The sequence below is a fragment of the Astyanax mexicanus genome, chromosome 1 (assembly GCF_023375975.1).
Source record: "Astyanax mexicanus isolate ESR-SI-001 chromosome 1, AstMex3_surface, whole genome shotgun sequence".
Taxonomy (NCBI): Eukaryota; Metazoa; Chordata; class Actinopteri; order Characiformes; family Acestrorhamphidae; genus Astyanax; species Astyanax mexicanus.
In genome coordinates, this window is record NC_064408.1 from 3,161,010 (window position 1) to 3,305,188 (window position 144,179).

Consider the following 144,179-nt stretch of genomic DNA (forward strand, 5'->3'; position numbering starts at 1 on the left):
CCATCAATAAATTTAAATAGTATATAGCCTTCACTACGATATTAATAAGATTAGCTTACTAAATAAAACTGAGGAAATTTTGTTTTAAATGCTGAACTTCACAGTTTTCTCGTAATTGGTAGAACTATGGAAAGCAGCATTGAAATTATAACAATTTCATTTTAATTGATATCATATTCCATAATGCAAGGTCAAACCTTAGAGCTGATAACTTGCTCAGACAGAAATGTACAGAAATATATAAATACAGTATAACTTAAATCGATTTTATTGACTTCCATTGCACAGAATTTTGTAGAGTATAAATATATAACATATAACGAAATATAATTTGTTATATGTTATAAAGTATTGCAGGGGGGTGAATTTGGTGTAGTTTGTTACCAGTGTAGTTATGAAGGCTATATACCGCATTTATTTACAGAATTTATATTTATAAACTGCATGAGTATCTAAATTCTTCCTGTTCCTAAGGTCTTCCTTTCCTGGGGCGGTCCTGATGAGTGCCAGTTTCATCAGTGTAATGAAATTTGTCTTTTCAAATTGACTGAATTTTTTCGTTTTTTCTTTAAAGTATTTTTTTTTTTTACATAGTTCAGTATTAGAACATTACTTAATAACTTTACAACTGATGCTCACAAACACATTTAAAAACATGTTCTGGTTTGTTTAACCATTTTTTATGTTTAATAAATAGTTCCATATGTTTTTCTCTTTATTATTAATCTGCGATGCAGAACATTTTAAAATAATGAAAAAACACTAAATTAAAGATGCATCCAAACTTTTGACTGGTATTCTCAGTGTTATATGAAGACTGTGCGTTAGTTCACACTGTAATTTATCAGATTTTATTATTATAAATCAGATTATTTGATAATTTTATCATTAATTTTATCTGGAGGCCAGGCCAGGCCAGAGTCAACCGCAGCCGATACAACTCAAACCTGCGCTTGTTTTCTTGTGTGGATGAAATTCGGGTGTTTTATGAGATTGTTCGTAAGTTTGGCTGTACGTAGTTTTTGCGAAAGTTGCGGTTGCTGTTGTGAAAGTCGTAAGTGCGCTCACACTCGCAAGCCAGCGAGAGAAACATGCGTCTGCTGCTCTACTAAGTAAAGAAGTACCTGCACTGCATATTGCAAAGGAAGCCCCGCAGTTCAGGCGCCACTAACCATACACCGACACCAAGGGGTATACACACACACACACACACTTATACACACTTACGCACACACACACACTCACAATCTCTACTACAGCACGGAAAGAAAGCTGCGTACGATCACCCTGCTATAGAAACTATAGATCTCAGAAACACGCGTTACGCTCAAGCTCAAACACGCACACGATACAAAAACTCGAAACTTTTTTTTTTTGTTGTTGGTTTTGGATTCAGTTTGGTATGAACGCTTTTTTTTATCATACGGGAAGAAAAACAACGGTAGAATCTGTCTGTCTCGACGTATGCAATGCAGCAACTGCTGGTGGGGAGACAGAAAGGGGATTCAGTGGTGAAATTATAAATTATATCATACTAATAATAGTAATAATAATTATAAAAATAATAGTAGTAGTAACGCAATAACGTACGAATCATTTACGTATCAAATAAGATGGCTAACAATGGGGACAAGCTCACACAATATGGTTCGGATTTAAATAGGAGAAAATAATAAAACGAAAAACGAACAAAAAAACAATATATGATGGAAACAAAGACGAGTGAGCAAACGAACAAATTAACAAACGAACAAACGAGAGGAAAAAAAGAAAAAGAAACGAGTGCTCGCACAAACACAGCACAAGTTAAATACATACAAACAGCAAGCGATAATAATAATATCAATAATAACAACAAAAAAAGCGGAGAAACCTTTGAATCATCTTATCATCTTTAAAAAAAAAAAAAAGGAACAAAGCTACTCGAACACGAACAAGTGAACGCTAGAAACAAACGAAACATTATTTAGATAAAAAAAAGATTATTTTTTTCTCTAAAAACTAGAACATCTCTGGTAACAGTAGTGCACTTATCGGTTTATGCAGTGCAACATATATGCAAGAAAACAACAATGCAGTCCTCTTATCAAGCTTCTCTTAACAAAAAGATATTTCCTTTGAAACCAACGCAAGAAAGAATCGAAAAAAAAAAAAAAAAAAAAAAAACGAAAAGAGAAAAAAATAGTAGAATTTCATTTCTTAAGCAAAAAAAAAAAATGTTTTTAAACATTTTTAAAACAATTTTTCAAAACAATTTCATATTGTCATATTAAGCACAGGCATTTTTGAAGTAAAAGTGTGCAAAAGTAGCACTGTTCTTTCTCTTTTGTCGTCTAAAACTTTTGTCATCTAAAACGAACAAACCAAAAGGAAAAAAAAAAATTACACTTTTTTTTGGACTAATTTCCAGAAGACACACACACGAAAAAAACAAAAAAAAAAACAAAACAAACTGAATCACTTAAATCACTTTTCCTCACACCATTCTACACACACAAAAATATATATATAAAATAAAATATTGAATCGGATCTACTGGAAGGAGGAGTGAGCGATTTAAAAAAAAAAAAGAAAAAAAAGAAAAATAGAAGCATAAAATAAAAAATAAAAGAAAAAAAAAAAGAAAAAGAGAGAAAATCTCCAGATTGCAGTTGCAGGCGGATGAGTCCGGAACAATACGAGAACGAGACAAAGCCAAAACACCAGCAGCGCGGAGCTTTTTGAGTGACATGACACTTAAATTACAACCTCTCTCGTCTCGTCGTCTCACGTCTCGAGAGGAGATCGGCTCAACACACACGACGTCTAGTTATCCGAGAGACTGGGGAATGTATCTGATTGTACTGGAGAGAGTGCTGGAGAGACTGGTTAAGCTGTGGTAGGAAAATTATATATTTATAAAAAAATAAATGAAAATAAATGAAGTAAAGCAGGAGGATATAGACCGGGGTATTTTACTCTATTAGATATTGTGAATTATTGTGTATGATTGTTGTTGTTTTTTTTATTATGTGGCTGGTTTATTATAATGGATGCTTCCTTTTTGCCTTTTTTTTTAAATCTCTATCTCTCTTGTGTCTCTTTTCTTTCTTTCTTCCTTCCTTCCTTTCTTTATCTCTCTTTCATTCCCTCTGTAATTCCTGTCAGGCAGGGACGTGCACACGCATGGTGGGCCGTTTGAGCCACTAGGTGGGGCTTAGAGATCAGAAGTAGTAGTGCATTTTATTCGCCCCACCCGCCCAAACAGCTGAGTCACGGTTGGACGTCGCCAACAGGAAACACAGAGCGGCTTTTATTTTCCTTTTTTTCTCCTTTTTTTTTTCTCCGAGGCCTTTAGGAGGTCATTTCTGTCCAGTTCGCTAAATCGCTCTCCGCCTAATCCAGCTCACAGCTGTCACCAGCAAGCCCCGACTAGCCGAACATCCACCGCCCTCGCCGAGCGGTGAGACGCTGCGTTCCCAAAAAATATATATTTATATAAATAAAACTCAGCTTACGTCGGAATCTGCGGCTGATAACAGTCTGGATGTGAGAGAACTGAGAGAACTGAGAGTGCGTGGAGCGGCGACTGGGCCCAGATTACATGCTCATGTGGGCGGGGCCTGCACGAGTCCAACCTCAGAACATTTTGTTCATGAGTTCATATGAATGTCACTGATGAGACCCATCAGGTTTAGGATTTGTATGGGGCCTAGAACGGAGCCTTGTGGGATTACAGTGGGCTGTTGTAATGATGAGACTGATTTGGGAAGCCCAATTGTGTCCAACAAAGAAATTTTGAGACATTTTCAGACCCACAAGGGTCATTGTTGGCCCTTTGTAGGTATAGGACCAAATTGGAAAGCCCAAATTTTGTCTATTGGTTCCAAGTTAGCCCACATATTGAGGCCCACTAGAGTCAACGATGGGCTCTTATCAGGTTCAGTGAGAGTAGTAGGAATTTGGTTGATGTGCATTGAATTGCATTGGTCTTAGATTGAAGCCTTTTGGTATTACGGTAGGCTGTTGGGACTGATTTGGGAAGCCCAATTGGGTCCAACAAAGAAATTTTGAGACATATTGAGACGCACTAGGGTCACTGATGGCCCTTGTGGTATTACGGTGGACTGTTATATGTAAAGGACCAATTTGGGAAGCCCAAGTTTTGTCAATTGGTTCCAAGTTAGCCCACATATGGATGTCAACCAGGGTCAATGATGGGCCCAATCAGGTTCAGTGATAAAAGTAGGAGTTGGGATGTTGTCCTTTAAATTGTATGGGGCCTAGAATGGAGCCTTGTGGTGTGCTGTTGTAATGATAGGACCCATTTAGGAAGCCCAACTGGATCCAACAAAGAAATTTTACCATGTTTTAGCCCACATATGGAGACCCACATTGATGGGCCTCATCGGGTTCAGTGGTAGGACTGGGATGGGTCAAACATGGGCTCTATTTGGGTTGTTGTGCACTGAATTGTATGGCGTTCACATTGGAGCCTTGTGGAATTACAATTTAGGGAGCCCAAATTTTGTCAACTGGTTTCAAGTTGGTCTACATATGGGGGCCCACTAAGGCCATTAAAGGGCCCTATCAGGTTCAGTGATAGGAGTAGGAGTTTGGTTGTTGCATCGGGCTTAGATCGAAGCCTTGTGGAATTATGGTGGACTTTTTGTTTAAGTATAGGACCAATTTGGGAAGCCCAAGTTTTGTCCATTGGTTCCATGTATGAAGGTTCAATGATATGGGATGGATCAAACATGGGCCCTTTTTGGGTTGTTTTACATTAAATTGCATGGGGTCTAGATCGGAGCCTTGTGGTGTTACTATGGGCTGTTTTTAATTTGGGTAGCCCATCTGTGAACCAGAACGTTTGTTTTACTGGTTCCTAGTTGGCCCATATATGGATGCTCACAAAGCCAGTGATGGTACTAGAATTGGTTAAATTTCGACCCCATCTGGGTTGTTTTACAGTGAATTGCATGGGTCTTAGATTGGAGCCTTGTGGTATTACGGTGTGCTCATTTGTGAAGCCTAACTGGGTCCAATAAATAAATTCGGTCATTGATGGTACTAGAATTGGTTAAATTTAGACCCCACCTGGGTTGTTTTACAGTGAATTGCATGGGGCTCAGATAGGAGCCTTGTGGGATTATGGTGGGCTTTTGTGAGTATAGGATCAATTTGGGAAGCCCAACCAAGAACTAGAACAAGTTTTGTCCATTGGTTCCATGTTGGACTACATATGGAGGCCCACCATGGTCTGTAATGGTACCGAAATTGGTTAAAATTGGCCCCAATTTTAAAATTGCTTGAAATTGCATGGGCTTAGATCAGAGTCTTATGGTGTTAAGTTGCACTGTTGTAATGTTGAGAACTTAGAGCCCATGTTCCACCTACGTGACCCCCACATGAGCATGTCGGCTGGGTTTGGGTTTGCATACCGAAGCCTTATTGAAGTCGTTTTACTGTAAAAATTGTAACGATGTTGTGCGAGATGACGAAATCCATGAAAAGGTCAATTTCAAAGCCAAAAAGAGTTAAAAACAAACCAAAAATTAAAAAGAAAGTGTGTTTTTTGTGTTGTTTTTGTTTTTTCGTATCTCACATTGTGTCTCGTTTTTTTTCCGTTGTTGTACGTGGAAGAGGTCAAATAACAGTCTTCTTAGTGGCAGTGTATGCAAAACAAATCTGAAAAAAGTGAAAAATTTTAAGGTTTTTGCTGGAATACTGTCTCTTATTAAAAACAAACAAACTATAACAAACTCGTAAACTCGACTTGAGCCGTTGGAACAAAACAAAAGAGTCGTGGGATTTTTTTTTTCCAAAAACAAAAAGTAATAATAATAATAATAATCATCGTAATAAACACAATTATCTTTCTTCAGCTCACTCACAGGAAGTTACATTTCAGTACAATTATTGAAGTTGACTTGTACCTTAACAAACAGCTGCATCATTATCCCTCAAAACCATAGCAATAAATAAAAATATAACCCAGTGTCAAATTGAGCAACTCTCCTTTTCTTATCCTACACGAAAAAAAGGCAAACTTGTGACCATCGTTACTTTTAGAAGGAATCGAGAGCCCAAGCCAGATGCTAATTTTTTTTTTCTTACGTTAAAAAGGTATACCACAGTAAGCTTGGACGCCTATAGTGTCCAAAACGGTCTACATGGGAAAACGTCTACAGGATTCTTTGTGTGTTTGTGTTTTTTTTTTTGTTTGTTTCTTTACGTAAATTCTCTTTTAAAATTTCACGGCAATGTTGATCTTATCTCTGCACGTTTTAACGTACGTACACACACGCGCACACACAGATGCCAACCGAGCACAGCCAATCAAAAAACACAGGGTACATACAAATAACTCTATTAGAACTGTATGTAAGTGTGTTTTAGTAGTCTGTGCTTCTGTGTGTGTATATGTGTGTGAGTTTTTGTATATCTATGTGTTTGTGTGTATTACGTTGTGTATTTAAGTTGTGTGTGTGTTTTTTTTTGTATGTGTATGTGTGTATGTATGTGTATGTGTGTTTTATGTATCTTTCGCAGGCCTTTCGGTAGTGTTCAACACATAAATCAGTATTTGAGGAAATCATACATTTAGAGGCCAGTAGTTTGGATCCAACCAGTGGATCGTTATCCAACTACACAGCCTTAAGGCCACCATCTTTTTTTTTTTATTCTTTAAGAATAACAACGACGAAAAAAGGAAGAAAAAAATAAACAAAAAACGAAAACGAAAAAAAAAACGCCTCTTTTTTTCTGGGAAACTCAATGTGCCAGTGTCTATACTCATTTTTCTCTTCATGCCCCAATATCAGGGAAAAAAAAAAAAAAACTAGTGCCATTTTCTTTTCATTCTTTTTTTTTCGTTGTCGTTTAAAAGAAGTTTATTTGTTGATTTTTAGGATTTGTACTTATCCGTCGGAGACATGCTTGCGCATGTGGTCGTTGAAGTGCTCGATTTGGTCGAACTTGACGGGGCACACGGAGCACATGTAGGTGGTCCCTTCCTGGCAGCTGGCTTCGGCGGCCACGCCCACCCCGGTGGCCACACCCACTCCCGTGCCTCCGACGATGCCCCCGCCTCCGCCTCCTCCTCCGACCGGCATGGCCAGAGCCACCACGCCCGGCCCGGGCTCCGGCACCGCCATGGGAACCGGGATGGAGGCGGGGCCTCCGGCGCCAGCCCCTCCCGTCACCCCTGCGACCCCGGGCACGCCGGCCACCCCGGGCACCCCGGCCACGCCGGCCACCCCAGTGACCCCCGGAACCACGGGAACACCGGGGGCGGAGCTGTGCAGGGCCATGTGGCGCTCCAGCAGGGTCTTGTGGGAGAACTTCTTCTTGCAGATGTAGCACTCGTAGGACTTCTCGCCGCGGTGCAGGCGCATGTGGACGTTGAGCGAGCTCTTCTGGGTGAAGCGCTTGTTGCAGATGCTGCACTGGTAGGCGCGAACGCCCGTGTGCGTGACCATGTGTTTGATAAGGTAATCCTTCAGGGAGAACGAGCGCCAGCAGATGCTGCACTGGTGGGGCTTCTCACCTGCAACAGAAGAGACACAGACCACAGGACTCGTTAACCACAGGAGCTTCTCCAACACCGACACTGCAACACTGACTTTTTCACAGGGCGTTTTTTTTACACCTGCGGTTGGTTTAAATGGTCCGGATCCGTTATTGAGTTTGTTGTAAATGTAATGCAATGCAAGAAACGTAAACTACAAATTGCTAAGGTGTTGCTATACAGTTGCTAGGTATTTAGTAAGATGTTGCTTGGTGGTTGTTAAGGTGTGGCTATGGTATCCGTGGTGGTTCCTAATGTGTCTGTAGTGGTTGTTAAGGTGTTACTAAGCAGTTGCTAGGTGGTTGCTGAGGTGTTGCTATGGTGTCTGTGGTGGTTGCTAAGGTGTTGCTAGGTGGTTGCTAAGGTGTTGCTATGATGTACGTGTTGGTTACTAAGGTGTTGCAAATCAGTTGCCAGGTAGCTGGTAAGGTGTTGCTGGGTGGTTGGTAAGGTTTTGCTTTGGTGTCCGTGGTGGTTGCTAAGTGTTTGCTATGTTACCTGTGGAGGTCGCTAATGTGTTGCTAAGCAGTTGCTAGGTGGTTGCTAAGGTGTTGCTATGGTATCTGTGGAGGTTGCTAAGGTATTGCTAGGTGGTTGCTAAGGTATCAGTGTTGGTTGCTATGTAGTTTCTAAGCGGGTGCTAGGTGGTTGCTTAGGTGTTGCTATGGTACCCTTTTTGGTTTCTAAGGTGTTGCTAAGCAGTTTCCTAGGTATTTAGAAAGGTGTTGCTTGGTGGTTGTTAAGGTGTGGCTATGGTATCCGTGGTGGTTGCTAGTGTGTCTGTAGTGGTTGCTAAGGTGTTGCTATGGTATCCGGCAGGGTTGGTATGTAGTTTCTAAGCGGCTGCTAGGTGGTTGCTAAAGTTTCACACAGGCATAAACCTAAACACACCAAAATGCACACCAATAAACCACGCGAGCACATCGTCTCCTCTGATTGGTCAGAGCTGTCTGGCGTAAGAGCTGTAAGGAAGTAAATATAGTGAGAAGATTCTGTGTTTTAGAGAGTATATCTGTAAATCTGTGCAGAGTGAAGCTTTTCTTTAACACAAACACTTTTAAACACAGTGGTTTTAATGGGGAGCACAGCGTAGACATGAGCAGTGAACACAGCACAGACCATGCTCTTACTGTGTAAACAGCACGGAGCAGCAGCAGAGACAGTGTTTGTTCATAGCAGTGTATTATCTGGCTAACATATCAGATTAAACTGCTCCTTATCAGCAGTTTAGCTCAAATAAAGCTCCACAAGCAGCTCTCGGTTCAAAAGGAACTCTTGCTCTTCCTTTCCTGGGGCGGAGCCAGTTTTCCTGATGAGTGCCAGTTTCATCCTAACCTTTTTTTTTTTGGTCTTAGCAGTGACTGCACAAGAGGACACTTTCAACGTTCTTGAAATTTCCCAGAAAGCTGTCCTATAAGAAAGAGGTGCTACTTTGAAGAATTTAAAATCTAAAACATGTTCTGGTTTGTATAAAACTTTTTTTTTTTTTAACTAAACATGGAGATTGAGCGTTTAGCTACTATGCTGTTCTTAAATAGAACACTCGACACTTTTAAATCCAGGATTAAAGCCTTTCATGTTTGAGCAGAACTTCAGCTCAGTTTAAAACACTGCAGCTCCGCACACTTTTATTCTGTAACTGCACTTTTATTTTAATACATTTTGTTAATTTTCCATCTTTTAAATATATATTCGTTAATCATGTTTAGTCACGTTATTCTTTTACATGTTCTTTACTTTGACTTCTCTTTGTTTTAATCATGTGTGAATCCTTCTTGTATTTTCTAATTTGTAAAGCACTTTGAATGACCATTGCCTGGTCTTTTTTTTTTTTTTTCTAAACAATTTAATGTTTTTTTTTTATTTTTTTTTTTTAGGTAGTTTGGATGACTTTTTGTTGTAGAAACACAGAAAACACACAAAGTCTATTAGAGATAACTGAATTTCTATCAGCTTTCATTAAGTCTTATAAAGAAAGCAGTATATTAGTAAAAATACTTTTGGTGTGAAAACTAAGGCACCAAACGTTCCTGCTGCTGCTAAAACTGCGTAGATCAGAGTTTTGGTTGAACTTCTGCTTTAATTCTGCAGACTGGATTCAGATTTCTTGGTTCATCATTTTACCAAACCCACACTTCCTTCCTGATCACACTTTCTGTAAAGCAGCTTTGTGGCACGGTCCACTGTAAAAAAAAGAGAAGGAAAAAGAAGCTCAGTTTGGGGGGAAAAATACTGAATTGAATCTAACTGAATAACGAACGTCTCTTGTTTTTTTTTTTTTTTGTAAGGTTGGCTGTGAGTGGTGACGTGGCATTTCCGTAAAGGTTCGGTGAGAAATGTTTAAAAAGGTCATATTAGTATTCAGAGTTAATTAGAAAGTTATATGATCTCCTTATTAATGTAGAGCAGATCTTCCAGTGGTTCATGTCCACCAAGTGCTAATTATCATGCGCGTTTGGCCCGTCGGAAGGCTTTGATCCTCCGGAGCCGTGGCGTGTGTTGTGGACTTTAATCTCACATAAACTGCCTCCGTCTCTTCCTGTGTATATAACACCAGACTCCGTATGTAGGCCGACCCGACACAACCTCGCCCGTGCACTCCTCCGCTCACTGCCCACTACTGTTCCCTCAGAGCACGAGAAGCGCCTGGGGGTAATAAAGTAATAATAAAGTAAAAGTAATGAAGTTATAAAGCATGATTTTTCACAGCCCGGGACGAGTCGTGGATTAAAAAGCATTAAATAGAATGAACGATATAGTAGTTCCTGCTCACTTTTCTTTCATTCTAGTGAACTATTTGCAATTCATGCTTACCATTTCTTTAATCCGTGTGCACAATGTCTTTTACCCCAAGCTCACGATCCCTAAATTCATGCTCACTATTACTTTAATCTGTGTTCACGATTTCTTAAATTCGAGTGAACAATTTGCAATTCGTGCTCATGATTCTTTAATTCGGGTGAACAGTTTGCAATTTGTGCTCATGATTACTTTAATCCGTGCTCACTTTTCTTTCATTCGAGCTCACGATTCCTTAATCTGTGCTCACGATTTCTTAAATTTGAGTGAACAATGTGCAATTCATGCTCACGATTTCTTTAATCCGTGTTTAGGGTTCTTTATTCAAGCTCACGATTCTTTAATTCATGCTCACGATTTCTTTAATCCGTGTTTAGGGTTCTTTATTCAAGCTCACGATTCTTTAATTCATGCTTACGATTTCTTTAATTCGGGTGAACAGTTTGCAATTTGTGCTCATGATTACTTTAATCCGTGCTCACTTTTCTTTAATTCATGCTCACAATTTCTTTAATCCGTGTTCATGATTTCTTTCATTCGAGCTCACGATTCCTTAATCTGTGCTCACGGTTTCTTAAATTCGAGTGAACAATTTGCAATTCGTGCTCATGATTTCTTAAATCTGTGTTCACGATTTCTTCAATTCGAGCTCACGTTTCTTTAATTCATGCTCACGATTACTTTAATCTGTGTTCACGATTTCTTTAATTCGAGCTCACGTTTCTTTAATTCATGCTCACGATTACTTTAATCTGTGTTCACGATTTCTTTAATTCGAGCTCACGTTTCTTTAATTCATGCTCACGATTACTTTAATCTGTGTTCACGATTTCTTTAATTCGAGCTCACGTTTCTTTAATTCATGCTCACGATTACTTTAATCTGTGTTCACGATTTCTTTAATTCGAGTGAACAATTTGCAATTCGTGCTCATGATTCTTTAATTCATGCTCACGATTTCTTTAATCCGTGTTTAGGGTTCTTTAATTCAAACTCGCGATTCTTTAATTCATGCTTACGATTTATTTAATTTGAGTGAACAGTTTGCAATTGGTGCTTATGATTACTTTAATTCATGCTCACAATTTCTTTAATCTGTGTTCATGATTTCTTTCACTCGAGCTGACAGTTCTTTAATTCGTGCTCACGATTTCTTAAATTCGAGTGAACAATTTGCAATTCGTGCTCATGATTTCTTTAATCTGTGTTCACGATTTCTTTAATTCGAGCTCACGGTTCTTTAATGCTTGTTTACAATTTCATTAATTTAAGCGAATACTTTCTTCATTTTGAACATGTTGTATAGCAACAAAGCAGATACATCTGCAACACCTTAGCAACCGCTTAGCAACAACTTAGCAACCTCCACGGACACCATAGCAACACCTTAGCAACCACCTAACAACACCATAGCAGCCATTTTAGCCATTTTTGCAACCATCCTGCGTTTCCTTCAGAAAGTGCACTTTTCTAGTTACGGACTGTAGTTGTGTTTCTGTTTTTCTGTCTTTGCTTTGCGGTGACTGCACTTCTTGAAATTCTTGTTTTTCGGATTGACTGACATTGACATTTCTTCTAAAAGTGTTTTTTTTATCTTTACTTAGTTGAGTAGTTTTTTCTTCTCATAATCTGGATTCGAACATTACTCAAATATTCACTATTCACTGTATACCTGTAACTCTACCTCTTCACTACTTTACTTTAACTGATGCTCTCAAACACTTTATTAAGAGACAAGAAATTCAAGGAATTAAAATTATTTTATTTAAGCAAGAGGTTTTACTTTGAAGAATGTAAAATATAAAACATATTCAGGTTTGTTTAACACTTTTTGTTTGCTAAATAATTCCAGGTGTTTTTTTGTCTTCACAGTTTGGATGAGTTTAGTATTAAAGTACAATGCAAAACATTTTAAAATAATGACAAAACACTGAATTTAAGTAAAACTTGTCTATTTTTGTAAGTAAGAGGAACACTTTGGGCTGTGCTGTTGCTGTTTTTATGGGAGGTTATGACTAAGGGCCACGTGCTCCATGATTAACCAGAGGTCAAAGTCCTGCCGCCGAGTTATGCAATAAAAAAATAACATTCCACTGGACACTAGAAAGTCACTTTCAGTTTAGCATATTAACTGAAGACCAGCACCCATTCAATCAGCTGCCAAGAAAAACAGCCAGAGAACAAGGATACATTCAGACCGAGCCCCTAACGGAACAGAGCTACACAAAGAGTACACCACAACCTCAACAACAATACTAACACGCAGCTATACAACTGTGTATCTACCTGTAAAACTAACTCTATATAACATTAGAATACTAAACTCAATAAACATTAATAAAGAATAAAGTCAGTGATCAGTTCAGTGAGAGTGTCTACCTGTAAACTAACTCTATATAACATTAGAACACTAAACCCAAATAAACATTAATAAAGAATAAAGTCAGTGATCAGTTCAGTGAGAGTGTCTACCTGTAATTAACTCTATATAACATTAGAATACTAAACCTAAATAAACATTAATAAAGAATAAAGTCAGTGATCAGTGTCTACCTGTAATTAACTCTATATAACAGTAGTATTAACCCCTGTAAGTGGTATATTAGGTTTATAAGCTGCAGTAGGGGCTGAACACTGCCTCAGGAACACGTCGTTCTGATTATAAAAAGTGACATTTCTGATTTTTCTGAATTTCTGTAGTTTCTGAAAGCCTCTCTGATCCCGCTGTGACTTTCTGAAGTTTAAAAACGTCTCTGGCATATGAGACACAGCAAACACAGCCGTATCTGTTAATCAAATTTAGCCAATCTCGTCGCGCGAGAAGGCGGGCGCGGTTTGTGATCAAGCGCTGCCTTAATGACTGTTAATTATAGTTAATAGAGCGTTGATATGCGCTAATTATTGTGCTCTTTTACTCTAAATAGTGAAGTCTGAATGGTGAACATGACCACTTCTGGGCTCTAGACGTGTCGGTAAGAAGCTGTTGACCTGAGGTGCCTGCAGACGAGAGCTCTTGACATTTTGTGAGGTTCTGCAGTTTAAGGCCTGGGTGACGGAGCCGGCGCCACGGACCATTCTCCATCTGATGAGGCGAGCTGTAGATGTTCCTGCAGGTTTTACTGATGAAAACCCTTAAAAACGCTAATAATACTAAATGTAGCTTGTTTTGAAATGCTAAACCAGCTAAAAGCTTTAAATGCTATAAATCGTTTAGCATTATTTTTCAATCCTACCTCTATAAAACAGAAGAAACCCAAATAAACATAAAGAATAAAGTCAGTGATCAGTGAGAGTATCTACCTGTAATTAACTCTATATAACATTAGAATACTAAACCCAAATAAACATAAAGAATAAAGTCAGTGATCAGTGAGAGTGTCTACCTGTAATTAACTCTATATAACATTAGAATACTAAACCCAAATAAACATACAAATTAAAGTCAGTGGTCAGTGAGAGTGTCTACCTGTAACTAGATTGCAGTTCCTGCAGAAAGTGCGAGTGTGATTGCAGTGCGGATTTGTGGCTGGTTGCTATGGTGTTGCTAAGTGGTTACTAGGTGATTGCAGTGCGGATTTGTGGCTGGTTGCTATGGTGTTGCTAAGTGGTTACTAGGTGGTTGCTAAGGTGTTGCTAGGCGGTTGCTAAGGTGTTGCTAAGCAGTTGCTAGGTGGTTGCTAAGGTGTTGCTAGGTGGTTGCTATGGTGTTGCTAAGCAGTTTCTAGGTGGATGCTAAAGTGTTGCTAGGTGGTTGCTGTGGTGACTGTGGTGGTCTCTATGGTATTGCTAAGTAGTTGCTAGGTTCTTGTTAAGGTATCTCTGGTGGTTTCTATGGTATTGCTAAGTGGTTGCTAGGTGGTTGCTATTGTGTTGCTAAGCAGTTTTCAAGTGAATGCTAAGGTGTTGTTAGGTGGTTGCTAAGGTGTTGCTAGGTGCTTGCTAAGGTGTTGCTAAGCAGTTGCTAGGTGGTAGCTAAGGTGTTGCTAGGTGGTTGCTATGTTGTTGCTAAGCAGTTTCTAGGTGGATGCTAAAGTGTTGCTAGGTGGTTGCTGTGGTGACTGTGGTGGTTTCTATGGTATTGCTAAGTAGTTGCTAGGTTCTTGTTAAGGTATCTCTGGTGGTTGCTAAGGTGTTGCTAGGTGGTTGCTATGGTGTTGCTAAGCAGTTTCTAGGTGGATGCTAAAGTGTTGCTAGGTGGTTGCTGTGGTGACTGTGGTGGTCTCTATGGTATTGCTAAGTAGTTGCTAGGTTCTTGTTAAGGTATCTCTGGTGGTTTCTATGGTATTGCTAAGTGGTTGCTAGGTGGTTGCTATTGTGTTGCTAAGCAGTTTTCAAGTGAATGCTAAGGTGTTGCTAGGTGGTTGCTAAGGTGTTGCTAGGTGGTTGCTAAGGTGTTGCTAAGCAGTTGCTAGGTGGTAGCTAAGGTGTTGCTAGGTGGTTGCTATGCTGTTGCTAAGCAGTTTCTAGGTGGATGCTAAAGTGTTGCTAGGTGGTTGCTATGGTGACTGGTGGTTTCTATGGTATTGCTAAGTAGTTGCTAAATTGTTGTTAAGGTATCTCTGGTGGATGCTAAGGTGTTGCTAGGTGGTTGCTAAGATGTTGCTATGATATATGTGGTGAAATCTATTGTATTGCTAAGTGGTTGCTAGGTTGTTAAGGAATTGCTAGGTGGTTGCTAAGGTGTTGCTATGGTATCTATGGTGGTTTCTATGGTGTTGCTAAGTGTTTGCTAGGTGGTTGTTAAGGTGTTGCTAGGTGATTGCTATGGTGTTGCTATGGTATCTGTGGTGGTAGCTATGGTGTTGCTAAGTGTTTGCTAGGTGGTTGTTAAGGTGTTGCTAGGTGATTGCTATGGTGTTGCTATGGTATCTGTGGTGGTAGCTATGGTGTTGCTAAGTGTTTGCTAGGTGGTTGTTAAGGTGTTGCTAGGTGATTGCTATGGTGTTGCTATGGTATCTGTGGTGGTAGCTATGGTGTTGCTAAGCGGTTGCTATGTGTAATTCTATATAACTCTATATAACATTAGAATACTAAACACAAATAGTCAGTAGTTAGTTCATCCTGGTATCATGCTCTCTGCAAGCAAATAAAAGCCAAATGAATTTAGAACCAAAGTAATTTTTACCACCTAGCAACACCTTAACAACGACCTAGCAACCACTTAGCAATTGGCAGCTTAACCCTTTCTTATAATTCAGGAGTCATCTGTGTATGTAGGTCAAGGGTCAATGAGCTTACCAAACTAATTTTAAGTTCCAATAATTAGCGCTTAACGACAGGGTGCCCAAATTTGTGCACCTGCCTAATTTAGCTTAAAGAATTATTGCACACTTTCTGTAAATCCTATAAACTTAATTTCACTTCTCAAATATCACTGTGTTCATCTGCTAAATGATATATTTAACTGAAATTACTGATCCAAAAAAAACAATTATTTAATAAAGGATGAAAAATCATGAAAATTATCAGGGGTGCTCAAACTTTTAAATCTTTTAAATATACATCCTAAAGCAGCGATATGCAACTCATGCCTGAGAAGCGTGACTGTTCATTCAGTGGTCAGAGACTGGGTTTAATAGGCAAACAACACTGGATTCAATTGAAGAATCTCTCTTTTTGTTGAAATGCATGGTGGAAAGTCCCATATAAATGTGTAATTTGTAATAAATTAATGAATTCAATCCTTTATTTTTGGACAGTTTGGCAAACCGCCCCCAGAAACAATACTTTTCTGGCTTTCTTTCTAATTTCTTCTGCTTATGCAGACGAGGATGTTGCAAGACACAGTGCATACAGGAAAAGCCACCCAGATCTATCAATGATTACCATCTGGTTCCTCTGTACGCTCTGCAGCCGCAGATAGCCAGCGCAACACACGGCTATAACAACTCAACATACACAACCTCCGCATTCCAGCACTGTGCTTACTTTACCCTCAGCCAAGGCCAAATAACCTTTACACTGTACACTATTATAAACCCGGCTTCGCTATAGGCACAGAGGCATTTCTGATAAAATCACGGCTATTATATAATGCTGTAGTTTATTCTGCTTTTACTAGCGTCACTAACTACTAGATTTTAGACTTGCGTTACCCAGAAACTCCACAACAACCACTTAGCAATCCCACAGCAACCACCAGAGGCACCACAGAAATAGTTTAGCACCATTGCAGCCACCCAGCAAGAAAGAAGCAGAAACCTGAGAAATCACAGTAACTGCTTAACAACTCCAATAACTCTTAGCAACTCCAAGAGATAAGAGCCAGCTAGTAGCTACATAGCAACCACATGAGATACCACAGTAACCTCTTAGCAACTCCAAAGGATAAGAGCTACCTAGCAACTGCAAAGCAGAAACCTGAGATACCACTGTAACTACTTAGCAATGCCATAAGATAAGAGCTACCTAGCAACTGCAGATTACCACCCATCTGAGATACCACAGTAACTGATTAGCAACACCATAAGAGCCATAAAGGAACTTCATAGCAACACCCTGAGATATCACAGTAACTGCTTAGCATAAAAAAAATGCCACCTAGCACCTGCATAGCAACCACCTTAGGACACCAAAGCACCTACTTAGCCATCACCTGTGTCAACACAAAATAGCTCCGCTACATAGCAGCCACCCAGCAGCTGCATAGAAGCCACCTGATGTACCACAGTAACTGCTTAGCAACACCATAAGAGCCACCTAGCAACTGCACAGCTGCCACCTAACAGCTGCATAGCAAAAACTTGAGACACCACAGTAACTGCTTAGCAACAACATAAGATAAGAGCCATCTAGCAACGGCAGATTAGCATCCACCTGAGATACCACAGTACCTGCATATCAACACCATAAGAATCACCTAGCAATTGCATTGCTGCCACCTGAGATACAGCAGTAACTGCTTAGCAACAACATAAGATAAGAGCCATCTAGCAACTGCTTCTGTTGGAGTAACTGTCTCTACTATCCAAGAAAAACTTTTTACTAGATTTCGGACTTGCATGGCTGTGATTGCATTGAGGCACAACCCAGAAACCATATCAACCACCTAGCAATCACCACCAAACTCATTCCCAACAAAGCAAACCCACAACAACCACCACAGACAGCACAGAAATAGCAGTCACCTAGCAATTGCATAAAAGCCACTTGAGATACCACAGTAATTGCTTAGCAACACCATAAGAGCCACGAGCAACTGCATAGACCCTACTGCCGTTGATGTCATTGATATAACGATCATACAAAAGCACTTTAAAGGGGTGTATTACCATGATTATGCTGGTATATAGTCATAAGATCACTGGAATTAAATGCTCTATTTCAAAATGCAATATTTCTTCCAACAAAAAAAGTGATTGAGTGTCCACAAACATCTGGACACGCACTGTTTTTAATCGAGTTTATATTTCTTATGAAGACAGAAGAATAAAAGCTGACACCGGTGACATGCAGCCTCACGTACCGTACGCCGCCCTTCAGCGATGTGCTACAGAACAAAAGCTACCAATTCAAACCACAATGAAACACCTCCTCAACCACTCAGCAGCACAAAGCCGGTGCTGAGGAACTCCTGTGCTTGTTTGAGAGAAATAACGGTAGTAAACGGTACGAAGCGGCGTTTCAGGGTCGCAGCATCGCTGGGGAAAAGGAACAGAGGAGCAGAGAAACAGAGGAGGGGCGGAGCTTACCGGTGTGCACGAACATGTGTTTAACGTAGTTCTGTTTGGCAGTGAAGGTTTTACAGCAAAGAGTGCAGGCGTAGGGCTTCTTCTCGCCCTGCTGGCCCACCCCCACACCCGCCTGCTGCTGGGCCCCGGACGGTGGGGGCACGCCACTGAGGCCGCCGGGGAACGGTGGCAGGGTGTGGGGCGGCACGGCCACGAACTGGGGCTGCTGGCTGCTCATGGACTGGGGCAGACTGAAGAGGAAAGGCTTGTTCTCGTTGGCCGTCTGCGTGGCGAACAGTGTGGGCAGATAGGTGTTGCCGGCGGTGCCCATGACCTGCACATAGGAAATAAATATATATATGTTAGATAATTTACAGTAGATTAGTCTAGAACTTAGAACCTGGAGACAACTTTAAAGTGGCTGAGAAAGCAGGATAACCTTGGACCACATTTCTGAGCATCTTCCTACAAATTTTCTTAAATTAGTTCTTGAGAAGCAATGGAGTCCATTGTCTTTCATGAAAAAAGTGAGTTTTAAGGATGCTTGATAAATGATGCCTGTGGAGAATGGCTTTAAAATGAAATTTAAATACAGAATTCAGAAGAATTCAGACAAAATAACTATTGTATGAACAGAACAGTTTATATAATATGTGTATTATTCATTGATTAATGATGAGGAATACATCTCTGGTGATTATGATTCTTTAAAATTCTAATCACTACAATGGTGTATTGGTGGAGACGAATTTCTGTTACCTTTATATTTATACAAATTATAAAGTATAATAATGAAGTATTTTAAGTACAACTTGTCAGATACACCACGGAAATTTTATAAACAAGGTCAAACAATCAATAGTAAAACAGTACCTGTGTGTTGCTGGTCAGGGTGAGTGGCATGCGAAGGTTGCTGGCCAGTGTATCTCCAGGCCGGATGTACAGCTGGCCGCCGGGTATGGACGGGGGCCCGGTAGGGTTAGGCGGTGGCGGCTGGAGCATGGCCACTTCACCCACGGCGTTCTGCGGCTGTCCGTTGTTGTCTTCCATGGCCTCCTGAGTTTGCTCAGGGGACGAGTCGGTGACCTCGATCTGCACAGGTGTTCCTCCCTCGCCCTGAGTGCCGTTGTCTCGCCCAAATCCTGACAGGTACTGCTGCTGCTCCACGGAGTCGGCCTCGGTGCCGATGGATGAACTGACGCCTGAGTCAAAGCTTTCGCCCTTCGGTTCGCTGTCGACGCCCTCCGTCTGCTCGCCATCTTCCCGGCACTCGTCCAGCCCGTAGCAGTTGTAGTCGTCCCCCTGCTCCTGCTTGATGTGAACGTCTCCTCCGGCCGTGTGGAGCCGGACGGGCCTCGGCTGCTTGCGGCAGTGCGTGCTCTCCGACGACGACGAAAGGAAACGCTCCATCTGCTGAGAGCGTTCGTGAATGCGAGTGATCCAAGCCGGGTCTTGACTGCCTTCCTTCTGCTGGAGCGGCAAAGCCGAATCGTAGCCGCCGGTGGCCCCGGAGGCGCTGGCGTAGTGCGGGCGATCACTTCCTCGAGTGCCATTCTGCAACCCTAAGCCCGTGCAGCTGGAGTAGAGCGAAGAGTACATCCGGTCCAGGCCCTGCTGGGACGATGTTTGCATGTATCCCGATTCCGCGTCGCTGCTGGGGCCGGACGTGCCGGATTCGGGCGTGCCGCGGGGTGTATCCTGTCCCGAATCGCCGGGGACGCCAGGGAAACTCCCGGGAGCTGCGATTCCGACATTCTGCGAGACGATCCGCGTGCATTCGTCTATGACCGTCTTGATCTGCAGGATGCTGGCTGCCGTCAGAATCTGCAGCGCCTCGGACTGGGACACCCGGAGCACGCCGCTGTACATGAAGTCGATCAGCTTCTGGACGGACTGAACGGACACCACGGACGGGATCTCGATGTCGCTGTAGCCCAGCAGCAGCTTGTCCTGGAAGAAGGGGCTCCCGGCAGCCAGAACGCACCGGTGGGCTCGCAGCATGCTGCCATGGATCCGAACGGTCACGTCACAGAAGTGCCCACGGTTTCGCTGCTCATTGAGGGTCTCAAGTACAGAATTGCTGAAGTTGTGAAGGTTGATGTTGTGAATGCGCTCGGTCATCCCCTTGCAACTGATGTCACCTGCATGGCAGCCAAGCACAGAGAAAGTGGAAATGTTAACGAGGAAGAAGAAGATGGATTTGAATACAAATCTTTAAAAATTCATCCAAACTTTCATTACAATTTGCCTCCTTACACCAGCAAACTTACCAACACAAAGTAGCACATAATTGTGCAGTGAAACGAAAATTATAAATACCTGAGGAGTGTGCCGTGCAAAAGTATTCAGCCCCTAAAAACCTCTAAATAAAATTAATCAGTGCAATAAATCTCCTTTAGAAGTCGTAACTTAATGAGTTAATAGAGTTAATCCAGCTGTGTGCAGTTTAGTCTCGGTATAAATACAGCTGTTCTGTGACCTCAGTGGTTTGTTAGAGAACACTAGTGAACAAACAGCATCTGAAGACCAAGGAACTCACCAGATTAGACAGGTCAGGGATGAAGTTGTTGAGAAAGTTTAAAACATATCCCAAGCTTTAAGCATCCCAAGGAGCACTGTTCCACAATTCATCATCCTGAAAACGTATTCTACAACTGTTTCTACAAACCTACCAAGACATGGCCATAATCCACCCAAACTGACAGATCCAGCAAGGAGAGCACTGCTCAGAGAAGCAGCAGCCGAGAGGCCCATGGTCACTCTGGAGGAGCTGCAGAGATCCACAGCAATTGCAGCAATAGGTGGCTCTACTAAGGGTTGATAAGGGGGCTGAATTCTTTTGCACGTCACCTTTTTCAGATTTTTATTTTATTTAATTTTATTTTCGTTCCACTTCACAATTATGTGGTACTTTGTGTTGGTCAATCACTTAAAATGTTAATAAAATACACAATATTTAAGTTTGTGGTTGTATGGTGACACAGTGTGATAAAGAACTTTGCTATATTACAATTATTTGATATTTTTCAGACCAAATAAATATGGTGGATAAACATCCATCCTTAAACTAAGATTATACCATTCAAACTGCTTCTTCTGTGTTGAGTTTTAGATTAAGTTGACTGGTATTGTCATTTATTTTGTTCATTGATAGTAAGAAAACCTTCTGTTTTCTGTAGCTCATGTCACAGCATGATTCATAACAGTAGCGTTCTATATGTACAGCACTAGGAAAAAATAAGAGAGCACCTTAAAAACGACGAGTTTCTTTGATTTTGCCAAATGTAAAACCTCTGGAATATAATCAAGAGGAAGATGTATGATCACAAACCATCAAACCACCGAACTGAACTGCTTGAATTTTTACACCAGGAGTAAAGCAGCATAAAGTTATCCAAAAGCAGTGTGTAAGACTGGTGGAGGAGGAGAACATGATGCCAAGATGTATGAAAAAAAAACTGTGATTAAAAACCACCAGGGTTATTCCACCAAATATTGATTTCTGAACTTTTAAAACTTTATGAATATGAACTTGTTTTCTTTGCATTATTTGAGGTCTGAAAGCTCTGCATCTTTTTTTTTTTGTTATTTCAGTCATTTCTCATTTTCTGTAAATAAATGCTCTAAATGAGAATATTTTTATTTGGAATTTGGGAGAAATGTTGTCTGTAGTTTATAGAATAAAACAACAATGTTCATTTTACTCAAACATAAACCTATAAATAGTAAAATCAGAGAAACTGATTCAGAAACTGAAGTGCTCTCTTCATTTTTTACAGAGCTGTGTATGTTTAATTAGATATAAAATCTGGGCTTGCCGTGCAAACTCTATGCAAATTTGGAAAGAATATACATATATATATATATATATATATATATATTGTAATGTAGGTCTTTCTTATGTACAGTATTATTGTACTACTCTAAATTACACCAAAATAAATAGACAGGCAGACAGACAGATAGACAGACCGACATATAGACCCAATACAATTACACAGCAACATAACGCAGCTATAATCTAGCAGCGCATTGTTCTTAGATTATATATACACTAAATATAGGTCACTGCACTGTATATATATGCAGTGACCTATATCTGGCAGTGGTTCACTGTGTCAGAATTTCATGATGAGAGGGACCAATAGAAAAGCTTGTTTTACATGGAGAACATCGGCCTGTTTTTAAACTGTGCATTAATGCTACAAATTGATCAACTAAAACAAAATGTAATAATATTTTATCAGTGTTAATGTCAACTGAAAATAGAGCTTGGGTTATAGGGTTGCTTTAAAATAAAATTATATTTGAATCATTAAACCATTTCCTAAAGGTGTAATGTTTTTGTTTAAATGTATTTTATTTGTTACAGTAATGATATTAAATGCTTTAATAAGTAAAGCCTTAATTTCATGACGAGAGGGACCAATAGAAATGCTTATTTTACATGGAGAATATCGCAAACTGATAGACTAAAACAAAATTAATAATATTTTATCACTGTTAATGTTGTATTAAAACCATGTCCATTGGAGTTATATATAAATGTAAAGTGCAGAATAGTTTAATTTTTTATAATTTATATATAATTTATTATTATTTCAGTAGAACAGTGTGTGAACCCACATGTGTGAACATTTTATAATGGACCAACACAGGAAAGCTCAATAAATTGCCTTTTTTTCTAATAAATTATTATTAAAATTATTATTATTTTTATTTATCTTGCGTTGCTTTTTCATACTACAACAAACATTCTCTGAACTCCATAAAATTAAAATTAAAATTGGCGTACAGTAGATTCTATTTTTATACAGCTCCAGTACAGAGATTGGGTTATTTTTGCTTTAATATATTATAGTTAAACCATGTTTTATTTCTCACAGTAATTATATTATTCACTGCAATAAGTAAATCCTTAATTTTATGATAAAGGGACCAATAGAAATGCCCTTTTTACATGGAGAATATCTGTCTATTTTGGACTGTCATTTATATTATATATAATATTTTATTAGTGTTAAAGTCATATTAAAACCGTGTCACTGGGGTTTTATATAAATATAAGTATACTCAAATAAAGTGCAAAATATGGTCATATCTTAAGTACTATATGTCAGTTTAGATTTAGAGTGTGCAAACCTACATGTGTAAATATTTTATAATGTATCAACACAGGAAAGCTCAATAAAGTGTCTTTTTCTTCTAATAGAAATTGAGTTGTTGTTGCTATATAATATATATTTAAACCATTATAATATTTCCTAAAGGTTTTATTTGTTATAATAATTATATGATTAATTATATATTGTAATGAAATACAAGTATCTCCATTTTTGTTGATTTTTAGTTTACTACATAATTTGAACAGACAACTGCCTCTGTTTTCCTTTCTATTTATTTGTTGTAACTGCTTACTTATGGTTTTAAAATACTTCCAACGTAAGTAATAATCATTTATGGACTCATTTATAAATGCTTTATAAAGGAGCCTTATTTTAAAGTGGTACCACATTGACCCACAAACCTAAAATATAGTTTGAGTAATACTGATGTAATATTTGTAACATTTAAAGTTATATTAAAAAAAAACAAATACCTTAAACTTTATCATAGTTTAAACCTTTTAATGGTAAGAAATCTCCTCAGTATAATTTTTTAAATAAGAAGTTATAAGCAGTTATGCACTGAACACACTCTATACTGAATGTGGTGATTCTCCCACAGACAGGTGGCACTGTTGAGCTGCTCAGAGCCGGCGTCTAGTTTACTTTATGCTTGTTTGTGCAGGAGGCATGTGTTTCCATTCTGCATCAAAAATGAATTAAAACCAAAAATAAATCATCAGGCCACGCTGCTATCATGAAAAATTCTCTCTTTCTTGCGGGGGATTATTTTCAGGAGCCTTCGGAGGCCCTGCTCTGACGCGCTGCATGCTGGAGGCCATCTGAGAAAAACCCAACCATCCAAACAAACACTACCGAAACACGGGCCACAAAATGTCTACTTTTGGACGCGCCTCTTCATCTTTCATGGCGGCGAGGCTTTGAAAGTGTTTGCGAGTCTCGGCGAGAGAACACAAACACATCTGAAAATTGATATTAATTGCTGCAGACAGTGGTGACATCAATTCTCTCTCTCTCTCTCTCTCTCTCTCTCTCTTTCTCTCTCTCTCTCTCTGTCTCTGAGAAAACTCATCTCACTGAGTCACACTCAAGCATTCACACACACACACTTTCTCAACACACACACATTGCGCACACTCTCACGTTGCACTTGAAAGCACAATCAGTTCACTCCTTGTCTTTCTCCGTCTCTTTTCTCCAAAAGAACACGTCACGTTCAAAAAAGCTCCTCGTTTTTTTTGCACTTCCAAAGCCTCCCTTTTAGCTCTGTGACACCTCCCCCCCCCCGTCCGAATTATCATCAGTCTATTAGAAAGAGCCACGTCTCCGCAAACGCTGCATAATTATCAAACCAAAAATGTCAAATTAGCAGCATCCCTCAGTTAGGCGGAAAGTTAAATGTTAGCGACGCGCTAAGAGGTTATGAAAACAAGCCTCTGCAAGCAAACACACAGACTCATCCGAACATCTGATTATAGTCACTTTTCAATACTTCAAACCCGTGACTCACGCGCAAAACCGCAAACAACACAATCCCTGCTACGCGGCCTCCGAGACGCGAGAATGACAGGGGTCAGCCTCTCGTGGAAATGTTCTAAAACTTTGAAGGTTACGCAGATGAATCGAAGACACAGCGAAAGAACGCGCGAGAGTGGGTGGGTGTGTGTGTGAGAATATCTGTGTGTTTGTGAGAAAGTCTGTCAAAGCTAAGCTGTACGCACTCACGAGTGTATCTGAGCAAATGAGAGCGAGAGTACGATAGCAAAGGTACGAGAGTGAGCATACAGGAGCGAGAGTACAAAAGCTAAAAGTGGAGAGTAAGGGTACGAGAGCAAGTGCATGAGAGCGAGAGTACGAGAGTGAGCGTACGAGAGTGAGAGTATGAGAGCGAGCATACGGGAGCGAGAGTACAAAAGCAAGAGTACGAGAGAGAGTGTGAAAGAGTGAGGATTTGAAAGCAAGTGTACGGGAGCAAGCGTACGAATGTGAGAGAATGAGAGCGAGCATACAGGAGCGAGTACAAAAGCAAGAGTACAAGAGAGAGAGTGTGAAAGAGTGAACGTACAGGAGCGAGAGTACTACAAAAAGTGCACAAGAGTGAGTATGAGAGCGAGCATATGGGAGCGAGAGTACAAAAGCAAGAGAACAAGAGAGAGAGTGTGGAAGAGTGAGCGTGCGAGAGCAAGTGTATGAGAGCGAGAGTACGAGAGTGAGCGTACGAGAATAAGTGCATGAGAGCGAGCATACGGAAGCGAGAGTGCAAAAGCAAGACTACGAAAGTGCTCAGGCATCTTCTTTGGTAAAACCTAAAAACGTCAGGTCCACTTCAAAATCAGTTATGGCAAAAAAAGGCCTGAATACATGGATAAAAGTAGTATTAAGACACTTGCTTCGTCATTGTTTGACGTCCACGACTTCAATACATAGAGTTCAACTGTTCACCTTGATGTGGATTGGTAACTTCTTGTTGCAAAGAACCGGTCAAGGGCACCTTCAGGGAAAATATCCTCAAACTGCACGACTTCTGTCATTTGTTCAAGCCATCATTTTTCAGGTTTCTCAGATTCTCAGCAACTGACTGAACCTTGGTCTTGTTCATGTTCGCATTAAGGTGGAGTGGTAATTTCTTATTGCACAAGACTGGTCAAGGACATCTTTTGAAGATGCTATCCAGGGATGAAACCCACAAAATTCAAGTCTTCTGTAAATCAGTTAAGTCACAGTTTCTTAGGTTGGTCTCGGTTCCCACCACTCAGATCCATTGATCTTATTGAATAATTATTCTGTTTTAAGGACATTTTCTTGGATTAATTTGAACAACCACCTGGGCTGAATTGGTATCTCCCTCTTACACAAGACCGGTTGAAGGCATTATCTGGATGTGCCCTCCAGTCAAGGGCATCTTCTAGGACGACACCTACAAACTTCATGCCATCCAATCAAGCAACTATTTTCTGGGGATGCCTTCTAGTTAGGGACATCTTCTGGAAAAGACCTCTGCTCAAGGGCAATGCTCTCGGGTCAAGGACATCATCTGGGGATGCTCTTTGCTCAAGGGCATCTTCTGGGAATGCCCTCGGGTCAAGGGCAACTTCTGGGGATGCCTTATGGTCAAGATCATCATCTGGGGATGCCTTCTGCTCAAGGCCATCTTTCTGATAATGCCCTCTGCTCAAGGGCACCTTCTGGGAATGCTCTCTGCTCAAGGACATCTTTTGGGAATGCCCTTTTCTCAAGGGCATCTTCTGGGAATGCCCTCTGCTCAAAGACATCTTTTGGGAATGCCCTCTTCTCAAGGGCATCTTCTGGGGATGCCCTCTGCTCAAGGACGTCTTTTGGGAATGCCCTGTTCTCAAGGACATCTTCTGTGGATGTCTTTTTCTTAAAGCATCTTCTGGGAATGCCCTCAGGTCAAGGGCATGTTCTTGGGATGCCCTCTCTTCATGGGCATCTTCCGGGAATGCTTTCTTCTCAAGGGCATCTTCTCGGGATGCCTTTTGGTCAAAGGCATCTTCCAGGGATGCCCTCTGGTCAAGGGCATCTTTTTGGGAGGCCTTTTGGTCAAGGGCATCTTCTGGAAATGCCCTCTTCTCAAAGGTATCTTACTATCTGGACCACGGTTTAATAGATATTTCCCTTGAGGTTGATTGGTATCCTCTTCTCGCACAAAACCAGTCAAGAGCATTTTCGTGGGAAAAGTCCTTTACTTTGATTCAATCAAGCCAACAGCACTTCTCTACAGGAACTAGATAAGTTGTTTCATGGTTTTATTCTTAATAGAAATGCACAATGTAAAAGCCTAAATGGTCCAGCAGACGCTGTATACCGTAGTAGGTGTCAATGGTGGGCCAAATGAGGCCTACGTCCCAAACCACACACTTCTACTCTAAACACTACATTAATAAACACTTGTTTAATGGAGATGCACTATTTTTTAATGCAGTACTTGGTGCAGTAATGTGCGGTTTGGAACGCAGCCTTGTTTAAATGATGTGAGCGAGTCGTAATTCTCTTTATCTCCAGGAATTAAACAGGACGAGAATTTTAAAGGCTCTGTTCTGTGCAGCTTTGTTTCCGTATACACTGGCATGCAAACGCATGGGCACCATGAGGTGAAATTCCTAGTACTGTGGATAATTAAGTGAGTAGATGATTAACTGATCCATAAAAGCCAAACAAAGCAGGAGATGGCTATATGGTGAGGTAGTCGTTTCAAAAGTTTATAATATAGAAAAAAAGGAAAAACAGGAAAGGTGGAGGTCAGGTTTGGGTATAGAACACCAAATGTCTCAACCATCCAAGAAAGACTGTTTTCTAGATTTTGAAGCATTGCTGTGAGAATACCCTAACTCATCTTCAACTCCCCAACTTATTGGATAAAGCTCCATCAATCCAGAAAACAAAGTTCTACCAAAGTTCTATACAACTCAATATATACTCATAATCTGTATCTATTATTAAATATCCAAAAACTGCTATTAAGTATTTAGAAATGACGACAAATTATGCTGTAACTACAGCTATGAGAACTATTATTCTACTATACATTTAATTATTAAATACTTTAAATTAAAGGTAAAACAACCATGTCATTGATTTAAAGTGTATTTATGTGTTGGTCTAATGCTGCGCGTTCATGCTTATAAGATTAAGATAATATTTGGATTATTTTTAAATCAAAATGTTAGATTCCTAAACTAAATCTTAAATATAAGTTGTGGAAACCTATTATATTTAGGAGTAACAAATTAGAAAAAACGCTTTAAGACAAAAATGAAGGTCAGTCAATCTGAAAAGCAGAATTTTAAGAATTTTAAAGGTATCCTTAATCTCAGAAAATTAAAAAATAACATTAAAAACTTAAAAAACTGGCGCTCATCAGGAAAACTGGTTCCAGGAAAGGAAAAGCAAAAGTTCCCTTTGTTGCACAGAATACGTTGATCACAGCCACGGATAAGAGCACCTAAATGCTTCTTCAGAGTATTTTTGTTGTTTTTAACACTTTTAAGTTACTACATGATTTCTTATGTGTTCTTTTCTAGGCTTTACGTCTAATAATTTCAGAGCATTCCTATTGGTCCTCTAATCATTACATTCTGATACAATATAAATAACCACTGCTAGATTCACATTATGTCAAAAAGTGATTCCTAAATTGTAGGAAAATCACAAAAATGAAGTAAGAGTTTGTTACAGCAATGATAACAATATACTGCTCTGGAATAAAATAAGAGAGCCCTTAAAAATGATGAGTTTCTTTGATTTTACCAAATTAAAAACCTCTGGAATATAATCAAGAGGAAGATGGATGATCACAAACCATCAAACCACCAAACTGAACTGCTTGAATTTTTGCACCAGGAGTAAAGCAGCATAAAGTTATCCAAAAGCAGTGTGTAAGACTGGTGGAGGAGAAGAACATGATGCCAATATGCATGAAAACTGTAAAGTGATCTCTTCATTTTTTCCAGAGCTGTAGAGTACTGTGCGGAGGTTTTAGCCCCCTAGTCCCATGGTTTTAACTGCTATCTTTCAGCTGTGAGTTTGTGTGTAGAAACTGCAGATCCTATTAGAACATATAAATACAGAAAATTTAAGAATTTTAGGAATTATGATTATCACGGGGGGCTAAAACATGTCCACAGTACTATATACAGTACATACACCAATCAAGCATAATATTATTATTTAATTTATTTACAAACTGCAGTTCTGTATTTGTTTCTCTGTATATTTTATTATTCTCCTCCTCATTTCCACCCTGTTCTTCAAACTGAGAACCCACAGGAGGCTGTTTGTGGACCCCTATTTTATCGATCTATAGGCAAGCCGACAACCGCGCAGCTTGATTTAGAGGGTGTCAGAGTGTCTTTGCTATCATAACAGCAGGAAAAGTACACCTTGCACAGCTCGTAATGATGCACAAAAGTCATGTACTAATTCTCTTAATTAATCATGGGTGTGGTTAATTTTGGGCGTAATGTGAAATAAACCCATTACATGGTTTGTACGGTCATGAAAAACCTGGAAAAGTAATGGGATTTGAAAATAGCAATTTCCAGGCCTGGATAAGTTTAATAAATAAATAAAATACCCCCAAAAATCATGGAAATTTGGTCTAGAAATCTTCGTGTTTCAGTTTATCGACAGACAAAAACTATTTTGAGTAATTTAGCCTTACACAATGGAGCTTTCAGGATCTGACAGACTTTAATTTTATCATTAAAAATTGGGTGGTGGCATTTTTATTTATTCATTCATTCATTTTTTTCATTCATTTTAGGTCTACTATAATCAATTTCATGAAAAAATAATTTTATTGGTTAAAAAAGTGTCTCATCATTTCCTTTAAGAGTCAGATAAGCTCTGACTTTGGCGGATTGCTATTTTAACAGTGCAGCTACCTGGACGTGTCCAACAATCGCTACTCAGCAGAGGAAACTGAGCTGCTGGTTGACGCTGTGAAGGAGCTCCAGCAGCTCATTTTTACGGGAACAGCAATGTTATTTTATTTACTATTCTGTTTATCGTTGATGTAAAAGTTGGGTTTGTGCTGCGCTGTGTTGCCAAGATAGCGATGAACGTCTGACTGTTGACTGTTGTCAGGGTTTTAATAATTCAGTGGCGCACCTGTGTTTTCTGTTGCCAAGATAAACAAGCAAAACTCCAGAAATGTACCTGAACACACCTCATTTCATAATCAGAACACCACGCCCATCAGTGTAGATATATTCAGAAGTACTGTTGCTATAATAATAATATAGTAATTATAATATTATAATAATAACAATAAAGTATAGAGAGAAACAGATACATAACTACAGTCTGTAATTATTATACAACTACAGAGTGAACTATATAGTGTATGTTGTGTAATTGTAAGTGTGTGTGTGTGTGTGTGTGTGTGTGAGAGAGAGGTGGAGGTATACGTACAGTCTGATGGCGCTCTGTAGGGTGGTACTGGTGTGTGTGTTATTGTGTGTGTGTGTGTGAGTGTGTGTTGGCGCTGAGAGGCACAGGGGCAGGATGCTACAGGTTTGCTGGTGCTGGCGAGTGTGTGAGGAGAGCCGCCGGATGCTCACTTCATCTCTCTCTCGGCCGCCGTCCAAACCTCACACAGTCTTCACGATCGCCCTGCCGACACACACACACACAGAGAGAACACAGGACACTCGTTAAAAACCTTAAACTCCAGGCTTTATTCTGATTACTGATTAATACTAACATTTATTATTCACCACAAACTGTATTATTTACAGTGGTCAATATCCACTATGAATTATTAAGTCACCCTAACACTATGAATTATTCAGTATCCAATACGGAATTTAAGGTATGCGCTATGGATTCTGTGAGTATTCATTTCTAATAATACTTATTAGACTATGCATTGTTCCATATCCACTATGAGTTGTTCCGTTTCAGTTATTAATTGTGTATCAGTTATGAATCGTTCAGTATCCACTATGAATCTTTCCATATACATTATGAGTTGTTCCGTATCAGTTATTAATTGTTGTGTATCAGTTATGAATCGTTCAGTATCCACTATGAATTGTTCCGTATCAGTTATTAATTGTTGTGTATCAGTTATGAATTGTTCAGTATCCACTATGAATTGTTCCATATACATTATGAGTTGTTCCGTATCAGTTATTAATTGCTGTGTATCAGTTATGAATCGTTCAGTATCCACTATGAATTGTTCCATATCAGTTATGAACTGATCTCTTTCCTGTCCACTATGAATTATTCAGTATCTAATATGAACTGTTCCATACCACTATACATTTGTCCTTGTCTCATATACACTATGAATTGTTCCATATCCACTATGAATCATTCAGTATCCAATATGGACTTTAAGGTATGCGCTATGGATTCTGTGAGTATTAATTTCTAATAATACTTATTAGACTATGCATTGTTCCACATCCAGTTGTTCCGTATCAGTTATTAATTGTTATGTATCAGTTATGAATTGTTCAGTATCCACTATGAATTTTTCCATATACATTATGAGTTGTTCCGTATCAGTTATTCATTGTTGTGTATCAGTTATGAATTGGTCAGTATCCACTATGAATTGTTCTGTATCAGTTATAAATTATGTATTAGTTATGAATCGTTCAGTATCCACTATGAGTTGTTCCATATACATTGAGTTGTTCCGTATCAGTTATTAATTGTTGTGTATCAGTTATGAATTGGTCAGTATCCACTATGAATTGTTCCATATACATTATGAGTTGTTCCGTATCAGTTATAAATTATGTATCAGTTATGAATCGTACAGTATCCACTATGAATTTTTCCATATCAGTTATGAATTGATCTCTTTCCTGTCCACTATGAATTATTCAGTATCTAATATGAACTGTTCCATACCACTCTACATTTGTCCTTGTCTCATATACACTATGAATTTTTCCCTGTCCACTATGAAATGTTCAGTACAAAAAAGAGAATTGTTTCATATCCACTATGAATTAATCAGTATCCAACATTAATTGTTTCATACCACTATATTTTTCCATGTCCACAATGATTTTTTTCAGTATCCACTATGATTTGTCCAGTATCAGTTATTGTTTCATATTTACTATGAATTGTTCAGTACCAGTTATGAATTGTTCCGTATCCACTATGAATTGTTCTGTGTCTGCTATAAATTTTCCCATATATTTTCCCATATATTTCCCATGTCCACTATATTTTTTTCTGTATCCACTATGAATTATTCGGTACCATCTATGCGTTGTTTCACATCCACTATGAATCTTTCACTATCAAATTTAAAAATTCATAACCCACTATAAATTATAAATCCAAATCCACTATGAATCATTCCTTGTCCAGTATGATTTTTTGTTATGTATCCACTATAATCTGTTTGATAGCCAGAAATAATTGTTCAGTTTCTAGTATGAATTGTTTTTTATATATGTAATATGAATTCTTTAGCTTTCAGTAAGTTATATATTCAGTATAAATAATTCAGCATCCAGTATCCACTGTGTATTATCTAAAGTGTGTTATACATTACATTAAATTCAGTTTAATTTAATGTAAACTCATACTGTGGCTGAATTATAATAATTCAGAGCTAAAGGACGTGGGACAGCACTGCAGGAACAATAGACATCACAATAGACAACACAGCGCAGTGAGCATGAGCAGTATTAATAATTCAGTATACAGTATGAATTGTCCAGCAGGTCGTTCAGATGCACAAGGACAGACTACTGGTTAGAAACATCTAAACTGGATCTCTAAACTGAAATATCTTCACTGGTGTATTTTATTAAATATTAAACCGCAGGTATAATTTTTAGATTTCTCCGTGACGCTGATCCAAGTGGGACCCGTTCCAATTAGTACATTTTTTAGAGATATTTAGATTTCACTCCTCAAATACTTTCACATATAAAATCAAAGATATCACCATATCGACACAGGTCCCGTATCAGCTGCGCATTATTCAGTGTGTACAGTATGGTAACGTGTAATCCCAGCGACGCGAGGACCGCCGTGTTGTTTAAGGGGTTAACACCTGCCTTCACATCCACACTGCTCAGAATTAGCATAAAGAAACTTAAAATTCATTTATTCTGGAGATTTTTGGAGAGTACAAATGGGTGAGGAGGTTGTGAAAGAAAAGTGCCAACGAGATCCCAAATGATAGACGAAAAAAATAAAAGGCACCGGAAAACTGCAGAAAAAAGAAGAAAGAGGTAACAAGCCGGAAAAAAGAGCTGAAAGCTTCGGTTCCTTCACCAGCAACCGTACCGGCTCCAAAAACGTCTAATCTACCATTTAACACCACCGAACGCTTACTGGTGAGAGAAAAATTAAAACCAAATACCACAAAAATACCTAAAAATACAGCAAAATACCACCAGATACCATCAAATACCTCCAAATTACCACAGCATTTCCACAAATATTACAAAAAACACCACCAAATACCCTCAGTTGCCTTTAAAGGCCACCAAATACAAACAGATACCACCAAATTACCATCTAATGCCCTCAAATACTGCCAGAATACCACTAAATTCCCCCCTAAAATACAATACATCCCCAAAAACCTACAAAATACCACTAAATATCACCAAACACCCTGAAATGCCTTCAAATACAACCAAATACCACAAAAATACAGCAAAATACCACCAGATACCACCAAATTACAACAGTGTTTCCCCAAATATTACAAAAAACACCAAAAATACTACCAAATACCAAATACATTGCTTTTGAATGCCACCAAATGTAACCAAATACCATAAAAATACCCCCACAATACGACCAAATACCATCTAATGCCCTCAAATACTGCCAGAATACCACAAAACCTCCCCCAAAATACAATACATCCCCAAATACCTACAAAATACCACTAAATATCACCAAATACCCTCAAATACCACACAGTGCCTTCAAATACCCTAAAATACCCTAAAATATTATCAAATTCCACCAAAACACCACCAAATATCCTCAAAATATGAAAGAATACCCTCAAATGCCACAAATACCACCAAATACACACAAGTCCCCTTAAATACACCCAATACCCTCAAATACTGCAAAAATGTCTCATTAATTGGTGATAACCAATTATCACCAAAATATTACAAAAACACCAAATATTACAAAATATAACCGAATATTACCACAAAATACCATAAAATATCACCCAATATCACAGAATATCACCACAAATCACCAAATATCACCACATATCACAAAATACCATAAATTATCACCAAGTATCACCACATCATCCCTAATCTCAACAAACTATAACACCGCCTTGGTCACCATCTCAGAGACAACAGAGCAGCAACAAAATATCATAAAGAATAAAACAAAATAAACTAAACTGTAAACTGAATTAATATTCATCTGAACTGAATTGAGCCTACCTGATCTGAATCAAATCTGATCTAAATTAAACTTAAATGGATTAAAACAAACAGAATTAAACTGAACTGAACTGTATAACATTGAGCTGAATTACCCTAAAGAGACAAACTGAACTATAAAACATTGCACACTCAATCTGAACCCAAACAGAATTTAAGATTAGATTAGATTAAACTGAACTGCTTAGGGAATTTAGCTGCAGTGATATAAACTACACTGAAGTGCATTTTAAATTGAATTCACTTTTATTGAACTAAACAAAATGGATTGAGCCAAGGTGAATTAAACTAACCTGAACTGAAAATAAGAGATTTAGACAATAGTGAAATTTCACATTTAACTAAAATATATTACACAAAACTGAAATTAATCGAGTCGAGTTAAACTGAACTGGTATTTATTGAATTTGAATTAAAATGAAGAATGGAACTGAATTGAATTAATCAGGATTGAACTAAACTAATGTGAGCTGAGCTGAATAGACTTTAACTGAGTTTATTTAAACTGATCTGAAGTGCACTAAATAAAATTCAGTTAAAAAACTTAACAAAAAATGGATTCAGCCATTTTTAACTAGAGTGAAAGAAACTGAACTGAATTAAACTGGATTAAAGTGAGTGGAGCTGTATTTATTATCTGAACTGAATTGAATGAATTAGTGCTGTATTGAATTTAATTGAACTGAAGTGAATGAAACTGAACTGAAGTGAATGAAGGACATTATTGTGGAGAGCTGTGGAACCCACAGAGTTTACAACGTGGAGATGACACACACACACACAGACACACACACACACACAGACACACACACACACACACACACCGCGGCTGATTACAGGGTCAGCGCAGGCCAGAGGGAAATCATACACTCCCAGAGCCAGGTGTGTTTGTAGAGGAAACCGACGGTCAAACCTGCCACACTGCAGCCAGGCAGCACCTTCCGGACTACCAAACACACACACACACACACACCGCCTCTTATCCTGGCGTAGCCACTGAAGTCCGAGTGAATGGCCGGTCATTTCGGCCGGGCTGACGCAAGGCCTGTATATTTAGTGCTGGATAAAATGAAAATTCAGCTAAAATTCAGCTTAATTCAGTATATTTTCCCCCAAAAATCACATTAATCATCATATCAGACACTAAGCTTATTAACCCCCTAACTTCGGCCTTGGCTCGTATACGGGCTACAGGTGAAGTTAATAAAAACAATCTATTTCTCTGCAGTAAAAATAAGTAAACACACACTGATGGCAAGCTGCATGACCGGGATTCGAACCAGCGATCTTCCGATCATAGTGGCAGCGCTTTAAACATTCTTTTTAGGTTGTGTTGCTTTACAGCTTATTAATGGTTTATAACCGAATAAGCCTTAGTTTAATGTGGTTCCAACAAATCCAGCCTTACAGTGTAAACGTATGTTTAAAATAATAATGCAGATTATATCATATTAGTGATTAAACTGTTTTTTTTTTTTAAATATGCATTGACATGCCATATGTCATGGGATAGGAACTAATATTGGGTTCCATTAATTTTTGCCATTTCTGACCTGCACAGAAAGTTTTTCACATTTTGCATGAAATGTTAAAAAAAAAAAAAAACGGATATAGGGAATTGTCCGTTTTTTGTCCGATGTAGACGAGGCCTAAGTATGTAAGTATATAAATATATTTTTTTATTACATTGTCCTCTATTTATCACAGATACACGACAGGCCACTTTTGTCCCTACTGTTCTTGTTATATATGTTATAACTGCTTACTAAGGGCTTATAACCTAATTAACAACCATTAATAAACTCCTTTATAAACTATTTATAATTCCTTTATAAAGGAGCCTTATTTTAAAGTGTAATTTTAAATCTTATTTAAGTGTAAACATATGTTTAAATTAATGCAGATTATATCGTATAAGTGATTAAACTGTTTTTTTATATGCATTGACATGCCATATGTCATGGGATAGGAACTAAAATTGGGTTTCATGATTTTTGCCATTTTTTCTGACCTAAATTGACCTTTTTTCATCTTTTCACATGGACGACTCTAGCCAGAAGCTGCCGGTCACCATCATTACCCCTCACTGTGCTGTTTGCTGCCTTCAATGTGATGTGTGATATATTGACCGTACATTCTTATTACAAATATTTTGAGTTTTCTATAAAATTAAACAAATATCTATCTAATAAGTGCATTTTATTTTAAAAATAGAGCAGAATTGCCTCGTTTATTGAAGTGCTGAGAGATACAGCGCAGTAGACTCTTCACACAGGAGCAGCCAGCATCCCTCAGACCTGTTGCCTGGCAGATTTTGGAACAGGCCACGCCCCCTCCCCGACAGAAACTTAATATACAAAAGTAATCTGTGCTTAACGTGATTACTACACTGCTTATTCCACAGTGCACGGTGGTGGTGAATAGAGATATAACTGTATATCTGAAGCTCTAAACCCCGCCCCCACAGACAGTTATTACACTAAATGGATGTAAATACACTGCCTGATACACAACACTGTCCATATGACCTCATAAAGGCATAATTTAGGCACTTATCTTGATTAAAAACGGACAATTCCCTCCCTCCGTTTTTCTAAATATTTCCATTTATACAGACAAAAAAAATCAGTGTTGATTCATGTGAGATGCACACTTTTAGAGAGGATGTTTGGTGTGAAGTTACCTACCGTAAATGTGGCATATTAGTTAATCTGTAATAAATATGGGCAAATAAATAAAAATATACATTTTCTTATGCCCCGGATATTTAAAATACGCCCCCCCCTCCCCCCCTTTAAGAAGACTTGGTCCTCATCCACTTGTATCTGGATATTATTAAATAACGGAGAGTTCCCTCCTTCCGTTGTACTGGTAGATTGGGCCTTTATGATGTAACATTATCCCATACAGAACCAGCATGCTCATGCTCAAGCTTTATTTGTATCTGTATTGAAGGAAAAACGGAGGAAGGCAACTGTCCGTTTAAAAAAAAAAAAATAATCACCAGATTATGCATTTTTTTATCTCTGTGTGGATGGAAATATTTGAAAAAAAGAAGAACTTTGTCCATTTTTATTTACATCAAGATAAAAGTAGATTTGGCCCAAGTAAGATACTATTGCCAGTACACATGAGGACGGGTCCTGAGGAAATTTATATTTTCATATAATTTGCCTTTTTTTTTTTTTTTTTTTTTTTTTTTACAATGAATTAACTCTATATGAATGGACATTTTCTGAAAAACAGAGGGAGGGAATTGTCAGTTTTAAAATACATATAAAGACAGGGCCTAATGGGGTATATATATATCTCTGTATAGATGGAAATATTCTGAAAATAGGATAGAGGAAACTTATGTGGTACTATCGACCATGGCTAGCATATTTATGGAAGTGTTTTTAAAAATTGAGGGAAGTATATATATATATATATACATGCACAAATACGTGAGGACAGGGCCAAAGGAAACTCTATATGAATGGAAATATTCTGAAAAATGGATAGAGGGAACTGTCCGTTTTTTATATATTGAAATACATATGAGGACGAGGCCTAAGGAAATGTATCTTTTCTGAAAATTTGCCACTTTCTTACCATGCATTAACTCTATATTTTTAATGGAAATATTCTGAAAAATGGAGGGAGGGAACTGGAAATGTTTTATATATTCAAATACATGGGGACAGGGTCTAGGGAAATGTATATTTTCATATATTTGCCTTTTTTATTACCATGGATTAACTCTATATTAATAATGGAAATATTCTGAAAAACGGAGGGAGGGAACTGTCCAATTGTTATTTATTGAAATACATATGAGGACGAGGCCTAAGGAAATGTATATTTTCATATATTTGCCATTATCTGTTTTGTCTTAAAAAAAACGGAGAGCGGGAATTATGTCTTTTGCTCGATGAAGACAAGTAGACGAGTTTGTACGATGTACAGTAGTGGGAATGGATAGTGAATAAAGATAGTAAACCCCCACTCCTCTCTGAAAGTGTTCATCTCACATAAATCAACACTGAATTTTACAAAGTCTGAGTGAGTTTGCGTGGGGAGGAACAGGTAACAGTTGTAGATGAATTACCGGGCAGTTTTAGCCGCTCTCGCGTCAGACGGGCGGTCTGTAGAAGATTCCAGAGGCGTTCTCTCGCGCTGCGTGAAAAAGTGGAGCAGGGAGGATTTATTAACGCGTTCTGAAAACTAAAGATAATGATGCATGCGCGATTGTGGTGGCACCGGGGGCTCGTGGGTAGATCGGGGGGTTTGCGAGAGGCTGGTTAAGAATGTGTTTCAATTTCTCTCTCATTCTGATCTGCTGAACCATGACTGATTAAAAAAATTCCTCTATAAGTAAAGAAAATATGAACATTACGCTGCATACGGCGGCGGCGCGCTGTGGAAACCGAGCCGGGCATTGTTTCAGAACTGAGCGTTTATAAAAACACGCCTTTACAAAAATGCACTGTACAAACATACCATTACAATCAGAGTAAAGTACAGCTATTCCTCCTCAGATATCCCTTTCACACACTCTCGCACACTCTCACACACGGGCGAGAACTTGGTGTCCCACCACAAAATCACTTTAAACACGTTTTATTTGCGATGATTACGCAACTCGGATTCCTGAAGGAGCAGCAATGCTACGGCTAAACACCACAACAACCATTACATCATATCACATCATAACATACAAAATAACTCCCATATGCATCATATATATCTCTTAGATTAACTACATGTACTATGTATTATCTCAAAAAACTAGAATATCATTGAAAAGTTACTTTATTTCAGTAATTCTGTTAAAAATGTGAAACTATTTTTATATATTTTTTTAGATGTATTACAAACACAGACTGATCTATTGGTTTACAGACAATGAAAACCCAAAAATCAGTCTCAGAAAATTAGATTAAGCTATTTTATAAGACCAATTGGTACTTGACCTATTGGCAGTGTGGGCAGTGTGCCATATCCTGCTGAAAAATGAAATCCACATCTCCATAAAAGTTGTCATCATCAGAGGAAAGCATGAAGTGCTGTAAGATTTTTTTATTTTTTTTTTTGAATTGGTATAACACACAGTGGATCAACACCAGCAGATGACAGACATTTATTTCTCTTTATCCAAACCATCACTGACCATCAGTAAATTTTACATCATTTCATTTAAAGCAAATCAAGGGAGCAGAGTCTGGAGGAAGAGTGGAGAGACACACAGTCCAAACTGCTCGGGTCTAGAGTGAAGTTTCCACAATGGCGTGTTCTCCTCCACCAGTCTTACACACTGCTTTTGGGTGATCTTATGCTTATTGCACTACTGTTGCAAAAACTGAATCAGTTCTTATATTTTCGTATATATTATATATATAGAATAGAATTGGGAATATTACTTAATTAATTAAAAAAAAACAAAAGAATCCGAAACCTGCACACACACACACACACACATGAATACAAACAGACGAGTCTCGTGACAATTAGCGACAGCATCAACAGCTATTACTCTGACTACATCCATCTCTCTGCTCAGCGTGAGGGTAATCCGTATTCACTTCCTCCACACAGAGTCCCCGCTAATGACAGGAGAGTGTGTGTGTGTGTGTGTGTGTGTGTGTGTAGGTTCTGCTAGCACTTTAAGGGCTCGGAGCACCCCAGCCCGAGCCGGCGTTATATAATTCTTTAATTTTGAATGGCCTAACCTACATTCAGACGCTGGAGACGAGGGGGAAGTACAGCACGGCTGTCCGACTGCAGCATCACAAACACACCACTAACACACCTATAAATACCCCCGCCACGACCCCACATGACCCCACCCGACCCCACCCTCCAGAACCGCCCCGGATCCTCTCAGCTCTATAATATAGTGTATAGTTACAAAAGAACTTTAAAGTTACATTTATAGAAATTAAAGATATATAAGATGTAAAATCAGCAATATTAATCGCAATAATAACAATAACAGTCATTAGTAATGATTGTTGGATAGCCTCTCTTTCTGTCTCTCTCTTTCTGTCTGTCTTTCTCTTTCCTCTCTCTCTCTACCTGTTTTGTCTACCTCTTTCTCTCGCTGTCTGTGTCTCTTTCTCTCTCTTTCTATCTGTCTTTCTTTTTTCTTATCTCTCTACCTGTTTTTGTCTATCTATCTCTGTCCCGTTCTCTCTGTCTCTCTTACTGTCTCTCACTCTTTCTGTCTCTCACTCTTTCTGTCATTCTGTCTCCATGTGTTTCTGTCTCTCTCTTTCTGTCTCTCTTTTCCTCTCTCTCTCTACCTGTTTTTGTCTGTTTATCTCTGTCCCTTTCTCTGTCTTTTTCTGTCTCTTTCTCTCTATTTCTCTCTCTCTCGTACTGTCTCTTGTTTCTGTCTCTCTCTTTCAATTCAATTCAATTCAATGTAGCTTTATTAGCATGACTGTGAGTTACAGTGTTGCCAAAGCATTATAACAATTAATAACAACAAATATATATGAACATATAGAACATACACAATAATAACATTTATGACAAAAATAATCATTATGATTATTATAATAATAATTACATTACATATCAATAATTATAATTTTATAAAAATCACTTTCTTTGGGATGGGGTCACCAGGATTGGATAGGTCTGTTTTGAGGTGTTAGTTAGGGTCTGTCTCTCTCTCTCTTTTTCTGTCTGTCTCTCTCTCTCTCTCTCTCTCTCTCTCATGAATGTAATGATATACACTATTGCCACTAACAGTTAATAATAAAAGTAAACAGATATTAGAAAATAATAATAATTAATAAATAAATAAACACAGATTAGAGAAAAAGGAGTTAGTGATCAATAAAGGAAGTAATTAATTATAGTTTTCAACACAGATTAAAGTTAAATTAATAGACGTGTAAGATATATAAGATGTAACATCAACAATAATAATATATGCAATAATAACAATACAGTCATTAGTAATGTTGGGGATGGCCTCTCTCTCTGTCTCTCTCTGTCTCTCTCTCATTCTCTCTCTCTTTGTCTCTCTCTCTCTCTCTCTGTGGTGTTTAATGTTTAGGAGGAAGCTGGTTTTATTCTGTAGTCTAGACTGAGACGTCACGCTGGTGCTCTGGCCCTCAGCAGCACAGTCATCCTCACTAGGCCACTGGGCCCAGAAACAGACGCCATGCCTGCTGTCCTCACATGCCCTCTACTCTCTCTCTCTCTCGCTATCCCTACCTCTCTCTCGCTCTATTTATCTCTCATTCAACGTCTTTTCTTTTTTTGTCCTACATAGTAAATGAATAGTGAAGTGATCCAGTTTATGAAGGAACACATAAGGAATCATGTAGAAACTTAAACGTGTTAAAAACAAACCAAACCTCCTTTACTGGAGCAATCCTGATAAGTGCCAGTTCTATCAACATAAACCTTTTTAGACAGGCCCTAAAGGAGGCCAAGGGGAAATAGTGGGATAGAGGAGGAGCTAGAAACTCCTAAAGACAGAGCTCTCCAAAGACCACCTACTCTCCTAACACCTCCAACTAAATACTTCTCGCTATAATCTGGATTATAACATTACTCAAATATTCACTATTCACTGTATACCTGTAACTCTACCTCTTCACTACTTTACTTTAACTGATGCTCTCAAACACTTTATTAAGAGACAAGAAATTCAAGTAATTAACTCTTGATGAGTTCAGCACAGCTGTTAACTGAAAGCCTGAATTCCAGGAGACTCTACCTCATAAAACTGACTGAGAAAATGCAGCAGAGATGTTCAAAACGTGTGCCTAAAATCTAAAACATATTCTTATTTTAGTTTCTAATTCCATATGTTTTTCTTCATAGTTCAGATTATTTTAGTTTTAATCTACAATGTAGAACTTTTTAATCAAACATTTGATTGGAACTAGTATCTATATGTAATAACAGTATATCCCATATGTATTATATAGTTGTTGCTCCCTATTACATACATGAATATCTATATTTAATATGGCTTGTTTAAGCCTAACCTCAAAAATTCCCCTGAATCTGAACCTCAGGACGTATGAATATAAATATTTTCTCTCTTTCCGTTTTAATAAAGTGAATCATGGCGCTGTTCAGCCGGTCCGGACGGGTCTGTTGGTTCTGTAGGTCAGAAATGTTTTGCTTTCGTTTCACTACAAAGGAACATCTTCACCCAGAAAATGTAGAAAAACAAACATGTCCAAACACACACACACTCTCCGTCCACAAGCCCCATTCATCTCCGGCTGACTCATAAAAACACCAGAACCCAGAGCAGAACCGTCTCACCGGCCCAAACACCAGAACCCAGAGCAGAACCGGCCCAAACACCAGAACCCAGAGCAGAAATTTCCCATCTGCCCAAACACCAGAACCCAGAACAAAAACTTCCCACCGGCCCAAACACCAGAACCCAGAGCAGAACCTTCCCACCGGCCCAAACACCAGAACCCAGAGCAGAAACTTCCCACCGGCCCAAACACCAGAACCCAGAGCAGAACCTTCCCACCGGCCCAAACACCAGAACCCAGAGCAGAAACTTCCCACCGGCCCAAACACCAGAACCCAGAACAGAACCGTCTCACCGGCCCAAACACCAGAACCCAGAGCAGAACCTTCCCACCGGCCCAAACACCAGAACCCAGAGCAGAACTGTCTTATTGGCCCAAACACCAGAACCCAGAGCAGAACCTTCCCACCGGCCCAAACACCAGAACCCAGAGCAGAACCTTCCCACCGGCCCAAACACCAGAACCCAGAGCAGAAACTTCCCACCGGCCCAAACACCAGAACCCAGAGCAGAACCGTCTCACCGGCCCAAACACCAGAACCCAGAGCAGAATCTTCCCACCGGCCCAAACACCAGAACCCAGAGCAGAATCTTCCCACCGGCCCAAACACCAGAACCCAGAGCAGAACCGTCTCACCGGCCCAAACACCAGAACCCAGAGCAGAACCGGCCCAAACACCAGAACCCAGAGCAGAAATTTCCCATCTGCCCAAACACCAGAACCCAGAACAGAAACTTCCCACCGGCCCAAACGCCAGAACCCAGAGCAGAACCTTCCCACCGGCCCAAACACCAGAACCCAGAGCAGAACCGTCTCACCGGCCCAAACACCAGAACCCAGAGCAGAACTGTCTTATTGGCCCAAACACCAGAACCCAGAGCAGAACCTTCCCACCGGCCCAAACACCAGAACCCAGAGCAGAACCTTCCCACCGGCCCAAACACCAGAACCCAGAGCAGAAACTTCCCACCGGCCCAAACACCAGAACCCAGAGCAGAACCGTCTCACCGGCCCAAACACCAGAACCCAGAGCAGAATCTTCCCACCGGCCCAAACACCAGAACCCAGAGCAGAATCTTCCCACCGGCCCAAACACCAGAACCCAGAGCAGAACCGTCTCACCGGCCCAAACACCAGAACCCAGAGCAGAACCTTCCCACCGGCCCAAACACCAGAACCCAGAGCAGAACTGTCTTATCGGCCCAAACACCAGAACCCAGAGCAGAATCTTCCCACCGGCCCAAACACCAGAACCCAGAGCAGAACCTTCCCACCGGCCCAAACACCAGAACCCAGAACAGAAACGTCCCACTGGCCCAAACTCCAGAACCCAGAGCAGAACTTTCATTTTTGAGAAATGAGGCAGAGATGGGAGGAAAGAAGGAACAGAAGATGAGGTGGAAGGTAAGATAAGACGGGAGGTGAGACAGGACGAGAGAGAAGACGGGATGGGAGGGGAGGCGGAACAGGAGGTGAGATGGGATGGGAGGTAAGGGGGGGGTGAGACATGACGAGAGGTGAGACGGGAGGTTTGAGGGATGGGACAGGAGGAGAGAAGGGACAGGAGGTGAGACAGGACGAAAGGTGAGATGGGATGCGAGGTAAGAACGAGGCGGAACAGGAGGTGTGACGGGATGGGAGGTGAGATGGAAGTTGAGATAAGAAGTGAGACGGATTGGAAGGTGAGACAGGAGGTGAGATGGGTTGGATGGCTGCGTGGCTGGTAATTAGCAGAAGGCGATGTGAGTCTGATCTGTGCATCTCTCTCCTGTCGATTGAAAAATTCAGATTTTTAAATTTTTAGTAAAAGAGTAGTGTTAGGTTTGTTTGTTTGTTTATTTGTTTGTATATTTTATTTATCTGCGCTGCTGAAGTTGGCGTTATTTGCTGGCATATTGTAGCGCAGGAGCCCCTGGCAGACGGGACAGATGCACGTAATTAAAGCTTTTTTTATAAATGACCTCCAAAGACGTACGACTGGAGTCACGCAAACAGCCAAACAATGCAGCCTTTAGAATTCCCTCAGAATCCAATCGTAATTTTATAAAACAAACTGCACGCTCACGGACAATACACACAATCAGGCCTCCACACACACACACACACACACACACATATCAGACAGTCAAGGAAAGCTCGTACTGTACAGAGAATTACACATGAGTTTTCCGAAATTCAGAATTTTACCAAAATTAGACATATATTACAGATACAATACAGTGTCAGAAACTGTTCCGTCCCGTATGTCCTATATACAATGTTATTTATTTATAAAATAGGCATCACAGTGTTGTAGACCATAATAGGCCATTTATGGATTGTAAAATAACAGTTAATTATAGTTAAATAAAGTTCTGATTAAAGAAAAAACAAAATAAAACAGAGTGCACACACCCATTCATACTGTATACACACATTCATACACTCAGAAAGAATCTGGTTATACACACTGACGGTGGGGATAAATACACATTATGCTAATAAAGTATGTCAGGGGCCAATAAATTACATGTAATACATAAAATATGTTAGATTTAATGGTACAGTATATAGTACTGTATGTAATACTTTAATACACTACATAATACTACAGTACAGTATATAATACAGCAATATAGTACAATATTTAAAACTGTATGTAATATTTTAATACAGTATATAATACAGCTACAGTATATAGTACTGTGTATACTACTTTAATACAGTATATAATACTATAGTACAGTTAATAATACAGCAATATTGTACTGTGCATAATACAGTATATAATACTATAGTACAGTGTATAGTAGTGTATATACACTACTTTAATACAATATATAATTCTATAGTACAGTATATAAGACTGTATATAATACTTTAATATAATATATAATAATATATTACAGTGTATAATACAGTATATAGTACAGTATATAGTACAATATATTTTCTGACAGAATAGGGTTGTGGGTAAATTAAAGATATGCAAATAAAGAATGTCACGGGCCAATAAAAATACATAGATAAAATGTTATATTTTATATGATACAGCTATGTAGTACTATAGTACAGTATATATATTACTGTATGTAATACAGCAATATGATATAGTACTGTATATAATTTAGCTACAGGGTACAGTATATAGTACTGTATATCGTACAGTATATAATACTGTATATAATACAGGCATATAGTACAGTATATAGAAATGTATGTAATACAGCTATAGAGTACAGTATATAGTACTGAATATAATACAGACATGTAGTACATGTATATAGTAATGTATGTAATACAGCTATAGGGCACAATATATAGTATTGTATATAACAGCGATATAGTACAGTATATACTACAATATATGTTCTTATGGGTTAATGGTGAGGGTAAACGCCAATTATGTGAATAAATTTAGGTAATATTTGTTTAAAACATGGGGTGAGCTCAACATTGCAAACCCAAAGCTAAAAAGCTAAAATAAATATATATATATATATATATTGAGTAGATTCTACATTTAATTTTTTACAGTCTGTATATAATTGTGTAATATTTAGAAACACAGCAGTAAATTAAAAAAAGTTATATATTGAGAAAGTAGCATTCTTTTGAATATGTACTTTTTCCACCTGGAGGAGGAAATTAATCTTAATTTATTATCAAAAAGTGAATTATATGTTTTTGTTTTTGTCTGTGTAATGTTTTATATGCTCTGTTGTTAATGTACTGTGTTTTAATGGGGCTGCTGTTTTTTTTTTTTTTTGACCAAGATAAATTTTATATAATTTTATATAATATAAATAATTAAATAAAAAATTATATTCTATTCACTCTTAAACACACACACACACACACACACACGCTTATAGAAAGAATCTGACCATTAAACGGTTAAGCAGAGCTCGTACTGTACTGAGAGAATTGCACAAACGTCATAAAGCTGTTGCTGCGATACACACTGAGGAATGTACGTGTTGCTCTCTTTGCCAGATCACTCCATATTTGCCTGTAAGTGTGTGTGTGTGTGTGTGTGTGTGTGTTTGTGTGTGCGTGAGAGAGAGAGAGCTTGTGTGTGTGTGTGTGTGTGTGTGTGTGTGCCAACACATGGAGCAACCAGTAACTGTCAGTGTCTACCAGGTGCCAGGACTTTTCCTGCGTTGCCAAATGTGACGCTATCGCACTCTTTTTTAAATTTTTCAAAAAATATACGAGAAAAAGAGCGAAGTGTGTCTCCGCCTCGAAGTAAAGCAGCGAGATGAAAGTTGAGGAAGATCAATCGTGCTCTTCTCCCCGGCCCCAGAGACACACACAGTCAATTTTTTATCATTATGGGGATTTCACGTAATGCGTCTGTCTCTGTCTGAGGGATTTTGGGAGAGGGAACAGTCTGTCCGTTTAAAAGAAATAATTAAATAAATCAATTAAGGAGGGGTGTGGTGGAGACGAGAGCCGAAACCGGAGAACCAGAGCCATCCAGTACCACATAAAACGGCAGCACACCACCGGGTACCACAGCAGCCCCCCTTAGAAGTGTGGCTAACGGCTAGCATTAGCGATAACATTAGCAATAATTTCTATAATCTAATATCAACAAAAACACTAAATAATATTACAAAGGAATCAGTTCTGACCTGTAGATCATCAGCACTCACAAGTACAGTAGATGTGCATAAGTAGATAACAAGGGCCCTATTTTTTATTGATCTACATATGCAATTTAGAGCGTGTCAGTGTGTCTTTGCTATCATAACGACGGGAAAAGTACACCTTGCACAGCTCGAAACGAAGGGCAAAAAGCACATACTATGTTAAAAAGAACTCTGATTTTGGCGGATTGCCTTTTTTAGCAGTGCAGCTACCTGGACGTGTCCAACGCTTCATAACGATCTTAAAATTACAATATCATTTTTCACTATGATTTCTTGGAGGATATTTGTCCACAAAATTGTTATTGTGAAAGAATTATATATAATCGAATTGTATATAATACTACTATAATATAATCGAATTGTATATAATACGTATATAATACAGCAATATAGGACAGTATATAGTACTGTATATAGTTTTGTATATAGTCCAGTATACAATACTGTATATAGTAACAATATAGTACTGTATATTGTACAGTATTAGTTTTGTATATAGTACAGTATATAATACTTTATATTATACAATATAGTACTGTATATAGTACAGTATTTAATGCTACAGTACATTATATAATACTTTATATACAACAATATGGTACTGTATATTGTTTTGTATATAGTACAGTATATAATACTGTATATAATACAGCAATGTAGGACAGTATATAGTTTTGTATATAGTACAGTATATACTACTTTATATAATACAACAATTTAGTACTGTAGAAAATACAGTGTTAAATGCAAGAGTACAGCATATAATACTGTAATATTGCAACAATATAGTACAGTATATAATATTTTATATAATACAGCAATATAATACAGTACATAATACTGTATATAATACAGCAATATAGTACCATATATAATACTGTATATAATACAGCAATATAGGACAGTATATAGTACTGTATATAGTTTTGTATATAGTCCAGTATATAATACTTTATATAATACAACAATATAGTACTGTATATAGTCCAGTATATAATACTTTATATAATACAACAATATAGTACTGTATATAGTACAGTATATAATACTTTATATAATACAACAATATAGTACTGTATATAGTCCAGTATATAATACTTTATATAATACAACAATATAGTACTGTATATAGTTTTGTATATAATACAGTATATAATCCTTTATATAATACAACAATATAGTACCGTATATAATACTGTATATAATACAGCAATACAGGACAGTATATAGTACTGTATATAGTTTTGTATATAGTACAGTATATAATACTTTATATAATACAACAATATAGTACTGTATATAGTTTTGTATATAGTTTTGTATATAGTACAGTATATAATACAACAATATAGTACTGTATATAGTTTTGTATATAGTACAGTATATAATACAACAATATAGTACTGTATATAGTTTTGTATATAGTACAGTATATAATACTTTATATAATACAACAATATAGTACAGTATTAGTTTTGTATATAGTACAGTATATAATACTTTATATAATACAACAATATAGTACAGTATTAGTTTTGTATATAGTACAGTATATAATTCTTTATATAATACAACAATATAGTACAGTATTAGTTTTGTATATAATACCGTATATAATACAGCAATATAGGACAGTATATAGTACTGAATATAGTTGTGTATATAGTACAGTATATAATACTGTAATATAATACAACAATATAGTACAGTATATTATCCAGTATTTAATGCTATACTACAGTACATAATACTGTATATAATACAGCAGTATAGTTTCATGATAAAACAAAAACTTCTTTTCAAGTTTCATAAATCATCAGTTTGGACATGAAGACTTTAATGAAGTGTAAATAGACTTCCATTGAAAGTTTAGTCATTTTGGAGCATTCCCATTGGTCCATTCATCATCAATTTTGACATATGCACTTTCATGTTGAATAAATATATCTATATATAGAAAGAGAGGAATAAACTGGGTCCCGTTCCGCAGGCTCCTGAGGGCATTGTGCTGTAATTGTTGTTAAGTGAAGCTGGAACATTTCGTTCTGTTTTTTTTTTTGTTTGTTTTTTTTTTTTTGTGAGTGTTTGTTCTCTTACACTCTTTAAAATAAAGGTGCTGAAAATATTCTTTAATTATGAGCAAGTGTTTAAATAGCAAATATTCAAATTACTTTTAATACAGATAATAAAAATTACTTTTAATACAGATTTGCAGATTTACAGAAATGCTTGTAATCTTGAGATATGCCCAATATACCATATCTGAGAAGAACAAATCCATGTGCTGACTTTTACATGACCTTCCATTCCTCCAGAGTCCAATCTTTATGATCTCTAACAAACTTAAGCTGTTTTTGCTGGTTATTCTCACTAATACGTGCTTTTCTTAAAGCTACACAGTCTCTGTTTAGTCCCTTTAATCCCTTGAGTTCCCTTCACTGCAGTGTAAATGTGGTAAAGCTCTTACTTTCACTATTAAACAACATATCTCTCAGTTCTACTGCTGTTTTTCAAGCTCTTTCACACTCGTTTAGAGGTGAGTATTATCAGACAGTAACCTGCTGCTAACCCTGGCTAGCACTGCTGGAGCAATATTAGCATTACCCGCTAACCGCGCTAAGTGCTAACTGCTGTTTCGTCATTTAGAGGTGAGTATATCAGACTGTAGCAGGTGTGTTTACTGTGATAAAACTAGCTAGGTGGGACAAACCGCTAGCTCATCTTGCCCTGGCTTACCAGAACACTGAGGTTCTTTAATGTAGCACTGTCAGGCAGCATTAGCTGCTAACCTAGCTAATCGGCTAGCCTTAGTGGAAATCTGGAAATCTAAGCTTACTCATTTGACTTTAAAAGACTTTTTTAGATATGCAGTTTCGTTTACTTAATGTAGTTTATCTTTACTTGCTGAATTAGGAGAGAACATGGCGACACCACTGTTCCTTACTAGTGTTGATTAAAATGCACCTTATAATTCTGTGCACCTTATAGTGCGAAAAATGTGGTAGTTTCTTTTAAAAATCAAGTAGTTAAGTTACTTTTTAAAGGAGTAAAATCACTGTTGCTCAGTTGAAAGACTTTAAGGTGGACAACAATGCACTTTCCCATTTTTCACATTTATATAATTTGGGACATTATGAAACAGCACAGTAATAATATAATAATGTAAACCAATCAGAACCCCACACCTCTGTGAGTTTATCTCTCCAGTTTTAGTAAAATGTTGTATATTTTTCTCGGAGGCTCTTCTCGGGGTGGTTGGTGCGGTGCAGCTGCCGGAGAGAGCGAGGCGTAAACCTTGCCGGGTACAGAATGGCTTTGTTTGAGACGTACTGTATTTGTCCTTGGAAGATTATCTTATAAAGACGCTTTGTACATCACTAATACTTGTGACTTCTCTAAAACACACTGCGGGTTTTGATGAAGAACCGGAGAAAAAACAGCCAAATTGTGATCAAAGCTGAAGTGGCCTTGGTCCTCGGCACGTGACGGCGATCCTACGCTTCTTAAGACTCTCTGTAACTCTGTCTCTCTTCATTAGCAACACTAAAAACTAGCAGCCAAAAGTTTGGACACGCCTTGGGTCCTGACGGAGGACAGAGATTCTGGTTCATCTGCGAGATTACCCACAAACACTGAGGTCAAAAGTTTACAGTCGGTGCTGTGAAGTGATTATAAAAGTGTGAAGTGATTTTCTACAAACTACAGACAACATTTCTCCCAAATTCCAATATAAGAAATCTTAAATAATGCAAAGAAAACAAGTTGATATTCATAGTTTTCAAGTTTTAAGAGTTCAGAAATCAATATTTGGTGGAATAATCCTGGTTTTTAATCACAGTTTTTTTCATGCATCTTGGCATCATGTTCTCCTCCACCAGTCTTACACACTGCTTTTGGATAACTTTATGCTGCTTTACTCCTGGTGTAAAAATAAAAGATTCAAGCAGTTCAGCTTCCTCTTGATTATATTCCAGAGGTTTTATTTATATATGGTTAATCGTTTCTGCTCTTGAAGTTTTTACAACTTATATCCAGAGTTTTACGGAGTTTTATCTCGTGTGCTGGTGGGACGAGAGGAACTTTTCTTCAAGCTGTCGATCGATCGATTGCACAATTCCATTCCTCTCTTTTTTCCTCTAAACGAATAACTGCTGTTTGATGTTTTTTTTTTTTTCGATTTCACCCAAATAAAAACACTCATACAGTGAGGAACAGCAGCAGGAGCTCCTCAGATAAAGTTGATGGTGTTCCGCACTGTAGATTAGTATTAAAAACATTCTTTAAAGTAGCTCCTCTTGCTTAAATGACATCTTTACACATCTTTGCATTATGAGGTATGAGTCACCTGGATGTCAGCAGCAGGAGCTCCTCAGATAAAATTCTGTTCTTTTTTAAATTTTTCTTCAGGCAGGACAGAGCTGAGCTACTGTCACTCCAGTGTATTAGCTTGTTATGTTAGCTGGCTAGCATTAGTTAGAGAGTTGCATAGACATCTTATACGTAGACGCAGCAAACCCTGCCTCCTGGCTGGTCAGCTAAATTGGAGTATATATAAAATGTAGAATATGGCGGCCAGGCTGACATGCCAGCTCCAATAAACGTCATCAGTCGATGCAGGGTCTATGTATATGATGTCTATGAGAGAGTTGTGTCTGCTTCTTTGGTGGTGCTTTTTCTACACGGTAAACCACCCAGCACTAGTTCTGTCCCCTGTCTTGCTGCCTCTCATGGTAGAACTTCCTAAAAATAGCATTTTTCAGCAGGATAATGCTCACCCACACACAGCAAGGGTTTCCCAGGAACGTCTCCACCAGATTTCAACACCTACAGGATCTACAGGCCCAGCTGTACTGCAATGTCTTACAGTATATCCAGACTCCTCTACTAGAGCCTCCTTCCTTTCAGTTACAGCACAGTTTCCCTTAATAAACTTATAAAATAATCTTTCACTCTAAAACTCTAAGCTCTGTAAGACACTTATTTAAAATACAAAAACAAATATCTTGACCTGAGCCTGAACCTGAAGCAAATCCCCGCTGACTTCTATTATAAGTAGGTCAAAACAGGTTTCAGGTTCTTGTACGGAACAGCCTGTAATAATAACTGTCTGTCTGTGGGAACTGACCATACACAACAATAGCAGCAGCAGCAGCGGCAGACAGGGACCGGGCCAAAAAACAGCGTCAGAGTCGCTTTAAGATCATGAATAAACACTATAGGCTCTATGCAGACACGTCTGAACATCTGACCGACAGATTACAAGCACTGAGGATCGACCTCGGCCTGGGAAAGTGATGCAATTCCATGTGATGTGATCTGAGACCACTTCAGTTTCTGAATCAGTTTCTCTGATTTTGCTATTTATAGGTTTATGTTTGAGTAAAATGAACATTGTTGTTTTATTCTATAAACTACAGACAACATTTCTCCCAAATTCTAAATAAAAATATTCTCATTTAGAGCATTTATTCACAGAAAATGAGAAATGACTGAAATAACAAAAAGATGCAGAGCTTTCAGACCTCAAATAATGGAAATAAAATGCAATAAGTTCATATTCATAAAGTTTTAAGAGTTCAGAAATCATCAATATTTGGTGGAATAACCCTGGTTGGTTTTAAATCACAGTTTTTTTCATGCATCTTGACATCATGTTCTCCTCCTCCAGTCTTACACACTGCTTTTGGATAACTTTATGCCTTAACTAAGTTTAGAACTAAGTTTAGCGGAAAGCTAGCTACGTTACCGATGAAAGAACTAAGGTTAGCCGAGAGCTAAGTAGCATTAGCAGTGAGTTAGCAAGCATACTAAGGTTAGCGGCAAGCTAGCTACGTTACTGAGGAGAGAACTAAGGTTAGCGGAGAGCTAGCTAACATTAGCGGCAAAAAAAACTCATGCAAATTACATGTTATGTCGGCTCTGAATGCTAAAATGCTTTGAAATGCCTCAAGAACCCTGCTCTCTCTATCTATATTAGATATCATTAGAGATATTAGATATGAGTAGAGCAGCATCTTTAGAACAAAGAGATTTCTGCCTAAATAAAGTTAAATAAAAAAACAAGAGAACAAGATAAAGTTTCAGAAATTCTGAAAACTCTTAAATTCATGGGGGTTCATCAGTTCTTTATGGAGCGCAGAAAAATGCAAATCAGCCTGACATCCCCAACCTGAACTCATACACAACTTTAACACGGCTTCCTTTTTACAAAACTACAAAAATATTTAAAAAAAGAACCATTAACACTATAAACAGACCTAAAATAGTCAATGTTTAATTATTTACAATATTATTATTTACAATATTTACAATGGTATACACTATTAAAATCAGCCCCAATTCCCTTCTTTCGCCAGTTAACAAATACATAAATCAATGTGAGTTCAGTGTGCACTAATATTATCCTATAAGCGTCAGTATTAATATATTTAAACAGGGCTGTAGTTACTGCTCAAGGTTTTTTTGCACCTCGTATCCAGAGTTTTAGGGAGCACTGAAGCTTGACATTGGTCTGGGAAAGCGGTGCAATGCGTTACAGAGGAGAGAACTAAGGTTAGCAGAGAGCTTAGTAAGATTAGCGGTGAGTTAGCTAGCACATTAAGCGGCGAGCTAGCTACAATACCGAGTAGAGAACTAAGTTTAGCGGAAAGCTAGCTATGTTACCGAGGAGAGAACTAAGTTTAGCCGAGAGCTAAATTACATTAGTGGTGAGTTAGCTAGCATACTAAGGTTAGCGGCAAGCTAGCTACGTTACTGAGGAGAGAACTAAGGTTAGCCCGAGAGCTAAATAACATTAGCGGTGATTTAGCTAGCATACTAAGGTTAGCGGCGAGCTAGCTACGTTACTGAGGAGAGAACTAAGGTTAGCCCAAGAGCTAAATTACATTAGTGGTGAGTTAGCTAGCATACTAAGGTTAGCGGCGAGCTAGCTATGTTAACGAGGAGAGAACTAAGGTTAGCCAAGAGCTAAATAACATTAGTGGTGAGTTAGCTAGCATACTAAGGTTAGCGGCAAGCTAGCTACGTTACTGAGTAGAGAACTAAGGTTAGCCCGAGAGCTAAATAACATTAGCAGTGATTTAGCTAGCATACTAAGGTTAGCGGCGAGCTAGCTACGTTACTGAGGAGAGAACTAAGGTTAGCCCAAGAGCTAAATTACATTAGCAGTGATTTAGCTAGCATACTAAGGTTAGCGGAGAGCTAGCTATGTTAACGAGGAGAGAACAAAGTTTAGCCAAGAGCTAAATAACATTAGTGGTGAGTTAGCTAGCATACTAAGGTTAGCGGCAAGCTAGCTACGTTACTGAGGAGAGAACTAAGGTTAGCCCGAGAGCTAAATAACATTAGCAGTGATTTAGCTAGCATACTAAGGTTAGCGGCGAGCTAGCTACGTTACCGAGGAGAGAACTAAGGTTAGCGGAGAGCTAGCTAACATTAGCGGAAAAAATAACCCATGCAAATTACATGTTATGTCGACTCTGTTCTGCATCGCAGTGGAACAAATTTGAAAAATTAATTATTTTCTCCCAAAGCAATTATGACTGCATTTTTGGGTCTTAAATTATATTTATCGTTGAGGTCTTAAAAAGCATTAAATTTGACTAAAATTTAAAATGGCGCAAGAACCTCTATATTGGTGCTCTCTCTATCTATATTGTCTCTATCAGTAGAGCGGCATCTTCAGAACAAAGAGATTTCTGCCTAAATAAAGTTAAATAAAAAGAAAACGAGAGAACAAGATAAAGTTTCAGAAAGTCTGAGAACTCCTGAAGTCATGGGGGTTCATCAATCCTTTATGGAGCGCAGAAAAATGCAAATCAGCCTGACATCCTCAACCTGAACTCGCAGTCCAAACACTTACGCACACTCGTACAAACACTAACGCACACTCGTACACACCCCAGACTCCCCAAAATCAAAATCAGACAGGAGAGACACGAGTCGAGAAAAAAGAAAAGACGAATAAAAAAAAATAATAAAAACTCCGTCTCAATCTCTCATCCGCTACTGTAGTACGGAGCACAAACATTGACATTGCTTATCAGCTATTTTCTGCCATCTTCTACATCAAAAAGCCTGCCAGCCTTTCCTCACACACTCGTACACACACACACACACTCGTACACACACACACTCGTACACACCCCTCTCCACAGTCAGTGGGTGAATGGGCCATGTGGATTTGCACTACACAGAACACTACCCATACGCACTGTAGTCAGATACCAGCAAATGAATGAAAGCCATCACAATCAATACACTCACACACACACTTTACACACACACACACACTCTATACACACACACACGCGCTTCAAAAGGCGAGCCGTATTAAAGGGGCGTACTGCGCCAATTCCAAAGCGTGATGCGTGATTCTGCACAGCGAGGTCAGTTCAGAAAAACAAAAGCGGCTGGAGAAAACGAGACGCTAGCGAAACAACCGACGAGAAGAACAAGCCAACATCTGGTCATGTGACTCGATTCGGAAACTGAACCTCTTTAATCTCGTTTTTTTAACACTGCGAAACGGAAAAAATAAAACAGGACAAGAATCACGCAAACCAATACAAGAGTTCTTCTGATACTAAAAAAAATCAGAGCAGAAAAAATACAGAAATACTGTAAAAAAAACAAATAATAAAAAACCCAATACCAGTCTAATAAAAAACAGATCTCAATAACCTGAGCTCTGATCACTGACTGCAATCAAATCCTCACAGCAATTACAGTCCAGAGTCTAGTGTCAGTTAAAACAGAGTGATCTGAGACGCATTTAAAACAAGAGACAAATGCACAAAACTCTCTCAAATCTGTCCAATACATGGTCTGAGACAAACTTCAGGAGGTGGTCTGAGACACATTTAAAACATATACAAATCTGAATATTCACAACTTCAGAAGGTGGTCCAAGATGCATTTAACACAGATAAATAGATACAAATATCTAATCACTCAAATCATTTCAGAAAGGTGGTCTGAGACTCATTTAAAACATATACAAATCCAATCAGTCAAGCCAATCTAGGACATGGTCTAGGACACAGTTCAAGAAGTAGTCTGAGACACATTTAACACAGATAAACATACAGAACAAATCTGATCTTTTAAACCACATCAGAAAGTTGATCTGAGACACACTTGAAACAGATACAGACCCAAACCATCACACCATTACAGGACATGGTCTAAGACAAACTTCAGAAAGGTGTTCTGAGACACATTTAACACAGATAAACATACAAAATTGAAAAAATCATTATTTTTTCCCAAAGTAATTATGACTACATTTTTGGGTCTTAAATTATATTTATCGATGTCTTAAAAAGCATTAAATTTGACTAAAATTTAAAATGGCGCAAGAACCTCTATATTGGTGCTCTCTCTATCTATATTATCTCTATTAGTAGAGCAGCATCTTCAGAACAAAGAGACAAGATACAAATCCAAACACTTAAACCACTTCAAGACATAGTCTAAGACAAACTTTAGAAAGGTGATCTAAGACACATTTAACACAGATACTGATCCAAACAGTCAGACAACTTCAGGACATGGTTGGAGATGCATTTAAAACATATACAGATCCAAATACTCAACCTCTTCAGGACATGGTCTAAGACAAACTTCAGAAAGTTGATCTGAGACACATTTAACACAGATAAACATATACGAACATATACAGATCTCTTAAATGACATAGAAAAGTGATCTGAGATAAACTTAAAATAGCTACATATAAAAGACATCAGAATGGTGATCTGAGACACTTAAAACAGATACAAATCCAAACACTCAAACCACTTCAAGACATGGTCTAAGACAAACTTCAGAAAGTTTATCCGAGACACATTTAACACAGTTAAACATATACAAACATATACGGATCTCTTAAATAACACAGAAAAGTGATCTGAGACAAGCTTAAAATAGCTACATATATAAGGCAGAAATGCAGGAATAAATTTGTCCACACAGAAAGCTAAGTTTAATCTAGATACTTAAAACAAAGTGCAAAAAACAACAGGTCTGTTACGTTCTGCTAGAACTTAAGAAACGTGTTTTCATGAAAAAAATTATGGACATGGTTTAAGACAAACGTCCGGAGCTGGTCGGAGATGCATTTAAAACAGATACAAATCCAAATATTCAACCCACTTCAAGACATGGTCTAAGACGAACTACAGAAAGGTGATCTGAGACACACTTAAAATAGGTACATATCTAAACCAACAGACCATTTCAGGACATGGTTTAAGACAAACGTCAGGAGGCAGTGTGAGACACATTTAACACAGATAAACATATACAAATCTGATCTCTTTAACCACATCAGAAAGAAAGGTGATCTGAGACGCACTTAAAATAGGTACATATCCGAGGCAGAAATGCAGGAATAAGTCTGTCCACACAGAAAGTTTAATCTAGATATTAAATACTAAATTAGACACATGAAAAATGGACATGGTTTAAGAAAAAACTTCAGGCGCTGGTCGGAGATGCATTTAAAACAGACACAAATCCAAATACTCTAACCACTTCAGGACATGGTCTAAAACAAACTTCAGGAAGGTGATCTGAGACGCACTTAACACAGATACAGATTCAAACCATCAGACCACTTCAAGACATGGTTTGAGACAAACTTCAGGAGATGGTCGGAGATGCTTTTAAAACAGACACAAATTCAAACACTCTAAAACTAATTTCAGAAAGGTGATCTGAGACACACTTAAAACACATACAGATCCAAACACTCAAACCACTTCAATACATGGTCTAAAACAAACTACAGAAAGTTATTCTGAGACACATTTAACCCAGATAAACATATATATCATACAAATCCAATCTTTTAAACCACATCAGAAAGGTGATCTAAGACAAACTTAAAGTAGGTACGTATCCGAGGCAAAAATGCAGAAATAAGTCTGTCCACACAGAAAGTTTAATCTAGATATTAAATACTAAATTGGACACATAAAAAAATGGACATGGTTTAAGACAAACTTCAGGAGGTGGTCGGAGATGCATTTAAAACAGATACAAATCCAAATAATTTAACCACTCTGGTCTGAAACAAAAAGGTGATCTGAGACGCACTTAACACAGATAAACATATTTACTATACAAATCCGATTTTTTAAAACCACATCAAAAAGGTGATCTGGATAATCTAGATATTAATTATTATATCCATAAAAAAATTTAAAATAACAACAGGTTTTTGTTCTAAAGGGTTAAAACTGTTATGTTCTGTTTTAGAACTACAGAAACGTGTTCACATGAAGAAATGATGATAAACGTAATTGGGAACATTTTCCAGCAGCATTAGCATATCAACAATATTACAGATGGTGTAATTTCACACAAAGCCCAGAACCGGTGCGGCTCAGTCTGCTGCAACACGCTGCAACCCCCCGAACGCACAGACTCTAATAAAAGTGTCCAACAAAGCAAAAGTGCGGCGTCCCGCTAATACTTAATGCCCGTCAGAGAACCTGAACGCCGACCATTTCTGGCACAAAGCATCAACTATTCATGACGGTGACCCAAATTACAGCGGTGGGGTGTCGGGTCGGGGTTCGAGAGGACGCTGCTCTGGAACAATCGCGACTTTATAAAAGAACAGGAGAGGAAAAAGAGGGAAAAACACTGAGAGGGGCTTGTTTTCTTGTTTTTAATCTGATAATTTTAAATAATTATGTGCTTTATGTGAGTGTGTGTGTGTGTGTTTAAGTGCGTATAAGTGTATAAGTGTGTGTGTCTCGTGTTGAAACTGTGCTCTGAATCATTGTGCATTTTACACCCTCCCCGAAGACACTGTCCTAAAAAATAAAAATAATAAATATAAAAATACACAAAAAAAGAAAAGAAATTAAAACACTTATTTCTACCCTTTTTAGTCTTTAGGCTCCAAACTCTGGAAACTGATGAACACTATCATTTAACAGAAAGACAAGAAAAGAAAAAAATATTTTTTTTATGTTTTAGATAAATAGACAAATACGTGACAAAAATAACTTTTTAAATTTTATCATTCTAATATTCATGTTAAAACAAACAAAAAAATAGTCAAATGCAGCTCTGAAAAAATATATACATTTCTTTATATGAAATTGAAAACCTCTGGAATATAATCAAGAGAAAGATGGATGATCACAAGCCATCAAACCACCAAACTGAACTGCTTGAATTTTTGCACCAGGAGTAAAGCAGCATAAAGTTATCCAAAAGCAGTGTGTAAGACTGGTGGAGGAGGAGAACATGATGCCAAGAAAATGCAGAAAACTGTGATTAAAAACCAACCAGGGTTATTCCACCAAATACTGATTATTTCTGAACTCTTAAAACTTAATGAATATGAACTTGTTTTCTTTGCATTATTTAAGTGTAAATGCTCTAAATGAGAATATTTTTATTTGTAATTTGGGAGAAATGTTGTCTGTAGTTTATAGAATAAAACAACAATGTTCATTTTACTCAAACATAAACCTATAAATAGCAAAATCAGAGAAACTGATTCAGAAACTTCTAATTTATCCCAGAGCTGTATCTAGGTTTTTTTATATTAGTAATATTACTAGACTCAGGCTAGATAAAGGTTATGCAGTTTATTCTAACATGTGCACTTACAATAAAAAGGCTAAAAAATATATTTATTCATGCTAAATAGGTAATAAAGTAAACAAATACAGTCAGTTTTGACCATTCAAATAAAGTTTCATCATGCTTAGATTGGTGTTAAAGCTAAAATGTTAGCAATTATCTAATATTGCTCAAATTCAAGTTAAAGCTACAAATATTAGCCATAATTCCATCATTTTACATTCATAATTCATCATCTCATGCTAAAAAAAAGCTAAAAAAAAGAGAAATATTCATGCTAAAATACATCTATGCTAAAATATAATAGCAGTTTTACAGCTTTTTCGTTAAGTCCAATGTTAGCATAAATAGCATGTTTGATGTAATTAGCTTTTAGCCAGTTAGCTAATGTTGGTGGACTCATCATGCTATCATGCTAACATTAACACATGCTATACACAATGCTCATTAATATTAATACTAAACCTAAAAAAAATCATTTTTATGATGCTAAAGCCACGGTTTTATCATGCTAACACTAAAAATTCAGCTGTTTTATTAGGGATCATAAATCATCATTTATTCATGCTAAAATACAGCATTAAGCCAGTTTAACACAGTACTTTTATACTAGACTTAAAATTAATACATATTTTTACTATGGGAATATAAAAACAAAAATCCATGCTAACATTCTGATCCATGCTAATGCTAATAAAAATATTGAATAATAAACAATAGAAAGTCAGTTTTATTATGCTAATCATTCATTTAGCCAGTTTTAGTTCAAGAATATATATTTGTAGGCACTATTTCATCATGCTAACCCTGTTTTATTAGGGACGCTTCATGCTTACATTAACATGCTAAAGCTCAGGAAGTCAGATTCATCGTGTTAGCATGTATTCATGCTCAAATACACATTGATATAAACTTAAACATTCAGGCGCAGTATTATAATGGCTTCAGTAGCTCATAAATCAGGTGATTCATGCATTTTAAAACTGAAAACAGTGAGCCACGGTTTCATCATGCTAATGTTCATCCAACTACAACTTTAGGCCAGTTTTTTATCATGCTAATCATTAATTCAGCCAGTTTTAACTCAATAATGTTCTCTTTAAAGCTAAGAAAACGGTGAGCCATTGTTTCATCATGCTAACTCATTAGCATGTTAACATTAAGGCATGCTAAAGCTCAGAAAATCAGTTTTTTTTATGTTACTGTGCATTAATGCTCACCTACACATTAATATTATTACTAAACTTAAAAATTCAAGCAAATAATTATAATGCTAAAGCCTCAGTTACATCATGCTAACACTAAAAATCCATCTGTTTTATTAGGGACGTTTCATTAGCTCATAAATCAAATGCATTATGCTAACATTTAACCACTTTAAACTAAAGCATTAAGCCATTTAAACATATTATATTAAACTTTTATACTAAACTTAAAAATACTTAAAACTAAGAAGTAAGATTCAAATTAAAGCTGAAAACAGTGATCATGCTAACATTCATCAATGCTAAAGCTTTACAATGCTAATATGAACAATAGAAAGTTTGATTTATCATGCAAATATTAATTCAGCCAATTTTTACTCAATAATATTATTAAGTGCGAGCCACTTTTTTTAAATTATGCTAGCACTTAGCGAGCATTAGCCATGCTAAAAGCTTAAACATTCAGCTGTTTTGTTATGAGGGACACTGCAGTAACTCATAAATCAGATTTATCATGTTAATATTAACACACATGTATCATGTTACCATATATTCATGCTCAAATACACCCTAATATTAATACTAAACTTGAAAATTAGGAGAGTTATTATCAGTTTTATCATGCTAATAATTAATTCAGATAATCTTAACCCAATAAAGTTTGTCACATTTTGTTTTACATGTTTTTTGGAGAATATGCGTCCCATATTGGTTCAGTATGCAACATTTAACAGGCAACTCTAATCATTTATTCAGACAGTTTTAACTCAATAATTTTCTTGTTAAAGCTTAAAAAAATGGTAAAGCCACATTTTTCTGGACATTTAATGAAACACGTAACAAATCGCGTCCCGTATTGAACCAACATTTAATTCATTCAGACAGTTTTAACTCAATAATGTTCCTGTAAAAGCTTAAAAAAAAGGTAAACCATGTTTTTTGTGACATTTACAAAAATATGGAAGAACTCACGTCCCGTGTTAGTTCAGTAGGGATTGCAACATTTTATTGGAAACTCTAATTCTCTCTAAACTACAACATATAGAGTAATAAACTGTAGAAAGTCAGATTTATCATGCTAATCATTTATTCAGGCAATTTTAACCCAATAATGCATGTCAAGTTTTTTTGGAAAATACGGAAGAAATCGTTTCCTGTATTGAACCAACGTTTAATTGTCAACCCTAATCCATGCTAAAATACAACATATAGAAAAATTAATTCTAGAATTTCAGATTCAGCCAGTTTTAACTTTTATTAACTTTTAGTAATAACATTCTTGTTAAACCTAAACAACTGATGAGCAACAACTGATGGTTTCATCATGCTAGCACTTAGCGACCGTTAGCCGCGCTAAAGCTTAAACGTTCAGCTTAACCAAATATCAGTTTAATCAAGTCATTTTAGATCAGGCTAATATTCATTCATGCTTAAGTATGACATCTAGAATAAGAAACTGTACAGTTTTGTTATGCTAATCATTAATTCAGACAATTTAAAGTTTGTTTTTTTAAGTTTGTCAAGTTTTTTTGGACACGTTTTTTGTATTGAACCAACATTTTATTGTAGGCCTGGCACAATATCTGCAATATCGATTTATCGTACAATAAATGAACATGACCTCAATCATTTTAGATAATGGTGATATTATTCGTCTATTGTGTTTATTTGTATGTTTTTTCACATATATATATATATATATATAAAACAATAAACAGTATTTTAGCCAGTCATGCTACAATAACTGACTCCGTAACATACACAGTGTGGACTAAAGTAGGTGAAGAAATATGAATATAATTTCCAAGCAAAATATAATAAATAATTATTTAAGTTTTATCTGTCTTTAAAAAGTGTAAAATTACTTTTTAATGCTATTCTGTTATCATAATGTCAGAGGCATTTAATAGTCTTAAAAGTACAAAAATATTGTGTATTGAATAATTTCATTTGCAAAAAAAATCGTATTGTGACGAGCCTATTTAATTGTCAAACCTGATCCATGCTAAACATACAGAAAAAAAATATATATATACAACATATAGAAAAATTTATTATAGTGTCAGATTCAGCCAGTTTTAACTTTTAATACTCTTAATAATAACAACATTCTTGTTAAACCTAAACAACTGATGAGCAACAACTGATGGTTTCATCATGTTAGCACTTAAAGATCGTTAGCCATGCTAAAAGCTATAAGCTAAAAGCTGTTGTTTTTTTAGTTAGGGATGCTTCAGCGACTCGTAAATTTAAATGTGCATGAAATAAACTAAACCTTTTTATGTATGCATTAGGAATAATGCGAGCTGCGTCTTCAGACGCTATGTCTCAGGTAGAGGAAGCGTGAGACTTTAAGCGCACGCTTTCGTAAGCGTTTGGAGTGGTTATTAACGTCACGGCGAAACGACGCTCATTAATTATGAGGCAGCGGTAACGGAGCCCCTAAAGGTAATGAATTGGAAATGAGCGCGGCGTACGCCGGCGTGGATGGTGCGCGGGCACGGCACCGGGTTTGATCCTGATCTGAGCTGACAGAATATATGCATGAAGCCGGGAGGAGAGGGGGCTGTGATCAAAGGCTGCGGCGCATTATGAAGCAAAGGTGCTTTGTCTATACCATGATGCACAATGAGTGGCACAGACAATGAATGGTTCATACATATTGAAGCTGGCATAGAGGGAAATGCACGTGCGAGAGTGTGAGTGTGTGTGTGCATGCATGTGTGTGTGTGTATACGTGAATCAGTGTGTGTATCAGTGTGTGTGTGTGCGTGCACACACTTGCGGGGCCTTAATAAAGAGGCCTCATTAAGGTGCATGGTATAAAGATCTTTCAGAAGCTTTTTAAAGGTACATTAGACGGAAAAGAAATAAAAGGTTCAACAAAACACTCCATTAGCCACTTGAATATTTTATAAATTTCATGGTTGTGTAATCTCTCGCAAACACACACACTCGCGCACACACTCGCGCGCACACACACACTCGCGGAGAAGGTAAGCAATAACAAAAGGTCTCCTTTTCTTCCCTTTTCAGTCGCGTTTCTCCTGTTATTTGATGACACAGATAAAATCAGCTCTACAAAGACGGGGGTCAAACACTGCAGGGCTTAGCGCATTAGCGTTAGCATATACGCCTAAAAAAAAAAAGAACATATGCTTCAAAAACAAAAAGAAAAAAAAAAGAATAAAGAAAGAATATATGAAATAAAATAAATAAATAAATACATTAAAGAATAAATGAATAAGAGAAACGTACCACCAGCAGCAGCAGCAACAACACTTGACAACACTTAGCACTAAATAATGTGCTAAATGGCCCCAGGGGCTTGTGGGAAGCGTAGTTTAAAAAAAAAATAATAATAATTGTTCTCTTTAAGTTGTTTGTGTATTTATGATAATCGCCATTCGCACGTGTTGAACAGTGAAGCAGCCCATACAAATATACTGTATATATACACAAGCCATCAAACCAAGCTGAACCAACCAGCATCGAACAAAAGCAGTGCGTAAGACTGGTGGAGGAATGAATGAAACTCTATGAATATGAACTTGTTTTCTTTGCATTATTTAAGGTCTGAAAGCTCTGCATCTTAAAGTATAAACAGCATATATATATATATATATATATATATATATATATATATATATATATATATATGCAAACTCTGGAAACAAAGCTAGTTATCCAGTTGCTGTTGCTACTCTTACTCTTACTCTGGCATCACGTGATGCTCGTTGTCATGGTTACGTCGCTCTGAGTTCGTGTTTTACGTGTAACTACCGCCACCATGTTTGGAAGCTGTATTTGTAGCTTAACACCATGATTAGCATGGCTAGCACTCAGTGTGAGATGTCAATCTTCTTTTTAAACAGTTTAACCTCAGATTGATGCTTTTGGGTGGCATTAGCCGCTAACCACGGCGAGTGTTAGCGGTTAGCTGCTAATGCTAATGCTGCTGCATCTAACCTTAGTGGAAATCTGTAAATCTAAGCTTACTGATGTTTGCTCACACAAATAAACATTTATCAGGAGATAAACAGTTTTTCTGGGGACACCGCTGTTCCTTACTAGTGTTGCGTAGTTCACTACTACTAAATTATGGAGTTAATTAATTTGCACCTAATTAAACCTCAGCGCCTTCTTTCTTATTCGTTGTGTGTTAATATATCTCTCTTTTGAGGTACTATCGCCCCCTACAGAGTTAGCGTGCATTAACACCTATGTATGGGTGGGTTCTCATTAACAGTAAGAGTGTGTGAAGCTACTTACACCATGTTTAACAGATTTAAACAGCCTTTGGGAGAATAATTGTTTATAGAAAGGGGTCAGAATTTTTAGATTTTACATTGTAATGGAGACAAACGAGGAGTGTGTTGTATGTTTTGTACCATGTGATTAAGCCAGGTTAAGCCCCGCCCACCACGACTTAACGAGTTAACGAGGTGTGCACAATCAGACTCGTGCTAACGGGCTGATTGTGGATCAGTGTGAGAATCCACCTGCCTGTGGGGTGAACTGAGGTGAGGGAGGATAACAAAAGCACCGCACACACACACACCGTACACACACCGTACACACACCGTACACACACACACACACACACACACACTCATACTCATTCACACATTTTCACACAATCAGATGTGGCCACACACACACACACACACACATACACTCATTCACACTCGATCAGATGTGGCCATTTCTCTCCGTCTCACACACACACACACACACACACACACACACACACACACACACACACACACACTCATTCACTCCCTCACACATGATTGGATGTAGCCATTCTCCTTAGTAACGCACACACACACACAAACACACTCATACACACACTCAAGCACGTGTACACACTCACACTCATTCACACACTCACACCCGATCAGACGTGGCCATTCCCCTCCGTCTCACACACACACACACACACACACACACACACACACACACACACACACACACACACACACACACACACACAGTGCCATTCCTCTCGGCTGGCCCACAGTGGGTGAGCAGCAGCCGACTCCTACCTGCCCTGAATTCTAATCAGTCCAGGGGTCTCTCTCTCTCTCTCTCTTTCTCTCTCTTTCTCTCTCTCTCTCTCTCTCTCTCTCACCCTCTTACTCCCTCTCTCTCTCTTACTCCGTCTCTCCCCTCCTCTGTCCCCTCCCTCCCTCTCTCGTTCCTTGCTCCTTCTCCCTCCCTCGCTCCTTCTCTCTCTCTCTCTCTCTCTCTCTCTCTCTCTCTCTCTCTCTCTCTCTCTCCCTCTCGCGCTCCCTCGCTCGCTCGTCTTGGACGAAAGGGGCTGATGATCCTTCAAAATTAATTAGATCCTTTTTTTTGGAGGCCGCCATTTTCTTCTCCCTTCCGTCTCCCTCCTTCATGTCCCCCTCTCCCAAAAAACACCAGCCAGCAGTCTACCCCTCTTTCTCTCTCTCTTTTTTTATATTCCCCTCTTTTTCACTCCTTTTATATATTCCTCTTTCTCTCTCTTTGAGTTTTTAATGGCATTTTTTGCCTGTTTTAAAAAATTGCCTGGATGAGGAACATTTTTCCCATCATTAATTTTTTTAAATATACCCCTCTGTTTTTCTCTCTTTCTTTTTTCATCCCTCTCTCTCTATCTCTCTCTGTTTCTCAGTTTAGGTCTCTACATGTGTTTCAGTCTCTCTAGTTTTTGTTACTAGATAAATTATCATTTTTGTCCTGTCATTCATTTTCTATCCCTCTGTTTTTTTTCTCCTCCCTCTCTTCTTTTCTCTCTATCTGTCTTTCTATCAATCTTTCTATCCTTTTATCCTCTTTTGGTTTATCAGTTTTAGAGTTTTGGTCTAAAATGTGTTTATTTCATTTTTACCAAATGTTTGTTTTTTTTTTAGTTAATGTCAGTTTGTCGTCTTTAAGTTTATCTCTATTCATTTCTATTCCTCTCTTTTTTCTCATCCCTCTCTTTCAGTCTTCTATCTTTCCCATTTTCTGAGCTTCTGCCTTTAAATGCATTTTTGTTTGTTTTTCTCTTTTCTCTCTTTTTCCCTCCCTTTTTCTATCCGTCGCTCTCTCTTTCTCTCTCTCTACTTTTTTCCCTCTCTCTCACTCCTACATCTGTCTATCAGTCTTTCTCTGTTTATTAGTTTAAGTCTATGCACGTGTTTCTGTCTCTCTTTTCTATCCCTCTCTTTTTCTCTGAGTTTTTAATGTTTTTTTTTACATTTATATCTCCCTCTGTTTTCCATCCTCTCCCCATCCCTCCTTCCCTTTTCTATCACTCTTTCATCTTTTGTCTTTCCATCCATCATCAATTGTTTCTCGCTTTCTTCAGACTTCATGTGCATTTTCCTGATTCACGAAAAAAAAAAAAAATTAAGGATTTTTTATATCTCTTTTTTCTCCTTCCTCACTTTTTCTCTCACTTTATCTTTCTTTTCCTATTCCATCCTTCTATCTCTCTCTGTTTCTTAGTTAAATTTTCTTCATGTGTTTCCCTCTCAATCGTTTTTGTTACTAGATACAATGACAGGACATTTTTGTCCTGTCATTGACCTCCATTCATTTTCTATCCCTCCTTCTGTTTTCTCTCTTTTTATCACTTGTCCATCTTTCCATCCCTCTATCTCTCTCTGTTTCTCAGTTTTAGACTTGAGTGAATTTCCATCCACATGTTTTCTTTTTTTTCATTGCATAATTGGTCTGTAAATTGATTAATTTTCTATCCCTCTATTTTTTCCCTCCCTCTCTTCTCTTCTTCTTATTCTACCCATCTCTCTCTCTCTCTCTCTCTCTCTCTCTTTCTAGCCAGTTTTGTTACTAGGTAAAGTATACTCTTGGGTCATGTCATTGATCTCCATTCATTTTCTGTCCCTCACTCACTTTTCTATCTTTCCATCCTTCTATCTCTCTTGGTTTCTCTGTTTTAGACATTATGTATTTTTTCTCATCCTTATCTTTTTATCCTTCTATATTCCTCTTTTCTGAGCTTCCTTCTTTACGTTTTTCCTTCTCTCTTTTCTATCCCTCTTTTTTAAAATGTTTTTTGGCATTTTATATCTCCCTCTGTTTTTGTCCTCCCTCCCTCCTTTCCTTTTCTATCACTCTTTTCTCTTTTGTCTTTCCATCCTTCTATTCTATCCATCATTCTGTATCTCACTTTCTTCAGACTTCGTGTGCATTTTCCTGATTCACGATTTTCCACAAAAAAGAAAACAAAGAATCTTTCTTTTTTTCTCCTTCCTCGCTTTTTCTCTCTATCACTCTTTTATCTTTCCATCCTTCTATGTTTCTCTGTTTTTTAGTTTAAGTCTCTATTTGTGTTTTATTTTACACATTTGTAAAAAGGTAACAGGTCCTTGATACTTTTCTATTCGTTTTTTTTCCTGTCATTAACCTCCATTCTTTTTCTGGATATATATTTATTTCTCCTCCCACACTTTCTCTCCCCCTCTATCACTCTTTCCATCTTTCTATCCTCCTGTCCTCCTCTCTTTTTCAGTAGGTGTCTGCATGTGTTTCCCTCTCGCTCGTTTTTGTTACTAGGCAAAGGATCATTTTTGTCCTGTCATTGATCTCCATCCTCTCTTTTTTTTCTCCTCCCTCTCTCTTTCACTCCTCTGTCTTTCCCAGCCCACATCTCTATATACACTCACTTTTTCTTTTTTTCCTCTCTTTATCTTTCCCAGTCTACCTCTCAACCTGTCTTGTCTTTTTTTAACTGTCACTGATCTCCATTCATTTTATTTTTCCCTCTGCTTCTTGTTTTTTATCTCTCTATCACCCTATTTCTATTTTTCATCCCTTTCTCTCTCTCTATCCTTCCCATTCTACATCTCAACATGTCTTTCCTTTTATCACTTTTTAAAAAATGTGTAAAAAATACTTCCTCCCTCTCTTTTCCCTTCTTTTTTCTTTCTCGTTCTTCAACCTGTCTGTCCTCTCAGATATTTCTCTCTCTCTCTCTCTTTCTTATTCTTCTGTCTTTCCATCTTTCTACCTTTATCTGTTTCTCTGATTCTGCATGTTTCTCTCTCGCCAGTTTTTGTTACTAGGCAAAGAATCATTTTTGTCTTGTCATTGATCTCCATTCATTTTTATCAGTCTTTTTCCTCCCTCTCTTTCTCTCTCTCTCTCTCTCTCTCTCTCTCTCTCTCTCTCTCTTCATCACTCTTCTATTTTTTACTCTACTTCTCTACATGTCTTTTCATTTAACCATTTATTTAAATAGGTAACTGATCCTTGATCCCTTTTACCTGCTTTATCTTTTCTCTTTTTTTCTCCTCCCTTTCTTTCTCTCCCTCCATCACTCTTCTGTTATTCCCAGTCTATATCTCTACATCTCTTTTCTTTGAGCCATTTTTTCAATAGGTAACGGATCCTTGATCATTTTTACTTGCTCTTTCTTTTGCTCCTTTTCTCTCTCTCTTTCTCTATCGCTCTTCCATCTGTCTGTCCTTCTCTCTCTCTCTCTCTCTCTCTCTCTCTCTCTCTCTCTCTGTCTTTTGGTGGAATCGGTACGGGAGCTGATTTTCTATGAGTGTTCTGTCATTGATCTCCATTCATTTTTTCCCCTCTCTTTCTCTCTATCTATCACTCTTTTATTTTTCCAAGTCTATCTTTGTATGTCTTTTTCCTTTTAACCATTTTTTAATCGGTAACAGATCTTTCATCCTTTTTTTTTTTTTTTTTAGTTTTTGTTACTGGGTAAATGATCATTTTTGTCCTGTCATTGATCTCCATTCATTTTCGATCCCTCTGTTTTTCTCCCTCTTTCTATTACTCTTCTATCGTTCCCACTTTACATCTGTACGTCGCTTTCCTTTGAACCATTTTTTCAATAGATAACTGATCCTTGCTTCTTTTTATTTGCTCTTTTTTGTTCCTTTTCTTTCTCTCTTTTTGCCCTTCCATCTGTCCTTCCTCTCAGGTCTTTCTCTAGCTTTTTCTCTCTCTGTATCACTCTTCTATCACTCCTCCACCTGTCTGTCCTCCCAGAACTTTCTATCTCTTTTTCTCTCTCTATCATTCTTCTTTCTTTCCATCTTTCTACTTTGATCAATTTCTCTGTTTCCTCTGTTTTTGTTACTAGGTAAAGGATGATGTTTGTCCTGTCATTGATCTCCATTTATTTTCTATCCCTCTGTTTTTTCCTCCTTCCTCTTTCTATCACTCTTCTGTGTTTCCCAGTCTACATCTCTGTGTGTCTTTCCTTTTAACCATTTATCTCTCTTTATCACAGTTCTGTCTGTCTTCTCAGGTGTTTCTATCTCTTTTTCTCTCTCTATCACTCTTCTGTCTTTCCATCTTTTTACCTTTAGGTATTTGTCTGTTTCCCTCTCACCAGTTTTTGTTACTGGGTAAAGGATTATTTTCGTCCAGTCATTGATCTCCATTCATCAGTTCTTCTCCTCCCTCTCTTCTTTTCTTTTTCTCCTCTCTTTCTTTCTCTCCCTCAATCACTCTTCTGTTATTCCCAGTCTATTTCTCTACACGTCTTTTTCCTTTGAGCCATTTTTACAATAGGTAATGGATCCTTAATCATTTTTTACTTGCTCTTTTTTTGCTTCTTTTTCTTTCTCTATCGCCCTTCCATCTGTCTGTCCTTCTAGGTCTCTCTCTCTCTCTTGCTCCTACATCTGTCTATCATCCTTTTATCTTTCTCTCTGTTTCTTAGTTTAATTCTCTACATGTTTAAATCTCCCTCTCGCCAGTTTTTGTTACTGGGCAACTGATGATTTTGTCCTGTCATTGATCTCCATTCATCCGTTTTTCTCCTCCCTCTCTTCTTCTCTTTCTCTTCTCTCTCTCCTTCTCTTCCTCCATCACTCTTCTGTTATTCCCAGTCTATATCTCTACATCTCTTTTTTTACCATTTTTTTTTAATAGGTAACGGATCCTTGATCATTTTTTACTTTCTCTTTTTTTGGCTCCTTCTCTCTCTCTCTCTCTCTCTCTCTCTCTCTCTCTCTCTCTCTCTCTGTCTTTTGGTGGAATCGGTACAGGAGCTGCTTTTCTATGCATGTCCTGTCATTGATCTCCATTCATTTTCTATCCCTCCATTTCTCTCTCTTTATCACTCTTCTATCACTTCTCCACCTGTCTGTCCTCTGAGCTCTCCTACTCCTACATCTGTCCATCATCCTTCTATCTCTCTCTCTGTTTCTTAGTTTAATTCTCTACATGTTTAATTCTCCCTCTCTCTAGTTTTTGTTACTGGGCAACTGATGATTTTGTCCTGTCATTGATCTCCATTCATCAGTTCTTCTCCTCCCTCTCCTATCTTTCTCTCATCTCTTTCTTTCTCTCCCTCCATCACTCTTCTGTTATTGCCAGTCTATATCTATACATCTCTTTCCTTTAAGCCATTTTTTTCAATAGGTAACGGATCCTTGATCATTTTTTACTTGCTCGTTTTTTGCTCCTTTTCTCTCTCTCTCTTTTTTTCTATCGCCCTTCCATCTTTCTGTCCTTTTAGGTTTTTCTCCCTCTGTTTCTCTCTCTCTCTCTCTCTCTTTTGGTGGAATCGGTACGGGAGCTGCTTTTCTATGCGTGTCCTGTCATTGATCTCCATTCATTTTCTATCCCTCTATTTCTCACTGTTCTATCACTTCTCCACCTGTCTGTCCTCTGAGCTCTTTCTCTATTTCTCTCCCTTTACTGTATTCTCTTACTCCTACATCCTTCTATCATCCTTCTATCTCTTTCTGTGTTTCTTAGTTTAATTCTCTACATGTTTAATTCTCCCTCTCTCTACTTTTTGTTACTGGGTAAAGGATCCTTTTGTCCTGTCATTGATCTCCATTCATCAGTTCTTCTCCTCCCTCTCCTCTCTTTTTTTCTCCTCCCTTTCTTTCTCTCCCTCCATCACTCTTCTGTTATTCCCAGTCTATATCTCTACATCTCTTTTCTTTGAGCCATTTTTTCAATAGGTAACGGATCCTTGATCATTTTTTATTTGCTCTTTTTTTTTGCTCCTTTTCTCTCTCTCTCTTTCTCTCTCTCTCTCTCTTTTTATATCGCCCTTCCATCTGTCTGTCCTTCCAGGTCTCTCTCTCCCTCTCTCTCTCTCTCTCTCTCTCTGTTTCTCTCTCTCTCTCTCTCTCTCTCTCTCTCTCTCTCTCTCTCTGTTTCTCTCTCTCTCTCTCTCTCTCTGTCTTTTGGTGGAATCGGTACGGGAGCTGCTTTTCTCTGCGTGTCCTGTCATTGATCTCCATTCATTTTCTATCCCTCTGCCTCTTTTTTTTCTCTCTCTCTCTCTTTCTCTCTCTCTTTCACTCTCTCTGTCTGCATGTGAGAGAGTGTGTGTGTGTGTGTGTCTGCCTTTGTGGAGCAGAGCTGTCAATAAATCCCTAGAGGTCAGTTTGTCTGGGAGCGAGTCAGACACAATACTCCAGGCTGCCACCGCCGTGCCCCTGCTGCCATAACAAAGCGCCCGGCGCAGACGAGGGGAAGAAGAGGAACGACAGGAAAAGAGAGAGAGAGCGGAGAGAGGGAAGAGACGGAGGGGAGAAGGACGGGAACGGGAATCCAGGTTAATCAGAGCCGGCCGGAGAGGAGGCGAGGCCTCGGCTCATAAAGAATGCAGAGCGGTGACTGGAAATCATTTTTATCAGACTCTGAAAAAGAGAGAGAGAAAGAGAGAGAGGGAGGGAGGGAAAGGTGAGGGAGGGGCGTCGGGGGGGTGAAAGCCGAGAGGAGGAGGAGGAGGAGGAGGAGGAGGAGGGAAGGATGTCAGCCATGTGAATAATATAAATCTTGAATATGCAAATTCCCCTTTACAATGCGCGGCGCATCGGTGCATTGTCCTCCCGCACCGGCCGGCCTTTACCGCCGAGCCCTCGCCGCGCAGGCGCACCGACCGGACGCCCGAATAACCAGCCCTGTTTATTTTTAACAAGTCGCAGGCCCCGGCTGTGCATAATACACACATAAATATATTAATGAATCCCGATGATATGCTGACCTCATTTTCTCCCCAAGCCTCCCAACGACAGACCCCCCCCAAAAACATCAAACCTCTCTCTATACCGTACGTCTGAACCACGCCAAAGCGAGCTTTATCACGTTTAATCAAGCTCTGTCGAGCTCTATAAGGCTTTATCCGCCAGCCTCCACGTCCTCGCCTGGCCCGGTGTCGCTAAACGGGGAGGTGAGCACCTCCGTCTCCTGTTTCAACAAGACGACAGACGGAAAAAATGCCACTCATCTTCTTTAACGACGTGATTCGGCTGATTAAAATCTGAAAATCAGATTTTTTTGCTGATACATCATCTCACAGATGCAGCCTTTTGCTGATCTACATCACCCTAGGAGTGATGAGGGGAAAGAGTGTCATCTGCTGTTCCCACCCAAAGAGAGCAAGACCAACTGTGCTCTCTCAGGGCTCTGGCAGCTGATGGCAAGCTGCATGAGTCTTTTGTACAAATTTATGGCACAAAAAAGTTATTTTAGTTTAAGTTTTAACTCACTCTTTTTTTTTTGTGCTTAATTTAAGCAATCACATCTTATTTTACATATATTTTGTCTTGTTTTTGCCAGTGGACTTTTTTGCAATGTAAAATATGGGTCTAGGACGTTTGCAAATGGTTTGCATTTGGATTTTAACTCTTTTTGGAGTTATTATGGTGGGAACAGCAGTCAGAGGCTGAGAGTTTTCTGTGTGCAGATGTTTTACACAGGTTACAATAATACAGCTCTGCTTCCACGACTCATCCTCCCGCCCACACCAGAGCTCAGCCACACAGAGTCAACAACCAGGAAACCATCATCCAGAGGATTACAGGGACCACTCGTCTCTAAACATTTACTAAACCTTTACTAAAACTTCTGAACCTTTACTAAACCTTCTGAACAACGTTTACTAAACCTTCTGAACATTTAATAAACCTTCTGAACATTTAATAAACCTTCTGAACATTTAATAAACCTTCTGAACAACATTTACTAAACCCTCTGAACGTTTATAAGTGTTTATAAATGGCAGCTTAGGTGTCACTGTGGAATAGGTATTGGTTGGTAAGGTGTTGCTTTTGTATTGTATTGGCTGCTAGGTGGTTGCTAAGGTGCTGCTAGGGCGTAGATATTGGTTGCCACAGTGTTTATAAGTGTTTATAAATGGCATCTTAGGTGCACTGTGGAATAGGTATTGGTTGCTGAAGTGTTGCTTTTGTATTAGTATTGGTTGCTGGGTGGTTGCTAAGGTGTTGAATGGGCATAGGTATAGGTTGGCACAGTGTTTATAAGTGTATAAATGGCAGCTTAGGTTTTACTGTGGAATAGGTATTGGTTGCTGAAGTGTTGCTTTTGTATATGCATTGGTTGCTAAGGTGCTGCTGTGGTATATAAAAGGCAGCTTAGGTGTTGATGTGGAATAGGTGTTGGTTGCTGAGGTGTTGCTGTTGTATATGCATTGGTTGTTAAGGTGTTGCTGTGGTAAACCTATTAGTTGCTAAGGTGTTGCTTTTGTATTGGTATTGGTTGCTAGGTGGTTGCTAAGGTGTTGCTAGGGCGTAGGTATGCGTTGCCACAGTGTTTCTAAGTGTTTATAAATGGCAGCTTAGGTGTCACTGTGAAATAGGTATTGATTGCTAAGGTGTTGCTCTAAGGTGTTGCTGTGGTAAACCTGTTGGTTGCTAAGGTGTTGCTTTTGTGTCGGTATTGGTTGCTAGGTGTTGCTAGGGCGTAGGTATTGGTTGCCACAGTGTTTCTAAGTGTTCATAAATGGCAGCTTAGGTGTTGCTGTTGTATATGCATTGGTTGCTAAGATGCTCAGTGGTGTTGCTGTGGTATAGCAATCGGTGCGGGATCAGAAACGTCGTTCAGATCTCAGCATCTAAAATATTCAACCGCTAATCCCCCCACGACCAAACTCTACACACCCCACCCCCACACCGGCACACACACACACACATCTCAAACATCACTCCCCGCGCTAATTAAATTAATGAACAATATAAATCAGCGAGCTGAGTGCTTTAAAACTCAACTCTCGCTGCTATTATGTATAAACAGGAAAATTAGCGGATAATACCTCTAATGCCACTAAAACAAAGCCCTGGATGGAAAAAGCTCGGTTCTAGGCAGGTTTTTAATTGATTTACCTTTTGCTCCCAGCCTCTGAACCCCCGCTGGCGGGAGATCCATCATTTGCATTGACAAACAACATTACCGAACACCTACACGCAGCTTAAATCACAGTCGCCGGCCCCGTTCCTGCAAACAGCTCCGCTGGCACCCGGCGCTGAAGCCCAGGCAAAGTTGTAAATATATAACTGGAAGGTGTCCAATCATTATCCATTGTGTGTGTTTGTGTTGCACTGGTTACAAACGAGGAAGTCTGGCCATAAGGAGCAAGCGGAGGAACGAGAACCAAGAAAAAGAGAAAGCGCTGTATGTGGTAACATATGTGACAGAACTGAACAATATGGAGGAAATACTGGAATTTAATTCTGCTGATATAAATATACAGAGCGTACCGTACTGTACCATAACACACGCTTTCTCTAGCTCTGTTTCTCTATTATACTCTACATCTCCACTCATATATAAATATATCCAGTCAAGTTATTCCATTCCTCGAGTTTTAAAGCCACAGAACAAATTTTATACAAAGTTTATATGAAATTTTAAAGATTTTAGTTTCATTTAATCCTTTGTGATTAAAGCATCTCTGAATCAGTGTCTCTGATTTTGCTATTTATAGGTTTATGTTTGAGTAAAATAAACATTGTTGTTTTATTCTATAAACTACAGACAACATTTCTCCCAAATTCCACATAAAATATTTAAGTCATTTAGAGCATTTATTTACAGTAAATGTGAAAACTGAAAAATGGCTGAAATAACAAAAAAAAAATAGCAGAGCTTTCAGACCTCAAATAATGCAAACAGAAATCAATTAATTATTTGGTGGATTAACTTTGGTGGTTTTTAATCACAGTTTTTTTCATGTATCTTGGCATCATGTTCTCCTCCACCAGTCTTACACACTGCTTTTGGATAACTTTATGCTGCTTTACTCCTGGTGCAGAAATTAAATCAGTTCAGTTTGTTGGTTTGATGGTTTGTGATCATCCATCTTCCTCTCGATTATATTCCAGAGTTTTTTTTTTTATTTGGAAAAATCAAGAAAACTCATTATTTTTAGTGGTATCCACCTAGCAACCAATACAGAATCAACATCTAAGCATCCAATATCTATACCACAGCAACACCTTAGCAACTAATACATACTCTACAGAAACACCTACGCTGCCATTTTTAAACACTTATAAACATCATGGCAACCAATACCTACATCCTAGCAACACCTTAGAAACCCATACACAGCAACACCTTAGCAACCACCTAGCAACCAATACAAAAGCAACACCTTAGCAACCAATACCTATTCACAGTAACATCTAAGCTGCCATTTATTAACACTGTGGCAACCAATACCTACACCCTAGCAACACCTTAGAAACCCATACACAGCAGCACCTTAGCAACCACCTGGCAACCAATACAAAAGCAACATCTTTGCAACCAATAGGTTTACCACTACAACAGTGTGTGTGTGTGTGTGTGTGTGCAAATTTGGTGAAGTAATAAACACCACAACCTAGAGAAAGTGAAGGAGCGAAAGAGAGAAATGAGTCAGAGTGAGAGAGAGAGAGTGAAAGTGAGTGCGAGTAAGTGAGAGATAAAGAGAGAGAGAGATGAGTAAGAATTAAAGAAATAGTGAGAAATGGAGGGAAATGAAGGAACAGAGAGGAAGAGAGAGAGGTATAGAGAGAGAGAGAGAGGAAGAGAGAGAGAGGTGGGTAAGAATGAAATAAATAGTAAGAAATAGAGGGAAAGGAAGAGAGAGGGAGAAGAAGAGAGTGAGTGAGAGATAAGGAGATAGAGAGATGAGTAAGAGTTAAAGAAATAGTGAGAAATGGAGGGAAAGGAAGGCAGAGGAAGAGAGAGAAATGAAGAGAGAGGTATAGAGAGAGAGAGAGGTATAGAGAGAGAAGTAGAGAGAGAAAGAAAGGTATAGAGAGAGAGAGAGAGAGAGAGAGTCGGGGGCAGACGCTGGAGAAAGGTCTGCTGAGGTGATGGTAAACTCAGCCTTAGGTTAGAGCTGTAAATTAGGTTAGGTTATAAATACAGGCCAAACTGCACGAGGACGGAGGGGGGGAGAGAGAGAGAGAGAGAGAGGGAGAGAGAGAGAGAGAGAGAGAGAGAGGGAGGGAGGGAAAAACAGAGAGAGGGAGGGAGGGAGCTGCTGAATAAAATATGGTATTTTTAATATTTTCTTTCAGTGATTTCGGGGGGGGGGGGGGGGGGGTTCAGGAATTCCTCAGCTGTGTTGGACTGTAACTCGGCTTGATTAGCGGGGGTGAAATATGCACCGTCATTGTCACGCCGCTCGTTTTTCATTAATTTATTTATTTTGGCTTGAATAGACGGCCTCGCCAAATGGAGGCCAATTATTTTCGGGACCCTTTTTATCGGGAAACATAAACTGGATTGCATAAAACAGCGTCCAATTGAGTGCGTGATACGTACCGGACGGGGGGACAGGGTGGAGGGGACGGGGGGACAGGGTGGAGGGACGGGGGGACAGGGTGGAGGGACGGGGGGACAGAAAAAAGGACTGGTTGCAGCTAATAGCCATCCGCTTAAGGACAAAAACGTATGATCTGTTCCATTTCTCGTTCCACATCTTTTAATACGCATCCATCCAGTGATAGCGACGCTTCACTTTAGCTATTCCACCACAGCAACACCTAACTGCAACTTATAAATACCTTAGCAACCAATACCTATAAAACAGCTACACCTAAGCAGCCATCTAGAAACACCTTAGCATCCAATACTTATATCACAGCTACACCTAGGCTGCAACTTATAACCACCTTAGCATTCAATACCTATAAAACAGCTACTCCTTAGCAGCCATTTATAAGCACCTTGGCAACCAATACCTATTCCACCACAGCAACACCTTAGCTGCAACTTATAAACACTTTGGCAACCAATACCTACAACAAAGCAACATCTTAGCAACCACCTAGCAATACCTTGGCAACCAATACCACCATCACACAACCACCACACCTTAGCAACCATTTAGCAACATCTAGGCAACCAATACTTATACCTCAGCAACACCTAAGCAGCCACGTATAAACACCTTCGCAACCTCTACTTGTTGCCACAAAGCAGCTTTACAGAAATGTGATTGCAGGACAGAGAATCAGGCAAAATATTAAACATACAATAATGAACACCTTAGCAACCACCTAGCAAGACCTTAGCAACCAATATCTAAACCACCGCAACACCTAAGATGTAACTTATAAACATCTTGGCAACCAATACATATATAACAGCAACACCTTAGCAATCAATACCTATACCACAGCACCACCTTAGCTGCAACTTATAAACACCTTAGGAATCAAAACCTATACCACAGCAGCACCTAAGCTGCAACTCATAAACACTTTAGCAGCCAATACCTACACAACAGCTACACCTAAGCAGCCGCTTAGAAACACCTTGGCAACCAATACCTATACCGCAGCAACACCTAAGCTGGGACTCATAAGCATCTTGGCAACCAATACCTATACCACCACAGCAACATCTTAGCTGCAACTTTTAAACACCTTGGCAACCAATACATATACCACAGCAACACCTAAGCAGCCACTTATAAACACCTTAGCAACCAATACATACACAAATCAAATCTAATTTATTTGACAGCAACATCTTATATATCTTATACATATATATGTATATATATATATACAACAACACCTTAGCAACCACCAAGCAACACACAAGGCTGTCCAACTGTGATTTATTTGTTTTTATATTATTATTATTATTATTATTATTATTAATAATAATATTATTATTATAATACCTTTATTATACATATACTTTTACAAAACACTGCACAGTAAACTTCTCCTAAATAAAAACTGTATGAAATCATATATTTAATATATGTTAACACATTTTACCCCACAGGGTAAAAAAACTCAAATTTGTTAATTTAATATTTATTTCTAAAAGAAATTGTTTAAAAAAAATGTTTGCATATTTTTCGAACTTTACCCGAAAATATGTACCAGTGTATCTATAAGGCATTATAAAACGTGAGCTAAATATATATTAAATATAATAAAATTACGAATAACGATTCACCAGATAAACCGCCACACGTATGATATATATATATATATATATATATATATATATATATATGGTGACTGCAGAGCATAATGGTAACGAAGCAGATATAAATAAAGAGGCGGAGCCTGTTAGAGTTAGAGTTGAATTTTAACTCTATATAATAATAATAATAATAATAACAATAACACCAACTCTGTGGATTTGTTTATCAGCGAGTTTAAACATGTTTACTCTTTATTCTATTGTTTGCCAAAACACACACACACACCCACGCACACACACACTCGCATTCACAATCACAGCCAAAAATTTAAAAAATGCTAACCAATGCTAGCGCTACATGCTAAACATTAAGAACACTGCAAACACTAACCTGCCCTCCTGGCCATTGCTGTGTATACAACACAACACAACACAACACGGTACACGAAGAAGAATTGAAAAAACAGTGTTTAAATAATCCTGACCTGCTCAGGCATATCCCGACTGAGACGACAGCGTCTTTCCTTCTTTCTTTTTCTCTCTTTCTTTTCTTTTCTTTTTTTTCTTATTGGTGAAAAAAGATTGTAAACACTTGAATCACGTCCAAAAAAAAAAAGAGCCAGACAGAACGAACGTGGATCTGATACACACCCACCAAAAAAAAAAAACCACACGAAACAAATGGAAAGAAAAGAAAATTAAAAACAAAAACTCTCTCTCTTTCTCTCTCTCTCTCTCTTTTGCTCGCAGGATAATTTTAGCGTTAGCCTCAGCGCTAGGGTTAGCGTTAGCGCTAGGGGTAGCGTTTGTGTCGCAGCCGCTGCAGCAGCTGCCTCGCGAACGACAGACAACACCAAACTTTTCTTTTCAGCTCCTCTCTACAAGTACAAGGGCTGGCACGTGAAAACAAGGAAGTGAAAAACAGTGTGTGTGTGTGTTAAGAGTGTGTGTGTGTGTGTGTGCATGTGTGCGTGTGTAATGCTGTGCACTTCCTATGCACCAGCGCGCCGGGCCTGACCTGAAACGACCCCGTGCACTTCAGGCCTCGGGCCAAGCTGCTCTTCCGGAGCCGGAGAGGAGGAGGAGTGCAGGCCGGCCTCGGCCCGGTTTAGCATAAAAACCAGCGCCGCTCCTCTTTCTCTCTTCCTTCTCTCCTCTTTTCTTCTTTCTCTCCCAAAAAACTGCGTTCGGAAACTCTCCGCTCTAATCGCTCGGCTTTACTAAACTCCAACCGACTGCAGGCGGCGCAGATCACCCTCACAGATCACTATATAACCCTGAAGATAGACAAAAAAATAGCTTTAATGCTAAAATGCTAATTTCTCAGACTAGCGTTTATATACTGTACTCAGAGCCATCTGGAAAAAACATACAAAAGAATGTATTAGTTCCCAAAACCACCGTTTAATAAAAGTTTGTGATATATGTCCCAGATCACCAGCTTTTACTCTATAACCCTGAATTTAGAGGAGAAATAGCTTAAATGCTAAAATGCTCATTTCTCAGACTAGCATTTATATACTGTACACAGAGCCGTCTGGACAAAAATACACAATAAATGCATTAGTTCCCAAAAACACTGTTTAAAAACAGTTAATCCAGTTTATTAGTTATTTCAACCTGTTTCTCACATTTTGTACTGTTATAGTTTTATATGCTAACCTTTTTTTACTTACAAAATAAGACATCTGGACAAAATAATTTCTTAGACTAGTGTTTATATACTGTAACCAGAGCCATCTGGACAACACAACACACAAAATAATTTATTAGTTCCCAAAAACACTCTTTAATAAAAAGAGTTAATCCAGTTAATCCACACCTTTATTTACAGCTGTTTTAACCTGTTTCTCACATTTGTACAGTTATAGTTTTATACGCTAACTTTTTTATAGTTGCAAAATAAACCATCAGTACAAACACAAATACATTCCTACAGCCCTCATTTTTTATTTTAATTTAAATAAAATTAATGTATTTTATTTGTAACAGATCACCCGCTCTCACTCTATAACCCTGAATTTAGAGGAGAAATAGCTTTAATGCTAAAATGCTAGTTTTTCAGACTAGCCTTTATATACTGAACACAGATCCATCTGGACAAAAACACACGAAAGAATGTATTAGTTCCCAAAACACACTCTTTAAAAAACAGGTAATCCAGTTAATTCACACATTTATTTATATTTTTATAACTTTAACCTGTTTCTCACATTTTATACAGTTATAGTTTTATATGCTAACTTTTTTATAGTTGCAGAATAAGGCATCTGAACAAAATAATTTCTTAGACTAGTAATGTAACCAGAGCCATCTGGACAAACACAATAATTCCCTACAGCCCTAAATGTAAGATTTTTTTTCCACTGTTTTATTTTAAATAAAGACCTGCTTTCACTTTATAATCCTGAAGACACAGGAGAAAAAGTTTTAATGCTAAAATGCTAATTTCTCAGACTAGCGTTTATATACTGTACACACTCACAGTAACTCAAAACACACACAAAATGTATTAGTTCCCTAAAACACTATTTAAAAACAGTTAATCCAGTTAATTCACACCTTTATTTATAGTGTTTTAACCTGTTAACTGCCTTTATCCAAGTTAGAGGAGAAATAGTTTTAATGCTAAAATGCTAATTTCTCAGACTAGCCTTTATTTACAGTACATAGAGCCGTCTGGACAAAAACACACGAAATAATGTATTAGTTCCCAAAAACACTCTTTAAAAAACAGTTAATCCACACCTTTATTTACAGCTGTTTTAACCTGTTAACTGCTGGAGTTATAGTTTTGTATGCTAACTTTTCAGATTAGCATGTGAACACTTCATAGTTGCAAAGTAAGCCATCAGTACAAACACAGTAAATTCTACAGCCCTCATTTTTTCCACAGTTTTATTTGTACCAGATCACCCACTCTCACTCTATAATCCTGAATTTAGAGGAGATATAGCTTTAATGCTAAAATGCTAATTTCTCAGACTAGCGAGTATATACTGTACACACTCACAGTAACTCAATACACACACAAAATGTATTAGTTCCCTAAAACACTATTTAAAAACATTTAATCCAGTTAATTCACACCTTTATTTATAGTGTTTATGTTAACTGCCTTTATCCAAGTTAGAGGAGAAATAGTTTTAATGCTAAAATGCTAACGTTTTTTTTGATTAGCATGTAAACACTACATAGTTGCAGGGTAAGCCACCTGTACAAACACAATAACATAGTATTTTTTTCACAATTTACCACAGTTTTATTTGTACTGGATCACCCGCTTTCACCTTATAACCATAAAGATAGAACAGAAATAGTTTTAATGCTAAAATTGCTATAGTTAGCATATAAAACTATAACTGCAGCAGTTAACAGGTTAAAACAGCTGTAAATAAAAGTGTGGATTAACTGGATTTAATGTTTTTAAAAAGTGGTTTGGGAACTAAATAAAGACCTGCTTTCACTTTATAATCCTGAAGACACAGGAGAAAAAGTTTTAATGCTAAAATGCTAATTTCTCAGACTAGCGAGTATATACTGTACACACTCACAGTAACTCAAAACACACACAAAATGTATTAGTTCCCAAAAACACTATTTAAAAACATTTAATCCAGTTAATTCACACCTTTATTTATAGTGTTTTAACCTGTTAACTGCCTTTATCCAAGTTACAGGAGAAATAGTTTTAATGCTAAAATGCTAACGTTTCAGATTAGCATGTAAACACTACATAGTTGCAAAGTAAGCCACCTGTACAAACTCAATAACTCCAAAAATTCCTACAGCCCTAATTTTTTTAGCTTTTTTTCCACAATTTTCCAGTTTTATTTTATTTATACCAGATCACCCGCTCTCACTCTATAACCCTAAATTTAGAGGAGAAATAGCTTTAATGCTAAAATGCTAATTTCTCAGACTAGCGTTTATATACTGTACACACTCACAGTAACTCAAAACACACACAAAATGTATTAGTTCCCTAAAACACTATTTAAAAACAGTTAATCCAGTTAATTCACACCTTTATTTATAGTGTTTTAACCTGTTAACTGCCTTTATCCAAGTTAGAGGAGAAATAGTTTTAATGCTAAAATGCTAATTTCTCAGACTAGCCTTTATTTACAGTACATAGAGCCGTCTGGACAAAAACACACGAAATAATGTATTAGTTCCCAAAAACACTCTTTAAAAAACAGTTAATCCACACCTTTATTTACAGCTGTTTTAACCTGTTAACTGCTGGAGTTATAGTTTTGTATGCTAACTTTTCAGATTAGCATGTGAACACTTCATAGTTGCAAAGTAAGCCATCAGTACAAACACAGTAAATTCTACAGCCCTCATTTTTTCCACAGTTTTATTTGTACCAGATCACCCACTCTCACTCTATAATCCTGAATTTAGAGGAGATATAGCTTTAATGCTAAAATGCTAATTTCTCAGACTAGCGTTTATATACTGTACACACTCACAGTAACTCAATACACACACAAAATGTATTAGTTCCCTAAAACACTATTTAAAAACATTTAATCCAGTTAATTCACACCTTTATTTATAGTGTTTTAACCTGTTAACTGCCTTTATCCAAGTTAGAGGAGAAATAGTTTTAATGCTAAAATGCTAACGTTTCAGATTAGCATGTAAACACTACATAGTTGCAGGGTAAGCCACCTGTACAAACACAATAACTTAGTATTTTTTCCACAATTTACCACAGTTTTATTTGTACTGGATCACCCGCTTTCACCTTATAACCATAAAGATAGAACAGAAATAGTTTTAATGCTAAAATTGCTCAGACTAGCGATTATACAATATACACACTAAAAAATGTATTCATTCCCAAAACCACTCTTTAAAAACAGTTAATCTAGTTAATTCACACATTTATTTACAGCAGTTTTAACCTGTTAACTGCTGTTTCTCACATTTAGTACAGTTATAGTTTTATATGCTAACTTTTATGCGTAGTTGTACTGTAAAAAAAAACTCCCAAAAAAACTCCCATTCATTAAAAACAGTTAATTCACACTGTTGACAACAGTTAACTGCTGTTTTTTTATACATTTTATATAGATATAGTTTAATGCTAAAATGCTATTTTAAAATGCTATATATAAACTTGTGTTTATATATGTTATTTTTATATATTTATATAATCGTTGTATGCTAATGTTTCAGAATAGCATGTAAACACTACGTTTACAGTTAACTGCTCTTTTTTTCACATTTTTAGCTTTATATGCTAACTTTTATAAACTTTTTAGCTGTAGTGTAAGCGGTTTCATTGATATTTATTTGTTGAATATATATACACATATGTGTTTAGTGCTATATTACATATATATACAAAAACTGAATAATTCATAGTGGAAATTATAGTGAATATTTGATACACACTCAGGTAGTACATTTTTAGCAATTTATAGTAGATACTGAATAACTCTATAGAACTCTATAGTATATACTTATAGAGTAATTGAATGAACCGCAGTATTTTTTGCATTATATATTTGATATATATATTTTTGATATTACCTGGAGTTATAGACAGTTGCATTGTTTAAATATGAAAGCACCCGGACACTACAGTGATGATGCTCAGTGTTACTCATCACCCCGACCCTGTTATCTACACCACCGTTATTATAATCTTCTTTTCTCAGGAAATCCAGGCCTTTCTCACTTATAGCCAATCACAGGAGAGCAGGGTTTTACATGCAGATCTATTTACACATCCAAATCTGCAGATAACCCAACCACCAGCAGCTGCAGCACCGACAATATTCAATATATTATAATTAATTCCTTTATAAAAATGTGCTTTTCTGTGTTTTTTTCTGAGTTTTGTAAGCTAAATATGGCACAAAAGGCTTTGATGCAGTTGAGTGTCAGCCTGTGAGTCCCCTCTCATTAAAGCTAACGCTAACGCTAATGTCACCTCCACACACGCCTGACTTAATTACAGCTAATTCTCTTAGCAGGTACTGTTCACCAATCAGCCGCACAAACACTCGTTAACTCAATTCATTTAGACAGTGTGACCCAACTCGCTTACTCTCACTTTACTCTACACAACTCTTACACACTCTCTCAACTTTATACCACTCTAACTTTATATATACCTGTAATTAACTCTATATAACATTAGAACACTAAACCCAAATAAACATAAATAAAGAATAAAGTCAGTGATCAGTGAGAGTGTCTACCTGTAATTAACTCTATATAACATTAGAATACTAAACCCAAATAAACAACATAAGTTAATTGTATGAGTGTGTAAGAGAGCGTATAGAGTTAATTGTATGAGAGCAGAGTGTATAAGAGAGCGTATAAAGTTAATTGTAGGAGAGCAGAGTGTATAAGAGAGCGTATAGAGTTAATTGTATGAGAGCAGAGTGTATAGAGTTAATTGTATGAGAGCAGAGAGTATAAGAGAGTGTATAGAGTTAATTGTATGAGAGCAGAGTGTATAGGAGAGTGTATAAAGGGAATTGTATGAGAGCAGAGTGTATAAGAGAGAGTGTATAGAGTTAATTGTACGAGAGCAGAGTGTATAGAGTTAATTGTACGAGAGCAGAGTGTATAGAGTTAATTGTATGAGAGCAGAGTGTATAAGAGAGAGTGTATAGAGTTAATTGTACGAGAGCAGAGTGAATAGAGTTAATTGTACGAGAGCAGAGTGTATAAGAGAGAGTGTATAGAGTTAATTGTACGAGAGCAGAGTGTATAGAGTTAATTGTACGAGAGCAGAGTGTATAAGAGAGAGTGTATAGAGTTAATTGTACGAGAGCAGAGTGTATAAGAGAGATTGTATAGAGTTAATTGTACGAGAGCAGAGTGTATAGAGTTAATTGTACGAGAGCAGAGTGTATAAGAGAGAGTGTATAGAGTTAATTGTACGAGAGCAGAGTGTATAAGAGAGAGCGTATAGAGTTATTTGTACGAGAGCAGAGTGTATAGAGTTAATTGTACGAGAGCAGAGTGTATAAGAGAGAGCGTATAGAGTTATTTGTACGAGAGCAGAGTGTATAGAGTTAATTGTACGAGAGCAGAGTGTATAAGAGAGAGTGTATAGAGTTAATTGTACGAGAGCAGAGTGTATAAGAGAGAGCGTATAGAGTTATTTGTACGAGAGCAGAGTGTATAGAGTTAATTGTACGAGAGCAGAGTGTATAAGAGAGAGCGTATAGAGTTATTTGTACGAGAGCAGAGTGTATAGAGTTAATTGTACGAGAGCAGAGTGTATAAGAGAGAGCGTATAGAGTTATTTGTACGAGAGCAGAGTGTATAGAGTTAATTGTACGAGAGCAGAGTGTATAAGAGAGAGTGTATAGAGTTAATTGTACGAGAGCAGAGTGTATAGAGTTAATTGTACGAGAGCAGAGTGTACGTGTGTAATAAGAAGTGTTCGGCGCTGCTGCTCTGAGGAAGGTGTGAATGGGATTTGTGACTATAGAAGAAATGCAGCAGAAACATTTGGTATTTGAGGGTAAAAAAAAGTGTCAGAAACAATGCCTCCATCCACCGTGACAGAAAATCACCACATTTCTGTTGTTTTTAAATATCCACCAACTGCTACTCATTGTTTAATTCCTCCACACACACACACACACTGTTAACACACACTCGTTCACTGTGTTAATATACGAATATTCACTCACACTTCAGCAGCATTAAAATCACTTCTTATTATTTAGGATTTCCTCTTAAATCACTTTCTACAACACCAGCAGGTAAAAAAGAACAAAAACAAGCTCCCATCATGCTCACAGAGACTATAAAAACAAATTCAGTAATAATTATTTTTATTTGTATTTAATATAATGAAACTTTATTTAACTGTAACTAACACCAACTACTCATACTAACACTATTAACACTGCTGTTGATTCTGTATGCACATTTATAAAGTTTGAATTTAGCATTTACTACAAATCGTTTAGTGTCTTCTATGAATTATCCACCATCCACTATGAATTATTCAGAATTCATTATGAATTATTCCATATACACAATTAATTGCATGTTATTTCCTATGAAATATCCAGCATCTACTATTAATTATTTAGTATTAACTATGGAATTGTCCAGTATCCCCTATAGATTATTAAGTAAACAGTATGAATTGTCCAGTATCCACTATGAATTATTCAGTATACAGTATGAATTATGCAGCATTTACTGTAGATTATTCAACATACAATATAAACTATCCAGTATCCACAATTCATTATATAGTATTGTCTATGAATTGTTCAGTATCCCCTATAGAATATTCAGTATACAGTTTAAATAATCAGGAATGCCTTATGGATTGTTCAGTACACAGTATGAATTATCCAGTATCCCCTATAGATTATACTTGATTCAGTATGAATTATTCAGTGTTTACTATGAAGTACTCAGTGTCTAATATGAATTTAACAGTGTTCCATAGATTATTCAGTGTTCGGTATGAATTTGTCAGTATTTACTATGAAGTATCCAGTAAATACTGTGAATTACTCAGTATGTACTATGACTTTAACAGTGTCCCCAGAGATACAGTATCTACTATGAATTATGCATTATTCTCTGTATGCTCAGTATTCAGTATGAATTATAGGTTATATATTTTTATTTTCTATGAAGTAAGTATTCAATAACTATTATAAACTACTCAGTATCTACTATGAATAATGCATTATTCTCTATATGGACTATTATTAATGAGGATCCAGTATGAATTATGAATCCAGTATTCACTGGGACACTGGATATTTGTGGTGCTCTGTTAAAACAGAGAGGGGGGGGGGGGGGGAAATGAGGAATAAATAAGAGAGTATTGTGTGCTGATTGTTTGCGTATTTGCTGTGCTTATTTGACTGAATACGGCGTTTTATAAAAGCCATTTGAACAGAAGGTGAAACATTTGACTGCTCATGTGACGGTCCGCTAAACGGTTCGAACCCTGGAGCAGACGCCGCCACAATTACCGTCTTATCATGTCGGTACAGATGTCCATGGCAACTGCCAAAATTTTAGGAGGCGAAAAAAAAAGAGAGACGGGCCCAGATAATAATACAGCGTAAGCGAAAACGGCTGATTGCCAGCAAGTGGGAAGTCATGAGAAGGCTTTAAAAAAGAGAAGGAGTGTAAAAAAGGGAAAGATCAGACTCGGAGATACAGAGCGGAATACACCCACTAGAGCCCGGCTCACTCCCTCACCACTTCACTCCTGACCTCCCCGCGAACTCTCCGCACGACTTCAATAAGAAGAGTGAGGGCCTGGATTTCAAACACAGTTCGGCTACCAGCTGCCTTATTACACTCCTAACACACACACACACACACACACTATACACACAATACACACACACACAATACACACACTTACACACACGCATGTTCACTTTCTCACCGTCAAACACGCAATAACTGTACATAAGGATACTGTATATATTAGTGCTGCACAATATTTAAAAAAAAAAAACTGACATTGCAATATAACATACTGTATACTGAAATATAAAAATCACCACCATTTAACACGACTTAGTGATCCTACATACCAAACAATTAATAAATGATGATAATAAAAAATTAGAACAGTGTGATTTCGTTTCTTCTGTATCAAACAGCAAAAAAAGGACAAAATAATAATAATTTGATAGATGTATCTGCTTTATAGAATCAATGTACTGTATAGACTGTATAAGCTATATAGACTGTTTGTACTGTACAGACTGTATGTACTGTATAGACTTTATTATATAGACTGCATGTACTTTATAAACTTTATTATATAGACTGTATGTACTGTACAGACTTTATTATATAGACTGTATGTACTGTACAGACTGTATAGACTGTATGTACTGTATAGACCGTATGTACTATATAGACTTTATTATATAGACTGTGTGTACTGTACATACTGTATGTACTGTATATACTTTATTATATAGACTGCATGTACTGTATTGACTTTATTATAGACTGTATGAACTGTACAGACTGTATGTACTGTATAGACTTTATTATATAGACTGAATGTACTATATAGACTGAATGTACTATACAGACTGTATGTACTGTATAGACTTTATTATATAGACTGTATGTGTTGTACAGTCTGTATGTACTGTATAGACTTTATTATATAGACTATATGTACTGTACACACTGTATGTACTGTACAGACTGTATGTACTGTACAAACTGTATAGACTGTATGTACTGTACACACTGTATGTACTGTACAGACTGTATAGACTGTATGTACTGTATAGACTTTATTATATAGACTGTATGTACTGTATAGACTTTATTATATAGACTTTATGTACTGTATAGACTTTATTATATAGATTGAATGTACTGTACAGACTGTACATACTGTATAGACTTTATTATATAGACTGTATGTACTGTATATACTGTATGTACTGTATAGACTTTATTATATAGACTATTATATAGACTTTATTATATAGACTGTGCAGACTGTATGTACTCTCTTTAGTAATGTTTATAGTGATGTTTGTGTGTGTAATGTGTGAGATTCTGGTGGTGTTCTCGGCCGCGGGGTGAATGAGGCGGTGGTGGTGGTGGTGGTGGTGAATGGTGAGGCGCGGCGGCACAGCGTGTTTTCTCCGCGGCGCTGTAGCACGGCGGCGCTCATGTGATCAGCACGGTTGAATGGTGGAGCAGGAGGACTCCTGGCACGGATCAGAGTGTGAACGAGTGTGAAAAGGCTCCTGTTCTGAAACACACTGGCCGTGCCAGCGCCGCTCGGCTGATTAAAAACCTGAACGGAGCTTCCGCCGCCACAGCCGCCGCCACCGCTGCGTCACGTTCAGGAGCGCCGCCCGGGCACCGCGCCCTGCCTACACACGCCACAGCTGGGTCTTCCTCATTACTCCTCCCCCTCCTCCTCCTCCACCAATCACAACACTTCATTTACTGCTAATTTAAGCCCCGAGAGCTGTTTAACACCAGAGCTACGAGGGCAATAAACGCTTAGTCACACAAACACCAGGGCCCAATCACAAATCATCCCTGTTAAAACGAGAGGATGGGAATCACAAGGCATCTCACTATACAGTACGATACTGTGATACTCTACAATACTCCCCAAGAGGATAAAATACTTCTAAATAATCAAATACCAGCAATTAGGGATTTATTGAGATCAGTTTAAGCAGTAATTGTAGTAATTAAAAAAACAATATTCGATGCCACATATTGATATGATACAATACAATCCGATACAATACAATCCTGTATGATATGATACGGTACCAAACGAAACGATACAGTTCAGGTTGATAGGGTAAAATACGGTATATTATATAAGATGATACTGTAAAACATGATACGGTGCAATACGATATGATACGATACAGTACTATAAGATGTGATATGATACCTATGATGCAGTACAATACTATGCAATATGGTACAATACATTACATTACTATTGTAAGTCGCTTTGGACAAAAGCGTCTGCCAAATGTAATGTACTGTAAGGTAATGTCATGTCATGTAATGTAAAGTAATGTAAGGTAATGTAATGTACTGTAAGGTAATGTCATGTAATGTAAAGTAATGTAAGGTAATGTAATTTAAAGTAATGTAAGGTAATGTAATGTAATGTAAAGTAATGTAAGGTAATGTAATGTAAAAAATATGATATGGTGCAATACAATACAGTATGGTAAAATACAAATATGATACAATACAGTACGATACAATACAATACAGTTTAAATACGATATCATAAGGTTAAAATACTATACTATAAGGTATAATACAATTTGGTACAATACGATACAGTTAAAATACGATACGATAAGGTACAATACAAAAGTTACAATACGCTATGGTACAAATATGATGCGATAAGGTTCAAATTCCTCAGTGATGGGTAGCTTAAGTAAGCTATTCGCTAGCTTCTTGTGGAAATGTTTTATTCCATTACACCTTAAATCGTGCAGCAGTCTCAATAATGATTAATTATAAATTAATAATAGTTAATTTCCCTCTTATCTTATCTTATAACTTCTGCTGCTTCATTTAAGGCAAAACACGAAAATAAAGCTACCTAGCCACAGATACTACTACTAGCGAGTACTACTACTTTTTTATGCTTGTTTTGAAGATAAAGGCCGTATTTAAAAACTACATTATTAAACTAAAATAATGCAATGGTTGCAATTGAAAATCTTTATACAGAAAATACTATTTGTGTTGATTCTACACCGTTGGTGAATGCAGAATGCAGAAGTATAAGCGTGGGCAGCTGCATAGGGCGCTCGCACAGGAAACACCATACACAACACATTGACTCAACGCAGAGCTACATACCTTGTTATGCTAACCCTAGACATGAACATACAAGTGGAAGACTAAATTGTATGGAAAGCAAGTGGGAAAAATATAATTTGGCTAAGAAATTAGCATAATGCTAACAGCATGCCCATCCTGCAAAACTGCTTACATGGTTTCTGTTACTGTATATAGACTCACTTTTATCTAAAAACAAGGATTAAAATACAAACTGCTACTGTTTTAACTATGCTCACATACGTTAATCCATGTTTATAGATAACAGTGAACAAAACAGAGTCAGAAACCACATCAACCACTGTAATACAGATTACTGAACACCTCCACACAGTCTGAGGAGAGCACGAGTACTGTATAGAGCTCTATAATTCCAGAAAACACAGTTCTATTCTATATTTTCAGCTACTTTGTGTGGAATTAATGTATTAAATTCACATTCTAATATATCCCCGTAGTCTATAATATGAAAAATGTTCAGTATTAGGCTATTTCACCCTACAGTTAGCTTTACCTTTGTGTTTATACTGTTAGCAATAGGCAAACAGGCTAGTTTGTTAGCTAGATGCTAAGCTAAGCTAAGTAAGCTGCTTGGCTAAATAAAATAAGCATTGCTAACTTATAAGCTACTAATTTTACAACATATTTTCCTTACTAGAGAACTTATTCTGTGCAACAGAGGGACTCTTGTGCTTCCTTTCCTGGGAGAGAGTCCTGATGAGAGCCAGTTTCATCATTCCTTGAGGACACTTTTAAAGTTCTTGATTTTTTTCTTTTTCAGATTGACTGATCTTATTTGTTTATTAACGTCAATATTTTTTCTTTTCTTTATTGACTAGTTAGCTTTACCTTTGTTTTTTATACTGTTTTCAATAGGCACACAGGCTAGTTTGCTAGCTCGATGCTAAGCTAAGCTAAATTACCTGATTGGCTAAAAACAAACAAAGCTTTGTTAACTTATAAGTTACTAAAGCTACACCATATTTTCTTTAATACACTTTAACTCATTTTTTCATTTTCTTATTTGAGTTGTTAGCTTTTCCTTGATGTTTAAACTGTTAGCAATAGGCAAACAGGCTTGTTTGTTAGCTAGATGCTAAGCTAAGGTAAGTTAGCTGCTTGGCTAAAAAAAAATAAGCATTGCTAACTTATAAGCTATTACAGTTACAACACGTGTTCTTTACTACAGAACTTATTCTGTGCAACAGAGGTAACTCTTGCTCTTCCTATCATTGTGGGATAGTCCTGATGAGAGCCAGTTCCATCATATTTTAAGGACACTTTCAAAGTTCTTGACATTTTTCTTTTTTTGGATTGACTGACTTTGAGGTAGATAAGTTAGCATGCTAAATGCTAAGTTCCTTGCCGACTCCTTGGCAAAACCACCTCACTTATCTACACTTTTTACTAATTTATGCAGAAATATAATCCAGTCCTTATTATCTAGTGTATTAATATTTACTTTAGTATGTTTACTGTATATGTAAGCATGTTTATATATATATATATATGCAAGTTATCTAGCTAGCTACCATGCTACTGGCCTAAAGTTGGTAAAACCTATTTCACAAATAGCTAATTTTAGCTTTATATGAGCACTAAAATGGTGCTAAAAATATATAATAAATATACATTTCTGCTGGTAAATTTAACAAACACTTCTATTATTTAGGTATATTAAATATGCTGCTCTATTCTCCACTATTTCCACCCCAAATATTACTCATGTTTGCTTGGGGCAGCAGAGCAGGTGTGGGATATTTTGAATATGTACACATAAAATAAATGCAAATAAAGGTATATACAAATATAGAGTATGTTTAAAGCTGACGCACATGCAGCCACATTCTGTAGGCATTTCCATGGAATTGGTTGGTGTATTTAGTGAAACTCCCCACCAGGATGCACTTTAGATATATTTGTGAATGTTAACAGAGGGAGTATTTATAAATGTGTTTATATATGTCCTGTATATATAAAGCAGGCAGCACCTGCCCAGTGGTGAAAAACAGGTTATTCCTGAAATGAGATCTACAAATACAGCACCACCATGGATATACAGAACTATATAACTTATACTACTTTATTAAATAATAAATATATTATTAATATTAATTTTGGCCAGTTACCATCTAAAATCAGTGGTTACTGTATTATTGTAATTTACAGTATAGTACTAGGACCTAGTGCATTAGTATCATTCATTACGATACTTTATTACAATGTATTGTACTGTATTATACTGTACTGCATAGAACTATATTGCATTGCATTTTTTATTGCATTGTACCATATTTTGTTTTACAACAATGCATTATATTATATACTGTCCATATTATATTGTACTGTTTAATATTGCATGGAAATATAAAAAATTTCGCTGCAATATAATGCATAGCATTGCACTGTACTACCACTGTACATAATTGTACTACATTGTATTATACTGTACTGCATTGTATTGTAGTGTACTACAATGTACTGTATAGCACTTCATTGTACTATTATATATGGACTATATTATATTGTACTACATTGTATTGTTTAATATGGTACTATACTGATTTGCTCTAGACTGAATTGTATTCTATTGTACTACATTATACTATGTGGTAAAGTATTGCACTTATATGGTACTGTATTGATTTTTACTACATTGTATTGTGCTGTACAGCATTGCATTATACTATATTGTATTGTATTGTACTGCATTGCAGTGCACCATATTAAACTACATTGTATTATACTGTACTGAATTAGGTGTTACAGTATTGCACTTTACTATATTACACTATAATGTACTGTACAGCATTGCAGCGCACTATACTCTTCTGTACTATATTGTAGTATAGAATATATTGTGTTGCACTAGACTGAATTGTATTATACTGTACTATATTGTACTATGTAGTACATCATATTGTACTTATATAGTATTGCATTGATTTGCACTACATTGTATTGTGCTGTAGAGCATTGCAGTGTACTACATTGTACTGTATTGTACTATATGGAATTGCATTGTATTGTACTGTACTGTACAGTATTGTACTACAATGTACTGTAAAGTATTTGATTGCGCTGTACTATATTGTACTATATTATACCGCACCGTATTAAGGTGCTGTACTATATTTTGTATTGCACTTAACTATGTGGTACTGTACTGATTTGCACTAGACAGAATTGTACTATACTGTATTACATTGTACTATGTAGTATAGTAATATAATTATATGGTATTGTATTGCATTGCAATGTACTGTTTTGTTTTGTACTGCATTGTATTTTACTGTAGTGTACAGTATTGTACTACATTAAATCGTACTATATTGTAGTGTACTATTGTATTGTATTGCGCTGACCCATATGGTACTGTACTGATTTGCATTGGATCTGAATTGTAATATACTGTACTATACCCCAAATGACGTGAAACCTGCTGATGAGGCGTTGCTAAAATCATCTCATGTTAGTATGCATATTCTCACGTGTTAGTGCTCAAGTTTCACAGGTCTGACCGGACCACTAGTGTTTGGCCTTGACTGTGTCCAGCCGGACAGTGTGGTATTGTTCCAGTAATTAGACAGTGCCACCCCCCCCTCATGTGCGCGGGGCGTCCTCCTCCCGCTTTGGTAGGTGAAGAACTTTGCACACAACTTTCTCACAATAGATCTCATATGTTATATGTTAATGTGTTAGTAGCGCGTGGTTAGTCCGCCATACAATAGACCCTATGTGTTAGTAAACGCCTTATGTATCATGTGGGTTAATTTGTCACAATAGAGTCTGTGTTAGTCACGTGCCTGATCAAACAATGTTTTACTATATATATGTAAAGAATATATTGTGATTATTGGTTAATCTTCTTTATAAATGCGTGTAAAATACACTGTGAGTAATAAAAATGATCAAATATAATGTGAGTATTGGTTAATGCATATAAAATACAAGGTTTCACACAATGATTATGTAATTATAGATACTAAGGTAAGTAATCATAACTGAAAGATATTTGTCAATACACCCAAAGTATAATAAACAGTTACTCTTCAGTAGTATAGTGTTGTACTGTAGTGTACAGTATTTTACTACAATGTATTAAACTGTACTGCATTGAAACATTGGTAACACATTCTATGAATGTCATCTCTATAAACATATTTATAACACATTATAATGCATTCATAAGGCATTATAAACATGGCTATACATATTTTTTTAAACTCTATAATTCATCATAGCCATGTTTATTATGCATCATGAACTGTGATTATAATGCATTAATAGCTGTGTTTATAACATTTTATACGTCAATACCACAAGACTTGGATCATGACTAAAACAGCTTCCAACTTATAATAAACACACCCTCAATAATCAATAATATATTTTTAACCACTCATGAATTATACTCGTCTTGTATAATATAATATTAGTTATAATCAATTATAATGTATTATAACTGGTCTATGTGCGCTCTAAGTAAAGTGACATACTTTTTCATTGCAGGACTGGATTATTAACGATAGATACACTATTTTCACATGTATATCATAAGCATAGCATATAATGTATTATAATCACTATTCATAGTGCTTAATAAACATGGCTATAGTGGGTTATGCATTTTTATAAATATTTATAGTCATGTTTATAATGCATTATGAATGTATTATAATATATTATGAATGTAGTTATAGAGTCTAATAAAAAATGACATTCATAGAAAGTGTCACCCATTGAATTATAGTGTTTTGTATTGTGCTATACAGTATTACACTTTACTATATTGTACTATTATGTACTGTACAGTATTGCATTGTACAATACTATATTGAAGTATTGTACTATACTGTATTGTACTGCATTGCACTGTATTGCATTGTTGTGTGCAGTACTGTACTATATTGTATTATACTTATAGGGTACAGTGTACCATGTAGTATAGTATTGTACTTAAATGGTACTGTATTGCATTGCATTGTATTGTGTCTATTGTTTCTCCTATATTGTGTTGCATCATACTTATTACTGTATATCATACTCTATTTTATTATTATTATTATTTTAGTAGTATTGCACTAAATACAGTATTAATGTACTGTACTGTATCTCTATAATTTGCCCTGTAGGATACTGTAGTAAGTATTGTGCTGCACTGTATATATTTTAGACTCATATCACGTTGTATTGTCTTATCATAGTGAACTGTATCACTATCACTATGGTGACTGACAGATTAGCCTGTAGCGAGTGTTTTAGCTCGGGGCTAATGTGTTAGATCAGTATAAAACACAGCTTTTGTTTCAAATATGTTGTGGTTATGAACAGTGCAGAAGTACAGATTTAGAAATCTTGAGTTATGCGTCATTAATGATTTTAGCTGGTTTCCTGGTTAAGGGTTAGAGTTCTGGATTTCAGTAAATCAGCTTTCGTGTTTTAATCTGTAAAAACTGCTCTCGTCACGAGAATGCAGCAGAATAGAAACGAAAAGTGGATTTTTTTATTTTATCCTCACCTGTCAGATTAACTCTAATTCTAATTCTCTTCTCTTCTCTCCTGAAACTGAGACTCAGTCCTTAATCATGTTAATCTGAGCTAAAGGCTAAAGCTGCTGTTTCTTCCATGTGGGTCAGCCAGACGTCTTCCTGTAGCAGTTTTTTTCTCCAGTTTCCAAGAGATCTGAAAAGCTTAATGGACTTATTTTATTGATCTATAGGCGAGCCATCAATTGAGCACCATGCAGCTTGATTTAGGGCGTGTAAGTGTATGTATCTTTGCTCTCGTAACGACGGGAAAAGTACACCTTGCTCGGGTCAAAACGCACAAAAGGCATGTACCAATTCTCTTAAGTAATCATGGGTGTGATTAATTTTGTGCATAACATGAAATAAATCAATCAGTTTGTCACTTGCCATTCCTTTTAAGAAGAGTCAGGTGAGCTCTGACTTTGGCGGATTGCTATTTTAACAGTGCAGCTACCTGGACGTGTCCAACAAATGCTTCTCAGCAGAGAAGAAAGAAATTGAGCTCAATTTCGGGAACAGCAATGTTATTTTATTTACTATTCTGTTTATTGTTGATGTAGTAAAAGTTGGGTTTGTGCTGCGTATTTATGTGTTGCCAAGATAGCAATGAACGTCTGACTGTTGACTGTTGTCAGGGTTTTAATTAGTCAGTGGAGCTCCTGTGTTTCTCTGTTACCAAAATAAACTGCAGCTCTGCTGCTATTTAAATCAGGCAGTATGAAGGAGTTTAAATAAGCTGTTAAGTGGCAAAAATAAAGGAAAAAAATGTGGGGTGTAGTGTAGATACAGTATTTCTGATAAAGTGGCCAGTGAAGGTATTAATGGTAGCAGTGATAATTCAGGAGGAGGGCATAAATGATGGAATGATGAAAGGGATAAATGCGGTTCATAAATACGGCCTGCGTTTACATTCCTACTCTTCATATCCGCCATTGAAAGGTCACAGAAGGACAAGGAGGTGGCCTACATTCAGAGAGCGCGAGAGAACGAGAGAGCACGAGAGAACGAGAGAGAATGCGAGAGAAAGAGAGAGAGAAAGAGAGAAAGCCGGGGAAAAAAAAAAAAAAAAAAAAAGCCAAACGTTACTGAAGGTAAAATACGACGCGGGATTTAAAGAGAAAATCAAAAGTCACTCCAGAACTCAAGGGCACGTTGGCAGAGAGCAGCACTCGCCCGGCTGAATGGAAAACGCTTCTATCAGAATGAATAAATAAATAAATAAATATATAAATAAATATATTAATAAATAAATAAAAGCACAATGATATCTCTTCTTCCCTCTAATCCTCCTCTTCTGCTCTCTTAACCGGTGAGGAGAGACTTCTGGCCCACAGAAATGCAGATAACACCGCGCATCCAGACAATCACCACCCTCCCCCGCCTGTAACTGCCACTATACTGCACTATACTACACTATACTACACTATACCACACTATACTACACTATAACACCACGCATCCAGACAATCACCACCCTCCCCCGCCTGTAACTGCCACTATACTACACTATACTACACTATACTACACTATACTGCACTATACTACACTATAACACCGCGCATCCAGACAATCACCACCCTCCCCCGCCTGTAACTGCCACTATACTACACTATAACACCACGCATCCAGACAATCACCACCTTCCCCCGCCTGTAACTGCCACTATACTACACTATACTACACTATACCACACTATACTACACTATAACACCACGCATCCAGACAATCACCACCCTCCCCCGCCTGTAACTGCCACTATACTACACTATACTACACTATACTGCACTATACTACACTATACCACACTATAACACCACGCATCCAGACAATCACCACCCTCCCCCGCCTGTAACTGCCACTATACTGCACTATACTACACTATACTACACTATACCACACTATACTACACTATAACACCACGCATCCAGACAATCACCACCCTCCCCCGCCTGTAACTGCCACTATACTGCACTATACTACACTATACTACACTATAACACCACGCATCCAGACAATCACCACCCTCCCCCGCCTGTAACTGCCACTATACTGCACTATACTACACTATACTACACTATACCACACTATACCACACTATAACACCACGCATCCAGACAATCATCACCCTCCCCTGCCTGTAACTGCCACTATACTGCACTATACTACACTATACTACACTATAACACCACGCATCCAGACAATCACCACCCTCCCCTGCCTGTAACTGCCACTATACTGCACTATACTACACTATACTACACTATACTACACTATACCACACTATACTACACTATAACACCACGCATCCAGACAATCACCACCCTCCCCCGCCTGTAACTGCCACTATACTACACTATACTACACTATAACACCGCGCATCCAGACAATCACCACCTTCCCCCGCCTGTAACTGCCACTATACTACACTATACTACACTATAACACCACGCATCCAGACAATCACCACCTTCCCCCGCTTGTAACTGCAGCTATACTACACTATACTGCACTATACTACACTATACTACTCTATAACACCACATATCCAGACAATCACCACCTTCCCCCGCTTGTAACTGCAGCTATACTACACTATACTACACTATACTACTCTATAACACCACATATCCAGACAATCACCACCTTCCCCCGCCTGTAACTGCCACTATACTACACTATAACACCACGCATCCAGACAATCATCACCCTCCCCGCCTGAAACTGCCACTATACTACACTATACTGCACTATACTGCACTATACTACACTATAACACCGCTCATCCAGACAATCACCACCTTCCCCGACTGTAACTGCCACTATACTGCACTATACTACACTATACTACACTATACCACACTATACTACACTATACCACACTATAACACCACGCATCCAGACAATCACCACCCTCCCCCGCCTGTAACTGCCACTATACTACACTGTACTACACTGTAACACCGCTCATACAGACAATCACACCCCTCCCCGCCTAAAACTGCAACTATACTACACTATACTACACTATACTACACTTTACTATACTATAACACCGCACATCCAGACAATCACCACCTTCCCCGCCTGTAACTGACACTGGACTACACTATACTACACTATACTGTATTATACTACACTGTATTTACACTATACTGCACTGTAATACACTTATAATAAACTATAATACACGTATATTATATTAAACTACACTGTACTATGCTATACTACACTTATATTACAATGTACTACACGACAATACACTTATAATACACTGTGCTACACTGTATTTACACTATACTACACTGATATTACACTATACTACGCTATAATATACTTTTAATACACTGTGCTTCACTATACTACATTTTAATACACTTATAATACACTGTGCTACACTATAATACACTTATATTACATTAAACTACACTATACTACACTACTACACTATAATGCACTTATATTACACTATACTATTTTCCACTTTACTAAGATGTACTACACTGATTTAAATGAATACAAATGATAAGAAAAATAAAGAAATAATATTATTTTTGATTTCAAGGTGTTTTATGATGTTAAAACGGGATGTTCACACGGGATGTAAATGTCCTGATTACTGATGCGATACTCGGCAATGTAATTATGCAAATATCTAATTACATTTAAAGTGAACTACAATGATAACTGTGGCGGTGTAAGGGTTAAGCACTTGTTCCCCTGCAGCGGGGTTCAGACATTTATCAATGATTTGCATCTGAAGACCCTCGGGCCGTCGCTCGTCCACTCCAGCACTGCGCTCTCTCTCTCTCTCTCTCTCTCTCTCTCTCTCTCTGTGTCTCTCTCTCTCTCTCTCTCTCTCTCTGTGTCTCTCTCTCTCTCTCTTTCTCTCTCTCTCTCTCTCTTTCTCTCTCTCTCTCTCTCTCTCTCTCGCCCGCTGGCAGGTGCCCTCTGGATTGGGCCAGATCTGAAAGCACTTTCCATATTTGGTAGAACATTTAAGATGCATCTAGAGATCATAAACATCTCACCGGCCTAATGTCACATCTCCATGATAATCACCACGCTCAGACACATACAATCAACCAGCCTTTTCTTATTTATACAAGATAAATCACATGCAAATTCACCTGCATTAATCAGCTGGGATTGTGTGGTTGGTCTGGAGTGCAAACTGCCACAATTGCTGTACCATAATATATATATATATATATATACATCATTGTGAAGTGAGACGAAACCGATACGTGGCTGTGGATCTCTACAGCTCCTCCAGAGTGATCATGAGTTTTTGGATGATGAATTGAACAGTGCTCCTTGGGATGCTAAGTGGTTGCTTGGGTAATGCTGAGTGGTTGCTATAGGGTGCTGGGATCATGTTCTAGCTACTCATTTATTTGCAACATATTTGTCCTATTGTGGTTGCTAAGGTGATGCTAAGTGGTTGCTAGGGTGATACTGAGTGGTTGCTAGGGGAATGCTGAGTGGTTGCTAGGGGAATGCTGAGTGGTTGCTAGGGTTCTGGTATCAGGTTATAGCTGGGGAAAAATTTGCGACCTTTTTGTTTTATCGTGGTTGCTTGGTGTCCCTTGGTGGTTGGTAAAGTGGATGCTAAGGTGATGCTGAGTGGTTGCTAGGGTGATATTATGTAGATGCTAGGGGAATGCTAAATGGTTGCTAGGGTTCTGGTATCAGGTTGTAGCTGGTGAGAAATTTGTGACCTTTTTGTTTTATTGTGGTTGCTAAGATGTCGCTTGGTGGTTGGTAAAGTGGATGCTAAGGTGATGCTAAGGTGACACTAAGTGGTTGCTAGAGGGATGCTAAGTGGTTGCTAAGATGTTGGTTGGTGGTTGGTAAAGTGGATGCTAAGGTGATGCTAAGTGGTTGATAGGGTGCTGATATCATGTTCTAGCTGCTTAGTTATTTGCAATGTATTTGTCCTATTGTGGTTGCTAAGATGTTGCTAGGTGGTTGGTAAAGTGGATGCTAAGGTGATGCTAAGTGGTTGCTAGGGTGCTGGTATCATGTTTTAGCTGCTCAGTTATTTGCAATGTATTTGTCCTATCGTGGTTGCTAAGGTGTTGCTAGGTGGTCGGTAAAGTGGATGCTAGGGTGATACTAAGTGGTTGCTAGGGTAATCCTGAGTGGTTGCTAGGGTGCTGGTATCGGGTTCTTGCTGGTCAATACAATGTTGCTAGGTTATCAGTAAAGTGGACGGTAAGGTGATGCTAAGGTGATTCTGGTTGGTTGCTAGAGTGATGCTTAGTGGTTCCTAGGGTGCTGGTATCAGGTTCTAGCTGCTCAATAAGATGTTGCTAGGTGGGCAGTAAAGTGGACGGTAAAGTGATGCTGAGTGGTTGCTAAGGTGATGCTGAGTGGTTGATAGGGTGCTGGTTAGTAATTTGCAACTTTTTTTTCATATCGTTATGCTAAGGAATAGATGCTAAGTGGTTGCTGAGTGGTTGCAAGTTATTTATGTTATTTATGATTTATCCTATTGTGGTTGCTAAGATGTTGCTAGGTGGTCTAAGTGCTAAGTTGCTAGGGTGATGCTGAGTGGTTGCTAGGTTGCTGGTATCAGGTGGTAGGTGGTCAGTAATTTGGGATGTTTTGTGGTTGCTAAGGCGTTGTGTGTAAAATTGTGTAAAATTGATTTTATCTTCACTTTACAAACTGTAAAATATACATCTATTACCCTTGATTTGATATAAAAATCCAGTATATGGATGAATATGCCCCAGTTTTAGCATATCCCGTGATTTTTGTCTTAGCGCTATAGCTAATTAAGCGTGTTAATAAGCGAGGTGTATATGGTATAAGCGTGGTATCAGTCTACACTGAATGTTAGGGGACGGGTTTGGCCTATATCTGGCCGGATTGACCCAGTTTCAGAGCGTGGGCCGTGATTTGGGCTAATTTGGTGGTTAACCTGACCCGCGTTGATCAGCGTGGTTTATACGGTATATCAATTAAATTGGTCTAGCATGAAAATAAAAATGGGGATTAAAATCAGTTGCAGGGTGAAATGTGCCCCGGCTGCAGGAATCTGTTCAGACTGACCTGGTTTCAGTGCATCTGCTGCAGGAAACACACACATCACACATCTACGGCAAGCCACACAGACCAAAAACACTACAGTACAGAGATTTAAAGACTGGTATAGTTACTATATATACCATACTAAAGAAAAACTGTATGTAAAAGAGCTGTGAGTGTATATACAGTATATACAGTACTAGTAAAAAGTCTGGAAACAAATTTTAATTTAGTGTTTTTATTTTATTTTATTTTATATTTTTTCATACATAGTAGGAAAACTTTCTCTTCCTTTCCTGATGAGTGCCAGTTTCATCCTAATGTTTTTGATGATCTTTACGATGACTGAACTTAAGGATACTTTACTCAAATATTCACTATTCACTGTATACCTGTAACTCTACCTCTTCACTACTTTACTTTAACTGATGCTCTCAAACACTTTATTAAGAGACAAGAAATTCAAGTAATTAACTCTTGATGAGTTCAGCACAGCTGTTAACTGAAAGCCTGAATTCCAGGTGACTCTAAATCACAAAACTCACTGAGAAAATCCAGCAGAGATGTTCAAAACTAAGCTACTTTAGTTTTGTTTAAGACTTTTTTGTTACTAAATAATTAAATTTTCTTTTTTTTAGGACTCGTCACTGAAGGCTACCCACCAAGTTTCACTCCTGTCTGTTGATTAATTACAGGTGCAGATATTTCTTTAAGAATAGATGCAAAAATTCTTTACAGCAGCTTTATTTTAAAGAGGGAACATTGAGTTTTAAGTGTAGTCTGCTCTACTGATGCAGCAAAATTATCATTTTTTGGTCGAAACTTGAACTGAATAAGATTAGACGTACCTTAGGGGTATGTACTGTATATTTATGCAGATGTACATTTATGTATTTATATCATATAACTATATTTAATATTTATGCTGCTACATTTCTACATTTTTATACATTTAGATATTTTTTAATTACTTGTTTAATTCTGTAATACTATGTATCAAATTTTTGTTTTTCCTGTTCATTTTTGTCAAGCAAAAATGCAACAAAATTTTGTTCTGCGTACACATGTGTGTATTATGAATGACATTAAGGTGGTCTAAATCTAAATCCAAGTCTTAAACATTTCAAAGAAAAAGAAAATGTAAAAGTACAGTTTAAAAAGAATTATTGAACATTTTAACAAGCCAGCTTACTGTGTTGACAATTCTCTGCCAAGATAGCAATGAACGTCTGACTGTTGTCAGGGTTTAAATAAGTCAGTGGAGCTCCTGTGTTTACTGTTACCAAGATGGAAGATGGAAGACTTAAAAAAATACTGTTGAGGGGGTGTAAAAGATAGCAATGAGCATCATTACATTCACATACTGTATAAAGCTTCAATTCTGGTCTCAAGCTTTTCTTTCTTTTGGTTGTATTGTGTTGGTGGCATAATTAACTTGCATTAAAACATTATAACGCGTTAATTATTACAAGTTAATCATGTGCATTAATGCCCTATTTATTTAGTATTTTGTTTATCATTGATGTAAAAGTGCATGTAATAAGTGCCAAGATAGCAATGAACATCTCACTGCTGACTGTTGTCAGGGTTTTAATCAGTCAGTGGAGCTCCTGTGTTTTCTTTTACCAAAATAAACAAGCAAAACTCCAGAAATGTACCTGAACACACCTCATTTCCAGACCACCACGCCCATCAGTGTAGATATATTCAGAAGCTCTGCTGCTGTTTAAAGGTCTCATTCGTTCTCATCGTTTTTTCATTCATTTTACAATGTCTCTAGTTGTGTCTCTAGTATGAATAAATGCAATGTGAGCTGTTTTTTGTGATAACAAACATGCTTCAGTGTCATATGTTACTTTACAACATGTGTAATAATGCCCTGCTAAGTGCAGTTCAGCCACTGACCTAGTCCAAATCCACCGGAGATCCTATTCTAATCTCAATTGTACTTCGCTGATGTACACTGATGTGATATTCGCACAAATAACACAGGAACAAACTGGAACTGCCATGCTGTTCCATTAATACTAATTCACGGGTTGATGTCGACACGGTGCTTTTCCTGATCGACTCGTTTATTTTTCTGAACATTTTCTTTTTTTACTAACTACTGCAGACAATGAGGAAGAGGATGAGGAAGAGTTTCATCATGTGCAGCATCATCATATACAACTCAGAGGGACCTGCTGTATTTCAGAATATAAAAGAACAAAAAAAAGAGGATTTTAGAGTGAAAATATAGATAGAAGATATATGACTTAAATATGACTTAAAATAATCAGTATAATCAGTATTTTCACTTTTTTTTTTAAAAGAAGCCCCTCCTGTAACAGAATCAATTGGACGGGACGGATTTCGACACCAGCTCTAAGGTGATTAGTGTCTCGCGGAAACGATCGGCCTCACGCTAAATTTCTCTGAATCCCAGTAAAGCTGTTTTCTGGGAAGCTGAGCTGTGGGTAGAGTGGAGTGGAGCGTTACAGTGAGGTTATGTGAGGGTTATTCTGAATATATAACACTGTGTGTGTGTGTGTAGGGTGTGTGTAGAGAGTGTGTACGGTGTGTGTATAGTGTGTGTGTACAGTAAAGGCACTAAGAGCAGAGCTTTCAGTCAGAAACAGAAGCTTCTGTACGGCCAGATCCAGCCTCTACTGTTCATAAAGCAATGTGAAGCTTTAGGCCTAGCTCTCGCGCCCTCTATATCTCTATCTCTAGCTTTCTCTCTCTCTCTCTCTCTCTCTTTGTCTCTCTTTCTCTCTCTCTCTCTCTCTCTCAGGGCGAACAATAGCTTTGTTTAGCTGCTAATCCCGACGAAGAATTCTCAATCTGCCAAATCTCCAATCTGAGGAACATAAGGCGTATGAGAACCTGACCCACTCAGATTAATAAGAGTGTTGCGAGAGCGGCGTGTTGGGACAGCCAGCCATTTCACAACGGCCCGAGAGAACCGGCCAAACTCTCATTATTTCTTATTTTTATTTCCTCTTTCAGAACGGGAATACCAGTTAGTTGCAGGCCTGAACTTCGTACCAGAAGAGGAACAAGGAAAAAAATAGGAATAACCCCTTTATATAGTAGAGCATCAAAAAAATACAATATAATTGAAAAACTCATGTATTATATAGATGTATTAAATTTTAATTCTTATTTTTTGATGATTATGAAGCTTACAGCCAATGAAAACACAAAAAAAAAACTGAAAATGTCAAAAAATTAGAAATTAGAACATTATATACAAGTATAATAAGACCAATTGGTACTTTTTTCGCAGTGTAGTTTGGGCAGTGTGCCAAGTCCTGCTGGAAAATGAAATCCAGCATCTCCATAAAAGTAAAATTGGAGGAAGAGTGGAGAGACACACAGTCCAAGCTGATCGAGGTATAGTGTGAAGTTTCCACCAATCACAAACAAGTGATGGTTTGGATAAAGAGAGACATGTCTGTCATCTGCTGCTGTTGATCCACTGTGTTTTATTATCAAGTCTAAAGTCAGTGCAGTTTTGTTTTCCCTTTCCACTAACAACTTTTATAATGATGCTGGATTTCATTTTCCAGCAGGACTTGGCACACTGCCCACACTACAGCCTAAAGTAATAAGACCAATTGGTCTTTTATAATATTCTAATTTTCTGAGACGCTGATTTTTGGGTTTTCATTGGCTGTAAGCTTCATAATCATCAACAATAAAAGACATAAACGCTTAAAATAGATCACTCTGTGTTTAATACATCTATATAATATATGAACTTCACATTTTCACAACTGAATTACTGAAATAAAGTAACTCTTAAATGATATTATATATATTGTTTGGATGCACTAAACATATATACCATACAGTTTAAACACAACTTCTCATTCATTTACTATACCCTTGTTTTTTCTTTCCTACATTCAGTAAATGAATAGTGAAGTGATCTATCAGATTATGAAGGAACACAGAACTAAAATACTTTGATAACTTTTGGTTTCTGAGGCTGATGAACTTATCTTGTGCTTTTTCTATGGCGGTGCCAGTTTCACCATCATTATAATGTTTTAGATGCTCTTTGTGGTGAATGTACTTGAGGATACTTTCAAAGTTCTTCATATTCTGCCCAAATTATACCCTTTTCAAAATTAAAAAAAGGCAAAAAAATGGGAGGTGTAGTTTAGGAGGGGCACCGGATGATGTATGGGTTTAGAGATGGGCGCAGAAAGGATAGCTGATTGGCTGAGCTGCAGTAGCAACAGTGTGTCTTTGATACGCAGATGAGATGCAGATGATTGGACGTCATTATCAGGGGGGTGGTATTATTGATTAATTGACTGATTTGCATATTGTGATATTGTGTACACGGAAACATCATCCTCGCCTATAGCACAGTTAAACCTGAGAGGGCGAGCCGAGGCAGAAATTGATAAAAATACCACAATAAAAGCATTTTTTTAAAGGTTAGAAAATGTTTATAAAAGTTCTAAGCAGGTCTGCTTGTTTTATTACTTTAAAGGAACACATTTCAGCTTTTAATGGAAAATTCTATATTTTTTATATGTGGTTTAGCGCCTCTTTAAAGTGGATTAGAACGCTACTCAAATAGAGCAGCTATTCACTGTACTGAACTTTACTTTAACTGATGCTCTCAAACACTTTATTAAGAGACAAGAAATTTTAAAGTTAAATTAACTCTTGATGAGTTCAGCACAGCTGTTAACTGAAAGCCTGAATTCCAGGTGACTCTAAAACTCATAAAACTGACTGAGAAAATCCAGCAGAGATGTTTTGTAGCTGGTTTGTAGTGATAATAGAACTACAGCGTGTTTGTTCTGTATGATCAATGGAGCTAAATAAATAATAAAATAAAAAAAAAAGATAATGCGTATAGAAACAAGATGTTACGCTTGATCAGCAATCAGAGCGAGTGCTTACATGCTTACATAATAAAGCCGAATAAGAGCTCATTGTGTGAGAAGCTGTTTTTGTACTGTAAATTTCAGCTGTGTATTAAGAGGAGATATTCTTAGACGGGATAGGATGAATACGGGAGCAGGAATCATGCGGAAATGCTCATATAATAGGAGGCATTGGTTGCTTTTCTCTTTTTTTCCCCACTGTGACACAACAAAATTGCATTTTGTGAGTGTCATGAGGACCGCATTAACCCGCGAGAGCAATAGAGCGCATGATTCAAAAGTATGTAAAAAAAAATCTATAAAAAACACAGAGTAAGAGAGAGTACAGAATATACTGAGAGCATTTCTGTGTGTTAGAACTTAATTCAACACTAATAAGGTTCTAAAAAATGGCATATTTGCTATGAAATTTGCTTTTATAAAACAAACTTACAGTACATTAATGTGCACAGTACTAAACTCTATATCTATAATACATACCCAAAGTTAACAAACATATAGATTAAAATAATATAGTCTAAAACTCTAAAAGCTCCCTTAAATGGTTAAAATAATGCACTGCCTGATACTGGAGACACAGTTTTACCACTTTTTCACAGTTTTAAAAAGATTTTTGAGAAGTCTTATAAGTAATATATCATTAAAATGGTGGAGGGATACGTGTACGGTGCTTCGTGACAAAAAGTAGTACTTAAAGAATATGGATACTTCAAAAAACTTAGTTTTACCATTGGTTTTGTTTGTTTTGTTTGCTTATGTTGCTTCATGACAAAAAGTAGTTCCTAAAGAAAATGTACTCTTCTAAAAATCTGTTTTAGCACAGTTTTTTTTAGTTTTAAGAAGATTTTTAAATTCTTAAGTCACATATTATTAAAATGGTGGAGGGATACATGTACAGTGCTTCGTGACAAAAAGAAGTCCCTAGAGAAAATGTACTCTTCAAAAAATTAGTTTTAACACTGATTTTTTTAGTTTTAAAAAACATTTTTAAAGTCCAATAAGTAACAAATCATTAAATTGGTGGATGAATACGTGTATAGTGCTTTGTGACAAAAAGTAGTTCCTAAAAAAAATGTACTCTTCTAAAAATCTGTTTTAACACAGTTTTTTTTAGTTTTAAGAAGTCACATCATTAAAATGGTGGAGGGATACGTGTACGGTGCTTTGTGACAAAAAGTAGTCCCTAGAGAAAATGTACTCTTCAAAAATTAGTTTTACCACTGATTTCTTTTAGTTTTAAAAATATTTTTAAAGTCCTATAAGTCACATATCATTAAAATGGTGGATGAATACGTGTATGGTACATCAGGACAAAAATTAGTCCCTAAAGAAAATGTACTCTTCATTTTTTTATAATTTCTATAAAATGTATATAAAACAGATTCACAGCAAACACCTGCTTTAATTTGAACCAGTTTCACCATTGTTTTAGAAGGTTTTGAGCAATTAATAAAACTATAGAAACAACGTAAAAAATGAAAAACTAAAGAGTTTTGGGAAAGACTTATACAGTCTTATACATGTCATTAAACACATGTACAGTTTTACCACTGTTTCTTTTTAAAAGAGCATCAAATAAATATGTGGATTTTTTCTTTACAATAAACCACAAATTCACACCAAAATCACACTGTTTGCAGAATAGTTTTGGCCCATTTTGGACCAGCACAAACCACCACGATTAAAAAGTAAAGAACTAATAAAACTATGAAATAACAATTCAGAAATAACAGAACAGAATCCGAGCCAAGGTCAAATTCAAGAGCATTGCCAGACTAATATTGCACTTTCCCTATTTGTCTGTTATTTGTTTAAATAAGTGAAAAGACAAAAAAAAACTAAACAATTAGATTTTTTTAAGCAAGACAAAATTATGTTTAGGCTCTTAAAAGTTAAACACAGTTTTACAGTGAAAGAATTGGTAAAATTAATGAAATCCTGGGAAAAACTGTGTTTAAAATGCAGTAAAGTTTCTATGTTTCTATGCAACTTTCCATATTATTTCCATGTTATTTGTTTAAATAAGTAAAAAGATGAAATAAAACCAAACAAATACATCTTGTAAAGCAATACAAAGTTATGTATAGTATGTACAGTAGTATGCTATTGAAATGTATGACATGATCCTCATACGAAAGAATTGGTAAAAATAATTAAATTCTTGGTTTGACAAAATGTGTAAAAAAATAAAATCAGTAAAGTTTTTCTGTAATGAATGCCAAACTCACAGCAAACCCCTACTTTTTAACCGTTTTCTCTAAAGTTTCAGACATTTTGGCACAGAAACTACAAAAATAAAAAACTAAGAAATGGAATAAAGTCAGAAAACAACAGTTCAGAAAGAACTGAAACAACAGTACAGAATACAAACCAACAAAATTACAAAATTTATTTGCACAATTGTTTTGGAAACTTTTGAAACTATAAAAAAACATATTTTTACTGCTTTTACTGTTTTTTACTGGACGATTGACAAACTTTGGATATCTTTACACTCGTTAATCTGTTTAAAACAAGTCAATACACTGTATCAAATAAATATTTTGTTTTACTTTACAATAAACCACAAATTTGCACCAATTTCACACAATTAAAATTATTTTTTTAAAGCAAGACAGAATTATGTTTAGGCTCTTAAATGTTAAACATGATTTTACAGTGAAAGAATTGGTAAAAATAATGAAATTATGGGTTTCAAAATGCAGTAAGGTTTCCCTGTAATAAACACCGAACTCACAGCAAACCCCTGGTTTTTATTTTTCCTAGTTTCTCTGAAGTTCTGGATGTTTTTGGCACAAGCGACTATAAAAATAAAAACTAAGAAACTAATAAAATCAGAAAACAACAGTTCAGAAAGAACTGAAAGAACAGTACAGAATAAAAACCGAACGCTTATAAAAAACACAGGAGGCCGAGATCAAATTGGAGTGGAACTCATCTATAGTACATTAGATATCCGTCCACTCACGGCTTCTTATTCCCCCTCTCCGAACCCGCCGACCCCGCCCCCCTCCAGCTGAATTCCTGCTCTGAAATACATCACAGTGTCTGAGAGGAGAACCCCTGATCAAAGCCCCGCTGTACTACGCCTTCATTAATACAATATAAACATTACAGCATATGCTGCACATTTACCAACCAGCTGCTCAGAGACAGACAGACAGACAGAGAGAGAGACAGACAGAGAGAGAGAGACAGAGAGAGAGACCAGAGAGAGAGACAGAGAGAGAGAGAGAGAGAGACAGAGAGACAGACACAGAGACAGACACAGAGAGAGAGTGAGAAATAGATATATAGATATTAAAATAGAAATGAAAGGATAGAGAGACAGAGACACAAACCAAGAGAAATACTGAGAAAAAGACTATACATTGTTATATAGTGGACAATAACTATATATATATATATATATATATATATATATATATATATATATATATATATATATATATATATATACAGTGAGTCCAAGAAGTATTTGATCCCTTGCTGATTTTCTTTGTTTGCCCACTAATAAATACACTATCCTTCTGCACTTTTAATGGTAGATATATTCTAACATGGAGAGACAGAATATCAAGACAAAAATCCAGAATATAATTTTAAAGAATATATTTTAATTAATTTGTATTTCAATGAGGAAAATAAGTATTTGATCCCTCTTGCCAAACACACTCAATACTTAGTGGCAAAGCCTTTGTTTGCAAGCACAGCGGTGAGACGTTTGTTGTAGTTAACCACAAGTTTAGCACACACACCAGGGGGAATTTTGGCCCACTCTTCTTTGCAGATCCTCTCTAAATCATGAAGGTTGGTGGGCTGTCGCTTGTCAACTCTGACCTTCAGCTCCCTCCATAGATTTTCGATCGGATTGAGGTCTGGCGACTGGCTGGGCCACTCCATGACCTTAATGTGATTTTTCTTGAGCCAATCCTTTGTTGCCTTTGCTGTATGTTTAGGGTCGTTATCATGTTGGAAGACCCAACCACGGCCCATTTTCAGATCCCTGGCAGAGGGGAGGAGGTTGTCCCTCAGGATTGTGCGGTACATGGCTCCATCCATCTTCCCAGTGATGCGGTGAAGTAGCCCTGTACCCTTGGCAGAGAAACACCCCCAAAACATTATGCTTCCACCTCCATGCTTGACGGTGGGCACAGTGTTCTTGGGGTCATAGGCAGCATTTTTCTTCCTCCACACATGGCGGGTGGAGTTGAGGCCAAAAAGTTCAATTATGGTCTCGTCTGACCACAAAACCTTCTCCCAATAACTTGGTTCATCTTTCAAATGATCATTGGCATACTTGAGGCGCGCCTCCACATGTGCTCTCTATTCAGCAGGGGTACCTTTCGGGCACTGCAGGATGTGAATCCATTGTTGCGCAAAGTGTTGCCAATTGTTTCCTTGTAAACTGTGGTCCCAGCTGCCTTCAGGTCATTTGCTAACTCCTGCCGAGTGGTTGCAGGACGATTTCTGACCGGTCTCAGCATCATTGCCACCCCACGAGGCGAAATCTTCTTTGGAGCACCGGGCCGAGGTCTGTTGATTGTCATGTTATACTCTTTAAACTTTCTGATAATTGCACCAATAGTTGTTACTTTCACATCCAACACCTTACTAATCTTTTTGTAGCCCATTCCAGCTTTGTGAAGGTCAACAATTCTGACTCTGAGGTCCTGTGACAGCTCTTTGGTTTTACCCATGTTGGAGACTTGAAATCTGTGTGATCTGTCTGATTCTGTGGACAGGTGTTTTTCACACAAGTGATTAGTGAGAACAGGTGGCTTCAGGTCAGGTAACAAGTTGATTGGGAGTGTCTAACTGGTCTGTAAAAGCCAGAACTGCTAATGAATACTAAGGGATCAAATACTTATTTCACTCCATGATATACAAATCAATTAATATATATTGCTTAGATTTATTTTCTGGATTTTCTTTTTAATATTCTGTCTCTCCATGTAAGAATACATCTACCATTAAAAGTATAGAATGATCATGTCTTTATTAGTGGGCCAACGAAGAAAATCAGCAAGGGATCAAATACTTCTTGGACTCACTGTATATAGACATGTATATATATATATATATATATATATATATATATATATATATATATATATATAAAGAAACATGTATAAAGAGTGATAGAAAAAGAGAAGGAAAGACAAACAGAAAGAGAAAGACAGAGAGAAAGACACTGGGAGAGAGAACAACATACATGCAAAAAGACATACAGAGAGAGAGTGCAAGATAGAATAAAGAGGGACAGAGAGAGGGGTGGAGACAGTGATAGAGAGTGGAAGAGAGAGATAGAGAAAGAGGTAGAGAGAGAAGTAGAAAGAAAGAGAGGTAGAGAGAGAGGGGAAAGGGGTAGCGACAGAGAGAGAGGTAGAGAGGGAGGTAAAAAAAAGAGGAATAGAGAGGTAGAGAGAGTAAGGTAGAAAGAAGTAGAAAGGTAGTGAGAGAGAGGTAGAAAGAAAGAAGAAGAGAGAGAGAAGCAGAGAAAGTTAAAGAGAGAAATAGAAATAGGTAAAAAAGGTAAAGGTGGAGCGAGAGAGGTAAATAAAGAGAGAGAGGTAGAAAGAGAGAGGTGGACAGAGAGTGGTAGTGAGCGTTAGAGAGATAGAAAGAGAGGTTGAGATAGAAGTAGAAGATAGTAAAATGAGTGAGGTAGAAAGAGAGGGAGAGAAAGATGAAGAAAGAGTGTGAGGAATATGGAGAGAGAGGGAGAGAAAGAGGTAGAGAGAGAAATAGAAAAGAGTAGAAAGAGAGGGAGAGAAGGAGAGATATTAGTAAAGAAAGAAAGAGAAAAAGAGAGCGAAAGGGAAAAGAGGTAGAAAAGAGAGAGGTAGAGAGAGAGGTAGAGAGAGAAAAAAGGTAGAGAAAGAGTAGAGAGAGAGAGAGATGTAGAAAAAGAAAGAGAGAGAAAAAGAGACAGGTGAAGAAAGAAAAAAGAGAAGTAGAGAAAGAGAGGGAGGTAGAAAGAAAGAAGTAGAGACAGAGATGTAGAAAGGTAGAATAAAGCAGAAAGAGATAGAGGTAGAGGGGAGAGAGGTAGAAAGAGAGCAAGTAACACAGAAAAATGGAGAGAGAGAGAGAGAGAGAGGTAGAGAAGTAAATAAAGAGAAGTAGAAAAAGGTGGAAAGAGAGGGAGTGAGTAAGGTAAATAAAGTGAGGTAGATGTAGAAAGAGAGAGTTAGAGAAAGAGGTAGATGGAGAAAGAGAGGTAGAGAGGGAGGGAAAAGAGGTAGAGATAGAGAGAGGTAAAGAATGAGGTACAGATAGAGAGGTAGAAAGAGAGGTAGAGAGAAAAAGGTTAAGAGGTAGAAAGAGAGAGGCAGAAAGAGAGATCGAGGTAGAGAGAGGTAAAGAGGTAGAAAGAGAGAGATAGAGGAAGAGATAAAGGTATAGAGAGAGGTAGAGAGAGAGAAAGAGGTAGAGAGAGAGAGGTAAAAAGGTAGAAAGAGAGAGGTAGAGAGAGGTAGAGAGTGATAGAGGTAGAGAGAGGTAGAGAGAGAGAGAGGTAGAGAAAGAGGTAAAAAAGTAGAAAGAGAGAGGCAGAAAAAGAGATCGAGGTAGAGAGAGATAGAGGTAGAGATAAAGGTATAGAGAGAGGTAGAGAGAGATAGAGGTAGAGAGAGGTAAAAAGGTAGAAAGAGAGAGGTAGAGAGAGAGAGGTAGAGAGAGATAGAGGTAGAGAGAGAGGTATAGAGAGAGGTAGAGAGAGAGGTAGAGAGAGGTAAAAAGGTAGAAAGAGAGAGGTAGAGAGAGAGAGGTAGAGAGAGATAGAGGTAGAGAGAGAGGTATAGAGAGAGGTAGAGAGAGAGGTAGAGAGAGGTAAAAGGTAGAAAGAAAGAGGTAGAGAGAGAGACAGAGGTAGAGAAAGAGGTAAAAAGGTAGAAAGAGAGGTATAGAGATAAAGAGGTAAAGAATCAGAGAGAGAGAGATAGAAAGAGAGAGGTAGTGAGCGGTAAAGAGATAGAAAGAGAGAGAGGTAGAGAGAGGTAAAAGGTAGAAAGAAAGAGGTAGAGAGAGAGACATAGAGGTAGAGAAAGAGGTAAAAAGGTAGAAAGAGAGAGGTATAGAGATAAAGAGGTAAAGAATCAGAGAGAGAGAAAGAGAGATAGAAAGAGAGAGGTAGTGAGCGGTAGAGAGATAGAAAGAGAGGTTGAGAGAGAAGTAGAAAATGGTAAAAATAGAGGGAGGTAGAAAGAAAGGGGTAAAGAAAAAGGTAAAAAAAGAGACGGGTAAAGAAAGAAAGAAAAAAAGAGAAGTAGCAAAAGAGAGGGAGGTAGAGAAAGAGAGAGGTAAAGAGAAAAAGGTTAAGAGGTAGAAAAAGAGATAGAGGTAGAGAGAGAAAGGTAAAGAAAGAGAGAGAGGGAGGGGAAAGAGGTCTACGTTTGACCAGCCAGATTCTAACAGAGGAGCTTGTATGTCTCTCTGCCAAATTGTCTTGGCAACAACAATTGTCCTGGCAACAGGTCCGTACACCTCTGCTCACGGTGTTCAAGGCTTTCCCCCTCTCTCTCTCTCTCTCTCTCTCCCTCCCTCGCTCTCTCTCTCTCCCTCCCTCGTTCTCTCTCTCTTTCTCTCCGAAACGAAACACAACAAAATGTCTCCTGCAGCTGGGCTCCCTTAAGCCCGGCCGCTCCGCTCGCACTCGCTCATAAAGTGCCAGTGTCCTTTTCCAGCTCCACCACATAATACAGGGTAGGATAAACAACACCTGGGCCGAGCCGCTCCGATAATCGCGAGCCTGTTCTGACCAGTCCAGAAGAAAGAAAGAAAGAAAGAAAGAGAGAGAGAGAAAGAAAGGAACGAATGCCCTCAGTCAAACAATAAGGACATTTCCAATACACTGTAACCCCGCTCGGTATAATGAACGCTCCGTCTGCGGCTATAATATCAGAACTGTGGCATTTAGAGACACTTTAAACCCTGTGTTCGTTACAAACTAGATTAATCTGAATTATAGAGATGGACATCAAACATGAGGACATCAAGATTTAGTTTGTCGTGTTGGTAATGTGTGAAAAAAATAAAAGATATTTCATATAAAACAAATATATATTTAGAGAGAGAGACCTAGTAAGAGACATAGAAACCTACGAAGAGAACATAAAGAGAGACACACATTTCTAAAGAGAGAAAGACATATAGAAAGAGACATATATAGAGGGACATAGAAAACATTCGACATAAGCAACGATCCCTCCACGGCTATAATATCAGAACTGTGGCATTTAGAGACACTTTTAACCCTGTGTTCTTTACAAACTAGATTAATCTGAATTATAGAGATGGACAAAAACGAGGACATTAAGATTTAGTTTGTCGTGTTGGTAATTTGTGAAAAAAATCGGAAAACACACTGCAAAAACATTGAATGGCAAAAACTCATGGAATAGAAGCAATAAAATCTGCAAAATTGGTAAGAAAATTCTTCTTAGTAAGATTAAAAAAAAAGCAAATCCAAAGTCTCAAAATCATCTGAGTTTAAATGACTTAAAATGAGTTGCAAATTCTATGTTAGGCTGATTTTGATCACTATTCCTAAAATAAAATGAGAAAAAAATAAGATGTATTGGCTAGAAATAAAAACAAATTGCTAAGATTTAGATTTTTTCAAAATCACATTCACACGTTCACATTCTTATATTGTTTTGGCTAAATTCCAGTTCCAGATAGGAAAACATTAATAAATATTTGGCAAACAAAAGTATTAGGCTGAAAATGGCAAAAAATATCTCATGTTGTTCAGTTGAATAAGTGTATGGATGGAATAGTAAATAAAATTTGTTTTTATTGAAAATTAAGACAAAACTCATTTACATTAAGGATCTATAACCTAATTAAAGAAAACACACAATTTCGGTATAATAGTGACCCTGCTCTTAAGGGTACAAAAGAAAGCAAAAGAGAGAGGCAGAGAAAGAGAGAGAGAGAGAGTAAGAAACGTCAAAGAAATAAGAAACAGAATGAAACAGAATAAAAAGTCAAACAATAAGGACATTTCCAATACACTGTAACCCCGCTCGGTATAATGAACGCTCCGTCTGCGGCTATAATATCAGAACTGTGGCATTTAGAGACACTTTAAACCCTGTGTTCTTTACAAACTAGATTAATCTGAATTATAGAGATGGACAAAAATGAGGACATCAAGATTTAGATTGTCGTGTTTTTAATTTGTGAAAAAAATCAGAAAACACACTGCAAAAACATCCAATGGCAAAAACCTAAAATGTAAAGGAAATGAAAGCAATAGATTCTGCAAAATAATTTCTAAAAATCCAAAGTCTTAAAATGAGCGAAGTAAGACTTAAATGAAGCAAAATCTTAAAAGCTTAATTCTTATTAAAATAAGATGCAAACTCTACCTTAGGCTGATTATGATCACTATTCCTAAAATAAGCAAAACAATCTTACAAAAACAAGTAATATTCTTATCAGAGAACAAAATAACATGTATTGCCTAGAAATTAGATAATTTTACTTGCTAAGATTTTGCTTTTTTGCAGTGTAAAATCGGTTCACATTCTTTTCACTAATTTATTGGCTAAAAAACGGTTACAAACAGGAAAGCTGTGATATTTGGAAAACAAAAGTATTTAGCTGAAAATGTAAAAAAAATAATAATAACTTTCAAAAATATGCAGTTTAAAAAGTCTCAAAATGAGCAAAGTAAGACAAAAATCAAGCATAATCTTAAAAGCTTAATTTAAACACAAGAATCAGAAACACTTTACTGGTGACTTTTTGTTGCTCATTTCAAGTTTAAAATAAGATGCAGATTCTATGTAAGGCTGATTTTGATCATTATTCTTAAAATAAGCAAAGCAAACAAAACAAAACTCCTCATCAGAGAAAAGATAAGATGTATGGACTAGAAATTAGATCATTTTACTCACTGTTTTTTGCAGTGCAAAATGGGTTCACATTCTTACTTTTTTTTTGGCTGAATCCCAGTTCCAAATAGGAAAGCACTGAATATTTGGCAAATAAAAGTAAGGGTTTGAGGCATTCAGTTAGCATCATGCTAATACAGAGAGGTATTTTTTTAGGGATATCCTGCAAAAATGAACAAATCAAGAGCCAAACAAGCCGACATTTAGGGCAGGAATGGGTTAAAATGGGTTTTTGTACATGTGATTTTTTTTTGGCCAAACTAAGAAAGCTTCATTCGGACACAATAATCAGAGTAACTTGATTGGTCATTTTTTTTGTTGTTGCTTATTTCAAGTTTAAATGACTTAAAATAAGATGCAAATTCATAAGTAAGGTTGATGATGATTATTATTCTTAAATTAAACAAAATGATCAGGGAAAAAATAAGATGTATTGGCTAGAAATTAGATTGCTTTAAATTTTAAATTTAGTTTTTTGCAGTGCAAACTTGGTTCACAATTTTATATATATTTTTGGCTAAATCCCAGTTCCAAATAGGAAAGCAAACAAAAGTATTATGCTGAAAACGCCACGGGTTTGAGGCATTTGTCATTTCTCATTATTAGCATCGTGCTAATACAGAGGGGTATTTTTATGGATATCCTGCTAAAATTAGCAAAAGAGGTGCCAAACAAGCCAACATTTAGGGCAGGAAAGGGTTAAAATGGGTTATGGTACATCTGATTTTTTGGTCAAACGATCACTTTAATGCTTTACTGCTGTAACGCCTCGCAACGAACTTTCTCCAGGCTGTTTTGTTTGTTAGCGCTGAATGCTAAGCGCTAAGCATGTTTGATAACAGGCTGGTAAAAGTGTGTGAAAGGGCAAGAGTCCAAACTACCAACCGGTGCCACTTCCCACAGAACCGTACAGCCGCTGTTGCCAGGGGAAAGACATTTTCTGGCTTTTTCTATTTCTAAATCTCTGTTCTATTTCTATTCTACTTCTATTTTCTATTTCTATTCCTGGTACCTGGCTGGTATGTGTGTGTTTAGCCAACCGTCGCCAAACGGCAGGACAGGTTAAACAGCTTTCGGCTGCTTCAGATTCAGCCTGTGCCAGCTGCCAACTCTAAAGCCTGGTTATTAACGAGCGTCCTGATAGAAGCTTCTTTCTTTCTTCTTCTTTCTTTCTGTCTTTTCTCTCTCTTTCTTTTTTCATGTTTTTCTTTTTTTTCTCCTTTTTTCCCTCTCTGTCTCCTTTTATTGCTTGCCTGAGATCCCGCTCTCTCTCTCTCTCTCTTTATTTTTCTCTCTCTCTTTTTCTTTTTTCTTCTCGTCTTCTTCGTGGGTGAACACGTTTCAGCCGAGTTCAGCCCCCGTCCCTTTTTTCCAAAATGGAGGACATCCTATCTTTCTTTCTGTCTCTCTGTCTGTTTCTGTCTCCTCGGTTCAGTGTTTGTATTTTTTTTTTTTCCTACAATCAGTAAATAAATTGTATATATTTAGAAACATATAAACATAAGGAATCATGTAGTAACTTAAAAACTGTGTTAAAAAAAATGTACAGAAGCATTTAGATAGGTGCTCTTATCTGTGTTGCTCTGCTCAACTTATCCCTCCCAGCCTGGGGCAATACTGATTAGTGCCATTTCCATCACTGTCACGTTTTTTAACGGTCGTTGCGGCCACTGCACTGCACTTGAGAATACTTATTATTCATAATTTTCATAATTTTTAAACTTGAGCCAACCACTGCCAAACTAAATTTACTTAAAACACTAAAGACACTAAAATCAAACTTTTAGCTTTCTACAGTCAGTAAATGTTGATTTTCCAGGAACAATTCAAACTGTTCTTCTAACTTTCTCTGTTAGGGATTAGTCCAAAAACAAACTTTTAGCTTTCTATAACCTTTTTTTAAAAACTGTTCTTCTAAACGTTCTCTCTCAGCTAACAAAAGTTACTTCAAACACTTTAGACACTAAAATCAAACTTTTAGCTTTCTACAGTCAGCAAATGTTAACTTTCCTGATACCTTTTAAATAGGATCCTTGCCATTTGAGATCAGAATGACCTAATTGGTCCAAAATCAAACTTTTAGCTTTTTACACTCTGTAAATGTTAACTTTCCTGGAACCTTTTTTTAAAACGTTTCTTCTAAACGTTCTTCTAATGTTCTCTGTTAGCTAACAAAATTTACTTCAAACACTATAGACACTGAAATCAAACTTTTAGCTTTCTACAGTCAACAAAAGTTAACTTTCCTGGAAGCTTTTAAAAAGTATTCTTGCCATTTGGGATCAAAGGGACCTAATTAATCAAAAAATAAACTTTTAGCTTTTTATAGTTAGTAAATGTTAACTTCCCTGGAACTTTTTTCAATATGATCCTTGCCATTTTGGATTAGAAGGACCTAATTAGTCCAAAATCAAACTTTTAGCTTTCTTCAGTCAGTAAAAGTTAACTTTCCAGGAACCTTTTTTAAAAAACTGTTCTTCTAAATGTCCTTCTAAATATTCTCTGTTAGCTGAGACATCCTGAGCCAACCCTTGTCCAACTAACTTTACTTAAAACACTACAGACACTAAAATCAAACATTGAGCTTTCTACAGTTCACTTTCCTGGAACCTTTTAAGAATGATCCTTGTCATTTGGGATCAGAATGTCCTAAATAATCCAAAATCAAACTTGTAGCTTTCTGCAGTCAATAAATGTTACTGGAATCTTTTTTAAACTGTTCTTCTAAATGTTCTCTGCTAGCCGGGTCGTCCTGAGCCAACCCTTGTCAAACTAAATTTACTGAAAACATTATAGACACTAAAATCAAACTTTTAGCTTTCTACAGTCAGTAAACATTGACTTTCCAGGAACATTTTCCAACTGTTCTTCTAAATATTCTTCTAACTTTCTCTGTTAGCTGGGATTAGAAGAACCTTATTAGTACAAAATCAAACTTTTAACTTTCTACAGTCAGTAAAAAATAACTTTCCAGGAACCCTTTTTTTAAACTGTTCTTCTAAACATCTAAACATTCTCTGTTAGCTGGGATGTCCTGAGCCAGACCTTGTCAAACTAAATTTACTTAAAACACTAAAGACACTAAAATTAAACTTTTAGCTTTCTACACTCATTAAATGTTAACTTTTCTGAAACCTTTTAAAAATATCCTTGGCATTTGGGATTAGAAGGACCTGATTGGTCCAAAATTAAACTTTTAGCTTTCTGCAGTCAGTGAAAGTTAACTTTCCAGGAACCTTTTTTTAAACTGTTCTTCTAACGTTCTCTGTTCTCTGTTAGCCGAGACGTCCTGAGCCAGCCCTTGTCCTGACTGTAAGGAATAAAACACTAAAGTTAGGCTGGGTTAAGTTCTCTCTCCGCCGGATTATCTCCGTCCTGAGTGTGTGTGAGTGTGAGCGAGTGTGTGTTTTCTTCTCTTTACAAACCATTTCCAGATATTTTTCCTTTTAGAAATGCCAGTGATCTCACACGGACTCGCTGAGCACCATATGGGTGCCGGGGTGAGCTGAGGACACGCATGCACCCTGGCAAACATACAACTTCCCTATTAGAATCCAAGATACATTTTTCACATCAGTGAAATGCCTGCGCCGCTCCGAGTGTGTATTTAAAGGAGGCGCTCGCCCGCCTCGCTCCGCCGGTCCACCTCCCTCCCAGAGCTGCTTTTGCCTAAACAAAATATGTTTGGACCCAGAAATTTGCTTATTAACCATTAACTGCCTGACAGGTTTTAGCTATGTGTACATACAGAAACGCCGCTGCCAGCTTGTCCCTGCCATCTGTCCACTTCCGTAAAAATAAGCCCCAGTGTTTAGGCCAAGCGTCGCACCAGCCAACCTGTTTACACTTCACACTGTACATATATTTATATTTATATATATATATATATATATATATATATATATATATATATATATATACATATATAGAACATATATATAGAACACATATATATATATATACTACACCCCACAGCCGGGGACACAGCCAACCTGTTTACACTACACACTGTTTATATATATTTATATTTATATACATATATATATATATATATATATATATATATATATATATATACATATATAGAACATATATATAGAACACATATATATATACTACACCCCACAGCCGGGGACACAGCCAACCTGTTTACACTACACACTGTATATATATTTATATTTATATATATATATATATATATATATATATATATATATATATATATATATATATATATACATATATAGAACATATATATAGAACATATATATATATACTACACCCCACAGCCGTGGACACAGCCAACCTGTTTACACTACACACTGTTTATATATATTTATATTTATATACATATATATATATATATATATATATATATATATATATATATATATACTACACCCCGCAGCCGGGGACACCACCAGCCGCCAAACCACAGCCACCTTAAACTCAGCAATAACTAGTACACACATCTTAAACCAAATTAGAACTACAATATTATATAAGACCAATTGGTACTTTCAGTAGTGTGGGCAGTGCGCCAAGTCCTGCTGGAAAATGAAATCCACAAGTCCAAAGTCTTCTTCTTACAGCACTTCATGCTTCCCTCTGCTGACAACTTGGACAACTATGGGGATGCAGATTTCATTTTCCAGCAGGACTTACACACTATACAACCTCACCCACAGGATTAACTGTGAATTGTAAAACTTTTAATCCACTTTAAACTCTGAACAATTACGGCATATGCAGAAAAGCTGTGATCTTATTGGCTGGAACTTGCTTGCTATGGGAAATCCCCTGTAAAAAGTGCCTTTATTCCCCTTTTTCACTTTTGGTTTTAACTTTCTGTTTTATTGTGTGGTTCGGTTTTTGAGAGATAATTTTTTGAGACAAATTTGTGTCTTAAAAAAAAAAACTCCCAGTCACAAAGATGATCATAAATGTTATGATGGAAATGGCACTCATCAGGGCCACCCCAGGAAAGGACAACCATCTTCACACTGTGTGTATATATATATATATATATATATATATATATATATATAGACTATACAACCTCACCCACAATATCAACTGCAAATTGTAAAATTTTTAATCCACTTTAAACTTTTTTAAACAATTGCTGCATATGCAGAAAAGCTGTGATCTGATTGGCTGAAACTTGTTTTTGCTATGGGAAATCCCCTGTAAAAAGTGCCTATATTCCTCTTTTTCACTTTTGTTTATTATTACTATCTGTTTTCTGTGGGTTTTCTGGTATGGGTGTGTATGATCGAGCGAGTGTGTGTGTATAAGTGTGTGTGCAACAGGCAGATAGCAGCGACACACACACACACACACACACATACAGTCCTGCCCCTATACGAGTCATCTGAGGTGAACAATATACGCTCCCCTGGAGCTGCAGCCAAGTCCTGACGCACACCGTGACATTAACAAACACACACAGGAGGGCCGAGCGAGGGGTCAAACTCTCTCTCTCTCTCACACACACTCTCGCGCACTCTCGCGCAGCACTGAAAGTTTAAGGACAGCAGGCTTCTCCAGGCACGCCCACTCTGATAAATGGTAATAGCTGTAATATTTACAGCGTTCAGCAGCCCGGCCTACATTCCTGCTGTGTGTACTGATACACGGGTCACATCAGGACACCGAGTTTCCACTCTCAACGCTCCTCTGTATCCCTACGCCCGCCTCCTCTCGCGCCTGTAGCTTTAAGAATGATGTACGCTGTGAGCTCGGCTCTGATTGGCTCGTTCAAAAAGCAGCCAGTACTTGTAACCCGAGCCTCACAACATCCTGCATGTATTCCTCCTCCTGCACTACTGCCACTGCTGCCACCACAACCAGACTTTTTACAATAGGGGCAACAAACGAACACTACATATATACAAATCTGAGTAATAAACACTCTATAAACACCTCTATGGCATGACTTATCATTTTTGAGGAGAAAAAAAAAATCTACTTTTCCACTTTTTGAGAGATTTTTTTCTAACAATTTGTATTTTTTTCTTATTTTGTTATCACTGTGTCAGCATCAGAGGTGGAAAGTAACTAATTACTAGTAATTGAGTAGATTTTATGAGTAATTTGTCATTTTTTAAAGTAGTTTTTAAAATAGGTCATTTTACTTTTACTCAACTACATTTTGACACAAGTAATTTACTTCACTACATTGTTAAACTCCACGTTACTGAGTAAAAATTAAATGCTGGGGGAAAAAAAACTAATTGTCTGAATTAAAAAATAATTGAGTTTTGTTCTCCATGGCAGCGCAGCTGAACTTCTCCATGCAGTGTTTAATACGGTTAGCGGGAGAGACGCTGTGTGAATCAGCTGGGCTCGGGGGGAACCGGTGTTCTGTCGAGTTATGCTACCCATCAATATGTGCTTCTTTACAGCACTGCGCATGCACCCACCAACAGTTTTTGTATGTTTGGTATGGACCAAAGAGTCTAAAAGCGGAGAGAGTTGTAGCGCAGAAAACGGGCCAAAGAGTCTAAAAGCAGCGAGAATGCGTATTTGTAGAGTGGACAACGGGCCAAAGAGTCTGAATGCGGAGAGAGTGTTCAATTGTAGCACAGAAAACGGGCCAAAGAGTCTAAAAGCGGAGAGAGTGCGCAGTTGTAGTGCAGAAAACGGGCCAAAGAGTCTAAAAGCGGAGAGAGTGTGCAGTTGTAGTGCAGAAAACGGGCCAGAGAGTCTAACAATTCCAAAGAAATAAAAAATGGACAACAAATGCAGAAATTTTCAGTCATGTTGGGAAAATTACTATTTTTTAACTGAGTTCAGAGGGAAGTGTGTTTAATGTTTAATTTGTCAGGAATCAGTTGCCTAATTAGGAGTATAAGAGTATAATATTAAGAGACATTATGAAACGAAACATCAGTTTTAAAATCTTAGTTTACACAACACTGTCAAAGATTTTACTCAAGTAAAATGGTGTGTAAATTATACTAATCAAGAAAATGGTGTGTAAATGATACTAATCAAGAAAAAATAATAAGTTGTATATATTTCATTATTTGTTTTATTACAGAGTCTCTAGCCTGTGACTGCACTTATATTTCTCCTTCTGACCGTGTCCGTGTTAAATTCTGCAGACGTTTAAAGTGAAATAAATCAGTGTAATTCCGGTTTAACAGGGCTCACGCTCACTGTAAGCACTGGAACAAAGTGCCACCATTGGTGAAAGTCTCAGCTGTTGCCAGACGGCACGTTTTAGAAGGGCATCGCAGTGGAGAAAAGGCAAAAGGGGTGTAGCCTTATCTTGCGGAGCGCTATAGTCAGAGCCTATATTAAGCCTTCTCATGTAGAGAGACGCTGCCATATCACACTCAGCATTCCCAACCACCCGCCACCCGCCACCCTCACCCGCCACCCGCCACGGCCAGCAACCAGAAACACTCCACACGCTGCTGCCCAATTCACAGGAACATCACAATCATCCTCACAAAACCAGGAATTGTGTGGGTTGGGACAAAGCGACTGCGTGCAAAACCCATTCCTGTCAAACGCAAAACACCCCGGAGGAGCCGAGCGTCCAAAACACGATCAGAGCATCACCATTCCTCAAAACTCGCTTCAAAATGAGGAAACGCCTCTATATTCCTCTCTTTTCCCTCTTAATTTCCTTCATTTTTAAATATATTTGTCATATTTTCCCATCAAAGCCTCCATCTCTTAACCTGAGAACTGGTTGTGACAATAAAAATGTTACTAAAAAGATATTAAGAAGGTTTAAAATTGTAGTTTTGTCATGGCTATTTAGTGTATGAACTGGTAAAAAATATATCAATCTGTGTGTGTTGCATTTAGATGTTTTAGATTGTCCACTCTTAGAGTTGGACATGCTTGTGTAGTTCAGGTCATTGTCCTGTTACAGAACCCAACTGCGCTTGAGCTTTATAAGAAATACGATATATTATATATATTATATTTTTATATTATATTTTATAGTAAAACCTGCATCACCTATAAAATGTAGCACTTCTTAACCTGATAACTGGTTGTGACCTTAAAAAAAATCCATCCTTCATTCAATTCATTTTATTCACTTTTTGCTACAGTCCCATAATGCTCATCAGTAATTTTTAGATATACTGTATGTGTCACAATTAGATGTTTTAGATTGGCCACTCTCAGAGTTGGATGTGTTGTGTGGTCCAGGTCATTGTCCTGTTACAGAACCCAACTGCGCTTCAGCTTTTGGTCTCTTCATATAAGAAATATATACGAGCCCAGACATTTGGAGCATCACCATTTCTCAAAACTCGCTTCAAAATGAGGAAACTGGGGAAAGTGCTTCCTCTTTTTCCTCTTAATTTCCTTCATTTCTTAAATACATATTTGCTTTAGTTTCCCATCAAAACCTGCATCACCTCTTAACCTGATAACTGGATGTGCCACCCTTGGCTATAAAAGCAATAATATTAAAAATGTTATTAAAAAGATATTAAAAAGGTTTAAAATTGTAGTTCTTGAAAAAAACTACTTGCCTGGGCGACTCTGCTGCTGCTCAGCCAACAAAACCCAGGGGTGGATTTTTACACTCTGGATCTGGACTACCCACCTCTGTGTGTAAGTAACTATAGGTTTAAATAGGATCTCCGGTGGATTTGGTGTTTTATAGAGACTCTAGGACTAGATCAGTGTAGGCTGAACTGCACTTAGCAGGGTATTATTACACATGTTGTAAAGTAACATATGAGATTGAAAAGACAGTTATTAGTGTAAAAATGTCTTTATATTGAAAACGTTTCTAACTGTGGTCCGTCTCGCTGCCTCCTGGTGTTGCAGTGCTGTTAGCCAATCAGATGCGATATATATATATGTTTGCATGTACGAATATTTATGAGCACAAGATGAAATCCTATCGTTTCTCTCTGCCCACTCCTCCACGTGACTAAAGTAGTGTTATACTGGATCACCGGATCACTTTTTTCTTTCTTTTTCACAAAATCAGCTAAGATTGCATTCATTCATACTAGAGACACAACTAGACATTTTAAAATGAATTTTAAAAAAAAAACGATGGAATGAGACCTTTATACGCTTATGCCTACAGTTGTGGTCAAAAGTTTACATACACTTGTAAAAAAACATAATGTTATGGCTGTCTTGAGTTTTCAATAAGTTCTACAACTCTTATTTTTCTGTGATAGAGTGATCGGAACACATACATGTTTGTCACAAAAAACAGTCATAAAATTTGGTTCTTTCATAAATTTATTATGGGTCTGCTGAAAATGTCACCAAATCTGCTGGGTCAAAAATATACATACAGCAACAAAATTTGTCAATTTTGGTGATGTAGCGAGTTGTGTCAATCAAATTAGCTTCATGTCATGGCCTCTTCACTTCTTGTAAGTGATTCTGATTGACTACAGCTGTTGACTTCTCATGAGCCCATTTAAATAGGGCTCATTTGACCCAGTGATTAGACTCAGCTACAAAAGCTACAATGGGAAAGTCAAAGGAACTCAGTGTGGATCTGAAAAAGCGAATTATTGACTTGAACAAGTCAGGGAAGTCACTTGGAGCCATTTCAAAGCAGCTACAGGTCCCAAGAGCAACTGTGCAGACAATTATACGCAAGTATAAAGTGCATGGAACAGTTGTGTCACTGCCACGATCAGGAAGAAAACGCAAGCTATCACATGCTGCCGAGAGGAGATTGGTCAGGATGGTCAAGAGTCAACCAAGAATCACCAAGAAGCAGGTCTGCAAGGATTTGGAAGCTGATGGAACACAGGTGTCAGTCTCCACAGTCAAGCGTGTTTTACATCGCCATGGACTGAGAGGCTGCCGTGCAAGAAAGAAGCCCTTGCTCCAGAAAAGGCACCTTAAGACTCGGCTGAAGTTTGCTGCTGATCACATGGACAAAGATAAAACCTTCTGGAGGAAAGTTCTCTGGTCAGACGAAACAAAAATTGAGCTGTTTGGCCACAACACCCAGCAATATGTTTGGAGGAGAAAAGGTGAGGCCTTTAATCCCAGGAACACCATGCCTACTGTCAAGCATGGTGGTGGTAGTATTATGCTCAGGGGATGTTTTGCTGCCAGTGGAACTGGTTCTTTGCAGAAAGTAAATGGGATAATGAAGAAGGAGGATTACCTCCAAATTCTGCAGGAAAACTTAAAAACATCAGCCCGAAGGTTGGGTCTTGGGCGCAGTTGGGTGTTCCAACAAGACAATGACCCAAAACACACATCAAAAGTGGTAAAGGAATGGCTAAACCAGGCTAGAATTAAGGTTTTAGAATGGCCTTCCCAAAGTCCTGACTTAAACCCCATTGAGAACATGTGGACAGTGCTAAAGAAACGGGTTCATGCAAGAAAACCATCACATTTAGCTGAACTGCACCAATTCTGTCAAGAAGAGTGGTCAAACATTCGACCTGAAGCTTGCCAGGAGCTTGTGGATGGCTACCAAAAGCGCCTAGTTGCCGTGAAAATGGCCAAGGGACATGTAACCAAATACTAATGTTGCTGTATGTATATTTTTGACCCAGCAGATTTGGTGACATTTTCAGCAGACCCATAATAAATTTATGAAAGAACCAAATTTTATGACTGTTTTTTGTGACAAACATGTATGTGTTCCGATCACTCTATCACAGAAAAATAAGAGTTGTAGAACTTATTGAAAACTCAAGACAGCCATAACATTATGTTTTTTTACAAGTGTATGTAAACTTTTGACCACAACTGTACCTTTTCTAACCATTTCTATTGGTCCATCATCATGAAATTATTATACAATATAAAGAACAACCTCTAGTTTCACAAACCTTTTTTTTTTTTTTAATGGATATAAAAGGTTTTTCCACGCTAGAGACAATGCTTATATACATCTTTGGAAAAAAGGTTTTGTTCAAAACTTCATGTTTAAAAAGTACATGAAAACTCACTTCTCTTAAAGTCAGTAATGACTGTATATAAGGCTTTATAATGTGTTACACACTTTTATAAAAGCCTAATTTGAGAAATCATAGCTGCATGTTATAATGCATTATACCAAAATATACCAAATATGTGTTATAGTGCATTACAACACTACATTGTACAATGTTCTTATGAACAGATGTTATAAGGCATTATACGCCGTTTCTTTATAAACCCTTTATAAACTTGTAGTTTATAATGTGTTATGAATGTTTACTGTACTTTTTTAAGCGATTATACAGGCTTGTTGCAGTCATTATAAGGTAGCATGCATGCATGTCGTATGATGCATTATGAATACATTTATAATGCATTATGAATACACGGTTCATAGGAAGTGTTACCAATTTTTTTTTTTGTAATTTGGGAGAAATGTTGTCTGTAGTTTATAGAATAAAACAACAATGTTCGTTTTATTCAAACATAAACCTATAAATAGCAAAATCAGATAAACTGATTCAGAAACCGAAGTGCTCTCTTCACATATATATTATATATATACATATATATATATATATATATATATATATATATATATATATATATGTATATATAGTACATATATATAGTGGGACAGTACAGAGCATGGGATGAGCTCAGTTTAAGACAAACAATAGATGATTCACACATGATGCACATAAATGTGTAACAGCTGCAAACGCTGACAAACAATTAGCTGGAAAAACGGCATAACACAAGTTCAACTGTCGCCGTTGGTTACGCAATGCTCCAATACGAGGAAAGGAAAAAAGTCAGACGTCTTGCAAAACCAGGTAACTTACACCGCAGCACAAAGTGGCCTTTCAGACCCGTCAGAGATTATACGCCTCGGCCCAGTCCACCGACTCTCCCCTGCACCCAAACCCAGTGTCACAATATTTCCCCACCTGTTTATCTCAGGATCTCAGTTTCACAGCGTCCGAGTTCAGTAACGCATTCACTACTGAGATCCTGAGCTAAAGAATGCTTTATAAACGCTTTATAAACCTTGATTTTGATTTTTTCGTATTTGTCCACTTTTGTATCTTTTAACACAAATCGGTACCACTTTAAAATAAGACTACCTTTATAAAGGGTTTATAATTAGTTTATTAACGGTTACTAATTAGGTTGTTAATGCCTTATAAATCATATGCCTTAATAATCAGTTATAACACATAAGTAAAAAGGGCAACAATGACCTGTTGTTTGCCAAATAGTGAACCCACAGCAATCTATACTGTTGCCCTTTCTACTGTATGTGTTATAACTGATTATTAATGATTTTTAAGGCATTTACAACCTAATTAGTAACCATTAATAAACTAATTGTGAACCATTTATAAACCCTTTATAAAGGTAGTCTTAATATAAAGTGGTACCCACAAATCTGATGTTGTGATCCAACTTGTAAAAAAAAGCAAAAAAATAAATAAAAAAAAATATAACTTTTTTTTTTTTTTTTTTTTAATTTTTCCCTAAATTAGGATTGTGAGGGGCAGAGATGTAAAAACTAACTAAACTACATTAAAATAAATGAAATAATGAGTTTTTGTACATCTTATTTTCTATTTTTGCATTTAGCCTCAAACAGTCAAAAAAACACTTACATTCTCTAAGATGTATTGATACAATTGTATATATATATATTACAAAATATATATATAAATATATAAATATATAAAAAAATAGTAGTGATAGTATCTTTATGTTCACATTTTTACAAAATCTATTTGGTAAATTTTATTAGGTATTTGTTTTTATTATGCACAGTGAAATAAACTCAAAATCAACAGATAACAATTTAAAAAACAAAGTAGATTAATTTATACTGTAAATAATTTGGCTTTAAAATCAGAAAAAAATGTCTTATTACCCAAATTATTTAGCTTCACGTTTTCAAAATGCTAGCTGACATCCTCATGATTTACATTAATATTATTTTTTTCTAGTAGAAATGTTTTAATCTGGCTAAAGTGGAGACTTTTTAAAGCATCTTACAACAGAATCTCATTAAGATCCAAGTCAGGTCATTGTCCTGTTACAGAACCCAACTGCACTTGAGCTTCAGGTCTCAAAATGATGCTTTATAAACCTAAGCAAGCTTACTTTGATTGGACTGATCTTTTTCTGTTCAGTTTCTTTCAGAATTCCTCCAAATACTGTACCCAACCTTTACTCACCACTCTCACAACTACAACACCCTCTAAACCACCTTCAAACAGCATCCAGCAGTACTGTACCCAACCTTTACTCACCACTCTCACAACTACAACACCATCTAAACCACCTTCAAACAGTATCCAGCAGTACTGTACCCAACCTTTACTCACCGCTCTCACAACTACAACACCATCTAAACCACCTTCAAACAGCATCCAGCAGTACTGTAGCCAACCTTTATTCACCGCTCTCACAACTACAACACCCTCTAAACCACCTTCAAACAGTATCCAGCAGTACTGTACCCAACCTTTACTCACCGCTCTCACAACTACAACACCATCTAAACCACCTTCAAACAGCATCCAGCAGTACTGTAGCCAACCTTTATTCACCGCTCTCACAAATATACCATCTAAACCACCTTCAAACTGCATCCAGCAGTACTGTACCCAACCTTTACTCACTGCTCTCACAACTACAACACCATCTAAACCACCTTCAAACAGTATCCAGCAGTACTGTACCCAACCTTTACTCACCGCTCTCACAACTACAACACCATCTAAACCACCTTCAAACAGTATCCAGCAGTACTATACCCAACCTTTACTCACCGCTCTCACAAATATACCATCTAAACCACCTTCAAACTGCATCCAGCAGTACTTTACCCAACCTTTACTCACTGCTCTCACAACTACAACACCATCTAAACCACCTTCAAACAGTATCCAGCAGTACTGTACCCAACCTTTACTCACTGCTCTCACAAATATACCATCTAAACCACCTTCAAACTGAATCCAGCAGTACTGTGACCAACCTTTACTTACCGCTCTCACAAATATACCATCTAAACCACCTTCAAACTGCATCCAGCAGTACTTTACCCAACCTTTACTCACTGCTCTCACAACTACAACACCATCTAAACCACCTTCAAACAGCATCCAGCAGTACTGTACCCAACCTTTATTCACCACTCTCACAACTACAACACCATCTAAACCACCTTCAAACAGCATCCAGCAGTACTGTACCCAACCTTTACTCACCACTCTCACAACTACAACACCATCTAAACCACCTTCAAACAGCATCCAGCAGTACTGTACCCAACCTTTACTCACCGCTCTCACAACTACAACACCATCTAAACCACCTTCAAACTGCATCCAGCAGTACTGTACCCAACCTTTACTCACCACTCTCACAACTACAACACCATCTAAACCACTTTCAAACAGCATCCAGCAGTACTGCACTCAACCTTTACTCACCGCTCACACAACTACAACACCATCTAAACCACCTTCAAACAGCATCCAGCAGTACTGCACCCAACCTTTACTCACCGCTCACACAACTACAACACCATCTAAACCACCTTCAAACAGCATCCAGCAGTACTGCACCCAACCTTTACTCACCGCTCTCACAACTACAACACCATCTAAACCACCTTCAAACAGCATCCAGCAGTACTGCACCCAACCTTTACTCACCGCTCACACAACTACAACACCATCTAAACCACCTTCAAACAGCATCCAGCAGTACTGCACCCAACCTTTACTCACCGCTCTCACAACTACAACACCATCTAAACTACCTTCAAACTGCATCTAAACTACAACACCATCTAAACCACCTTCAAACAGCATCCAGCAGTACTGTACCCAAACTTTACTCACCGCTCTCACAACTACAACACCATCTAAACCACCTTCAAACTGCATCCAGCAGTACTGTACCCAACCTTTACTCACCGCTCTCACAACTACAACACCATCTAAACCACCTTCAAACAGCATCCAGCAGTAATGTACCCAACCTTTACTCACCGCTCTCACAACTACAACACCATCTAAACCACCTTCAAACAGCATCCAGCAGTACTGTACCCAACCTTTACTCACCGCTCACACAACTACAACACCATCTAAACCACCTTCAAACAGCATCCAGCAGTACTGTACCCAAACTTTACTCACCGCTCTCACAACTACAACACCATCTAAACCACCTTCAAACTGCATCCAGCTGTACTGCACCCAACCTTTATTCACCGCTCTCACAAATATACCATCTAAACCACCTTCAAACAGCATCCAGCAGTACTGCACCCAACCTTTACTCACCGCTCTCACAAATATACCATCTAAACCACCTTCAAACAGCATCCAGCAGTACTTCACCCAACCTTTACTCACCGCTCTCACAACTACAACACCTTCTAAACCACCTTCAAACTGCATCCAGCAGTACTGCACCCAACCTTTATTCACCGCTCTCACAAATATACCATCTAAACCACCTTCAAACAGCATCCAGCAGTACTGCACCCAACCTTTACTCACCGCTCTCACAAATATACCATCTAAACCACCTTCAAACAGCATCCAGCAGTACTGCACCCAACCTTTACTCACCGCTCTCACAACTACAACACCATCTAAACCACCTTCAAACAGTATCCAGCAGTACTGTAGCCAACCTTTATTCACCGCTCTCACAACTACAACACCCTCTAAACCACCTTCAAACAGTATCCAGCAGTACTGTACCCAACCTTTACTCACCGCTCTCACAACTACAACACCATCTAAACCACCTTCAAACAGCATCCAGCAGTACTGTAGCCAACCTTTATTCACCGCTCTCACAAATATACCATCTAAACCACCTTCAAACTGCATCCAGCAGTACTGTACCCAACCTTTACTCACTGCTCTCACAACTACAACACCATCTAAACCACCTTCAAACAGTATCCAGCAGTACTGTACCCAACCTTTACTCACCGCTCTCACAACTACAACACCATCTAAACCACCTTCAAACAGTATCCAGCAGTACTATACCCAACCTTTACTCACCGCTCTCACAAATATACCATCTAAACCACCTTCAAACTGCATCCAGCAGTACTTTACCCAACCTTTACTCACTGCTCTCACAACTACAACACCATCTAAACCACCTTCAAACAGTATCCAGCAGTACTGTACCCAACCTTTACTCACTGCTCTCACAAATATACCATCTAAACCACCTTCAAACTGAATCCAGCAGTACTGTGACCAACCTTTACTTACCGCTCTCACAAATATACCATCTAAACCACCTTCAAACTGCATCCAGCAGTACTTTACCCAACCTTTACTCACTGCTCTCACAACTACAACACCATCTAAACCACCTTCAAACAGCATCCAGCAGTACTGTACCCAACCTTTATTCACCACTCTCACAACTACAACACCATCTAAACCACCTTCAAACAGCATCCAGCAGTACTGTACCCAACCTTTACTCACCACTCTCACAACTACAACACCATCTAAACCACCTTCAAACAGCATCCAGCAGTACTGTACCCAACCTTTACTCACCGCTCTCACAACTACAACACCATCTAAACCACCTTCAAACTGCATCCAGCAGTACTGTACCCAACCTTTACTCACCACTCTCACAACTACAACACCATCTAAACCACTTTCAAACAGCATCCAGCAGTACTGCACTCAACCTTTACTCACCGCTCACACAACTACAACACCATCTAAACCACCTTCAAACAGCATCCAGCAGTACTGCACCCAACCTTTACTCACCGCTCACACAACTACAACACCATCTAAACCACCTTCAAACAGCATCCAGCAGTACTGCACCCAACCTTTACTCACCGCTCTCACAACTACAACACCATCTAAACCACCTTCAAACAGCATCCAGCAGTACTGCACCCAACCTTTACTCACCGCTCACACAACTACAACACCATCTAAACCACCTTCAAACAGCATCCAGCAGTACTGCACCCAACCTTTACTCACCGCTCTCACAACTACAACACCATCTAAACTACCTTCAAACTGCATCTAAACTACAACACCATCTAAACCACCTTCAAACAGCATCCAGCAGTACTGTACCCAAACTTTACTCACCGCTCTCACAACTACAACACCATCTAAACCACCTTCAAACTGCATCCAGCAGTACTGTACCCAACCTTTACTCACCGCTCTCACAACTACAACACCATCTAAACCACCTTCAAACAGCATCCAGCAGTAATGTACCCAACCTTTACTCACCGCTCTCACAACTACAACACCATCTAAACCACCTTCAAACAGCATCCAGCAGTACTGTACCCAACCTTTACTCACCGCTCACACAACTACAACACCATCTAAACCACCTTCAAACAGCATCCAGCAGTACTGTACCCAAACTTTACTCACCGCTCTCACAACTACAACACCATCTAAACCACCTTCAAACTGCATCCAGCTGTACTGCACCCAACCTTTATTCACCGCTCTCACAAATATACCATCTAAACCACCTTCAAACAGCATCCAGCAGTACTGCACCCAACCTTTACTCACCGCTCTCACAAATATACCATCTAAACCACCTTCAAACAGCATCCAGCAGTACTTCACCCAACCTTTACTCACCGCTCTCACAACTACAACACCTTCTAAACCACCTTCAAACTGCATCCAGCAGTACTGCACCCAACCTTTATTCACCGCTCTCACAAATATACCATCTAAACCACCTTCAAACAGCATCCAGCAGTACTGCACCCAACCTTTACTCACCGCTCTCACAAATATACCATCTAAACCACCTTCAAACAGCATCCAGCAGTACTGCACCCAACCTTTACTCACCGCTCTCACAAATATACCATCTAAGCCACCTTCAAACTGAATCCAGCAGTACTGTGACCAACCTTTACTTACCGCTCTCACAACTACAACACCATCTAAACCACCTTCAAACAGCATCCAGCAGTACTGCACCCAACCTTTACTCACCGCTCTCACAAATATACCATCTAAACCACCTTCAAACAGCATCCAGCAGTACTGTACCCAACCTTTACTCACCGCTCTCACAACTACAACACCATCTAAACCACCTTCAAACTGCATCCAGCAGTACTGTACCCAACCTTTACTCACCACTCTCACAACTACAACACCATCTAAACCACCTTCAAACAGTATCCAGCAGTACTGTACCCAACCTTTACTCACCGCTCTCACAAATATACCATCTAAACCACCTTCAAACTGAATCCAGCAGTACTGTGACCAACCTTTACTTACCACTTTCACAACTACAACACCATCTAAACCACCTTCAAACAGCATCCAGCATTACTGTACCCAACCTGTACTCACTGCTCTCACAACTACAACACCATCTAAACCACCTTCAAACGGCATCCAGCAGTACTGTACCCAACCTTTACTCACCACTCTCACAACTACAACACCATCTAAACCACCTTCAAACAGCATCCAGCAGTACTGCACCCAACCTTTACTCACCGCTCACACAACTACAACACCATCTAAACCTCCTTCAAACAGCATCCAGCAGTACTGCACCCAACCTTTACTCACCGCTCACACAACTACAACACCATCTAAACCACCTTCAAACAGTATCCAGCAGTACTGTACCCAACCTTTACTCACCGCTCTCACAAATATACCATCTAAACCACCTTCAAACTGAATCCAGCAGTACTGTGACCAACCTTTACTTACCACTTTCACAACTACAACACCATCTAAACCACCTTCAAACAGCATCCAGCATTACTGTACCCAACCTGTACTCACTGCTCTCACAACTACAACACCATCTAAACCACCTTCAAACGGCATCCAGCAGTACTGTACCCAACCTTTACTCACCACTCTCACAACTACAACACCATCTAAACCACCTTCAAACAGCATCCAGCAGTACTGCACCCAACCTTTACTCACCGCTCTCACAACTACAACACCATCTAAACCACCTTCAAACTGCATCCAGCAGTACTGTACCCAACCTTTACTCACCGCTCTCACAACTACAACACCATCTAAACCACCTTCAAACAGCATCCAGCAGTAATGTACCCAACCTTTACTCACCGCTCTCACAACTACAACACCATCTAAACCACCTTCAAACAGCATCCAGCAGTACTGTATCCAACCTTTACTCACCGCTCACACAACTACAACACCATCTAAACCACCTTCAAACAGCATCCAGCAGTACTGTACCCAAACTTTACTCACCGCTCTCACAAATATACCATCTAAACCACCTTCAAACAGCATCCAGCAGTACTGTACCCAACCTTTACTCACCGCTCTCACAACTACAACACCATCTAAACTACCTTCAAACTGCATTTAAACTACAACACCATCTAAACCACCTTCAAACAGCATCCAGCAGTACTGTACCCAACCTTTACTCACCGCTCTCACAACTACAACACCATCTAAACCACCTTCAAACAGCATCCAGCAGTACTGTACCCAACCTTTACTCACCGCTCTCACAACTACAACACCATCTAAACCACCTTCAAACTGCATCCAGCAGTACTATACCCAACCTTTACTCACCGCTCTCACAACTACAACACCATCTAAACTACCTTCAAACTGCATCTAAACTACAACACCATCTACTCCACCTTCAAACAGCATCCAGCAGTACTGTACCCAACCTTTACTCACCGCTCTCACAACTACAACACCATCTAAACCACCTTCAAACAGTATCCAGCAGTACTGTACCCAACCTTTACTCACCGCTCTCACAACTACAACACCATCTAAACCACCTTCAAACAGCATCCAGCAGTACTGTACCCAACCTTTACTCACTGCTCTCACAACTACAACACCATCTAAACTACCTTCAAACTGCATCTAAACTACAACACCATCTACACCACCTTCAAACAGCATCCAGCAGTACTGTACCCAACCTTTACTCACCGCTCTCACAACTACAACACCATCTAAACCACCTTCAAACAGCATCCAGCAGTACTGTACCCAACCTTTACTCACCGCTCTCACAACTACAACACCATCTAAACCACCTTCAAACTGCATCCAGCAGTACTGTACCCAACCTTTACTCACCGCTCTCACAACTACAACACCATCTAAACCACCTTCAAACTGCATCCAGCAGTACTGTACCCAACCTTTACTCACCGCTCTCACAAATATACCATCTAAACCACCTTCAAACAGCATCCAGCAGTACTGTGACCAACCTTTACTTACCGCTCTCACAACTACAACACCATCTAAACCACCTTCAAACAGCATCCAGCAGTACTGTACCCAACCTTTACTCACCGCTCTCACAACTACAACACCATCTAAACCACCTTCAAACTGCATCCAGCAGTACTGTACCCAACCTTTACTCACCACTCTCACAACTACAACACCATCTAAACCACCTTCAAACAGCATCCAGCAGTACTGTACCCAACCTTTACTCACCGCTCTCACAACTACAACACCATCTAAACCACCTTCAAACAGCATCCAGCAGTACTGTACCCAACCTTTACTCACCGCTCTCACAACTACAACACCATCTAAACCACCTTCAAACAGCATCCAGCAGTACTGCACCCAACCTTTACTCACCGCTCACACAACTACAACACCATCTAAACCACCTTCAAACAGCATCCAGCAGTACTGTACCCAACCTTTACTCACCACTCTCACAACTACAACACCATCTAAACCACCTTCAAACAGTATCCAGCAGTACTGTACCCAACCTTTACTCACCGCTCTCACAACTACAACACCATCTAAACCACCTTCAAACAGCATCCAGCAGTACTGCACCCAACCTTTACTCACCGCTCACACAACTACAACACCATCTAAACCACCTTCAAACAGCATCCAGCAGTACTGCACCCAACCTTTACTCACCGCTCTCACAACTACAACACCATCTAAGCCACCTTCAAACAGTATCCAGCAGTACTGTACCCAACCTTTACTCACCGCTCTCACAACTACAACACCATCTAAACCACCTTCAAACAGCATCCAGCAGTACTGCACCCAACCTTTACTCACCGCTCTCACAACTACAACACCATCTAAACCACCTTCAAACAGTATTCAGCAGTACTGTACCCAACCTTTACTCACCGCTCTCACAACTACAACACCATCTAAACCACCTTCAAACTGCATCCAGCAGTACTGCACCCAACCTTAACTCACCGCTCTCACAAATATACCATCTAAACCACCTTCAAACAGCATCCAGCAGTACTGTACCCAACCTTTACTCACTGCTCTCACAAATATACCATCTAAACCACCTTCAAACAGCATCCAGCAGTACTGTACCCAACCTTTACTCACCACTCTCACAACTACAACACCATCTAAACCACCTTCAAACAGCATCCCACACATCACAACTCTTCACATCCTCACTCTTATAACTATATCACTTTAAAATACTCGTTAATTAGATTATAAATGCTTTAAAACGTATTAATAAGCAGTTATTAATAGTGGAAATAGTGATTTCACATTCATTTATACTGTAAAACCATGTTTTGCTTTGCTTTTTCATGAATCACAAAAAATTAACATGCCATATTTGTTTAAAAGTTATTAATAATTAAACAGCTGACAGCCTCATGATTTACATTACTATAAATCTATTCTTCTAGAAATGTTTTAATTTGGCTACGGTGAAGCTTTTTAAAGCCTTTTACAACAGAATCTTATTGGAATCTAAGTCAGGTCATTGTCCTGTTACAGAACCCAACTGCACTTGAGCTTCAGGTCTCAAATAGCGTTTTTTTTGGAACCAGCAGCGTTCTGGTTTGTAAACCAAGTTTTTTACAAAAGTAAGTTCTGGAACCAGGAACTATGTTCACTGCCGCTGTGCAGCGCCCTCTGTTGGTGACGTATGATGTGACATTTTGATGGTTCCACTAAAACTGGTGAAAATGCGGGTTGGTTTGTTAAAAACGACGGTTCTTATAAGCCAGAACAGAACTGGTTCAAGAACGAGAGTTCTTTTGGTGGAAAAGAGCGAAAACTGATGATTATCTGGTTGTTAATTACATTTTTAAAGATTTTTAAAGCATTTATAGCATAATCATCATTATTGAACAATTTATTAACTTTTCATTGTTTCTTCTACTACAATTTTTTTATGTTCTAATTCATATGAAATAGATAGATAGACAGAGCAGATAGATACATTATTACTGCACTCTCTTAAAAAAATGATGAAAAAATTGATAATTGTTAAATTTTAGAGCCATCATGGTACAACTTTTTTTTTACTGTTTTTATCAAAAGAAAAATGTGCACTGTTCTCATTTCCTATTAAATAATGGTACACTTTATTTTAAGGAACACAAATTAGACACTTATAAGTGTCTTATTATTTGCTTAATAAAACCTTAATTAGACATTTGTAAATTATTTATTCACTACCTATTAGGCTTCATTCTGTGGTATTAAGTGTTATTGGTGCTTAATTAGGGGTCTTTGATTAATTAAATATTTTTTTCAGTTCTATTTAGTGTCTAATTAGTGATGAACAGAATCTCACTTTAGAATATGGTGCACATCTTGGTCTATTAGTGACTTATAAACCCCTTATTAACTCTTAATAAACTCCAGCACAGCCATATAACCTTCCCAAACTCACTCAAGATCAACTCAAACTGCTGCCAATTATAATAACACTAATAACATGTAGAATTTGCTTATAGTTAATAATGCTTAATAACCTGCTTAACAGGGTGCTAACTATAATAACTGTTTATAGTGCACTATAAGAACTAATACAGCCATTATTAATAATTTCCACATAATAGACCCCCAATTAAACACCAATAACACCAATAATGGCTGTATTAGTTCTTATAATGCACTATAAGCAGTTATAACAGTTACCACCCTGTTAAGCAGATTATTAAGCATTATTAACTTTTAGCTAATTCCACATGTTATTAGTGTTATTATAATTGGCAGCAGTTTGAGTTTACCTATGTGAGTTTGGCAAGGTTATATGGCTGTGCTGGAGTTTATTAAGAGTTTGTTAAGAGTTAATAAGGGGTTATTAAGTCACTAATAAACCAAGATGTGGCTAAATTACTATATACTAAAGTGAGGTTCTGTTCATCACTAATTAGACACTAAAAATAACTGAATAAATATACTTAATCAATCACAGACCCCTAATTAAGCACCAATAACACTTAATAACACAGAATAAAGCCTAATAAATAATTTACAAATGTGTAATTAAGGCTTTATTAAGCAAATAATAAGACATTAATAAGCGCCTAATTTGTGTTCCTTAAAATAAAGTGTTACCTAAATAATATCTATTAAAAACAGATTATATCCGTCCGTTATCATTTATTTTACAAATAAACGTTAATATTTATTATGATGCAATAGTGCATTCTTGAAATGCATTAAATAAAATAGAATAGAATATTGTTATTGCAAAAATAGCATAAAATACACTGTAAAATTATACTAGGGCACCTACTAGTGACACTATTTCCACTAAAATAGAAATTAGAATTAATAGTAAAACATTGAACATATATACACCAAATATATGAGCATCCTATGGACTTCCTGCATCCAGCTCCTAATCTGGTTTGAACCGGTCTGAACTGAGTTCATCCAGAGGAGCAATATGTCCCCTGTAACCTAATTTCAGTGCAGCCTGAGTATAGAATCACTGTACTGTCTGTTAAAATCAGAGCTCTGTGTGTTTTTATTACTTTTAACCTTTAATAAACCTCCAATTTTATATTTTACATCAATAAAACTCTTTTAATTTAATTCCAAGTATATATTTTATTAATAAAACTCTTTTAATAAGCTTCTATTTCTATACTGTATCAATAAAACTCCTTTAATAAATGTCCAAAAATAATGTTATTAAAAAACTCTTCTAATAAACTTACAATTGTATATTTTATTAATACAACTCACTTAACAAACCTTCAGTTGTGTATTGTATTAATGAAAACTCCTTTAATAAACCTCCAGTAGGATATTTTATTAATAAATCTTCTTTTATAAACGTTTAGTTGTATATTGTATCTATAAAAGTCCTTTAATAAACTTCCACTTCTATATTTTACTATTAAAACTCCCTTTTAATTACATTCTAATTGTATACTGTCTCAATAAAACTCATTTAGTAAACGTCTCATTGTATGTTTTATTTTATTTATAGTATTTAATAAACATCTAATTGTATGTTATATTAAAAAACATTTTAAAATAAACTTCTAATTGTATATTTTATCTATAAAACACCTTACGTACAATAAAATGTTTTATTATTAAAACTACAATAAAATATGTTGTTAATAAAACTCCTTTAACAAACTTACAATTGTATACTTTATTAATAAAACTAATTTAGCAAACTTCCAATTATATATTTTATTAATAAAACTCTGTTAATTAACCTCCAATTGTATATTATAATAATCAACAACTCCTTTAATAAACTTTAATTTGGATATTTTATTAATAAAATTAAGTAAATTCTGATTGTATACTGTATCAATAAAACTCCTTTTTAATTAAATTCTGATTGTATACTGTATCAATAAAACTCCTTTTTAATTAAATTCTGATTGCATACTGTATCAATAAAACTCCTTTTTAATTAAATTCTGATTGCATACTGTATCAATAAAACTCCTTTTTAATTAAATTCTAATTGTATACTGTATCAATAAAACTCCTTTTTAATTAAATTCTAATTGTATACTGTATCAATAAAACTCATTTTTAATTAAATTCTGATTGCATACTGTATCAATAAAACTCCTTTTTAATTAAATTCTAATTGTATACTGTATCAATAAAACTCATTTTTAATTAAATTCTAATTGTATACTGTATCAATAAAACTCCTTTAGCAAACTTCCAATTGTATGTTAATAATAAAACTCCTTTTTAATAAACTTCCAACTGTACATTTTATTTAAAAAACGAATTTAATAAAATTTAAATTCTATATTTAATTAATGAAACTCCTGTAATAAACTTCTATTTCTGTATATTTTTTAATAAACCTTCTAAAAATGTCCTAATTTATTTATTTATTTATTTATTTATTGACATATGGCCACAATGCATCAGTTTAGACCCAACTTTTTGCACTTTGAATTCAGCCAGGAGGGTAGCCAATCAGAAGAGAGCTTGTGTTATTTGCATATTTCAGAAAAATTAAAGACACAGTACCTGTTTAATTCTATAAGATGAACAGTGGATGTAAAAGTATGTGGTTGTAAAGAAATTTAATTCACTAATAGTTCTAAGCGAAACTGATCATCACTAAAAATCAATTTTAAATCAGTATTTCTGAGAAAATCAGGATTTTGTCTGTTTAATCTTTAGGTAATAACGTTTCTCTCACTCAGCAGAGCGAGTGCAGCATCAGCCGGGCTTACCTTTGGGTTTTTGGATGGAGAAAGTGTTCCTCCACCTTGCCTTGGCTGCAAAGATCACATTGGATGTTCCTCCGACCGCGACGTCGTCTTCAGCCAATCCAAACCGACCACTAAACACACCAAAGCCAGTCAATTATCAATAATCAAACAGTCAATAATCAATAATCAGGTTCACTCAATAAACAATAACACTCATATTAAAACTGAATCAGGTTTATTTAGAGAAAAATAAATATCACATGTACGTAGTAATTTAGTTACAGTGCTAAACTCTTCATTTTAATTAGTTTTTAGTAACTTAAAAGTGTTAAACAAACCAAAACTGTTGATGTTAACTTGTAGTTTCTGAGGCTGGTAACTCTCTATATCTTATCCTGTACAACAGAGGAAACCTTTGCTCGCTCTTCCTTTCCTAGTGCGGTCCTGATGAGTGCCAGTTTCATCACTAAAGTGTTTTTGTTGGTCTTTCTTGCAGCTGCACTTGAGGATACTTTCAAAGTTTGGCTGAAATTTATACTAAACTAAATTAAAAGCAAAACACTAAAAACTAAATGATTTTTACAATTAGAATAACACTGCTGAGGTAAATGTACGATCAAAATAGAATTACTAAGGAAAATATTTGATTAAAACAGCATTACTGAGATAAATGTATGATTAGAATAGCTTTACTGAGGTAAATGTATGATTAAAATAGCATTACTGAGGTAAATATTTTATTAAAATAGCATTACTGAGGTAAATGTATGATTAGAATAGCATTAATGAGGTAAATGTATGATTAAAATAGCATTACTGAGGTAAGTGTATGATTAAAATATAATTGCTGAGGTAAATATTTGATTAAAACAGCATTACTGAGGTAAATGTATGGTCAGTATAGCACTATTGAGGTACATGAAGGATTAAAATAGCATTACTGAGGTAAGTGTATGATTAAAATATAATTGCTGAGGTAAATATTTGATTAAAACAGCATTACTGAGGTAAATGTATGGTCAGTATAGCACTATTGAGGTACATGAAGGATTAAAATAGCATTACTGAGGTAAATGTATGATTAAAACAGCATTACTGAGG

General features: G+C 37.5%; 3 protein-coding genes across 41 annotated transcripts; 1 reads left to right on the forward strand and 2 right to left on the reverse strand.

Moving 5' to 3' along the window:
• Positions 1-713: 713 nt before the first annotated feature.
• On the reverse strand, positions 714-81,122 carry zbtb20 (zinc finger and BTB domain containing 20). Of its 2 annotated transcripts, none has more exons than XM_049465223.1 (5): positions 79,980-81,122; positions 30,078-30,278; positions 18,892-20,159; positions 18,040-18,352; positions 714-7,528 (listed from the first exon to the last, which is right to left on the reverse strand). In XM_049465223.1, exons 3-5 carry the CDS (start codon positions 20,137-20,139, stop codon positions 6,900-6,902), a joined length of 2,190 nt encoding a protein of 729 aa, XP_049321180.1. In that variant the 5' UTR covers positions 20,140-20,159; positions 30,078-30,278; positions 79,980-81,122; the 3' UTR covers positions 714-6,899. The 2 variants fall into 2 exon arrangements, with proteins under 2 accessions (XP_049321180.1, XP_007235997.3); XM_007235935.4 differs by lacking the exon at positions 79,980-81,122 and adding an exon at positions 79,447-79,951.
• Positions 26,155-43,876, forward strand: LOC125781600 (adhesive plaque matrix protein-like). The gene is made up of 3 exons (XM_049465205.1): positions 26,155-26,442; positions 26,555-26,704; positions 42,250-43,876. Exons 1-3 carry the CDS (start codon positions 26,155-26,157, stop codon positions 43,765-43,767), a joined length of 1,956 nt encoding a protein of 651 aa, XP_049321162.1. The 3' UTR covers positions 43,768-43,876.
• A 48,794-nt stretch (positions 81,123-129,916) lies between the features above and the next one.
• On the reverse strand, positions 129,917-138,938 carry LOC111191413 (uncharacterized). 38 transcript variants are annotated; one of them, XR_007424739.1, is made up of 8 exons: positions 138,591-138,912; positions 137,991-138,065; positions 137,463-137,840; positions 136,233-136,412; positions 135,489-136,082; positions 133,818-133,889; positions 133,302-133,670; positions 131,021-131,699 (listed from the first exon to the last, which is right to left on the reverse strand). XR_007424739.1 is itself a non-coding variant. In XM_049465231.1 (6 exons), exons 1-6 carry the CDS (start codon positions 138,226-138,228, stop codon positions 130,741-130,743), a joined length of 1,782 nt encoding a protein of 593 aa, XP_049321188.1. In that variant the 5' UTR covers positions 138,229-138,282; the 3' UTR covers positions 129,917-130,740. The 38 variants fall into 38 exon arrangements, 15 of the variants coding, with proteins under 15 accessions (XP_049321188.1, XP_049321274.1, XP_049321233.1 ...); XR_007424741.1 differs by lacking the exon at positions 133,302-133,670 and having other exon boundaries at positions 131,017-131,405; positions 138,591-138,913; XR_007424738.1 differs by lacking the exon at positions 133,818-133,889 and having other exon boundaries at positions 138,591-138,911.
• Positions 138,939-144,179: the final 5,241 nt, after the last annotated feature.

Excerpts from the sequence above, each read along its gene's own strand:
- zbtb20 (XM_049465223.1), bottom strand. The coding sequence starts at position 20,139 with ATGACCGAGCGCATTCACAACATCAACCTTCACAACTTCAGCAATTCT. Across the intron at positions 18,353-18,891 it reads CCCTGACCAGCAACACACAG|GTCATGGGCACCGCCGGCAA; the intron begins GTACTGTTTTAC and ends TCCTATGTGCAG. Across the intron at positions 7,529-18,039 it reads ACACATGTTCGTGCACACCG|GTGAGAAGCCCCACCAGTGC; the intron begins GTAAGCTCCGCC and ends CTTCTGTTGCAG.
- LOC125781600 (XM_049465205.1), top strand. The coding sequence starts at position 26,155 with ATGCTCTCGGGTCAAGGACATCATCTGGGGATGCTCTTTGCTCAAGGG. Across the intron at positions 26,443-26,554 it reads GGAATGCCCTCTTCTCAAGG|GTCAAGGGCATGTTCTTGGG; the intron begins GCATCTTCTGGG and ends GAATGCCCTCAG. Across the intron at positions 26,705-42,249 it reads TCTTTTTGGGAGGCCTTTTG|AAAAACAAACATGTCCAAAC; the intron begins GTCAAGGGCATC and ends CAGAAAATGTAG.
- LOC111191413 (XM_049465231.1), bottom strand. The coding sequence starts at position 138,228 with ATGCTGTTTGAAGGTGGTTTAGATGGTGTTGTAGTTGTGAGAGCGGTG. Across the intron at positions 135,891-137,873 it reads TGTGAGAGCGGTAAGTAAAG|GTTGGTCACAGTACTGCTGG; the intron begins GTTGGTCACAGT and ends TGGTAAGTAAAG. Across the intron at positions 131,700-133,301 it reads CTGCTGGATACTGTTTGAAG|GTGGTTTAGATGGTGTTGTA; the intron begins GTGGTTTAGAGG and ends TGCTGTTTGAAG.